The following is a 108,849-nucleotide window of genomic DNA, read 5'->3' as shown; positions in this document are numbered from 1 at the left end:
ATCAGTCTAGAGGCTAAGAATCTAGACGATTCTTGACTCATTGCTCAGTGTACAAGCTTAATGTGAAATTATGGATGTAAAGCGCTTTGCAGGGTGCAGGATACATATCGTGAGTGGTAGTGTTAGCTGAGAATGATGACAAACATGTTTTCTTTTATCATAAAAATGCACATGTTTTTTTTTCTTATAAACCTTTACTGAAGACTGTAACAACTCCACAAACACAGAACCGCCAAACTGCCTCTGCGTCTCGTTCTGGTTCCCCCGCGGCTCCGGCGAGTGTGCGCCTGCTCCGTCCCCTTGTTCCGCCCACGTGACCCTCTCAGGCTCCTCCCCGTCTCCATCATGGCGGCGTCCAGGGGCTCAAGCTGCACGTGAGAAAGAGTTTGAACACCTGGGAATCCTGGAGTGCAAGTGTTCACTACCAATTTCCGTTCCCTACGGAGTTGCTTCCCTCGGACCGTTCCCCAGGTCCTCGCGGGCCACTGCCCCTCTGCAATCATGAAGACAAAGCCCGTTTCCCACAAGACCGAGAACACACATCGGGTGAGCAAGGGAGCTTGGGCCGGGAGCCGTTGAGTCCCTGGTCTCTCACCCGTGGGACTGGCTCTGAGCGGGATTCCCGGGGTTGCAGTGTTCTGGACCAAGCGCGAGTCTCTTGCCCGCAGGCTCCGGCAAAAGAGGGAGACTCTCCGGGTGTAGCACACATGGGGTGGGGAAAGTAGCCGGGCAGTAAGGTTTGTGGGGTCTGGCGTGCTTGGATTCCCCTTCAGTCTGCAGTTAAATTCATTCTTATAGACTAATTCCTTAACAGCTGTTCTCCCCTGCTATTTTACTTTCAAAGGCTAAATTAGGGGGTGGGTCGGCGGGAGAATGTGAGAGATTTCCAACAAATGGCTGCTACGTACGCCACTTTCTCTGTCCCTTGACAGTTTCCTCGTGATGGTGCAACCCTAGGTTTGTATACTCACATGTTTAAAAGCACTGTTACTGCAACGACTTAGCCAGATCCCTTTACTTGTAAGGGAGTATGGAACCTAACGGTAGATCTAGCAAGACTACATTTCCAGCTTTCACCTCCGTCCACCATAGTCTAGCAAGGAAAGTTTATTTGAAATGACGTTAATGGAAAGAACTTATGCAAACTTATCCATAGACGTATTCCATTATCTTCGTGTAGTAGAGCAGTGCATTTGTTTAAGGCCCTATGCCTTTCGGTTTGTTTTTACATTTAGCTTTGTGATTCATCAGTGATATCTACATTTAGTTTCAAAACTCAATTATACATTTTACGGATGATTGCAGATACAAGCCTGAAATTGCAAACAAAACATACCCTTATTTGTAATGCTAGTACATGAGGAGGCTTGATGAAGCTTTAAAATTTGTACTTTCACAAAGAAATTATCTACATGTGATTGTTATACAGCATTCACACAGGTACTCAAGACGTGATAAGTATTAAATGATATTGTATTTTGAATATGCTCCCCCCTTTCCCACAGTTTCTTACATTTGCTGAACGACTGGGGAATGTGAATATCGATATCATTCACCGGATTGATAGAACTGCGAGTTACGATGAGGTAAGAGAATGTTATACTGACCAATCTTCAAGTATTCATAGTCAGTTTTTTCGGTCTCTCCTCTTGGAAGTGGATTGTTTTTCAAACCATTCCTTTATGAACATGAAATGCATTAAACCTGTGCTGTCTATTACAATAACCACACGTGAATTTAAATTAAAAATGCAGGCGTTCAGGAGTCACATGTAGCTAGTTGCTATTGGACAAGTGCAGATAATGGAACATTTCCATCATTGCACAAAGTTCTATGGACTTGATACGTAGGTGGCTTCTGTGATTCTAGCCTCTCCTTTTCCCATGTGCATTCTTAGCACTGTTGGAGACCATGTTACTAAAACTACAATTTAAAGAGCTTCTGAGCAAGTCATTTTCCTAGGGCTTGGCTTCCTCTTTTATAAAAGGAAAGGGGCTAGGACTACATAATTTCTCTTCCACATCTAACCACGCTCTTACTCCGTCATACGGAGTAAGAGCGTGGTTAGATGCTCTTGCTTTTTGTTGCATCAAATAGTTTCTCTGCTAGCCTTTTAAGGTCCTGTATAATGTGCTTTTAGCTTAGGGATACAGCCTCAGTTGTTACTGTTCATCACTTGGCTCTAGTCGGACTGTGCTCACTGTCTCTTTGACTGCCTTGTCTCCAATATGTGAATTCAGTGTATTAAATGATGTTATCTAGGTAGGCACATAATGCTTTGGGAACTCAGTCAGGGCAGCCTAACCTAAATTCTTTGGGGGTGTAGGGTGGGGTGTCAAACACGATAATGTAGACAAGGTGATACATGAATGTAGTCTGTTGTTTGTATAGACTTGAGCAAAGAGGGCAGGCTGTGGGAGAAGCCTGTATAAAGCAACAGGCTAGAGATTGCATATCACATTCAAGAAACTGCAAAATCTAATATATGGTGATGGAGAGAGAACTGACTCGGGGTGGTAGACACACAATGTGAAATACAGATAATGTATTACAGAATTGTACACCGGAAGTCTATGTAACTTGACTAACAATTGTCACCCTGGTAAATTTTAATTAAAAAAACAACAACAACAAAAAAAACACTGCAAAGTAATTCAGTGTGGTTAAAATTGTATATATGATGTTTGTGTGTGTTGATGGTGACTGGGATAGAGTGAGGGGGGTACCTGGTGAGAGGTAAAGCAGAAGAAATAGTCAAGGATCATACAGGGTTTTGTATGTCAAGCTAAATTTGGGTTTTATCCTGAAGCTCTGGGATGTCATTCTAGGGTTTGTAAGGCAGGGGAGTGACATCAGATTTAAGTTTTAGATCTCTCTGGCTTTATTGTGGAGAAAAGAGCAGGACTGGAGTCAGGGCAACTAGTTGTGAGGATTTGGTAGTCATCTAAGTAAGGTTATGGCAGTGGCAGTCAAGATGGAGAGGAGAGAAGGATTCCAGGGATAGTGAAGACGTAGACTTAATAGGGCTTGTGACCTACTGTATGTGCAGGAAGGAAGGGAATGGGGTTAAGTTTTTTGGTTTCAACAACTGGTTGTTTGAGGATGGCATTCATAAAGATAGATTTATAAGAAGAGAAGCACAGGTTGATTTCGTTTGGGGCTTGTTGAGTTTGGTATACCTGTAGCAATCCAAATGATGGTGTGTGCAAAAAACATTTGGCTGTATAATCTGGAGGGGTTCAAGTGGCTTCAGAGATAGAATTACAGACTTGACACTCAGCATGTGGTTTATGGTTTAAACCGCAGGAGAGATTGAAAGTACTAAGAGATAGAGTGTTAAGTTAGAAGAGAAGAGAGCCTAGGCTAGGCCCCTGGGCTGGGAGGTCCAGAAGGGCCGCAATCAAATGTCTGGCTGTTAACTAGGGCTCGTTAGTCTGGGTTGTCCTCGTTCTTATTGTTCTCCAGTAAGGTAGACTATGCTTCTTTTCACAATGGCAAATCTTTCCAAGAGAATGAAAGCAGTAACTACAAAGCCTCTTAAAGTCTAGCTTTGGTAGTCGCAGGATCATTTCCATTGCATGTTAATGGTCAAAACAAGTCACCAGGCCAGGCCAGATTCAAGGGGTGAGGAAATAGACGCCATCTCTTGGTGGTAGGGGCTGCAAGTCACATTGCAAAGGGACAGGGACATAGTCTATCAGAAATGGCTTACATGTGGCAGTCACTGTGCTGGCTAGGTATGCCTTCTACATTTAGGTTTTAAACTGTTAGCTATAGTTTCCTTCAGAGATACTGAACAAAATTTAAGAGACACTGAACAAAATTTAACTGGATTCTCTTTCTTCCTCTCTATTCTCCCTAACTATTGATTTCATTTCATTTTTATTTTTTAAAGATTTCCAAAGCACAATTTAAGGTTTTACTTTTTTTGAAATGGTGGAAGATTTGGCCTGCTGTTTGTATATGTGCTTATATATTTGCTCTCTCTCTCTTTCTCTCTCTCTCTCTCTTTCTCTCTCCCTCACTCTCTCTCACCATATACATGTACACATATATACATATATGAAAACAATTTACTGGTTTTACCTTTCAAAGTACAAAGTAATATGTACTGTGTTAACAAGCTGAAAAACATAGTGGTAAACTCAGACAAGCGTATTATCTCACCACTTGTGGGGACAGTCCCAGAGAGCAGTTTCCAGGCTCTCGGCCTCATGCAGAAAGGTACTGGCTCTGGTAGTGGATGGCCATCAGCTGAGACTAGTTGACCATCAGCTATGACCGGTTAGCCATTAGCTACTGATATAACTACCGTGGCTGAGCTAGCAAGCGTGGATTGCAGTTAGCAAGTGAGGTTGGTTGGTAGAGAAGCAGACGGCAGGTTGCGTATTGTATGGCTCCTGCTTCCTGTGTCTCCACCAGCCGCCAGCGAGAATATAGTGGTATGACTCCCCTACCTGTGGCTCCGTGGGTGTTCCTTTTTGGCCTCACCATATCCTGCGTTCTTATGTGGGGAGCGGGAGCTGAGACCCTGCATGATACCACTTCACCTCTTATTGCCAAGGAAACCAATATTGGCAGTTTGGTATATATGTATTTCATGTTTTTCTCTCATACAAATATGTGCAAACATTTATAGAGGTCTTTTTTTAAAAAGAAAAATTGGATCCTACTATCCACTTGACTGTGACTTTTATCACTTTGGAACACATATGATCAACATCCTCTTGTTCAATGTAGTTATAAATCTTTTTAATAGCCACTTAATATACCTTAGTATATATAGGCCACAGATTATTCCAACCATTCTCCTATTATTAGATATTTAGACTGTTTTATCCCCTGACTACAATAAAGCTGAATAAAAATCTATATATTATACTTACAAGTTTGAAAATTTTATAAGAAATATCTCTAAAAGGGGATTTTCTGGGTTAAAGGGCATACCCGTTTTTAATTTTAATCGAAATGCCAAATTACTTCCCACAAGGTTGTAGCAATTCATACTTCCAAAAGCACAATGAAAGAACTGTGAACATTTTTCTGTGAACTGAACATTTTTCTGGACCTAAAACTGTAAAAACCATAGCAAAAGTTTTTTTTCCTTAATGTGACTTTTACTTAGGTTTTAGAGAATTCTTTGCTATAATCAAATCAAGAAAACACTGTTTTCATGAAACATCTGCCCATACTATACACCTGAATGCTTTTTAAGTGTGTTAATGTCCTTAAGAAAAAAAAAAAAAAACACAAAGTTTTTTTAACTCTTGGCTCTCATCATTGTCTTAAGATATTAACATATCATTCTTCTTTACTTTGATCATAGTTTGTCTTTGAATTGTCTGATTAATGGACTGCTTTAATCTTGGCAGGAGGTTGAAACCTACTTTTTTGAGGGTCTGCTGAAATGGAGAGAATTGAACCTTACGGAACACTTTGGTATTTTCTATTTTGTTTCCATTTCATTCACTCGTCATTTGTACTTTATATGTTCAAAACAACTAAACAGTCATATAATGGAAAAGTAGAACTTTTTTCTTTTTTCACTCAGGGAAATTTTACAAAGAAGTTATTGACAAATGCCAGTCATTCAATCAGCTGGTCTATCATCAAAATGAAATCGTTCAGAGTTTGAAGACTCACCTGCAAATCAAGAACAGTTTTGCTTTTCAACCCCTTTTGGAGTAAGTAGCATGCTGAGAGAAAGCTACAGAGCATTTATCTCAGTTTTATGAATGGTTGTGTTTTATATCTACATTAGATCTGGTGTTCATAATTTAAAAATAAGAGTTTACCTTTTCTGTTAGTGCATTGCCATAAACCAGAATCTTAGGTGTGTACTTTTTTTTGCTTTTTGTTTTATACTTTTAAGAGAACCCCATTTTTCTTTGACATAATAGGAATGATTCACCATAACTTATGACGGAATGCACCTTCTTGCTCTAGCCCGATTTCTTTGCTGAATTCTTAAAATGTGAAAAATGTTATGCCTCACTTGAGACTTGATTTGGAAGGTTTAATTAATCCTGTCACCATAGGTGATCTACTGTCATCTGTGAAGTCGATTTCCAGTTATTGCGTTTCGGTCTACATGTCTCAAAAACAGCTTTGTTTTCTTATTTTTAATCCAGTTTGGTTGTACAGTTGGCACGCGATCTGCAGACAGACTTCTATCCACATTTTCCGGATTTTTTTCTGACGATCACCTCAATCCTGGAGACTCAGGACACCGAGTTGTTAGAATGGGCTTTCACCTCGCTGTCGTATCTTTACAAGTACCTGTGGAGGCTCATGGTAAAGGACATGTCCAGCATATACAGGTGACCCTTTTCTCTCTCCAATTTGGGTTTTCCTTTTCTTGTTTGTTTCTAATTCTTATTATACTTTATTGAGTATTCAGTGCTGTTGAGTAAATTTATAAAGTCGTGCAGCTATCACCCCAAGCCACTTTAAGAACATTTCCATCATCTCTCAAAGATTCCTCATGCCTGTTTACAGTCAGTGCTGCCCCTCACCTGCATTAGTTTAGAGAGCAAAAGTAATACGTGAAAATAGCTGTGTCCTTGAGGCCCCTAAACAAAGTGATCCTCCTCAAAAATGAGATTTTTTAGCATTTAAGTTTTGTAAGTTTTTATGTTTTGGTCAAGGGCAGTTTTTCTCAATACTGGCAACCAGGAGAGAATTTCTGACTCTCACTTGTATTTAGTTAAAACATGCATACCACCTGTCATGCATACTGACTCTGATGTATACTTTAATTGCCTTTTCCCTTGCTTCTGACTCCAAACTACTTTTCCAGCTCAGACTCTAATTATTTCCTTATATACAATTGGTTCTCCAACCAAAGTCTATTCCACCAGTCTGCATTGACCTGACCTTCTCTTATATCCAGCTGGTGAAATCATTCCCCCACTTCCCCATCAAAGCCTGGCTTGGATTCCATAACCTCCACAAATATTTCCGGGCACCTTGGTCAGAAGTGAAAGCTTTGTACTCTGACCGTCTGGCATTCTGACCACTTATGTTACACAAACTCCATTAACAGTTGGTGCTTAATGAAATAGTGTTCTGTACAAACCTGTAAACTACAAGAACTTTGTCTAGATACCTGCCCTAGCCCCTGTCATACTTATTAAGCCAAAAGAGACACAGTATTTGTGAACAAACGTGGACAGGGAAAGAGACAGTTCCATAGTAGCTTTCTGTTTCAGGGAAAGATTGTTTATAATCTGTTTTAGTCTGGAACTTGATGATCATTTTTCACTTAGTGTCCTGGTTATTTCTATACACTCTGATTGCCACAGGAATACAGGAGTAATGCTCCTCCTCCTTCCCCCATATAGGTGTGGGTATGGGATAAGACTGTAGGTTTTATTTTTGTACCACACCCCCTTCCCCGACCCTATCCTCTGAGCAAAGGAGAAAGAAATATTTTTCCAGTCTTTACTAGTTCTCTATGAAGCCTTTGGTAAAATGTATTAGAAACCGAGATGACTTCACTAAAATCCAGCAAGATTTTGGGGGGATATGTAGTTTATTTGGTTTTTTATATCTCCTAAGTCAGCCTTCCTAGTTCTGAATTTATTTACTTTGAGTATGATATCTTCAACATCCGGGATATTTTCCCTTGAGTATTACTGAAATGAAAGTCAACGTATTCCCATTCAAGCCAACTCTTTGTTGTTGTTGTTGTTGTTTTTTTTAGTTTCAGGTGTATAAAACAATGTAATAGTTAGACATTTACACCCCTCACAAAGTGATAACCCCTCCAAGTCTACTACCCCTCTGACATCGTACATAGCTGTTACAGTTCCATTCACTCTATTCCCTGTGCTGTGTTCCATATCCCATGACTGTATACGTATACTTATATATATGTATATGTATATGTGTGTATATATAGATATACATATATGTATGTATATACATGCATATATATATTTAATTACATTTGACATTCAATATTATTCAGCTTCAGTGATATTATTCAATATTATTCAACTTTATTGATTATATTCCCCAAACTGTCTTTCATATCCCCGTGGCAATATTGTGACTACTAATTTGTACCTTCTAATCCCTTTACCTTCTCCCCCATCCCCACCCCTCTCCCATTTTGCAACCCTCAGTTTTTCCTCTATATCGCTGAGTCTGTTTCTGTTTAGTTTGCTCGTTTATTCTGTTTGTTAGATTCCACATAGAAGTGAGATCATATGGTATTTGTCTTTCTCCGTCTGACCTATTTCACTCAGCATAAGTCATTCGTGTATTTGGTACATACATACTCTGTGCCAGGCCCTGTTTTTTGACCAGTTTCTAACAGTGACGCCATCATTCTTCCTGTCTCGGAGACTTGGCCCCCTTGGGGCATCTTTGACCCAGTGTCTTCCAGGACTCCACATCCTCTTGATTCTGTCATTCATTCAGTCAGTCAGTTTAGTGAGTATTTATTGAATACTGTATGTCAGGTACTTGAGATACTGTCACAGATAGAACAGATAAAAATCCCTCTTCTTGCAAAATTTACACTTTAATATATTCCATGCTCTCCTATCATTAGGAAGACCAATTTACAGTGTTATTATACAAGTAATTATTTAGTTACAGCTACATGGCTATATGACCTTGAGCAGGTTGCTTAGCCTTTCTGCCTCAATTTTATTATCTGTAGAATGGGGATATGTGTAGTACTTACCTTATAGAGTTGTGCTGCTGAGATGAAGTAGCACAGAGTAAGTGCTTACATAAATGAAAGCTGGAGTCTGCATTCAGTTTGGTGTTCAGAGCCACCTGTTTACCTGGCAGCTTCCTGGAACTGCCTGCCCCAACCACATCATTCTTCGTCTTTTAGACTGGCCAGCCTCCTTGTTATCTTGACCATGGTCATTTCTGCCATCTTTGATCTCGCTTTTATCTCTAGTAATGCGCACTCTGGTATTCACCTGAATTCTTCCTGTTGTTCAGGGCTTACTACAAGTTTCAACTCTTAATGGAGTTCTTCCTATCAGTCCAAGCACCACCAATCCTACGATTCTTAATTTCTGTTCAACCGGTGGGTGTCTTGGTAATAGACTGAGATTTTAAACTTCCTGTTCTATTCCTGCTACATATTCCTTGTATACCTAGCACAGTATTGGTTGGATATACAGTTGACATGTAGTACATTTTTATTGAAATTATGATTATTAAACATGTCTTATTTTCTCATTTATAGCATGTATAGTACACTCCTGGCTCATAGAAAGCTACATATAAGAAACTTTGCTGCTGAAAGCTTTACTTTTTTGATGAGAAAGGTTAGTCTGATATTTCATATGTTTATTGTTTATTAATCCTCAAGTATCTTATGACAAAAGCTGATACCTTTTATACTGTAGTTATTAGGGGCTAATTCTATATATACAGAAACCTATAGGTATTTTGAGTTTATCTCACCATGAGATTTAATCTTTGCTCATTAATATGAAATAATTTAGGTCATTTTTTTATTGTTATTTAATTTTTGGTAGCTTTCAGTGTGTGTGTGTGTGTGTGAAATACCCCTAATTGAGAGAGAGAGAGAGAGAGACAGAGCAAGAGAGAGAGAGAGAAAGAAAGTGTGTGTGTGTGTGTGTGTGTGTGTAGCCAGTAAATACATGAACAGTGAGATTAATAACAATTTTTATAATCATTTCCTGGAAGGAACTAATTGTACAGTGTCATTTGGGTTTGTTTTCATAGAAATTTTAGAGGGTTTTTGTAATAAAACAAAAACATTGGTACTAAATTTCTTTTATACTCATAAAATACATGATTTTCTTTAAAAGACAATGTTGCCTTTATAGTTTTTCTGGTCCATTCCTTATACCAATGAATTAATCACACTTTTGTGTGACATTACAAGTGAAAGTATATTGTTATAGTGGTTGGAGATCATTACAAGTGTCTACTCCTTTTAGAGTTTTGCCCTAATTATATTTAAATATGAAACTGTAGAATAGCAAATAAAATGTCTTTATTTGGATATGCTTATGTTTTAAATTAAATTTTTCTGTTCGCATTTTGTGTTTTAGGTTTCTAATAAAAATGCACTTTTCAATTTAATGTTTCTTGATCTTGATGAACATCCGGAAAAGATAGAAGGAGTTGGACAGTTGCTCTTTGAAATGTGCAAAGGAGTGAGAAACATGTTTCACTCCTGTACAGGAGAGGTAAATAACTGGGGGGAATACTTTGAGTCTATGTGAAAGGAATTAAAAAGAAAATAGGAAAGGTTTACTGAAATGATAGAAAATCGCCTAGAATAAATAGCACTAAACGGGGAGCATTAAGGCTTTGATAACAGTGCTTATCTAATGTAGGCTGTGGGTCACTAGGGAGTTTTACAAAATCATTGCTCTCTTCATCCTGGATCCTAGAAGATAACGTAAACTGATTAACAAGCAAAGGTGGGTGGGGAGGGAGCAGTTATATGATAAAATTCCCCATCCTAGTTTGGAAATTCCTTTTAGGACAGTTAACCATCAAAGTTTCATATCCTTGAATAATTCCTGGATCGGATTTTAAGGTAGCTAATATAATCAGAGTGGGAAATCACAGTGTGATATTTAAAAAATGAGAGTTTATATGTTGATTTTAATGCCTCTTGGATTTCCACAGGCAGTGAAGCTAATTTTGCAAAAGCTGGGACCAGTTACTGAAACAGAAACTCAATTACCATGGATTTTAGTTGGAGAAACTCTCAAAAACATGGTCAAATCCACTGCGTTCTACATCCACAAGGAACATTTTGGTACATTTTTTGAATGTTTACAAGTGAGTTCTAATTTTTCGGGATTCATATGTTCAAGAGTTGATTGTTCTTGGTCTTAGTTTAGGAGACCACTCCTGGAGATGGTATTTTATAATTGTCTTTATACTGTTAACACACTGATTAGGATTTTTCTTCCCTCCACCCCTGTACTATTTTCATTTAACTTGCTATTTTGAGATGCAGTAGAGCATAGTGGTTAAAAGAGTGCAAGCTTTGGAGCCAGACTGCCTCTGTTTGAATCTTGGCTTTCTCAGTTATTGCTAGTATGGCTTGGAAAAGTTGCTTAAGTTTCTATCCCCCGGCCTTGTCATCTGGTAAATGGGGTAATAATACTCCCTCTGTAGTGAGAGAATGCTTATGAGGAACTTAACAGCTGTGCACCCAGAAATAGAAATGTTAGCTGTTATTATCCTTAGTGACTCCCAGTAAATAAATGCATCTTTTTCTTTCAGAACAGAAGAATGTGAAAATTTGAACTGCTTCGCACAATACTTTCATTATTAGATTAACAGATGAGTTTGATTTTTTTATAGTTATTCTATTAAATTAAATTCTTTGTTTACAGGAATCACTCCTTGATCTACATTCAAAAGTAACCCAAACTAATAGCGGTGAAAGTTCTGAACAGATTAAAAAATTGTTAGAAACATACCTGATACTTGTGAAACATGGAAATGGATCAAAGATAACCAAGCCTGTTGATGTTTGTAAGGTGAGTTCCCAACTTAATTTGATTAGAGTTTGTTCATTAAAAGCCGATTGCTAAGTGTGCATTGTTTTTTTTCTTTTAATTTACAGGTATTGACACAAACATTACAAATAACCCATCTCTCCACATCTTGTCGGCAGACCCTCTTGGATGTAATTTCTGCTTTGATCCTAGGCGAAAATGTTTCTTTGCCAGAGACCCTCATCAAAGAAACCATAGAAAAAGTAATTTACTTCAGCAAATATTGAGAGGTTAATAATATGTTTAGCATTGCATAAACCTCTTGGGAAGTACAAATAAAGCATGGCAAAGGCTCTCCGTTCGTGGAATTTATAATCTTGTTAAGGAGATGTGAATTGCATGCTGTAATAGAAATAAGAGAAGCAGAGTGTAATAAAAGCTATTCAGCAGATATACACCAAATATGTATAGCTTACCATGTGGTGGGTGTGGACTGGATATTTCAGGATGGATGCTATGGTACCTACGATTTTTGGTTGTTAAGGAGGTGGGGTCCTGGGAGTGAGTTGTCATAATCTATTGAACTAATTTATTGATGTCATATTGAAGCATAATGATTCTATCTGGGGTTGAGGAACAGAGGTTGCTATTCAAAGGTCTTATATTTTGGGGTAGTCCTTGAAGGTTAAATAGCAGCCTGCCAGCCAGAGAATGGGTTAAAAACTAGGAAGGAAAACAGCAAAAATGTGTTAAAAAAAATGTATGCTGTCTAGGCATATGGACACATGAGGAAGTGTGATGTGTATCAGCAAGGCTCTGCTTGGCTTTGAAAAGTTAGGTTGGATATTATCCTGCAAGTGCTGGAGGTCCCTGGAAGAGTTTTCCGCAGGGAAATGATTTGATGAGATTTGCATTTTAGTAAGTTTAGAAGATGGACTGAAGAGAAGTGGGATTGAAGACAGGAAGATCAGTTAGGTTCTTTCTAGCTTCGTGTGGTGCAGCAGTATCAAGTGTAGAGGAAGGTATAAAATCATGCCGCTAGCCCTTTCGTAATTCTCTGTAGCTGGGAGAGAATTGAGCAGCCCTGAGGCTGTGTGATTACTAGGAACGCGGTGCCCTTCGCATCTGTGGAAGTTCCTATGGAGAAGGCCTAGCATTTGGACAGAATACTGATTGAAGTGTGCCCGCCACTCACTCACTCTAGCTGCCTTCCTGCAGAGTTCTCAGTACCTATTGTCTCCCACCTCTGCACAGAGGCAAGTTCAGCAGTCAAGTTCTTTTCACCTCTCGTTATTGTATTAGCTTATATCAACCAGCCCACTATATGTATTTGCACATTAGAGGACCTTGTAGGTTTTTGGTTTTTTATTTTCAGGAATGGGGAAAATACTCTCTGTGTACTTACGTTAATATTTTTTTTACCTGTGGTCCACAGACTTTTGAGAGCCGATTTGAAAGACGTTTAATTTTGGATTTTTCTGAAGTCATGTTTGCTATGAAGCAGTTTGAGCAGGTGAGCAAGATACCAAATTTTGGATTTGTTTTGTTTTTTAACCTGTCATGATAAAATAATCAAATTTAAAATCCCGTGATTTTTTGTTTGTTTTTAAAGAGAAACAGAGTAAGTATTGGATGTTTTCATCCATATATTTTTTTAAAGCAATTGTATTCCAATTTTAGGTCACAAGTTAAATTTTATTCTATACACTAGGGCCTTTAAAATAATATTAGTTAATGAGCTTGTTTTTAATAATCCTTTAGGAAGTTATAGAACCATGTGGTAAAATTGGGGGGAAAAACAGTTTAAGGAAATTGTATGTGAATTTGCAGCGTAGAAAATAGTTTCTGAAACAGTTTGCATTGAAGGAATGTTGTGAATTCACTTCATTGCCACAACATAAATACCTCATGGAATGAGGTAGAAATCTTTCTCGTCAAATCCTGAGTTTATTTTCTCCCTTTCCCCTCACCCCCCTCAAACACTTGCTGTTTCTTATAACTGATAATCCTACACTATACTTCATGGAAATCTATCTCTGCATCTGCTCACTCATTTTTCCCTTTAGTCTTGAATAATCTATATTATCATTTGTCTTCAAAAAAACTTTTGTACACGTCCTAACCCTGTTCCTTCCTGCCCAGTGAGGGCCCTTTGTCTTGTTCTGGTTTTCTTAGCAGTAGCATCTTTTCCTTCTTCCCTGTTCCCTTTGGTCTGTTTAAAAAATATGTATTTTTTTAAAAATTGTTTTTAATTGTTTATTTATCAAGAGAAAACTAGTCCTTAGCCCAGATATCCATGTTTCATAGTTTGGGAATACAGTGACAAGCTTCTGTGGAACTCACCTTAAAGAAATTCTTTACACTCCAAAACCACTTTGCACTCTGAAAGATGCCAGCCTTCCTCCTCTCCTCAAAATCTTTCATGGAATCATAATGTCTGGGGAAATGTGGATATGCCTTCTTCCTTGGTTCAGCCACAGCGAACGTAGAAAGCTGCAAGCCCCGGGGATGCAGTGGTGGCTCCAACAGTGTGAAATTGCAGACCCTTGGGCAGGAGGCCCTGCATCTGAGGTTTCATCAGAGCACAGGAAGGCGTGGTAGCTCTACTCTCCGTAGGGAGGCACAGGAAGGACAAATAGCGGACTGATTCCAAAAATCTTACTTTTGCCATAGAGAATATGTCATTTAAAAAGTCAAACAGGGCTAAGAGGCAGTCACTTGATTTCCACTCCCACCTTACTCACCAGGAACAAACACATCTAATGACTTTTAGCTATTTTTTTTTTTTTGGTGGTATTTATATTTTTAAATCATCTGAATTTGCTACATTTCCTTTATTAAAGTTTTAGTCCTCATCTGTAGACTTCCTCCTATGGTAGATGGGTTCTGGTTCTCTTACACCCTCATCTTCCTAAATAGAGTTATATCACAAATTTTGGCTGAATTCATAGTCACCATATACTTAATCCTTATAAAAACAAATACGTATTTTATAATTATATTCCTTTCTTGTATACCTTCTCATTTTTCCTAAAATTGCCTCACCTCATTCTTTAAAACCTGGAAATTTTTTTTTTTTTTTTTTGAATAGCCGGTCAGTGAATCCGTCTTCCAACAGCATTGTACGAGTAGAATGCCTTTTGTAAGGCAAGTGGTCAGATAATTTAGCACCTCATTTTTTTTTTCCTCCCTTTCTCGGAGACGTTCTTCCTGAAGCAATTCAAGTCCAAATAGGTTGCTTTCTCAGCCCACTGCACAGATGTCACTCTAGAACTTCCTTTGCTGTTTTCCTGTTTCATGGATCCCACATCTTTCCCATGTTATTAGTTTACTCTTATTTTGATGAACATTCTTCAGAGGTTCCTTTAAAGGAATAGAAGTAAAATTTTGAGATTTCATACATCTGAAAATGTCTTTGTTTTCTCCTCACACTGTATTGCCAGAAGGCTGGGTATAGAATTCTAGATTCTGTCATTTTACCTCAGAATTCTTTTAGTCATTGCTCTATTCTCTATTATCATCTCATTTCCATTGTTCCCATGGAGAAGTCTGATGCCATTATGATTCCTCATCCTTTGTTTATGATCTATACTTTTCTCTGTGGAAGTGTTAGAATCTTCTCTTCATTAGATGTTCTGAAATTTATATCTGTTGATAACTGGCATTTTCTTTCTTATTTTTAGCTTTTCCTACCCAGCTTTCTCTCATATATTGAGAATTGCTTCTTGATCGATGACGCTGCAGTCAGAGATGAAGCTCTGGCCATTTTGGCCAAGCTTATTCTGAACAAAGCAGCGCCTCCCACTGCTGGCTCAATGGCAATTGAGAAGTACCCTCTGGTTTTCTCACAGCAGACGGTGGGGTAAGTTCTAAGTCTTTATTCCCTGTTTTGTTGGTAGGAGTCCCCATTTTAAAATAATGCATTAACAATTCTGTAAAAAATGAAGATCTATATGTATTAACTGGAAAGATGTCCATTATAATTATTATGTGAAAAAAGCAAGTTGTAGAATAGTATGTGAGGTATGATCCCATTGTGCAAAGTTAAAAGAAAAAGTGTACATAAGCATAGGAAAACATATGGGAAATACACAAAAAAGTTAACTTGGTTAATGTCAGGAGGAGGGTAAGTGAAAGAAAGACATGACTATTACATTTTTTGACCTTTTATTTTAGAATAATTGTACGTTCACATGCAGTTGCAAGAAATAGTACAGAGAGGTTTCGTATACCCTTCACCCAGTTTTTCACTGTGGCAACACCTTCAAAAGTTTACTGTAATATCACAGCTAGAAAATTGACATTGGTACGATCCACCGACCTTATTCAGATTTACCAGTTTCACATGCACTCACCGCTGCCTGTGTGTGTAAATGGATATATAGTTCCATGCAGTTTTATCACATGTATATTTGTAACCACAACCTGAGTTAAGACACAGCTTTCCATCACTACAAGGATCTTTTGTACTACCTGTTAACCACACTTGCTTTACTGCTCCCCACTTCACCCCCAACCGCTGTCAACCACTAATCTAGTGTCCATTTTTATAATTTTGTCATTTTAAGAATATTATAGAAATGGAATTATACCGTATTCCTTTTCACTCAACACAGTTCCCTTGAGACCCATCCAAGTTGTGTGTCTCAGTAGTCCATTCCTTTTTATGGTGAATGTCTTTTCATGTGCTTTATGCTGGGTAGTATTCTGTGGTATGGATGTAGCAGTTTGTTTAATTATTCACTTGTTGAAAGATGTTTAGGTTATTCCTAGTTTGGGCTATTCTGAGTAAAGCTGGTATAAATATTCATGTATATAGCTTTTTGTTTCTCTAAGTTAAATGTTCAAAGTGGACTTGTTGAGTTATGCGGTATGCACATGTTTAGTTTTATAAGAAACTACCATAGTGTTTTCCAGAGTGGTTGTACTACTTTACGTTCATACCAGCAGTGTGAGTGATCCAGTTTCGCTGCATCCTCACCAGCATTGGATATTATCACTGTTTTTTATTTTTACCAGTCTGATAGGATGATGTCTCATTGTAGTTTTAATTTTCACTTCCCTAGTGGCTAATGGCATTGAACATCTTTTCATGTGCTTGTTTGCCATCTGCATATCCTCTTTAGTGAAATATCTGTTCATTTCCTTGGCCCATTTTCTAACTCTAGTTTTTCTTTTTTCACTGTTGAGTTTTGTTTTGAGAGTATTTTATATATTCTAGGTACAAGTCCTTTTTGTCAGATACGTGGTTTGCAAATATTGTCTCCCAGGCTGTAGCTTGTCTTACATTGCTTAACAAGATTTTTCACAGAGCAGAGTTTTAAATTTTGATGAGGTCCAGTTTATCAACTTTATCTTTTATAGATAACGCTTTTGATGTCAAGTCTAAGAATTCTTTGCCTAGCTATACATCCCAAATATTTTCTCCTATTTTTCTAAAAGTTGTGTAGTTTTATGTTCTACATTTAAGCCCATGATCCATTTTGAGTTAATTTTTTATATAAGGTATGAGGTTTAGGTCATTTCTTTTTTTGCCTATGGATATCCACTGCTCTGACAACATTTGTTGAAAAGGCTTTGCTTCCTCGTTGAACTGCTTTTGCACCTGTGTCAAAATCAATTGGCCATATATGTGTGGGTCTATTTCTGGTTTCTCTGTTCTGTTCCATTGACCTGTATGCCTGTCTTATTCTAATACCACACTGTCTTATTGCTATAACTGTAAAATAAGTCTTACAACCTTAGGAAAAGAATTCTTCCACTTTTTCCAAATTGTTTCAGTTGTCCCTGTTCCTTTGTCCTTCTATATAAATTTTAGAAGAAATTTGTCTATGTCTAAAAAAAAAAAAAAAGAAATAGAAAACTTGCTGGGGTTTTGTTTGGAATTACATTAAATCTATAGATCAATTTGGGGAGAATTGACATCTCCCTAAGGATACACAAAGCTGTTAACTTTAGATTATATACCTTCGCATTGTTTGAATTGTTAAAAGGGCCATGGATTACATTCTTAATTCCTATTAAAAGCAGTGCGTGCTCTTTTCAACTTGAAAACAGTTTATGTAAGTATGTGAGAGGATTCTGCTTACCATTTTTCAAATAGTTGGAGTGGGTGTGCTTCTACTAGAAATTATAGATTAGGATACCAGTTCCCTTAACATTCTTATGTGTTTAAACCTACGAATGAATCAGTTTCTTATTTCTCTTGGGTTAGTTAGACCTGTCGCTGCATTCCTTCAGTTTGTGCTGAGTAATCAGCTTTGAAGCATCACAGTATCCCGTGAGGTGGGTGTCATTGTCCCCACAGTCACACAGCAGAGTTAGTTTTTGAGTCTGATCAGCTTGAGATTCTGGAGGAACCCATCTTCTTTACATGTTGCTCTTCTGCCAACCTTAAAAGTAGCGTCTCTATCACAATATACCCACAGGATTCTGTTGGTTTTTCGCTTTGCTAAGCTCTGATTCCTGGGGAATGGGTAATGAATAATCCCTGTAGAATTATTTCCTTGGAACTTTACTCTTGGTTTTGCCACACCAAGCCAATCTCCAACCGTCAGACTCCTTCAGAGTGGCCCAAACTATGGGTTCTGGTCAATGGGAGCGAGCTGCTTTGTTGGCTTCCATGAGGTGAAGCCATGGGCCGGCCTGAGGCTGCAAGTCAGACCTTCTCACACTGCCGGCTCAGCCACTCAAATCCCCCTTGGAATGTGACATGATAAGAATAAATAAATTAACATAGGCCTGTTAACTTAAGGCAAGTGCTGCCACAGCTTCTGTGTCTCTTTCTCTGAGAAAACCTCCTTCTGCCACCTCCACAGAAATAGGATATATGTGAATGGTCATCACCTCTGTGAATTTTCTTAGTCACACTCTATCCATTTATCTCACAGATTTGTTGTGACAATAAAAAGAGATGATAGATCTGAAAAGATTCTTCAGAAGATGAATGTTTCTGTCATTTGACAGGTAGTTATTGTATTAGACACTGTTTAGGCACTGGGACATAACAATGAAAAAGAAAAAGGTTCCTTCTTTTGAGATGAAATTCTGGGGGGCGGGGGGAGGTGGAGTGTGTTAGGCAGATAAACAAGATGATTTGAGATAATGATAAAAAGAAAAAACAGGATGTTGGGAGAAAGCGTAAATGGAGAAGCTGCACTCTTCCCTGAAGAGGGGATCTTTGGGCTAATTGTAATGATGGAAGTATCCAGCCTTGCCATGAAAGTCCAGGTGAAAAGCTTTCCAGGTAGAGGGAAGAGTTACTGCAAAGGCTCTGGAGCAGGAATAAGCCCGGTATATTTGAGGAACAAAAAGAAAGCTTGTGCGGGTAAAAAACATTAAGCAAGGAAGAGAGTGGAATGAGAAGAAGCGAGAAAAGTAGGTGAGGATCAGATCAAAATGAGGTAAGGGGTGTGAATTTTATTGGAGGAGCTCATTGGCAGATACGATGAAGCAGAGGAATGACATGGCAACAAAAGACTCACTTTTGAAAAGCATCTCAGTATTTTATGTGTAAGATTTTTGCAGATTGTTGAATAATGATTAATAAGAGGAAGGCTGTATTTCAAGGTATGGTGACTTTTAGAAATTGCCAATGAAATTAGCTGTCATAATTTCCAAACAGTCAATGCCCTGATAAGTATGAAACAAAAGAGAATGCAACTTTTTGGTTAATTTTAATGATCAAAAAGGATACAGAAATAAAAACCCCATATTCCACTTCTGTTGGATAATAAGCTAAGCAATGTGGACATGGAGGATAAATTATAAAAACAAATCATTTTACATGTTTCTATGATTTTTCTTTTGATTAGATTTCTGTCTTAAAGAAGACCGAGCTATCGTTCATTAACAAAAATAAAAATAGGCAAGTAAGAATAGTACCAAAGTAACAGATACTTAAAAATGGATGTCATATCAGAAAACATTAAGTAACCATTTGTCAGATTAAAGCAGCAGAGAAATTTACTTCGAAATCATAATCATTTTAGTGACATTTGTCAAATTCATCATGATAACTTTGCGACATCTTTCTCATTTGTGAAGTACGATAGTCCCCCCTGATCTGCCCAGTGGTTGCCTGAAACCTCTCATACCATGTTTCCCTGAAAATAAGACCTAGCTGGACAGTCAGCTCTAATGCGTCTTTTGGAGCAAAAAGTAATATACGACCCGGTATTATATCATATCTTATATCATAGCATTTCATATATCATATCATATCATATCATTAGACCTGGTCATATATTATAGTAGAATAAGACAGGGTCTTATATTAATTTTTGCTCCAAAAGACGCATTAGAGCTGATTGTCCGGCTAGGTCTTATTTTTGGGGAAACACGGTAGTACCAAACCCTATATATACTATGTTTTTTCCTATACATGCATACCTATGATAAAGTTTAATTTATAAATTAGGCACAGTAAGATAGAAGAACTATGATAATATACTGTAATAAAAGTTATGTGAATGTGGTCTCTTCCTCTCTCAAAATACCTTACTGTACTATATTTGCCCTTCTTATTATGATGCAAGATGATAAAATGCCCTATTGAAAGCTTTCACCTGTTTAGTTAAGTAAGCACTTTTTGGCATCTTTTTGACGTACCAAGTTGCCAGCATCACTACCCTTGTGCTTGGGACTACTAAGTAAAATAAGGGTGACTGAAGCACAAGCACTGCGATATCTCGACAGGTGATCTGATAACCGAGACAGCTTGTGAGTGACTAACGGGGCAGGGAGCATCTACAGTGTGGAAACACTGGACAAAGCAATGATTCACATCCTGGGTGGTGCGGAGTGGGAGAGTGAGAGATTTTGTCACACTGCTGAGAATGGCACAAAATTTAAAACTTAGGAATTGTTTATTATGGAATTTTCTAGCGAAACCACAGACAAGTGGGGGACTAATATAATAAAATTTATGTCAAAAGGGAAGGGAGGGATGGAGGCAGTCAGTTTATTCCAATAAATTGCCTCTCCAGTTCTTAAAAACATGTTCATCGGCACAAAATTTGTACATTATAAACTTAAAACCGAGGAGACTTGCTTTAGGTTATGAAGCAAATTAAAATAGGAAATAGAAGAAAGTGGAACCAATGGGGTTGAAAAAGCCTCTCACAGAAAATCAGTAAATTAAGTGTATTTGTTTAGTTGTTTATATTCAACCATCACCACCAGTTCCCTCCTCTCCCCAAATGTTCCACGCTTGAAAAGGAACCCAATTCTATTTCAAACTTCTAAGGGCGAGAACAATTGTGTTCTCTTCTATTTAAAACATTTACCTTTTCTTGTTTCAGATCCTATCTAAGGCAGAAGACCAGATCCAAGGGAGGAAAGGAACAGGTCCCAGTATTGGACCATCTTTTATCTATCATTCAGTTACCCCCAAATAAAGATACGACTTTCCTTTCACAGTCTTGGGCAGCCCTTGTCGTGTTACCTCATATTAGGTGAGAAAATACAGTGTTGCTTTGAAAGAGGTACTTAGCATGCTGGTTAAAACTTTTATTGGCTGTTCCTTGCTCTTCCATGAAAAAGCCATTGAATGCCAGTTTGAACTTTTCCCTTTTTCTCCCTACTTTTTGGACAGACCTCTTGAGAAGGAGAAGGTGATACCACAAGTCACATGCTTCACGGAGTCACTCTTTACGACTGTTGACAGAGGGAGCTTTGGAAAAGGTCAGCCACAATTCCCGTTTGTTCTCTATTCTTTCTTTTCTGGCACAGCCAAAGTAATTGTAAACCCCTAGACTACCAGAAAATAGTTCCAGCATTGTGTTCTGGCATAACCCCCTGTATGATAAATACGGAAAAAAGAGGCTAAGAAGGTTGTGCCTCGTAATGTGGCGACCGGTTCAGGGCGGCTTGAACATAAGCTGAATCTGAAGGTAAAGTAGCAAAAGGATGCCGTGGTCAAACAAATAAGGCCCCTCCTTCTGGGGCCCCAGCTTGTGTCTTGTTCCCTGGCTCCCACGCCCCATCTACCCCCTGCGTATGAGCAGGATACTCTTTTTCAATCCTCTGGCTGCTCTTGCACATGGGTTCCTTCTTTCTGAGTTCTTTCTAGGTCTTTGTCATTTGGTGAACTCGTACTGACCGTTCAAAACGCAGCTCAAGCACAACACCTCTAGGGAGGCCTTCATGACTGTTCCAGGCAGAATTAGGCTGCACCCCCCGAAAACATTATTTCTTGTTGCATACTTGTGTGTCTCCCCCCATGAGCCAGAGAATGGCAGTTTAAAAGTAGGTTTTATGTTTTATTGTAACACAGTATTTTTTCCCCAACACGTGTATAGTAGCCATTCATTCATTTAAATATTAATGTGCTAGATTCTGTGTAGCCACATGTGACTACTGGCTACCATATTGTGGCTGCATATTGGCCTAAGTATAGGACATTTCTACCCTTATAGGAAGTTCTCAAGTCTTGAGCAGAGGGTTGACAAAATTATTATGTAAAGGACTAGTTAGTAAATATTTTAGGTTTTATGGGCCACATTCAGTCTTTGTGGTGTATTATTTTTGTTTGGTTGGTTTTTGTTTTAAACCACCCTTTAAAAACATTAAACATTCTTAGGTTGTCAGCTACATATATAAAAACAGACAACCTACAAGATCTGATTTGCAGGCCATAGTTTGCCAACATGTGGTCTTGGATTAAATGAATATATAAATACTACTAATTGAGTGGATTATAGGTAAGAGCCATTGGATATGTGGCTCCTTATAAATTGGAGAGAAAATCAACATGAGTTTTATACAAAGATAATTTCTTAGCTTTACTCAAAAGTTCTAATTTTGATAATGCCAGCCAGCGGAACCATTGGACTTCTTCCTTCCTTTCAGTTATAGCACATACATTTTTATTTTCTAATTCTGAATATATTTTTCTCTTAAGAAAGTTAAAATATAAGACTTGGAAACTTCTCTTTTTAATTCTTTTCTATTATAGTCTAACATTTGACAGGTAATTCTTTAGAAGGCTCAAATTTAAGAAGTTTGCATAAATAGCAAGTGTTAAATGTCTGATAGTTTTTGTGTCAAAGAAGTAAGTAATGTGGTTTCTTCTGTTTTCTGCCCATTAGGAAATTTATTTGTTCTTTGTCAAGCTGTAAATACTCTGCTAAGTTTGGAAGAATCTTCTGAACTACTTCAGCTAGTTCCTGTGGAACGTGTGAAGAATTTAGTATTGTGAGTAAACATACCTTCCATTTAACTTAATAGTGAATAAAATATAAAAGCTTCTGTTTCTGGGAAGTCTTGGACATAATGAAAGTTGTGTTTTGATCTATTTCCTACCTGAGGTGTTATTCACATAGGAGATTTTATCATTGATTTACATCCTCCAATTAAAACAAGTACATTTTTTGACACAGTCTTTCAAAATAGATTCATCTTTGTAAAGGGGTGTTTCACTGTGTGTGTAAACTGGTGGTGTAGAATGTAAAGGGTAAATAATGCTGACTACCCCCAACCGTAACATAGCACAATGTTGACCTTGGGCACTCTTATTCCAGACCCCAAGGAAACACAAATGCCAACACTGGGAGGGGGGTGCTGGCTTCAGCAGCAAAGAACTATTTTGGCTGAGCAGAGCGAGGAATGGGTAGTAGAAGATGACACAAAGGTGGGGATGGCAGGCAGTGTATGACCTCCGGCCGTTATAGGGCCTTGGCTTTTATTCCCAGTGAAAGGGGACAGGAGATTTAGGGCAGAGGAGTGACTTAGGCCTAAATAGTATCACCCTGGCTCCTGTGTTGAGAAGCGACTGAAGGGGAATACGGGAGACCAGTTAGAATTCTTTAACCATTTACCACTCCCATATCAAATAGCATTGCTCTTCACCTGCCTTTCCCTCCCCCTCTACCTATACACCCCAGTCTCTCAGTCTAGCCTCCTTTCCCTGATTTACTTTCCTCCATCACACTCATCACTGTCATACTGATTATATATTAGTTTAGGTACTTACTGGCTGCCTTCTATTAGAATACAAGCTTCAGGAGAATAGAAATTTTGTCTTTTATTTATTGCTATATCCAGTGTCTATAAAAGACATTGGCACACAGTAGACACTCAGTAAATGTGTGTTGAAGGAGGATGGCACGTAGAGGTTAAGCAACTTGCCCAGGCTTACACTGCTGATGAATGGCGGGGCTGCCATACCTCAGATCCTGTATGCTCTGTACTGCTTCCCTCACTAGCTCAGTGCCTGGCACATGGAGAACACTCAGTAAATATTACATCTCCCTCCTCGAGTCATTGTTACTCACAGCTATATGGATTGAAGAGACAGCATTGGGTTTTAGTCAAAATAGCATATTCTCATCCTGCCTCTGCCTCTTGCTAGCTGTATGTCCTTGAGCACGTCACTCACTGTTGCTAGGCCTTGATTCTTCATACTGTGGAGTGTCTGATGCAGTTTGGGTCTAATAAATATCTTGTTGCAGAACGTTTCCTCTGGAGCCATCCGTGTTGCTGTTGGCTGATCTCTATTATCAGAGATTATCCTTATGTGGTTGCAAAGGGCCACTTTCTGAGGAAGCTTTAATGGAATTATTTCCCAAGTTACAAGCAAACATTTCAACTGGCATAACCAAGGTAATACGGTTCTGTGGTGTGTTCTCTAGCTCTCATTCTTTGTTTCTATATATGTATTGCCAGTGGTTGTCAGAACTCCTTAATCAGAAAATGCTCCTATGGGGTGATTTCTTTTTAAAGCAGTGATTCCTAAAGACTGACCTGTAATCTGATTGCAGCCGATCTCATTGGGAAACAAAAAAAATGTAAATTTTGGGTCCCTAACCCCGCAAATTCTGATTCAGTGTGAGTAGCGTGGAATTGAAAAATCTGCATGGTTTTTTAAAGCCGTCTGAGTGATTCTGCTGCTCATTCAGCTGTAGAGAAATACATGAATACGTTTTAGAAATAAAAATCACTAATTTCAATGGAATTGTAAGCTTAATCAGATTCTTTGCACTTATTTACAGAGATACTTATAGTGTTACAGTTCAAAGAAACAACATAGTTTTATGGGCAACCTTACCTTCTCAGGTTAATCTGGGCATTAAGTGTTCCAGGTATCATTTGAGTGAGGGGTTGGTGTTGAATATGAAGTAAGAGAGAGACTAAACATGTGTTACTCTGAAAAGTAATATAGTTTTCACAATTCTGTAAAACTTAGATCTCACTTTTAATCAGTTTCTTCTTATGTTTAAACTTTGGGGTTTGAAACATGCCTTTTGCTTTCTCTAGATTCGGCTTTTGACAATAAGGATCCTAAACCACTTTGAGGTTCGACTTCCGGAACTAATGGAGGTATTTTTAACTATTCAGTTTGGATAGCTTTTTAAATGTAATATGTTAATTTTTTTTTTAGTTTCAAAATGATAATTTTGCAGAAAATTCAAACACTATAAATATCTGTCATAAAAATTGAATTCTTTTTTTTTTTAAATTCTTACTCCTGCCCCCGACCAAGGCCACCACTGAAAATCCACAGATAATTGGTGAATATTCTTTCAGACTTTTGTAAACACACACACATAATTTAAACAAATGGTATTATGAAGGTTTTTCCATGTCATTTTCCATATCTCTAGTTCTTCCTCATTTTTTATTTTTATTTTTTAAGATTTATTGAGGAAGGGGATCAGGACTTTATTGGGGAACAGTGTGTACTTCCAGGACTTTTTTTCCAAGTCAAGTTGTTGTCCTTTCAATCTTAGTTGTGGAGGGTGCTGTTCAGCTTCAAGTTGTCCTTTAAGTCTTAGTTGTGCGCAGCTTAACTCCTGGTCCAGTTACCATTGCTAGTTGCAGGGGGCGCAGCCCACCATCCCTTGGAGGGAGTCAAACCGGCAACCTTGTGGTTGAGAGGACACGCTCCAACCAACTGAGCCATCCGGGAGCTCAGCGGCAGCTCAGCTCAAGGGGCCGTGTTCAATCTTAGTTGCAGGGGGCAGAGCCCACCATCCCTTGTGGGACTCGAGGAATTGAACTGGCAACCTTGTGGTTGAGAGCCCACGGGCCCATGTGGGAATCGAACCGGCAGCCTTCGGAGTTAGGAGCATGGAGCTCCAACCTCCTGAGCCACCGGGCCGGCCCTTCCTCATTTTTTTTTTTTTTTTTTTTTTTGAAGTTTGAATAGCAGTCCACTGATTAAAACATCAAGACAAACAAGCAAGGAAACAAAAACTCATAGACACAGACAACAGTTTAGTGGTTACCAGAGAGTAAGGAGGAGGTGGGGATGGTAGAAGAGGGTAAAAGGGATCAAATATATGGTGATGGAAGGAGAACTGACTCTGGGTGGTGAACATACAATGTGATATATAGATGATGTAATACAGAATTGTACACCTGAAGCCTATGTAACTTGACTAACCATTGTCACCCCAATAAATTTAATAAAAACTATACATACATATATATGTATATGTATGTGTCTTATTTAACCAATTCCCTGTTTATGGATACTTACCTGGATTGGTTACAGTTTTTCAGGATTTATAGTAATATTGCAGGAACATCCTTACATAGCTATCTTTATATAGGGAAATATTTCCTAATGCAAATTATTACTTCTTGAGGTAGAAATTACTTCTACTAGAGGTAGAATTATATAGTGAAAATATATATATACACAAGTACATGTACATTTCCTTTATTTCAACAGATGTTGCCAAGCGATTTGAGTTATTTTGAGGATTAACTTGTTTGTTTTGTTCTTGTCATTTCTATACTAGATACTAAACCTAAATTATCTACCGGAAAGTAAATGGTATGAGGACAAATGAATCATTTACCCCCAAAAATGTGTTGTTTATTTAACCTAAAGCATTAGCATATCCCAGTTTTTATGTTTCAGACCTTTGGTCACATTCATTTAATGCTTTTTTGGAAAATCAAAACACTGACATGCCTCCTTGGTTTTCTCTGGTCGTTCAGGATGACGGGCTCTCAGAGCGTCCATCTGCCTTTGCTATATTGCGCCAGGCAGAACTTGTTCCAGCAACTGTGAATGATTACAGAGAGAAGCTTCTTCACTTGAGAAAACTAAGATATGATGTGGTGCAGACTGCAGTCCCTGAGGGGCCGCTACAGGAGGTATAAAACACTGGTTTTTTTGTCGTTGGTTTTTTCTTAATTGGTGCTTTAAGATCTGTTTGGTTGGCTTTTGGAAAGAGAAACATATGAAGTGGTCACCAAAAAAAAAAAAAAAAAAAAAATGTAAAACTACGTAAATCCTTAGTTCTCTTAGATGCTTTGAGTTAAATAGCTCTGCTGGCTGTTTCAACAGTAGAAATAATTTACTACCCACTTTCACTTGAGTATGTGTGTAGTATGTAAAGGTAGATAGTAAGTGGCAACAGGAAGACTCAACATCAAGTTTAAAGCCTGATATCTTCTACAGTATGTTCACTGCCGCAGGACATCGGCCCTTTACCTTTTGTGTCAAGGGTTTTCTGTCTGTGACCCTTGAAGATACATCACGGATCCTTTGGGAGGAAGGCCATATGGGGCATTCTCCTTTCAGTCAGAGCAGTTCTGTTCATGCCCTGCTTTATGTATTGGTGTCCTCTATTGGTTATGTTTACTTGGGAAAAGTGGCTCTGCTGCTAAAATAGTTACAAACACCCCACCCCTAAATAATAACACAACTACCATTCTCCACAATGCCTCCCTAGCCTGTGGGGATGCTAGTAATGACTGGGTGCAAAAGGCGCTGAGAACACTTAGACCCTCTGAACAGAGCTCCTTTAATGCAGAGTTTACAGAGCTCAGACATCTGCTTGCAAAGCCGCAGCTGCCATTCACAGCATGCTTTCTTGGGTCTTTGGCATCTGTGCTTTACTGATTACTATTCAGGTTTTGTCTTCTAAGGTGATGGCAGCATTTGTTAGGAAGGAATTGAATCATGAGTCAAATCTGTCTATCCAAACATAGCCTGAGCATGAACATCTGGAGTGAATTTGAATACTGTGTTGGCTTTAGTTGATTTTTCTGTGTTAAATAGCAAGTGACATTTTGGGGAGAGTTGGAAAATTATTAGTCACTGAATTTTGGATTGAGACTTATAACTTTTTCCTTAAAGTACAAGCTTCTTTCCAAACCTCCAGTTGCTTGAGGTGGGATATTCACATTTCGGTGCTGTTCATTACCCACGTACTAAACTCATCTGTAATTGCAGGTGCCGCTTCGTTATTTATTAGGCATGTTATATGTTAACTTCAGTGCTCTCTGGGATCCTGTTATTGAACTCATAAGGTAAGCATGGGTAAATGGATGAAGCTATTATGTTTTAACTACTGCAGAATGATGGACTCAGTCTTATACCCCTTCTAAGTGTATAAAGGGTGTGTGCAGTAGTTATAGCTACCTTAAATCCTTTTGGGGACAATGTGAAGGAAAAAGAAACATTAATTTTTCTCTTTGATGCCAAGTTTCTCAATAGTTCAACTATTATGTGTATGTTTCTTTATACTTTGAAATAACTTTGGAAGACCTTCTTTTACTTTATATGATACATCTGTGTTGTTGAATTTTTTTCAGTAACAAAGAATTGTGTAATAATTGGATTATATATATAGTGTCATTGAGCCAAACTTTAATTTTAAAATGAGGACTTTAAAACCCTTGCTATCTATTATCCAAAGTCCCTTTAGCTCTAAATAGGACCTTAATAATCACATAGAAAATACTTGTGTTGTGCCTCATCTGTAGAAACCTGTCCTTTTGCAGATGTTTGTTCTTTAGATGGTCTACTCTGGCTTTTGTTGGATTGGAAATATACGTAATGTGTGGCCCCTCAAAACCCTAACGATTAGTTCTTATTTGACAGAAGCAGAATAAATAAATCCTTTCCCAATTTGGAACCACTTTGTCTGCTATTTAACTGCCTTTCAAAGCCATCAAAAACCAGTATGCTGAAAGCAAGGCCTTCTAACATCAACTTCATAATTTTGTTCATTGCACTTAAGGAAGAATCTGACATGTGTTAGCAGCAGCCCACTATTCCAATTGTTAGCTCTTCAGTGCCTGAGTGCCTTTCAACTGCTCCTCCAGAGCTGGCTGGGCTGTCTTCCTGTGGAGTACATCTTTCTGTCTAAAAATTGGTTTAGTTTTTACATATAGTCAGCAACATATATGGTTCATGTCTTATGTAAAGTTTATGTATATTCTTAGAAAATTAATGACAGAAAGAATATAAAAATTTAAGGATACTGTTGCTAGGATACCAAATTATATGATTGATCTAATTTCTCTTAAGTTCTGGAAGCCATGTTTCATGTAGTTAGTGAATATTTATTTTGCCTTTGTGTTAAGTATATCTGAATTTGGTAGAGGAAAAAAAAAATAACATTTTAAAGTTAGCTTTGAACAAACTGAATTTTCTAATTTTCTCTCCAAACAGGCTTCTCCTTCCCTTACTGGAACATACGTCATACCCATTGCCCATTTTCATTATTGTACCTTTAAAAATAGTCTCATAGGAATCTACTTAGGTTTTTAAAAACATACTTTAGTACATTATGACAATAAGAATAGCTTGTGCCCAGTACAGGCATTTTGAAAAATACAGAAAAGTACAAAAGTTATTCCACATTCAGGGATATCTTAATTAACATTTTAGTTATATCCTTTCACTCTTTTTTTTTTCTGTGAAATACGTCAAAATAAGAATCATGTCATGTATTTTATTTGTAATCTTTTCTCTTAGTTCTCATGCACATGAAATGGAAAATAAGAAATTTTGGAAAGTCTACTATGAACATCTGGATAAAGCAGCTACACATGCTGGTATGTAAGGGGGATGCGGGGTCTGGGAAGAAAAGTGGTTGCTTAACTGTTTAATTTTTGCTGCTTAATTACACATGAAATTGGGAAACAGAAATGAGAAATGTACTATCTGTGATAACCTTTGGATGTGGTTTATTATTCGCTATATCACTAGCGAAAGAAACGCCCTTACTTTAGCACACATTGGGCACATGTTAACATTTCCCTAGTGGTTATGATGATTATTTTTTCTTTCAGAGAAAGAACTGCAAAATGACATAAGAAATGAGGAGAAGTCCATTGGAGATGAAAATTGGGAGCAGACTCAGGAAGGAGATGTTGGAGCTCTTTTTTCTGAGCAGTTAACATTGAAAACCCATTGTCAGGAAAGACTGGACCACACCAATTTTCGATTTTTGCTCTGGCGAGCTCTCGCAAAATTCCCAGAAAGGATAGAGCCACGGTCCAGGGAGCTTTCCCCACTTTTCTTGAGGTTTATCAAGTAAGTGTTCTCTTCTAGGAATATGTTCCTGGTGGGGTATGAGAAAAAGAAGGTACAAAGTGTTAAGCTCCCAAATTGGCTGAGTTCTTTTTGCTTCTGTTGTGTTTTCAAATGATTGGCACATCTATAAAGCACTAGCTCTATCAGCTAACAACTAAACTAGTTTAGTTCACCACTTAATTTTACATGAATTTAACCAGCACACAAATGGCATTAATAAAAAATTCCAGGTTACAACATGAGAAAGGCCATATTGAGTTAGCTCAATGTAGAAAGACCTTGCTATTTCTTGCCCTGTTGTTCATTGTTACATTGTCTGCCAGGGGCTTAAAAGTATTTTCCAGTAACTCAACCCAAGCCACTCTGTTTTGAGCCTCTTGAGTGTTTCCCATGATGCTGAGGAATGTACTCTCAAAAAAATAACAAGAACTTTCTGGAGTGTTGTTCTATTTTGAAAAGATACGCTGTGTGAGAGATTGCTTTAAGACTAAAGGTGTAGGATGTGGTGTGTAGAACATTACTAATTAATGAATAAATGTAGATTGACAATACTATTTCATTACATGGGAAAATGCTGTGGCATTAGATTAAGCAGGCTGGGAACCACAACATGCTAGGATTGTTCATGGAACAGCTAGGAAGTCTGAGTGGTTACCACACTAATCCTGGAAGAAAATAGTTGGAGACCAGGGCAGAAAGTTAACAGGAGACCAAGTTGTGTAGGCCTTTAAGTGACTTTGGTTTTTCCTGTCAGTGAAGTGGGAAGCCGTTGGAAGGTTTAAAGATAAGGACATGACTTCAGTTTTCTCAAGGAGTTTTCTGGCTGCGATATTGAGAATAGACTGTAGGATGGCAGGGTGAGGGTAGGTAGAGAGACTAGAGAGTAGAGACTTAGGAGGAGATTGCAAAAATCCAGGCAAGAAATGGTGGTGAGATTGACCGAGGTTGTAGTAGTGCAGATCGTGAGAAGTAGTTGAATTCTGGATATTTTTTGAAGGATTTCAATTCAATGAGATATATTTTTGAAGAATTGCAACTAGGTTAGCCTGCTGGATTGGCCAACAGGTCAGATGTGGCATGGTGGGAGCGAGAGGGGTGCAGGAAGGAGAAAGGGGAGGCATCAAGAATATCCCTAAGGGTTTGACCTGAGTAACTGGCAGAAGAGAGTTACCATTTACTGAGATTGGGAGAAATGCAAAAGTTTGCAGTTGTGGGGAAGGTCAAGGATTCATCTTTAGACATGTTAAGTTTGGGATCCTAAATAGACATTTAAGTAGAGATGTCAAGTAAGCACTTGAGTTTGGAGCTTTACGTCCCAGGGAAAGCTTTGGTGTAAAGATAATGCATATCAGACTCATTAGTATATAGATGGTAGATGGTTTTTTAAATTATGGGACAGGGAATTAAATTACACCTGGGAGTATAAATGTAAAGAAAGAAGATTTCCAAGGACCAACAGCAATATTTAGAGGTTGGGAGATAAGGAACCAGCAAAGGAGGCCAGGAAAGAGTGATAGAACAACCAAGACTACTTAGTACTCCTTGAAGAAAGGACTTCAAGGAGGGAGTTGATCAGTTGCATCAAATGTGTCTGAAACATCAATCAAATGAAGACTAAGAATGACCACTGGCTTTGGAAGTGACCTTCACATGAGTTATTTTGGTTAATCTGGCCGGGATGAAAGCCTGATTAAAATGGGTTTAAGAGATAATGGAGAAGAAAAATGGCAAAAACAAATATGAACAGTTCTTACAAAAAAGAAGCAGACATGGGTGGGGGGAGATGTGGGACCCAAGAGGGAGCTGTTGTTGGGGTTGCTATTTAATATCGAAGCAGCAGGTACGTATGTAACGCTGGTGTGAATGTTCCAGAAGGAAGGGAAAAATTGGTAACGCAAGAGAGGGGATAAAATTGCTAGATCCATGCCTTTGAGTAGGTAAGAGGAGGTAGGATCCCATGCATACGCGAAAAGGTTTGTATGAATAATTCATTCTGGAAAGGATACACGCAAAGATGCAGGCAGGTCAGTGAATGGTATGGTGGAAGAGTAGTGATTTTCTCTTTTTCGCATAACTCGTTAGTCTTTATTGATAGAATGAGAACAGTGATACTTATCTTCCTTGCCTTGTTTTGATGATCAAGTAAAATAGTATCTGTCAGTTGTTTTGTGCATCGCAAGTGCCAGCTAGTATTAATGGTGTTAGTAGGATATGAATTTCCTACCTTGTTAATTTTCTGTTTTTCCCTCAAGGAAGAAATCCATTACCCCTTAACTTAAGGATAAAGACCTTCCTCTAATAGTACAAGATACTGTGAGGGTGGGGATAGAGAGAAGAGCCTGTGACAGGAAGTGGGTCTCTGAGTTTTAAGAAGACTTAAGAGACTAAAGATACACAATTTTTAAAAATGTTTAAGACTAGTTGACACTGATTACCTATAATTAATACTTTTATAGATGATCCAAACTAGTGGAAAACCCAAATGTCACCTTTAATTCTGGCTTTGAAATGTATTATGGGCTTTTTATTTTTATTTTTGGCTAGAAATTTATATTTCTAAATATGTTTAAAGTAATTTAATATTAGAACTAATTTGTGAATCCCTTGTAAACATTCTCTGAGAAGAATTAAATCAGAAGCAGGACTGAATGACTAACAATCGCAAAAACATCCCAGTAACAGGTGATGCTGGCACTTAATGAATGACACTTGCTGTGTAGACACTTGTAAGTGCTTTGTGTGAATTATCTTATTTAATAAAATGAATGAGTGAGCATGCTGTACATAAAGATTGAAAATATGTGGTTCATTGAATATTGAGAGTATAATACAAATGTTATTAAATTGATGATGGTACAATTTGTAAATGACAGAGCTACTTTACTTATTTCATTTATTCATCCATTTTTAAAATGTATTAGTAAGTGCTAGATCCTGCTAGGTGAGAACACAAAGTTGAATATGGTAGCGCCTCAGTCCTCCAGTTGTACTTTAGTGTATTAACCTGGAGTTTCTTCCAGGTGTGTTGGTAGTGTGCTATCCTAAACGTGCTATTTTACCAGGGATTTAATGTCTGATCAATTTCCTTACATCCTACCCAGTGCCATGCACAAAACAGACAACAAAATAATAATTGTTCAAGTGACACAAAACGAATGCAGGGAATGACAGTGACAGCCTTTAAGATAATGTTAGTTACCTGCAACAAGGGACCAAAATTAAAGGGATGGAATTCAGTAAGAACAAATGAGGATACTAACTGCACATGCTTAGTTTAGAGGAGACAAACATAAAGGCTTACTGGTTATCGCCTGGACATTCAGTTTCTGTCTGTGTCATGTTGTGACTGCCCGCAAAAACAATGGACTTGATAGTTCCATCTGTTTTATCAGACCATGCATGCATGGAGGACTGAATTTTGTTACAGCACCATATTTTTGAAAGGACAGTGACAAAGTAGAATGTATCTGGTGGAACGTGACCAACATGGTCTTTTTTTTTTTTTTTTTCAATATTAGGCCACGTGATTTATTCAGTAGTTTTGTGAACAGCATGGTCTTAATGTTATGCTTTCATTATTTAATATAATCCACCCCTACACCTGCCTCTACCAGTTGTGTTTCTAGAGGCCGGGAGGCTGATTTCAGTTCAGTCCAGAGTAGACATTTCAAATATTTTCGACAGTGTAACGATGGAATGGTCTGTCTTCTCCAGTTAGTGACTGACTTGGCCAATAAGGCACTTCAGAAGGGCTGGCAGACTACAGGAGCAGGATGCTGTGGAAGACACTTAACTGGGGCGCCTCTGATGTCTCTAATGTGTGATTCTGTGAACTGTGGACATGAACATTTGTCACGAACAGAATTAGGGCATCTTAGCTTCACCTGCCTTCTGTCCCTCTCTTTCCTCTGTAGCAATGAGTATTACCCAGCAGATCTGCAGGTTGCTCCAAGCCAGGATCTGCGAAGAAAACGCAGAGGTGGGGCAGCAGAGGACATAGAAGAAGAACCTGCTGCTGGAGACGAAGAAGAGGTAGAGGAGGAGGGGGTGCCCCAAGATGAAACTTCACCGAAGAAAAAGACGAGAAGAGCTGCGGCAAAGTAAGTTCAGTCTTGCTGGTAGATCTCAAATCCACAGTTCTTAGAACGGGAAGAAGCCTGTTATGGCCTTACTGGGAAATGGACACGGACAGAATGGACTGCTCACATAATTATTTACATAAATGCTGTATCTTCCTGGGGTTTTTTTTTATAGCCCAAAGAAAACTGTCGGTCTTCTAAGTTTTTTGGTTTTTGCCACAGTCTTGGACTTGGGCTGATCTCATCATAGCTGCTGTTTATGCATGAGAGGGCTGGAGCCTGGAGGGATAACATGCCCTTTGACCTCTGTCATCCACTTTCCATGGCTCCGTGGCATTATGTTTGTGTGCTAGGGGAACACGTAATGGAACATCTTTGCTCTTATAAATAAGCGTGTCAGCACTTTTACTTTGCCTTTTGACTTAACTCCTGGTTACTTTTTTTTCCCCCATGCTGTTATATTTAAATAAGAAACATATTTCCTATTTTCTGGGTAATTCATTTACCTAAATTGTTAGAAACCGGGTGGCTCAGGTGGTTGGAGCGCCGTGTCACCGAGGTCACCGGTTCGATTCCCACATGGGCCAGGGAGCTGTGTCCTACACAACTAGACTGAGAAACAATGGCTTGAACCAGATTTGGGGAGGGAGGCGGAAGAAGAGGGGAAAAAAGAAAAAGTTATCGCAGTTTACTCATCTGAATTTGTGTGTCAGAGATCCACTGGATCTGGTGCTGCTGTTACTGTAACACTTAGGGTCTCAATCTGATAGGCCCCTTTGTTGAGTTTTTTCCACGAGCCATTTATTAGTTCATCCATCAGCAGCTGTATTGAGTGCCTTTTGCTAAGTGCTGGGTTACAAAGATGGTTGGTACATAGCCTCTGCAATGCAGGAAGCATGATCTAATGTGAAATATTTTTATACAGGAAATATTTTTAAAGGTGTTATGGGAGCACAGTAAAAAAAAATTTAAAAAAATAAAAGAATTCTACCACAAAGGGAAGGCTTTTAATAGGTAGAAGGCACCTTTGAAGCTGAAAGACGAAAGTTTGCCAGCAGCTCGGGCAGGGAAGGATTTGCCAGCCAATGGAAATAGTGCATGAAGTGCCAGGGCAAGAAAGATCATGACTACACTTCACGCAGACTAGTTCCTTTTCTGCTTCTACCTTCTCACAACTCAGAGCATCCTACCCCCCACTGCTTCCTCCAAGACAAAGATTGCTGTTTTCTTCTTCATGACCTTCAAACATAATAGCCAGCAAGAGATTAGTCCTCGTGTGTGTTTGTTGAATAAATAACCTATTTTTCCAGTCATGCCTCTTCCTTTCTCACCCCTGAACTTTGCAGTGCCCTTCCCTCCTTCTACAATGTCCTTGCCTCATTTCTGCCAGCTGAGATCCTGTTCCTACTTCAAGGCACAATTCCTGCACTGCCTCCTCACGCAGGCTTTCCTGTCTTTTAAAAGGAAAGTCATCTCACTCAACTTCAAACTTTCATAACAGCCATCTAGACCTCTGTCATGGTGCTACTCCTTGCCTTGGTACTAATTTTTTATAGATCTTCCATGAAAATCAGGAACCCTTTAAGTCGAAGGTCCATGTCTGAATTAATTCTTCTTTCCCCTGTAAAACCTAGACTGTTGCTAACATACACATGGTTGAAAATGTGAATAAATTGATAGACAGTCCTTGGTGCCATCTCAGTATATTCATAGTCCAAGGTTATAATCCTTCATGAAGCGTGCTCCTCACGGGCAAGTATTTAATGAGAACGTGTAAATTGGCTGTTATTCTCTTTGGCTTTTTAAGACTGCATGGCAGATAAGAAATACTTAATAAATGTTGGGAGGAGTGGATTTTACAGTAGAAACAATTTAAAGTTTGTTTATTAAAGTGCAGGGGCTCAGGGATAAGTAATTACAAGGATACTGCATCCGTCAGGGCTCTTTAGAGAAACAGAACCAATAGAATAGAGGGGTGTGTGTGTGTGTGTGTGTGTGTTAAGAGATTTATTTTAAGGAATTGACTCATGTAATTGTGGGAGCCTGCAAGTCCAGAATTTGCAGGGCAAGACAGCAGGCTGAAACATCAGTTTTTGTTCTTAAGGCCTTCAATTGATTGGATGAGGCCCATCCACATAATTGAATATTAAATAATCTCTTATTTAAAGTCCACTTACTATAGATGTTAACAACACCTACAAAATACTTTCATCACAACACCTAGATAGGTGTTTCATTACGTAAGTGGTTACTCAAACTTAGCCAAGTTGATACGTAAGACTTACCATCACAGACATTTAAGCTAAATATAAATAATAGTACTACCCTTCCCCTAGTTCTCTATAATATCTAGAGAGGGCATAATTTCCAGCTTATTTTCTCTATGTTAACTAGTAGGACTTCCACAGTTTTGTGTTCTTTTGCCCAAGAGCAGAGAAATGCATTGTTTGCTAAATTCTTAGGAGCAGAGGTCCCACGCTTCATTTAATCCTCACAGAAAATCAGGACGTCTTTCCTTGTCAAGATGAGGAAACTGAAAATCTGAGACATTAATTAACTTTCCCCAAAGTCACACGGCCCAAAATGACAGGATCATCCATGTATCCTGTTGACCTTTCTCCACTTCTCCCTGCATGTATTTTTGAAATAGGCAAATGAAATCTCCCCAAATCTTAACATTTTATTCATTCACGTTTCTTTAAGTTCTAATATGTCTTATACATTATATACACAGAAGAAACAGTTTTCTCAAGTATTCCTAAAACCTCATCAAGTGTGGACTAGGAAGTTGAGTGAGTAAATACGGTAGAAACTCTCTTAGTCTGTTTTAGTAGATGATGTAATTTGCCCTGAGGCTGTCAGTCCCCTCTTCAACTTGAACTTTCAATGACAGCATTGCTTTTTCTTCCTCCTTGATAAGCAAGAGCCATGGAGGAAGAGCAATTACCTAAACCTGGACCTCTGGCCCGACATCAGTATTTATATTATGTGAAAGTGAGGAAGAATATATTTTACCACTTTCCTGTTTACTGTATAGAAACTAGACAAGGAAGCTTCCCAAAATTCATCGGTATTCAACTTTGGAATGTATTACTGTTTTGATTACTTTCTACTTTTGGTTTAATTTGAACCATTCTAAGCAAAATCTGAATGATTTTCTGGGGTGGGGAACCTGGATTTCAGGGGAAGGCTTGCCTGAGATTTGGCATTTCTGGATGATAATTTCCTAAATGCAAATAATTATTTGTATAATTAACAATGAAACTATAGTCAAGGTTTTCAGAATAATTGTCAGAGAGACTAAATTGATGGGCACTATTATCTTATGAAAATAATCTCTGTCCTTTAATTTTGTAGTACTCTCTCTTTTTTTATTGTTGTAGGCAGTTAATCGCTCATTTGCAAGTTTTCTCTAAATTTTCGAATCCACGGGCCTTATATCTGGAATCCAAATTATATGAGCTTTATCTTCAGGTAAGTAAAATACATTCTTGCCACTGCGTTCTTTCTGTTCTCTACCATTTTCTTTGCCAAAATAACTTTTAGGTTTTTGATAATTGTTGGATAGAGCCCATGTCAACATTTTAAGTATATACAGAGGGTGCCAAAAAAATGTATATACATTTTAAGAAAGGAAAAAACTATTAAAATTGTAATGCTCAATATATACCATAACAAAAGATGAATACAAGTCACGTTTGACTTCTGCAATTACAAGAGGTGCTCAGAGTGGTTACCATCAGCATAAATTTAACACAGTTTTTTCCTTTCTTAAAATGTGTGTACATTTTTTGGCACCCTCTGTATATATTTTTAATTAATAGACATTTTCTGTATCTCGAGAGACAGTTTTAGACAGTACTAGTTTAATTGATTTTAAAGGCATTCTGGGTGACCAAACATTGATGAGTTGTATTAACAGTGAGTATAACAAAGCATTAATTATATCATGGGAATTAGCTTTTAGAAGGGAGTGGGGATTGTGCCCAGAACAGTTGGCAACTTTTTACTTTTTGATAAATTAGCCTGATGGAGTGCTAGGATTTCAGGATGTGTTACATTTTGCAGAAGCAAATAGTTGGAATAATAGTTGTTACAGTCATAATATATAACCCTGAATTCCAGAAAACGTTGAAGAAAAAATTTAATGTCAGAAGCAGAGTAAGAATTGGATGTCATTCTAAGCCATCTGGGGAAACAAAATTTTCTTTTTTCATTTGGATATTTTTTAGATGAAACGTTTCATGTTGGCAGAACTTATCCATATTCTGTCCGTAATTCGGATACAACTTGTTTGTAAAGCCGGAGCTTGAAAATCTCATTTGTCCACAGGAAGCAAAATTCTGAACTGACTGGTCAGAGAGGCCTCAGAGCCATGTCTTCCCTGGCATTTTACTGACAGCCATTCCCTTCACAGGATTATAAAAGCTGTTGTTCATCACAGGACCAGCTCATTTGATGTAACTCCAGATTATGTAGACAGTTGGCCTTGGCCAAAAAAAGTGATAGACCCAAAGGTCTGGTGTATGGGATATAGATGTCAGTTTTGTTCTTTGTTCTTTATTTTGTTCTTTGCACATATTCTATTCGTCCTCCTTTAATACCAGGAAGATGTTAAGCTTTTGTCAGAAATCAGCTTTAAATCACATCTGAAAATGTAGATTCTAAGAAATCTAATTTTGCAAGTTAACACAAGTAAATTACTATCCCATGGTATGTGTATATGTGACTTCATTGATTTATTCTATTAAATATCATTCTTAGTTGTTGCTACACCAAGATCAAACGGTGCAAAAAATAACCCTGGATTGCATAATGACATATAAACATCCGCACATCCTCCCTTACAGGTAAGTTATTTGATGCCAGAGAAAGGCTGTTTCTTTGGCTGATTTTTATCTTTCTACCTGAGCCTCTTGTAAAATAGTTTTGTGAAGGCCTGGAAAATTTCCCTCTTTTCTAAGGTAATCATAATGCTCTTTTAGGTAAGAAATGAAAACTGGGATTATGTTTGTTAGAGTGCTTCTCCATAGACAATAAGGTAGGAAAGAGAATATTAATTGAAAAGTCTGTGTTGAGATTATGTCACTTCTTGCTTATATAATGTCTTAAAATCTTGGTGATTACGTAGGGGACCATAATAATCACTGTAAGAACTGAAGAGACTTTTGTATTATGCCCTTTGAAACAGCTGAATTTTTGACTAAATCTAACTCCTTATAATCCCTTTTATCTTAAAATTTGAACAACTCTCATTTTGGAACTTATTTTTGTGAAAATTTTCCTTTATGGATGCCAACTACATTGTGAATTCTTTAATACCTATTTCATTTAACACATAGTGCTCTACATTTTTGCATTTTTAAAAACTGCTGCCGTATATTAAGTGATGATTTGTGCTACATTTTATTTTTAAAGGGAAAACTTGCTAAGATTGCTTGAAGACAAAAGCTTTAAGGAAGAGATAGTGCATTTTAACATTTCAGAAGATAATACAGTCGTGGAAACAGCCCACCGAGCAGATCTGTTTCCTATTCTGATGAGGTATTTGTACTGTTTAAAAACTGATTTTTTTTTAATAGTTGATCACAAATACAATTGTATTAGGATTATGATTCTTTTAGCAATCGTAATGAACTATTTTGTTTTGTATTTTCTTTTGATTTTTTTTTAATTGGACCTTGTGGGATAGTCAAATTGTTATAGAAACTTTACTTTAAAATATTTTGTCCCTAACATGAGGAAAGTTCTTGCCATGGTATTATTTTAATAATAATGATAAAATTAAATCCAGTATTGCTCTTAAGTTTTACCATTGAAAAATAATAAAAATATTTCATTTATTTGGTATGTAACTAATTATGAGATGCAAAAGCTGTTGATTTTTAAGTGTTTAACCATCTACATCATGAAACTTCATTAGTTTTAAATGGATTGTCTTGGCGGAAAAAATAGTAATAAATAACGGTGTTTAGTCAGACTGTTAGTCCCCTGTTTAAAAACCCGTTGAGTCCCATTTTACTGAGAATAAAATAGAAAGTCTTTACTATTTAGAGGGCCCGGAGTAGCCCAGCCCCAGATGGCCTCTCTGACCACCTCTCTTCCGTTTACCGCCCCCCACAGTCTTTGGACTGGCTCATCCCTGTTTGGAACACGTGACAGCTAACTGCTCTTCACTCAGTCTCATCTCAAATGTCAGATGAGATGCCTTCCTTGACTTCTTTATATAAAATCATACCTTCCCCTTATCACTTTCTAGTCCCTTTATTAGTCTCTTTACTTTTCTTTATAATACTTGATCATCCAACATAGCCTCTTTTCTTATCTCCCCAGCTAGAAGGTAAACTCCATGGCCTTTAGTGAATATCGTTCGATTTAATTTTGTGTTCTCTTTTATGATACAAAACCTCTTTTTCTTTCTATGTTTTAATGTGTGTCTTACCTACTAGCCTAGGTAGGTAATTAACTGTGGTGATCATGGTTGTCCTTGTGTTGTTCCTGGATTTAACAGTAATGCTTCTAGAATAGCCGCTCTTAAAGTGTGATCTGCTCCTTGAAAGGGACTATCCTTGAGACACGGTCGGAGGTCCACAGGGTTAAAACTTTTCTCATAATAGAACTAAGATACTATCTTTCTTCATCGTGCTCACGTTTGTCCTGCCAGGACAATAGCGTGAATCAGGACAGTGAGCGTACTTGTCATTCTTCATTGCCACCCACCTGGAGTTTTAAAAAAAAAGCTGGTTTCACTTAGTGGCCTTGATGAATGTTGACCCTTGCGTCCTTGTCTTTTTATCATCCTACTTGACAAAGTGGAAAGTATGTACAAAGCACTTCTGCCTACTGGTTGTCTCAAGGAATGGCATTTTTTTCCCAAACAACCTGATGCATGTTACAGAGCTATGCATGGGGAAAGGTTTGTCAAAGTGCAAGACAGATGGATTTGAACGTAATAGAGTTCACGTAGTTCATTGTTACAGTTTTAGATTCCACACTGCAACTTGCCTTTAAGGAACTACCACTTGTTGAGGTTTGGTAGACTATCAAAGTGGAATATCCACAATTATCTAAAGAGAATGATCTGAAAGTTCACAAAATATTTTTACCTCCTCCAACTATGTAATCTGTGGAAGGCTGGATTTTCTTCAGCCAGAATATATTGCAGAAGATTGAATGCAGAAGCAGATATGAGAAGATAGTTAGTTTATCTTCTAACAAGCCAGTTAATAAAGAAATTTGAAAAAAATAAAGAAGTAAAATGTCTCTAGTCTCACTAATTTTTGGTGAGCAGAGATTTGGAAAATATAATTATTTTTAATTAAAATGTTACTTATGCTAACTTGTTTTAATTTCTGGTATGATAAATATTAGTAGATAAAACTCACATACAGAAAATGCTCTTTGGAGACCTCAATAATGTTTAAGAGTGGTAAAGGAGTCTTAATATCAAAAAGTTTGAAAACCGCTGTTTACATTTTATATGTTAAGTCAATAAGTTTTATCATGTTAGGAGAGTAGCTTTTATTACTAGATTATTTCGTATTTTTAGCATGAATGTATTGAATTTAGTTAGAATACCTATTAAGCATGTTACAAATGATCATATTTCCTATGAGCCATTGACCTATGTTAATCTAAGTGATTTTACTAATGATTCTTTCTTGCATTTCTCAGATAATCCTTATTTGGTTTATTTTAATGCACCACTGCATACTGTATTTAGAAATACTGTGTTTTATGTTCATAGGCAAGATTAGTACATAGTTTTATTTTTGTTCCTTATCCCATCCCAGTATCATAGTTATACCACCTTCATAAATGAAAAAGAACCATCTCCTGCTTTCTTTCCTCAATGAAACTTAATAGCATGGAAATTGTTTTTCCTTGAAAGTTTTAAAAAATTCATCTGTAAAACTGTATGCGTTCTGTTTACTCATGATTGTTGGTCTATTTAGGTTTTCTTCTTAAGTTTTTTGCTTGTTTATTGATGTTTGTGGGTTTTTTCCTCAGAAAAGTACTCATTTAGTTGAAATATTTTTAGTTTCCTTATAGTTTTATTCTCTTATTTCATTTCCTTTTAATCTATATATTTTTGTTTTCATTCTTTGATTAGACTCACCTTTGGCTTGCTTATTTTATTGCTTTTTTCCTCCTCAAAAATCCGCCTTCTGGCATTTATCTTTATTATTTCCTTCTTCCTGCTTTCCTTAACTTGTTTATTCGTGATTTTTTTTTCCCCTAAATGTCTATGTTAAATATCTAATTTCTATTTCATTCTTCCTTGTTTTGTAATACACCCATTTAAATCTGTTGGGTTGCTATGCTAGCCTTTCAGGAAAACAAAACAATTAGGATTATGTTTTAGGATTAATATGCAAACCAAGTAATGTTCTTTTGACTTTTTAGAATTTTGTATGGCCGAATGAAAAATAAGACTGGGAGTAAAACTCAGGGGAAATCTGCTTCAGGCACCCGCATGTCCATTGTTCTGAGGTTCCTTGCCGGGACCCAACCTGAGGAGATCCAGATATTTTTAGACCTGCTGTTTGAACCTGTAAAGCACTTCAAGAATGGTACCTATCAACTACCTGACACTCTGAATGTGTTGTCTGTTGTAGACTTTGAATGACTCAGGCTGTTTCCCAGCTCTTGGGTATCTTTCTAATGGGGTTGCCCCTCCCAATCTCAATGGTGGTCTTTTTTAAAAGAGCAATTCATTTTAAACTTTGATTGAATTAGGTGGAACTCAACACTGGATCAACATCCACATGTTAGTAAACTCCTGATTAGGAGATATGTATGTACTTTTGGTTGTTGTGTATTTAGGCCATTTGAAAAATGGTACCTGTCCATATGCAGTGAAGAGGTTTTTTCTTAGAACCTTAAAGAATGCTACAAAATTAATCTTAATTGTCTTGGTATTATTTATTCACTGAGTCATTCATCTATTGAGAATGATTTGTTGAATACCTCCTGTGCCTTGACACTGTTGAAAATAGAAAAGTGAGTATTTATAATCGTCTGCTCTCCATCTCATAGTCTAAACGACGTGGGTGTAAGAAGTCTATTCAATGAGCTGTAATACTCTGTGGTATATTCTTTAGTATGCAATGTAAGTAATTAATAATAATAATAATAATGACTAAATATTATTGAGTGCTTATTTCATGCCAGATGTTTTGAGGGCCCTTTACATATAATTCAGTTTATCCTTAACCACATGAGGAATCATAACTTTTTGTCCCCATTTTATAAATGCAGAAACTGAGACTTAGAGAGGTAAGTATTTTGCCCATGGCCACTTAGCTAGAAAATGGTACAGCTGGGATTCAAGCCCAGGTCTTTTTGATTACAAAACCTTTGCTCCAGTCCCATAATTGTTTTGCTTTAAGCAAACAGATCTTTCTTTATTTGGAGGGTAATGTGTTGCTTTTTTTTTTTTTTTTCTGTGATAATGGATCCAGTGGTTAAAAAGATTTACTCAGTGTAATATTACCCTGAGAAGGAAGTTGGCTCTAATGAATACAAAAGGTTTTGTTCAGTAGGTGTTATGAATTGGTTAAGCTCATGATCTCATACCAGTTCGTTTGAAGTAAAGCTCAAGCAATAACAATTCAAGTCTTTTAAGTAAATTATGAAATGAGTATAGTGCCTGTTTATAAAGGACTATTGTTTTATTTGCTTACCAGGGGCTACAAGGGAAATAAAACATTTGATTCTCAGCCTTCAAGGAGCTTATAATGTAGCAAGACTTTTTTTAAATGAAATTCCTGAAGTCAGCGTAGTCAGTGAAAGCTGAGAGTGAGAAAAATGTATGGAAAGTTGCTAGATGGAATAAAAGACTATTTGTAACTCTGGTTTTGGAAAATAGTATAAGGGGGATGAGAATTGGGCTTAGAAACTTAGTTCTGTCACAAGTTACTTACTCTTTTTTATTCCTCAGTTTCCTCATCTATAAAGTGATAATAGTAAAACCTACCATACTTAGGTCATTGAATATTTGTTAAGAATCAAAAGGAGAAAATACATGAGGAAAATATATAACAATAGAAAACACTGTATTACTGAGGGAAATCAAAAGGAAGCTATATTATAAATAGTAACAAAGTAATATTTCCTTTTACATGATGTGTGTGTTCCTCTCTTTCACTAGGAGAGTGCCATGCTGCCGTCATTCAGGCAGTAGAAGATTTGGATCTGTCTAAAGTCCTTCCTTTAGGTCGTCAGCATGGTATCTTAAATAGCCTCGAAATAGTGTTGAAGAACATTAGTCATCTGATCAGTGCGTACTTACCCAAGATTTTGCAGATATTGCTCTGCATGACAGCAACTGTATCGCACATCCTTGACCAACGAGAAAAGGTAAGAGAGACTCACTGTATATGCTTTTGGGAGGCTAGTATGAGTCTGTTTTATTTGGGAAATTGGTTGGGACCCGAATGTGAGTATCTAACATCATTCCAGGTTAAATCTTTTTTTTATGTAAAGTGTGTCTTTAAAACAGTTTTCCATATATAATGGGAATCTTTATTGTTATAAATATTTATGTATAGTCAGAAAATGCAATTTATATCGTTTTATTTTTTTATTACATTTATTGGGCTGACATTGGTTAATAAAATTACATGGGTTTCAAGTGTACATTTCTGTAATACATCATCTATATATTGCATTGTGTGCTCATTACCCAGAGTCAGTTCTCCTTCCATCACCATATATTTGACCACTTTACCCTTTTCTACCTCCTCCCCACTCCCCTTTCTCTCTGGTACCCACTAAACTGTTGTCTGTGTCTATGAGTTTTTGTTTCTTTGTTTGTCTTATTCATTTGCTGTTTTCCGTTTTATATCCCACATATGAGTGAAATCATGGTTCTCAACTTTTTCTGTCTGACTTATTTCGCTTAGCATGATGAAATCTCAAGATCCATCCATGTTGTCACAAATAGCAGTATTTCATCTTTTCTCATGACTGAGTAATATTTCATTGTGTATATGTACCACATCTTCTTTATCCAGTCATCTATCGAAGGACACTTCAGTTGTTTCCATGTCTTGGCCACCATGAACAATGCTGCAATGAACAGATACATATATATACATATATATGTGTGTGTGTGTATGTGTAAATGTTTTATGATTAAATGTTTTCAAATTTTTCAGGGAGATACCCATAAGAGGGATTGCTGGGTCATATGGTAATTCTATTCTTAATTTTTTGAAGAAACTTCATACTGTTTTCCATAGTGGCTGTACCACTGTGAGGATTCCTTTTTCTCCACAACTTTTCCAACACTTGTTGTTGTCTTGTTGATAATAGTTATTCTCACAGGTGTGAGGTGGTATTTCATTGTGGTTTTGATTTGCATTTCCCTAATAGCTAGTGATGTTGAACATCTTATATTAAGTGTATATTTTAAAGGAGATGAAATAGTAGGGAGTGAGTGAGTTCTCTATGCATCTCAGGAACCAAAGTCAGGCATAGTTGAGCTGATGTTTCTTAGATTTTAATTTCGAGAGCCTAGAGGACATCTTACACTGCTCATTTATCCAGAAAGGTTGGAGAATGAATAGAATACTGTTAGCATCATCCTGTTGTTTTGGAACAGAGTTACCCAGAGCTCTTTTAAAAGTAAATACTTGACTACTATAAGCTCAAGTTTTGAATAAAGATGAGCAGCAAGATCATACAAAGTAAGCCAGCTAGCTAGCTGCCGAGGGACTTCACGAGGTGGGCGCAGTAATATTTTCTGAATTATGTTCAAGACAATATATTTATGTTCTGTTGATACAGGTATGTGGCTATAAGTATACTCTTTGGAGTTTAGGGAAACTTAATGTCTTTAGAGAGTAAATGTTTCTTGAAGAAAATGGGACTTGAAACAAAGATCCAGACTAATTTCTGTTATTAATTCTCAGTTCATGATAAACAGGCACAATTTTAATTTAGTTAAAGTTTATTTCATTTGATTTGTGGATATGCCTGGTGAACTGCCTCTCAAATATGATCATGATGACTAAAAACTACAGCCAAAATTTTATCTGCTTTTCAGGGCTCTGCATGGATATGAATCTATTTTAGTAATGAAATAATATTTTCTGATTACCAAGACCCACAAATTTAGAACACACCTTTCATTTTGGTAGGCACCATTGTGTTTTCCTCATTCTTTCATTCAAATATTAATCTTTCATCAAATATTAATTGAGATTTTACTATTTGTCAGGCACTGTTCTAAGTGCTGGGTACAGAGCAGCGAACAAAGCAAACAAAAATATTCTCCATTTACTTATTCAGTAAATACTTATTTCATACCTACCATCCACAGGATATTGTTCTAGGTGGAGAATGAGAAAGGTAAGGACTCAGTATCATGGGGAGAAAAATAATAAATAAATACACCGATAATTAGAATAATGTCAGTTGGTGGTAAATTCTGAGAAGAAAATAAAGTGAGACCCATCTACAGATCTCTGCAAGTCATTCTCTGTGTTGCTCTCTCCTCTCTGTTACTCTGCCTTGTGAATTCTAGCTGCCTTGGCCTCCCCAGCCACAGAGCTCTGTCACAGTGTCTGATATCCAGTCAAGTTTTACCAGACATACCAAGAAGGTAGCAAATTTTACTCACAATAAGGAGGAAAAAAACAGTCAATAGAAGCAGACCCAGAAATGACACAGACAGTAGAATTAAACAAGGACTTAAAACAGCTATTAGAAATAGATGCCACATATTCACAAAAGTAGAGGAAAACATGAGCATGTTGAGAGACATGAAGACGTGAAGAATTTAAAATAAAATGAGAGAATGTAATAGCAAGTGACCGAACTGGGGGTGGATAGATGCTTCTACTAGGGTGGTCAGGGTCCTCTCTAAGGAGGTGATATTTGAGCTTACACCTACCCAGCCCTGGGAGGAACATTTCAGGCAGAGAAAATGACTAGTAGCACAAAGTCCCTGAGGTAGAACAGTCTTGTCACTTTGTAAGAGCAGATAAAGGCTGAGGTGGCTAGAGCACAGGGGGCAGGAGAATGGTACAAGATGAGCTCTAGCTGTAGGCGGGATCTCATGGGCTATGAGGAGGACCTAGATTTACTTCTAATTATACTGGGAAACCTCTGAGAGGTTTGAAGCAGGGGATATCACTTTAATTGCTTTGTGGAAAAGAGGCTGTGAGGGACCGAGACTGGAAGCTGGAAAAAAAGAGGTATTGGAAAATTCTTTCTCTATTGTGAAAGTTTCAGGGCCATAGGGAGAACTATATGAGAATTTTCACGTATGCCTTATAGCAAGTGACCGTGACTTTATCTCTGCATGAATATATTAAATCCTGAAAGGTTGAAGGTTTTATAAACCCTCTGTAAGTCCTCTGACTTTCGGTTAACTTAGAAGAAATTACTCAGTAATGCAGCCCTACTCCCATTTCAATAATCAGTAACTCAGAGGATCATTTATGCAATTTCACACTTCATTAGTTAGTGAGGTGCTAAAATTCTTGACAGCTAGGAGGGTTTTTTTTTTGTTTTGTTTTCTTTTTAATTCTTGGACAAGTCCAAAGAATTCCTTGAAGTGCTGTAATGAATTACTGCACAGTAATACTGCTTACGTGAGTTAAAGTTCTACAGTTGTGCGTTTGAGCTAAGTCATACATTTACTTCTTTGCATCCTTCAGATCTTCCAAGGTTTGAGTGACACTCAAATGTGTATTGTGAGGGTTGCTTTGGTTCGGTATTATATTTTTTGTACATTTATACCATGGAGTAACTTGTAAGTTACATAAACTTAGTCATGGTGACTATTTCTGTAGGAACTAAAGTCTGCAATTGCTCACTTGCAGGGTTTTCCTCCAGTTTATTCAATAGTTAATTGAGTAGCCCGGGCAGCTGGCACTGTAGTTACAGAAGCAAATAGAACATGCAGATCCTTCCCCATAGAGAGGGGGCTTGGTGGTGGGGATTGGGGAAAAGGTGGGGGGGTGTCTGATTTGATGTCAGGTTTGCTAAAATTAGTTTATTTGCTCCAGAGGATCATGATGCCATGGTTTTTGCGTGTGTTTTATTTTTTTCAAGTATCAATGGTAGTTTTTATCTTTCACCAAACCTGATGTAGATGATAATGAGAATATTGCCAATAGAACTAAAGCAGACAGAGTGACTTATAACTATGTCACCATCTTATCATTCTCTGTCATTGTAACTTGGTAGAAACTTGATGAGTACACGAAATATCATGATTGCTCAGACTTGCACAGCACATTAATGGTATCCTTATTCCTATTCACTTGAATTTAAAATGTGCTCTTCCAGATTCAAATACTTCTGTTGATCAGCATGTTAGATTTTCATGACAAATACCTTTCCAATTTAGTTTTCTTGTAATATCTTGGCCATAAGACTTGATAAAGAGATTTGTGTTTTCTTCATAAATTGCAGGGTAGTTTTTAGATTTTGATGTAGGTAATTAAAGTGATGTGTAAAAATAAGTTGCCACTTACATATCCAGAGCCCACAGTATGTAAATCAAGTGCAAAAACCATTAGGGGTTGACTCTTCCCCCATGTGTTTGGTTTTTACAACATTCTGTGCGTGGGAGAAATCTGAGGCCTTTTCTCTCCTCTGCCTGGCCTAAAGCTCTTCCTCCTCTAAGATCCAGTGAAAAATTCTGCCTCTTCCTTGAAGCTTTACCCTTCTCAAATTCATAATTCCTCCCCTATCCAATATCTTTGGCATTTTCAGTCTCTCACAGAATTTAATAATTTTTCCTTCAGTAAGATTTTACATTGAGGTCAGGATGATGATGGCTGTCATGCCACTGGATTAGTGGGGGCTCAGTAAATTGTTCTGCTCTGAGCCAGAGCAAAATGCCTTCATACGATATGTGATTTCTGTAACTCCGTAGAGGAGGAGATGCCAGTAGAAGAAACATTCTGTTATAAAAGATGTTTTCTGTTAATTCAGATATCCACCCACTCTAACCTCTATGCCTCTAAACAAACAAATCTTGTTTTTTTCCAACATGTATTTTTCTTTGCATTATGTATTTTGAGATCTTCCCATGCCTTAATTCAGTTGCCTCATTCTCCCTTACTGCTCAAAGTATTTCACTGTATGGAGAGACCATAAATTAATCCCCTAGCCTAGTTTTAAAAAGAATAATTGAAAACTCCTAATTTTAAAAAAGGTGAAAAAAGAAATAATACAACTGTGAACACAGTAAGGAATGTGACCTTCATTTAAAATGAAGCTTTAACTTTTTTTTCTCTAATCTAAGGCATTGTGGTGTGTTTTGTTTAGAATGTTCTGTTCATAGTAAGAAATCAGGATTTTATTTGAGACAGTTACTTGAGTAGAAAAGTAAAACAATGTGGAATACAAAATAGCTGTTCCAGTTGTGAGGTTTTTTTTTCCCCTAAGGATACTCCAGTGTGATTTTACTGGGCAGTGATAATGGAGCACATTTCACCATTTAAATTTTTTTTTTTTTTTTTAATTGGGTAACAGTGTGTTTTTTCCAGAACCCATCAGCTCTAAGTCAAGTCGTTGTCCTTCAATGTAGCTGTGGAGGGTGCAGCTCAGCTCCAAGTCCAGTCACCATTTTCAATCTTTAGTTGCACGGGGCACAGCCCACCATCACATGGGGGAATTGAACAGGCAGCCTTGTTATTGAGAGCTCGCACTCCAACCAACTGAGCCATCTGGCTGCCCCTCTGGCAGGTCAGCAGCAGCTCGTTGTCTTCAATCTAGTTGTGGAGGGCGCAGCTCACTGGCCCATGTGGGAATCTCACTGTCAACCCTGTTGTTCAGAGCTCGTGCTCTAACCAACTGAGCCATCACGGCTGCCCCCTCACCATTTAATTTTTTAAGTCTCTGCTTTCCCATCTTGTTCAATGAAAAAAGCAATATGACTTGCTCAGTTAACATTTCCATGTGAATCAGAGCCAAAGTCAACACACTTAATAACACGATTTCTAGTTTGATTCTTAGCCATCTGAGCAAGAGTGCCTCCTTGAGGAGTCAAGGATTAAAACTATATATATGTTAATAGAAGATCTTTGTTTTACAGATACAGCTGAGGTTTATTAACCCACTGAAAAATTTAAGACGTCTTGGAATCAAAATGGTAACTGATATCTTTTTGGATTGGGAGTCCTACCAGTTCAGAACAGAAGAGATTGATGCTGTATTCCATGGGGCAGTTTGGTCCCAGGTAAACACTGATTTCTAATTCTGCCTGGATACTTTCTCCTCTTCCTTTCTTATTACTGCTCCAGCGTATTCTACACCCAGACACGAATGCCTGTCCTGATCTTCTCTTTTACATTGAGCCTTTATTTCTGGAAGTTTTAAAACCCATTTTTTTGCCTCCACTACCGCCTAAAGCCCCAGAGCTAGGTTCTGAAATACCATGGCATTTATACTTATGGCTAATTTGAATATGATTGTGTCTCTTAAGCAAATGTAACATAAGGGTTTATAGACCTCACATGATATGTCTCTGGATTTTGACAAGCATGAGAGAAAATGCACAGGTATTTTTGTTACGTTCCCTCGTTTGATTTCTCTAGTTGAGACAGCTTGGTGATGATATCTAGTATACTTATAGCTAAGAAGACTATACAAGAAACTTGGTTTTAGGAAAGATTTCTTGCTGCTTGAGCTCTGCCATCTCTGACCAATTGAAACCTAACATACCTGGTTCCTTTTAAGCATCTAGCATTTCCAGGCACTATCTTTCCATTTTTTCCTGTGTGGATGTTATTTTGGATTACCTTAGTTTTTCCTCAATCTGTCCTTTAACTGTTAATCTCCATCCCTTGACTCTTTGATCCTCTGGTGTGGTTTCTGTGCTTGTTCTGCTTTTTAGTGTTTTGTTTGTTTATTTCTTTGTTTGTTTGTTTTTTCCTACAATTCTATATGTTTTTATTTTGTAATCTGTTTTCATTCTGTGTCCTAGATCAGCAGGCTTGGATCTGAGAGTCAGTATTCTCCTACTCCTCTGCTGAAACTAATTAGCATTTGGAGCAGAAATGCAAGGTATGACCTTTTTTCCCCTCTTTAAAAAGGGCAGTCTTTTACACTGATATAGGGCACTAATATAACTTATGGCCTTCCATATAGTGAACTACTTACTATAGGTGCAGTTAAAGAGAATAAGGCAATTGAATCTCAAAATACATAGTTTTAAGAAAAATATAAGTTGCTAAAAAATATATATAGTGTGATCCAGGAAAATGCTTGTGCATGTGTGTAAATAGAAAATGAAATAGAAAATGTCTAGAAGGGTGCATGAGAAACTATTAATGTTACAGTTGAAGGTTTGTATGAAGGTTTGAGCGGGCCAGAAGGGGGAGGGGGGCTTTTCATGATACAATTTTGGAGTATTTGAATTATTTATAATCTATAAAAAAGGAAAAAGTAGGTAAAATAACAGTTCACAATTTAATGTAAATTAAAACTGTGGAATATATATTATATTAAAACGTATTTTTGCTATTTTTATAGTTTCATTAAAACTTGAAAATTAATATTGAAATTGATAAGGATCTTCTTCCAATGTGTAATAATTATGTTAGCAGTTTGATTTGGCCTGGCAAAGGGAAAAAGAGAATATGAAACACCAGATAGTTAAATCAGCACATAAATATTACCATTTTTTGCATACTTGGTTAAACGTAAAAGCTGATTTATAATTGGCATTCTGTGTCTTTTTCCCAGTTCCCACTTAAAATCAGAAAAATTTTACAGGCTTTTTAGATTTTCTACACATCTTCTATTCTTGGTAAAACTCCACCTACCCGTACATGAAGCTCTCGTGGTCATAAGTTAGCATCCTCCTGAGGACATTATGAGCTGTTTACAGAACCTTTATCTAGTGGTGGCTCAGAGATGCTGTATTACAGACCAAATGCATATTTATTGAGAAGTGTGAAAACTACCTGTGCTGTTTATCTCGATGATGGAAACAGACTTAAGTTTGCCCTAATCTGTTTTGAAGAATGAAAGATAGAATAAAAGAAGATGTTTTATTATTGATTCAGTGATGTTAAAATCTTGGCATCAGTTTGTACAAAATTGGGATCATACTGTATAACCAGCTTTGATAACCATTATGTGGTGAACATTTCCCCATGTCGTCAGATCGTCTTCAAAAACCGAAGACCTTCACGTTGTCTTCCTCAGGAAAGCCTGTTTTATTTTTACTGGTAGGAAGGGTTCTTTTCACTTATTTCCCAATTTGAGAAAGCAATTTCATACCTTGTTTTATCTATCACTGGACATTTATAAGCAGTATTTCATAGGCATACTTAAGCAATGTTTTACAATTGTGTGATTTTCAGGCAAATGAACTATAACGGACTATCATTCAAGAAGACTTTACGATAGTGATTCGGTTTTATATTAGTTGGGTCCTTATTCCAGGTATAGACACATTTCATTCTCTTCTGCAATTGCTCTCATTTTTGGTCAGAGACAAATAGAAGCCACATGTTAATGGAGGAAATAAGCAGCAGAACTTTCTTTTTCCTTCTCTGTTTAACACTTAACTGAAATAAATCTTTAGAAGGATTGACTTCCCTTCAAATCTTTATAGCAATAGACGTGTAATTGTGTCAAGACCAATTGATGGGAATGTTACTCTTCAATAAAAAAATAAATTTTTATTTTGAAATATGGTTACAGTTTACATAATGTCAATCAGACATTTAGACAGGTTTTCATCTACAGAGAAGTCTAGCATTTTACTTTGTATTTGGGTAAATGCAGGTAGAGCGGACCTATAAGCAATATCTTTACACTCACAACTAAGGTTAAATTGTCTCAGAAATTAGGTAGGTGAACTCAGGACAACAACAACTTGCTTACTAAGTAGAGTGATCATATAATATATAATCTATTGTCCAAACTGAAACATTCCTGAGGGTTCAAAGAGATGCTACAAATTATTAAGCCACAAGCTAGGACTGTCCCTGGCCACTCTCTTAATAGCTGCTCAGGTTGTGGCCACTATGACCCGGCGTGGCTCAGTCTTGCCTCCTCTGAATTCTTTCTACTTCTGGGCGGCCCTGTGACCACAAACTGCCTTTATCGCACTCATCTGTCTTCATAGCTTACCTGCCTAAAGCTCCTTGAAGGGAGAGACCATTTCACATTTGTTATTTTTCCATTACAGAGGGTTAGCCTTCTTAATCCATGGTTAGTGGATATTTCATTGCATGTTTCATAAGTGACTAAAATTTCTGATTGAGCCATACACTTAAGCTTGGAGCATGTTCAGTGTTCTGTGGGGCATGAATTATATTGCTGTTCAAGAAACACAGTTCGGTCACTTAGAAGTTGCATTGGATTTGAATGGGCTCTTGCTAGGATATTGCAGTTAAAAGCAGTTCTCTCACCTTTTCTGCTTGAAAAAATTTTAAGACAACATACAGCATAGTGGTTAAGAGTAGCCTTAGACACACAAACCTAACTTCAAGTCCTAACACCACCATGCGTTCTTTGGCAAAGTTGGCCTTTCTGAGCCTCAGTTTCACCATCTATAAAATGGAAATAACAATGCTTACCTCATATGTACAAGATAATACGTAAAGAATCTTTCCTGGTGCCTGCCCACACTATGCCCAGTAACTGTTGGACAAAGATGCATGAATATAATCTCTTAGAACTTTTCTCTCAGCCTGTCAGTACTGAGTATGTTAAAGTGTTTCAGCTCGTTTTCCAGTGATGATGAATTGGTAAAGCCAAGCTATCTGAATTTTTTCAGTTTGACCTTCCTACGAGTTGTTAGGATTGCATGTCTGACTGTAAAACAACTGCTGGTTTGCCCTTGTCTGGAGCACCTCTGTGCCCTCTACCCTTGTGGGTTTGTCTCCACGGGGTGGGGTGCTCGGTTCATTTGTGAGTGTCTTTCCTTATCGGGGGTGGACTCATCCACCTCCCCCAACAGATGAGTTCTGAATGATGCATATCCTGGCACAGCAAATGTTTGTTTGGTCTGCACTCCTAATTTCCATGTTGTATGTTGTTTTTATATGAGTGTATAAACATTCACGTTCTAGAAGGCTTATAATTAAAAAATAGCCTCTCTGCAACGAATTTGTTTTCGCAAGGGCTTAGACTTTGGAGACCTTGTTGTTCAAATCTCAGCTCCACCACTTGTTAGCTCAGTGCCTTTGGAGAAGTCTCAGTTTCTTCCTCTGTAATGGGATAATGATCCTACCTCACTGAGATGTTATGTGGATTAGATGAGAACTGTACATATAATACCTAAATAATTTAACTGTTTGTGAGGTGCCTAGAATTATTATCCATCAATTTTAGAATTTAAAGTCATTTCCCTTTTGAGTATCTTATTAATGTTCATACATACACACATATATATTTGTTAAACAATATGAAAATTCTTAAGGAGCATGTTTTTAGAAATAAGCATTGAGAAATAAGATGACTATTTCAATGTTATTTTCTTGCAGATATTTTCCTTTTCTGGCTAAGCAGAAACCTGGGCACCCAGAATGTGATATCCTGACCAATGTTTTTGCGATTCTCTCAGCAAAGAATCTCTCTGAAGCCACAGCCAGTATTGTGATGGATATAGCCGATGACCTTCTTACCCTTCCAGATTTTGAGCCCACAGAAACAGTTTTGAGCTTGCCCGTAACTGGATGCGTATACCCAGAAAGTGCAGATGGTATGTATGCTGCAAAAAGCAAATGATCTGGTTCTGAGGTAGCATTTTTCCCTCAGAAACGAGAAAGTCAATAGAATTTGACTCTATTAATAACTAATGCTATTGAAAGAGTTTCTTTTGTCTGGAAATGAATACAACTTATATAAACTGAATTTTCTTTGCAGTGGTAGAAATTCAGGTTGTTTGCGAAAGCTCACCTACCCTCCAGGAAATTATCAAATGATTTCCACTGTCATGTCTCTGAATTCTTCCTACCATATTATCCTAATAAGCCTTTTACTACCACCAAAAGTGGTTTAAATAAAGCCTCAGGGGTCTCTTATATAAGTTTTTAATTTATCTAATGATATAGCGATTTTGACTAAGAATAAAGTTATTTAATCTTTAGAGTTGAAATTTATTAAATTTTCATGGTAATTGAATGCTTTCCTTGTCTGTCATTATGAAGATATTATACAGTTATCCTTTAAGAGAATAGTTAATTAAAACCAAAACATCTGTCACTATTTATTTCAGAGTCTATCACAATAGGAGGACGATTAATTCTACCTCATGTACCTGCAATTCTCCAGTATCTCAGCAAAACCACAATAAGTACAGAAAAGGTGAAAAAGAAAAAGAACAGGGCACAAGTCAGCAAGGAACTTGGCATTCTTTCAAAGTGAGTGATAGCTTGGTCCTTAAAAGAAGTTTGTTTTGTTTAAGAGTCAAGATCTTGCAAAGGTTTTTAAAGGTTCTTTTGGGCAATAAACCTAGTAGTACAGTGGTACCTTGGTTTTCAAACAATCCATTCCGGAAGACTGTTCGAGTTCTGAAACGTTCAAAAACCAAGGTGTGGTTTCCCCATAGAAAGTAATGCAAAATGGATTAATCCATTCCAGACCTTTAAAATCAACCCCAAAACTGCAAATTTAGCATGAGTTTTACCATCTAATGATACCCTAGATCCATAAAATTTACAGCGCTCGTAAACCAAAATGTCCATCAACGGAGATGTTCGAAAACCGAACTACCACTGTATGTACTCGTAATTGTGCTTTCTATACAGTGCAAGATTGGTAAACTTGAGTGCAAAAAATGATTCTAGCTTAAGCTCTAATTGTTACAGGACTTGGTTCTTGAAAGTTTATTTTTTCTTTTACTTTCAGCAACACTAAATGATATATTCTTTGATAAAATGATAGACTCTTCCAGGAACTTCTTTTAACTGTTTTATTTGCAGAATGGGAAACCACACTAAATACACTTGTTAAATTTTGTCACAGGCTACGTGGTAGTGGGAAGATGATGACAAATTAGGCACCAGAAAGACCAGGGTTGGAAAGACCTGCACTGCTACTTTCTAGCTGTTACATAACTTCCCTGAGCCTCAGTTTTCTCTGGGCAAAATGGGGCTAATGATTACTGCATCATAGAGCTATTGTGGGAGTTTAATTGAAATACTTTACATAAAGCCTTAAACAAATCTTGGCACTTAAAAATGTGATTTCCTTGCAAAATAAGAAATTACTAATTGCCAGGTCACAGAATTGGAGTTTACTCTAACCCTCCTACGCAATCACGTTACAAAAGAAATAGAATAGTAGCCTAAAGTTGGAGAGAAATAAGAGTTGGCACTGCTAAATAACTGAGTTAAATTTTTTATACATGTACGCATACGTAAAAGTACCTGTGTCTTTCCTCACGGATGTTTTTCTACAAAAAATCTTAACTTCCTAGAGAAACACTCGTATGTCTCCCTTACTTACCACTGTTTTTTCTTCTCTAGGATCAGCAAGTTTATGAAAGACAAAGAACAAAGTTCTCTACTCATTACCCTCCTCCTTCCTTTCCTCCACCGTGGCAATATTGCTGAGGTACAAATGGACAGGACGTTACTTTGTCTTTGAAGTAGCACATTATTAGGCTTATTTGTGAACATATAATTTTATTGGTTAGATTCTGTGATGTGCCTGTCGCAAAATATTTGTGGAAAGACTTTAGACAGAAGTATAAAATTGAAAATAGGGGAGAAAAATTGGGACAGAAGTAGAAATGAGGGCAGGCAAGAAGGTGGAGGCATCATCAATTACGATAACACTAAAAGTGTCAGCCCCTTTGTTTTCCTTTGTTTAGCTTCTCATCCATTTCAGGATTTTTTTTTTCCTCTCTGACTTTGGTCAATAACAAATCTGGAACCCAAGAAGTGCATTGTATGGTCTTAAATATGGATCACAGTGGCAAACTGAATGAAAAGTCAGATTGCTTTAATATTGAGACATAGCTAAGAGTTTCTGATATGGTTTTCAAACAGTAGTTCAATCTTGATTAAAAGGGCCTTCCCATGGCTCAAAATTACTTATACGGCCTTAGTAGTTATACTGAACACCTATACAATCATGTAGTAATTCAGGTTAGAAGACCACAGATCTGTAGACAACCGGAGGTGTATATTTTTTCTTCAGCAAGCTCATTTTTCTTGGCTCTTTTTTGACTAAGATAGAAGAAAGTTTGTTTCAAAACTATGCATGTTTTCTATTAGAATTAAAGGAAGAAACTGTTCATGGACATTATAATGGATTTTAAGTTAAATGCTAAGAACTTTTAAAAGACTATGAAATAACTTTTCCAGTTACTATTTTTACTTCTTACTTATAATTGTTTTCTGTGCTGTAATATATTAAAGCCAAGTTGAACAGTTTTATAAATTAATTGAACTATGATTTCTCTTAATATTTCTAAGGATACAGAGGTTGATATTTTGGTGACAGTACAAAACCTGTTAAAACATTGTCTGGAGCCTTCAAGCTTCCTCAAGCCTCTGGCAAAACTCTTCTCAGTTACTAAGAACAAGCTGTCAAGACGATTGCTTTGTACAGTTTTCGAGGTCTGTAATATTCTTTTTTTTTTTTTTTTTTTTTTTTTAACCCCATATCACCTCTTTGAGTCGGGGAGAGGGGAAGATGAAGGGAGGTGGGCACAAATGTTAAGGTTTTATTCTCTAACATACTGTTTTCATTCCTTTTAGACTCTTTCTGATTTTGACAGTGGATTAAAATATATTACTGATGTTGTCAAGGTAAGAAAGAAAATCTTCTCTTTTCTTCAAAAGTATTGTCATTTGTGTTTATTTAAGATTCATGTGCATTCATTTATGTGGTTTCAATGGCATTTCTCGTAGCTTAACGCCTTTGATCAAAGACACCTTGACGACATCAACTTTGACGTTCGCTTCTCAGCATTCCAGACTGTCACCTCTTATATTAAAGAGATGCAAACTGTGGATGTTAACTACCTCATTCCAGTTATGCATAATTGTTTCTATAATCTGGAGGTAGGTTTTTATAGCAATCCTCTATGAAGTGTTTTTTGTTGTTTTGATAATGCAAGTACATGATCTAATTTGTGTTTTGAGGACAGGGGCTTTTAGTGTAAAACGTCTTTCTTTTAGTTGCAGAATATTTCGTTTGTCAAAGATCATGTTGTTATTCTCATGATATGAAAGACAAATATTTTGAATAACGTAATATATTATATTATGAATATATTCCACATAATATATTATGTGGAAGCTCTGTGACAAGTCAGAAGAGCTGTGTATGAATAGGGAAATCCATAGAGACAGAAAGTAACTCAGGGGTGACCAGGGGCTGTGGGGGGAGGGAGGAATGGGCAGTGACTTCTTACTGGTACAGGCTTTCTTCTGGGGGTGATGAAAATGTTCTGAAGTTAGACAGTGGTGATGGTTGCACAACCTTGTGAATATACTAACAACCATCGAATTGTACACTTTAAAAGGGTGGATTTGATGGTATGTCAATTATATCTCAATTTGTCAGTTATGTAACTACTATTTGACAGTTTGCCCTCTTGTATTGATATGATAAAAATAAAAGGAGTTTGGACTATATTAAGTACCATGTTGCTGAACTCAATTAAGACCTCAAAATAGGCAAAATGAAACCCTTAATTAATAGTTAGCCCTATAATGGCATCAGTAATCTCTTTGTGACTTTTTATAGTTATTCAGCTGATATAAAGATTGTATAATATATGAAAAAGTGATCTCCCCATTTGGGGCTCATTCTTCATATATCATGTCAGATTTCAACACAAGGAATTCTGAATCACTGTCTGGGTGGCTGAGTTGGAAATACTCTCTCTATACTCACTACCTGCATTCTCAAACCAGGAATTCTAGTGCAACTAACTGGAATTATAACCAGCCATTTTCAGTGATCACCTGATACTGAATATTGAAAACTAGCTTTCCTGAGCCTTTTATTCTATTTACTTTGAGAAGGAAAACTAAAAGTCTACGTCATAGTATTTTCTGAAATTAAGTGACACTTAACAGTAAGCATGGTATTTCAAAGTCATTTGCTATATTCCTCACAGCCCTTCGTGTCGGTCTTCCTTAGGTATAAAGTACCTGTGGGACATTTCTTAGGAATTTTTACACAGAGCAGTGGCAACATTTTGTAAAGTCTTTCATTAGGAAATAAATTCCATATCACAGTTATTACAAACAGTAATTTGGTTTTTTTTTCCCTGTTTCCAGTTAGGAGACATGTCTTTAAGTGATAATGCCAACATGTGCTTGATGACTATCATCAAAAAGCTAGCTGCCTTGAATGTCACAGAGAAAGAATATAGAGAAATCATTCATCGTTCACTCCTGGAGAAACTGAGGAAAGGCTTGAAGAGCCAGACAGAGGTACTGGGGCTTGCAATTGTAGCAGTCTTTTAAGTGCTATTAATACTATCTGTGCTTTTCAGTTATGTTTTTATTTTTCCCTACTGCTGCTTAGAAAAGCCGTCAGGGTTTAGTACATTTAATTAAAATACTTGATTGTGTAAACCAAACTTTTAACAGGGAAGTAAGAATGGAAAAGAGAGCAATCATATCTGATTTTATGTAGTTTGTTTTTACAGTGGGAATGTTCTACTTTAAAAAAAAATTTTTTTTAATGATTTTTTTGTGTTTCTTTGCATTATCTAGGAAGCAAATTTTTTTTTTAAACAAAAATTTTGTTTTCTCAACTTGGTATTTGCAGAGTGTTCATCAGGATTATACCACACTGCTTTCCTGTTTAATTCAAACCTTTCCAAATCAACCAGAATTTAAAGACTTGGTACAGCTTACTGATTTCCATGATCCAGAAATGGACTTCTTTGAGAATATGAAGCACATTCAGGTAGAGGACAATTCTGATTTTTTTTCCCTGCCTATAAAATAAGCATTTCAAACAGTTCTGTCTCATTTAAAAAGATGTATTTTAATTTTCCAAAAGGTTTTGAACTTCTCATTCCTTAGTCTTCATGATATCAGTCAACTTGAATAGGAGATGATCATTTCCTGGGGTCTGATTTCCTTGGTGGTATCACCAACCACAATAAGTGTCGCCTTTCTCTGCCATTTTTATTGATTTTTTTCCCCCTTCTTCCGCCTCCCTCCCTCCCATTCCAGTTCAAGCCATTATTTCTCAGTCTAGTTGTGTAAGACATAGCTCCCTGGCCCATGCTGGTGTTATAGGCCTTACGCCACTTCCCCCCCCCCCCCCCCGCCAGGCAGTCGGTTGACCTGGTCGTCAGTTGGCCACTCACAACAGCTCACAGCAGCTCTCGCCAGCTGTCAGCTGCTCACACACAGCTGCTGGCCACTCACGCTGGCCACCGGCCGCACATGGCAGCACACAGTAGCACACGGCAGCCCATGATGGTTGCCGGCCACTCATGCTGGCTGCCGGCCAATCACACTGGCCATTGGCTGCTCCTGGCAGCACACAGTAGCCCACGGCAGCATAGCAGCCCGTGGCAGCCCACAGCAGCTCACGCCGAGCTCCAGCTACTCATGGCAGCCCAGCTCCAGGGAGAGTTGTTGTTCACAATCTTAGTAGAGGGCGCAGCTCACTGGCCCATGTGGGAATCTATCCAGTGACCTCGGCATTAGGAGCACAGCGCTCCAACCACCTGAGCCACCAGAATGGCCCCTTTCTGCCTTTTTAAAAGAAGTTTCAGTGCTTTTGGATCCATTGTTAAACAAGTGCTATGGATTATGTTTTTAGAAGCAAATCGAGGCACAGGTGTTTTCTCATGTAACACAGACTGTATTTCATTCCTTAATCTTTTCATGGAAAAGGAATATGATAACTGAAATGGAGCTGGTCCTAGGTGAGATTATTCAGTAACTCATTCAATATTTTATCTTACTCATAGATCCACAGGCGAGCAAGAGCCTTGAAGAAACTGGCAAAACAACTAATGGAAGGCAAAATCATGCTGTCTTCTAAATCTCTCCAGAATTACATCATGCCTTATGCCATGACTCCAATTTTTGATGAGAAAATGCTCAAGGTAGGGCATTAGATCCAGAAACCAGTGAACCCCTACCCATACCATGACACACTTTCCCAAAATGTAGGTGAGGAATGGCATCTGAATTTGGTGGTATGCGTTTTGATGTCGTCACCATAGTCAGAGGCTTAGAGTAGTTCTAAAGCCCGTAGCATTGTGCCGGGCACATAGAAAATGCTCCATAAATGGTGGCTTTTATTTATACTATTGCTCGCTCACAAAGGCCAACCACAAAATATTTCCACTCTTAGAAATGACCACATTCCTAAGATGGCATACTTTTATTTTTGTGTCATAGGACTTAATTCTTATAAACTCCACTAATCAGCAAAGTAGTTGTTTTCCCAAATGGCTCATAAGAAATGAAACAGAATAATAGCTACCTTTTCTTTAGCGCTATACCAGATATAAGCGCTATTATAAGTACTTGACTACGTAATATGACTTCTTCCTCACCACAGCTCAACCCTATGGGTAGGGACTGTTATCACTATTTTACAGGAGAGTAAACTGAGAATAAGTGAGGTATGTAACTTTCTCAGAGACATACCGCTTTCCTCTCTGCACAGCTCTTTCCTCTCTGGTACTCAGCCCTGTGGACTCTGGCCACCATTGCCTCAACTCTGCCTCCTTCACTCAGGCACTGGGCCCTTCTGGGTTTCCCGTCCCATGCTCTGACCTGACAGTTCTCTCTACACAGTGATTGGGGTCATTATAAAGCACACTTCATTTGTTTCCCTCTTCTCAGCGGTCACTGCCCTGCACGGTTTGATGTCTAAAGTCTGAAAACTGTTGTTTCATGTATTTTTGCCTGTTTTTCTAGTTTAAGGTATGAGGATAAATCTAGTTCCTCTTTTCTATCATGATATTAAAGAGAAGTTTCCAAGGCAGTGTACTTTTGTATGTTGAGCAGTGCAGTCTATAGTTAATTTTGGCATTTGTCAAGTTTTACACATTGAATTTACTTGAAACTATCAGGGTGGTCTGAGTGGAAAGAGTCCAGAATATGTTACTATCCTTTAGGTAAAGGAAGGTGTCATTTCTTTAATTGACAGCATCTTTTCCTAGAGGTAGGGGGTGGAAATGGAGTATAGCTTGGGCATTCTTTCTTTTATATAATTGCTGATCACCTAAGCTTTTTAATGTACCATGTTAGCTCTGTATTTTATTAGCAAATGCTTGCTTTATGTTAATGCTTTTGATTTATTTTACAGCATGAAAATATAATCATTGCTGCCACGGAGATTATTGGAGCTATTTGCAGACATCTCTCTTGGTCAGCATATGTATATTACTTGAAACATTTCATTCATGTCTTACAGACAGGACAGATCAATCAAAAGTTGGGTGTCAGGTATGGTCAAACTTCTTATTTTGTTTTATTTTTAAAATTTAAATTTTGGATTATTTCCTGAAATAGTCTCTCTGTAATTTCAGTGTACTTTTACATTGTATTAATGAAGTTATGCTAATGTTTGTTAAATTCAAAAATACCTAAAACTGGTAAAAAATAATTTTAATGTTTATACGTCTTTAAATTCTTTTAATTATCAAATGATCTTATTAATCAAATGCATATTTCTTGTACCTTTTTTTTAACAGTTTGCTAGTAACAGTGTTAGAAGCATTCCACTTTGACCATAAAACTCTTGAAGAACAAATGAAAAAAATTCAGAATGAAGAAAGTAAGTTTTTAATACTTTCTTAAACTAAGTTTCCATCCTATTTTTGGATAATTTATGATAATGAATTAAAGATGGCAAAATTCAACTTATTTCCCTTTTTTTGCTCTTGTGGCAGTAACCAGTGAATGAGTCAGGAGAAAGTTAAAATGAATGGTTTGAGTATTCTTATAAAAACTTATTTAACAATAGAGAAGGCCAGTCTAAATAATTTAGGTGGGGAAATCTGAGCTGAAGGTTACTTATTTACATAGAAATCCAATTTTATTGCCTTCATGTTTGGAAAGAGCATTAAGCAATGAATGCAAAGAAAGTATAAGAAAAAGATTAAAAAGCGGAGCAGTAAATAATGAAATATAAAGTAGATACCATAAGAAAAGATCATCAAACTAAAAATAGATATTGGAAAAAATTATAAATTGACAACCTCTGACAAGTTTGATCAGTGAAAATAGAAGGCATAATAAATAATACTAGGGATTTTAAAAGGTCACAACTAACTAAATGATAAGTGTAAAATAATATGATCTTTGTACTTATAAATTTGAATACTTGGCTGAAATGTACAAAATATAAGAAAAATAAAATACAAAAACTGACTTTAGAAGAAGTAGAAAATCTGGATGGATTTCTAAACACTAAGGAAATGGAATCTGTAGTTAAAAACCTCCTCCTAATGAAAACGCCAGCCTGAGACTGTTTTATAGGCAAGTGCTACAAACATTTCAAGGAATAGGCAATTTCAGCCTTAACACCAGCCATTTCAGCTGATTGAGAAAAAGGAAGCCCCCATAACCCTTGAGGTTGGTAGAATTGGTTAATGGAATTTTAACACATTCGCATAAAAACATGCGATTATCTAAATAGACACAGGGGAAACGTTTGGTTAAATTCAATATATATTCATGATAAAAGCAATTATCAAGCAAGGAATAAATAGAAATTCCTTTAACCTCTTGAAAGATGCCTTTTAAAAACTTAATGTGACATTATAGTTAATAGTAAAGGATAAAAAGTCTTTGCTTTAAGACCAAAATGAGGCAAAGTATGATACTTGCTGCTAGTACTTATATCGAATGTCAAACTAGAAGTTCTAGCCAGAACAGAAAAATAAGGAAAAGAATGAACACTCAACTAGAACAAGGTATTTATCCTAATTGTTTTGGCTAAAGACGTTGAAATATTCTGGCCCTTAGTTTGCATTCCTCCAATGTTTTTACTCCAAATTTTCTAATTCTCTGATTCATAGTAAAATCACTCTAGAACCACACTAATGAATAGAAAAGACTGGTTTGAATGTGTAAGAACCACTGGTGTTTTAAACAATGTACTAAACCTCCTTAATAGTTTATCTTCAGTCAGTTGAATCTGCATTTTGCAATTACACATAAATAGAAACATTAAAAAATTAAAATACTTAATTTGCTTAACTCTTTTCTTGTTAGATATGATGGAAGTTTAAAACATTTATTGAGCACCTACTATGAGCTGGGCTTTTATAAACATTACCTCATCCGTCCTCATAAGAACCTTAGTTATTAGTTATCCCATATTTTTGATAGAAGAAGTTAAGTTTCAGAAATGTAAAGTAATATTCCCTAAGCTACACAGCCAGTAAACAAAACAAAGGCTAATAGCTACCATTTTTTGAAAGTCAGTGAAGTGTCAGAAATATATTTTAAGTGCTTCATAGACTTTATCTCATTTAATACTCACAATAGCCTTGCAAGGTAGGTGCCCTCTCCATTTCACTGGTGAAATTTAACCCACTAGGGTTAAATTAATTGACCATAGTCACATGGCTGGTTAGCAGAGCCAAGGCTGGATTCACCCCACAATACTATACTGTCTAATTTTCTGTAATAAACAGAACTCTACCGTAAGGGACCTTTCTGCGTAGGCTGCCATTATGATATTCCTGCTCGTGAATGTCAATTTTTGCTTTTGGAAACCTTCAGCCTCAGTACTTTAGAAACTTTCTTTTGGTTAACGATCCTCTTACCCCACTGGCCTCCCAGTGTGTTCCCAAAATTCACACTCTTTTATAATTGTCAATGTACTTGTCTGTATTCCTCATTAGACTCTAAACTGTGAGAAAGCAAAAAACCATGGCCCTCTCATTTATTAAGGTTTCCTTTGCCCTTATCTTGCCTACCCATCGTTGGTGACTAGATATTTATTATTAGATATTGGTAGAAAAGATTACTTAACTGTGTTGTTTTCCTTATTTGATTTAAGATGGCTTGTATTGTTTACTAAACATAGGCACAATAGAAGAGATTGAGTTGCCAGAGCATGAAGCCATGGAATTAGAGCATATGGATGAGGAAGAGAAGGAAAACAGATGTAAGATTTTGTCCGACAACAATGAAGAACTAGGAAACCCTGCTCCAGGAACAGCAGCTAATGAAAACGAGCGTATCACCAAGTCCATCTCTTCCCTTCCTCAGAATAAGGAAGAATTGGAGAGAACAATTAAAAATATCCAAGGCACCATAACCGGGGATATCTTACCCAGGCTACATAAATGCCTGGCATCTGCGGTAATTATTCTGTTTGGGGCCCAGCACGTCTGCGTGAACTGGGGTGTTTGTGGGGTCCTGTCAGACTGAGGCTCCTATTATCGATTGACTTCAGCTTTTGGGTTTTCTTTTATCTCAGCATTTCACAATCCACCTTTCTCTTGTCTCGTCATCTTCAAGTTCAACAGAATTGCAGCTAGGCTATGTTCCTTCTTTATTGTGATTTTCATATGGTAGGTATATGTTTTTCTATCTCCGAAGTATATATTAAGATGACTCCCTCTTCCAAAACAGGTTATTAAAAATTAGTCTGTTTCCTTTTTCTCATTCTTGGAATGAAAAACCCAACCCATGGAATGAAAAACCTGTTGTTCAAAATTATCTTCCCCCCGTTAACAGGTATAACATTTAGGAGTGGATTCTCCTGAAGCCAGAGCCTGCCCTTCTCAGTATAAAACATGGGTTGGCAAACAGGCCATTGGCTGAATCTGGCCTGCAGCCTGTTTTCTTAAATAAGTTTTGTTGGAACACAGTGATATGCATTCATTTGCATGTGGTCTAATTCTGTTTTTGCATTACCACAACAGAGTTGAGTGGCTTCAACAGAGACTAAAAGCCAAAAATACTTAACTATCTGGCCCTCTACAGAAAACACTTGCCAGCCCTTGCTAAAATACTGACTTGGTCATTTTATGTATTAGTAAATAACCTTCTTGTATGAGGCACTGTATTTCCTGTGTACCCTCAATGTCCCTCAAACACTTTGAAATCTCAACTGATACAAATTTTATATGATTTTTATGATGAATTTCAGAGCAGTCTTAACCCACATCGGTAAAAACTTGGCTATATTTTTTTTCTGGTTGCTCTTTTGAAAAAAACATTCCTATTCCTGTTATTTTTACAATTTATAGAGGGTTATTCTCAAATTGCATAATAATGTTTGTTTCTTGAGGCTCCAAACTTAGAAATGCACATAAGATATATCAAAAGAGTTTATTTTTCAAATGAAAAGTTGCAGTGTTGGTATGTTCCTGATCCGTGTATTTCCGTTTTAGTTTAACCTGAATTTTTCTTACAGTCAAAAAGGGAAGAAGAACACAAGCTCATAAAATCCAAGGTTGTGAATGATGAGGAAGTAATTCGAGTTCCTTTAGCTTTTGCCATGGTTAAGCTAATGCAGTCCCTCCCACAAGAAGTTATGGAAACTAATCTGCCAAGGTAGGTTGTGTGACAAATTGGGAAAGTTCCGTGAAACTCAAAAATTGGTTCTTTCTTCCTGACGTCTGAATCTCTTTTGTCAGGAAGAAAAGTGCTGTCACAATTTGCTGTGGTTTAGAATCCCAGTTGGGAAATTTGGATTATGAGCAATTAAGAGAGAAAAGGATGTTTAGAATTTTGTTTGCCTCTGTTTTTATGATTAGTCATTTTTTCCTTTCTCATTTTCTAGTATTTTGCTGAAAGTGTGTGTCCTCCTCAAGAACAGAGCACAAGAAATCAGAGACATCGCACGCAGCACTCTCACAAAAATAATAGAAGATCTGGGTGTGCACTACTTACAATATATTTTAAAAGAATTACAGACAACCCTTGTCCGTGGATATCAGGTAAACTGCACCATGTGCTTAACATTCAAGTTGGGTTGGGGTTCATATGTTTACAGTTTGAACACTGTCAGTCACGGTGCTTTGGGTCTATCTTCAGTAAAGCTGATCCGCTGAGATAGCAAGCAAAAATATTCAAAAGTTTCTAGTCAGTATTTTTAAAAGCTCCTATATTTGATTTTTGTAAAATTCCTTCTAGACCTAGGTTACATTACCTCCAATCACTTGATACCAAATTCTGCATCCTCTGAGTTCTTAAAAAAAAAAAACTCTAGTTGAATGTATTGCCACAAATGTGAACAATAAAATACGAACTTGTTTGAGAGTTAAAGCAGTTGACGTAAGTCACAAAAATAATCAGCTCTCCAGGAGGAGCACACAGCTCTTTGAGTCACGTGGCTGGCCAGCTCCTCACTATTCCCAGTGTGGGCCCTGGACAGGTGCCACCAGCAGCATTCGGGGGCTTGTTAGAAATGCAGCATTGAGGGCCCTGTGCCTGACCCACAAAAGCTGCGTTTTAATAAGATCCCTGGGTGATCTCAAGTTAGATGAACACTGTAGCTTGTTCTTCTCAAGTTCAGCCAAGACTCCCAGTAGTTAGCTTCACCTTCTGTGTCTTAACTTGTTCATAGGTACGGCTCCTACTCTCCACGTGATGAGTCTGACACACTAAAAATACCACTATTAATTTTGATAATCTCTCTTTGTATAGTTTTTTTAGTGGCTGCTCTAGGGATTACCATATACAAACTCACTTTTAATAATCTAGTAAGATTCAGTGTTTTACCCCTTCAAGTGGAACATAGAAACCTTTACAGGTCCCCTTCACCCTTCTCCTTTGGTTTTAGTTATTCATGTATCACATCGCCACATATTGAAAACTTTTTAATTTTTGCTTTTAATTGTCAAACGTATGTTAAAGAATTCGAGAAGAGTGTTCTATTATTTTGCCCAGATAGTTATCATTTCTATGGATCTTCCTTCATTTCTGAATTTCTACATTTCTTTATGGCATCATCCCTCTTCAGTCTAAAGAACTTCCTTTAGCCATCTGGTAGAGCAAGTGTGGTGGCAGCAGATTCTTCTCATTTTCCCTTATCTGTGAATGTCTTCATTTCACCTTCATTCCTGAAGGATATTGACACTGAATGTGTAATTCTGCATTGACATTCTTTCTTTCACACTTGAAAAATGTTGTACCACTTCCTTCTGGCCTTCCTGATGAATAATCCAGTTATTCATCATTGTTTCTGTCTGAGTAATGCATTGTTTTTCTCTGACTGCTTTAAAGACGGTGTTTTTATTTTGCAGCAGTTTGATTATGATATGTCTGAGTGTGGATTTCTTTGGGTTTACTCTGTTTGGAAAGTTACTTGACCTCTCTGCACCTCAGCTTCCTCTTCTGAAAAATGCCAGTAACATAGCACCAACATCATAGAGTGGGTGAGAATTAAGTGACTCAGTACATGTGAGGTATTAATACGTGCCTAGCCCTTGGTAAGCTCTGCGCTTCTCAACCAAATTTGGGGAGTTGTCAGTCATCATTTCTTCAAATAATTTTTCTGCACTGTACTCTCTCCTCTTGTGGAACTCCAATGAAATGAATATTAGACTTTTTGTTTTTGTCCCACTCATCACTGAGGCTCTGTTTATATATCCTTTCAGTCTTCTTCCCCTCTGTTGTTCACATTGAATAATTCTATTAATCTATCTTCAAGTTCACTGACTCCTTCCTCTTTTGTCTCCATCCTGCTATTGGGCCTATCTAGTGAGATTCTTATTTTGGTTATTGGGTTTTTCAGTTCTGAAATTTTCATTTGGTTCTTTGTATCTTCTGTTTTTTACTAACAATTTACTTTCCATTTGCTTCAGTCCTCCAGCTAGAAAGCTGGGGCTCTTTCTCTTCTGCTTTGCTATGCACTTCCTACATCTGCACCTATATCGGGCCAAGCGCTGGCAGGACAGAGATGGAGAAAAGCAACAAGAGTTGGCCCACCCTCTCGGAACTGCAGTTCCACGGGAGGAGAGGAGGGTTCCCCTCCCACAGAGTTGGGGGCCACTGCCACCACCATCACCACTGGGGTGCTGAGGGGCTGGGTGAGCTTTGGTGGGACTTGCGTTCTGGTGTTCTTCCCCAGTAGCTGCTGTCCAGGTGTTACAGCTGCATTCTGTCTACCCCAAGACAGGGCAGAGGATGCTATCTCCATCTCTCCTGGAACTGGAGCCCCTGTCGGCATCCATTTTTATTCTATTCTTTCAGCCAGAATTATTTCATGACTATTTTGTGTGAGGTGCTGTATTGAGCACTGGGCGTACACGGATAAATACAGTACAGCTCTGTCTTTGAGGAGTCATTCACATTGAAATGGAGCAGCTAAGGTGCTAAAATGAGTAGCCCTTTTTTCTCTAGCTACCTGTTCTTCAAGTCCATCCCAGTACTTGTTAAAATAATTAAAATAGGGACCAAAGTATAACTGGTTTGGGTTTTAGTATTAATCATGTAGACGCTACCAAAATTGTATTCTTCAAGTTATTCTTTATCCCTCCCAAAAGGATTTTTTCAAATGGCAAACATTTTATATATGTGTGTGTGTGTATATACATACATACATACATACATACATACATACATACATATATATATATAAAAGCAAACATTTTATGTATATATATATACATATATATATATATATATATATATATATATATATATATATATATATATATAAAAGCACTGAGAGATCACAAGTAGACACATGAAAATGAAACTGCCTTCACTTTCAAATTCAGTCTGTGTATTGACAATGTATATTTCCTTAGCCTATGATCATTAGCTGATGTTTACCTTGATAACTTTACAATTCAGGAAGCAATATAAAGAATCAAAAACCTTGAGAGGCAGCATAGCATAGTGAGGGGCTCTGGTGCCAGCCCATCTGCTCTCAAATCCTGACTCCACCACTTCCTACCCATGTAACCTTGGGCAAATTATTGACCTCTCTGTGCCTCAGCTTCCTCTTCTGAGACATTCCGATAATGTGGCACCTGATTATAGATACAGAGGGTGAGAAATAAATGATTCAATACATGAGAGAATGAGAGATATTAATACGCACCTGGCCCATGGCAAGCTCTTAGGAATGTTAGCTATGGTTACCCTTGAGGGCAAAAACTTCTTTCCTTCATAACACTTTACCTTCTTTGATTGTATTCAACATCTGCAAGCTTCTTAATTCACAGTTTGGTTTTTAAAGTTCGACTCTCATGCCTTTCTTTATAAACCACTGGCCTGGTTTAGTCACAATAATCCTAAGCATGGCAATATGTTTCTGAGCGTCTTTTGTACAAAATGACCATTTGGTGAAAGGATTTTAGATAGTGACATAAGTATGTGTCATTTTTCAAAGCTACTCCCTACAATGATGACAGATTATATACTCTGAATGTTCTCTTTGCAGTGCGTAGATCTTGTCTTTTCTTGTGTGGTGTTCCCAACCATTCATACTCTTATTGTGCATTTCATTTTAGGTCCACGTGCTAACTTTCACTGTTCACATGTTGCTGCATGGCCTCACCAACAAGCTACACGTCGGGGATTTGGACTCTTGTTTAAATATCATGATTGAGGTAAGGTTTAGAGAAAGGAATTCCAAATTTTTTTTAAGTGGGCAAAGGACACAAAAAATCAGTTCACAAAATAAGAGATAATAATGGCCTATAAAAATGAAAATAATGTACTATCTCATCTCTTAGATTAGCAGGGATTTAAAAAGCTAAGACTCAAGTGAAGTGAGATGTGCGCTCGGCCATTGCTATTAGGTCATGGGTTGGTATAGCCTTCCTGGAAAGGAAACTGGCGTTGTGTATCAAGAGCTTTTGAAATAAGCAGAAATTTCAGCCACTTCCAAGAATTTGTTTTCAAAGAATAATCAGAGATGTAGTCTCAGGTTTATATAAAAGTATGTTTACCAAAGCTTTATTTATAACAGTGAAAAAAATTAGTCACAATCAACTTTTTTTTTTCTTTTCAAATGAGGTGTGCTAACGAACTTTCAGAAGCATTTTGAAATTTATTCATAAAAATGTTGTAAACTCGTAGCGTAGAGAATTGCTCAACTACCTTAATAATTTGTACATACAGGCATACCTCGGAGATACTGTGGTTTTGTTTCCAGACCACTGTAATAAAGCTGGTCATAATCTTTTTTTTTTTTTTTTTTAAGTATCACTTTTATTTTTTTTTCTGTTACAGTTGACATTCAATATTATTTTATATTAGTTTCAGGTGTACAGCATAATGGTTAGACATTTATATAATTTATGCAGTGATTCCCACCCCACACTGGTCTTGTACCCACCTGGCACTATACATAGCTGTTGCAACATTATTGACTGTATTCTCCATGCTGTACTTTACATTCCCGTAACTATTTTGTAACTACCAATTTCTTAAGCCCTTCACCTTACAATCAACTTTTAAAATTGGGTAATTTGATAATTTTGGGGTTAGGATTAGGAAGAGACTAAATATGTCACACAACCTTTTGTTTATTTATTTAAAAATATATACATTAACATTGAATTAAATGTATTACTTTCAATAACTAAGTTGCAAATATCATGAGAATTTCTTAAAAAGAAACTAAGCTACTCTTTGATAATGTCAGAGAAGTACCTGTCTGTATATTACATAGTTATATGTGTAAACCTATGGAGTACAGCAGGTACTCGAAAAGCATCATATCGTCATAATATTGATGAGATGCCACAGGAACTTAACTCTTGTTTATATCGGTCAGCTGATGGTAAAACTGGTTTCATTTGTCATCCGTGTGTCAAAACTGGTTCCTATGTCATTTTATTTAAGGTCACAGAACCTATCGATGACACTGAGGACTTACTATAGTCTTCTTTTGTTTCTCATTAGTGTAAACCTTCAGCTGTTTCTATATTTGTTTGTTTTTTTAGTCATTGGTCCCTAACCTATACTGAAAAAAGTGAAATCCAGTAGAAATTCTTACCAACTAATTTCAGTACAGTCCAACTGGCTTTCCTTGGTTTGGACGTACCAGTCCTCTTTCCACTTCTGTGTGTACGTAATTGCCATTTGGCTTTTTTCTTTTAAAGATTTTTAACCACGAGTTGTTTGGTGCCATTGCTGAAGAGAAGGAAGTAAAGCAGATCCTTTCCAAAGTCATGGAGGCACGAAGAAGCAAGAGTTATGATTCTTATGAAATCCTGGGCAAGTTTGTAGGAAAAGATCAAGTTACCAAACTTATCCTTCCACTGAAAGAGGTAAGGACTTGAATGTAATACAGCAGATCTCGAAAAGAGCCTGGCAGGGCAAACCTTCACACTGCACCTGATCACCATTTCCTTTGGTGCAAAGGACACCAATACCATATGGCCACTAGCTGGCAGCCCTGGGTTGAGCAGTCTCATCCAGGAATCAGAGTCCCTGGTGTCAGCCATCAGATGCAGAAGGAAAGGCAGTAAGAATTGAAGTGCAGGGAAATCATAGTCAGCAGCTGAGAACGTAGGCCTTTGGAGTCACACTGCTGCTCTCAGGTTACCAAGAGGAAGAAAATTGGCATTTGTTGAGCATGTATTATGTTCTAAACATTGTGCTTCATTATCTCTTCTAACCTGCACAACCACTCTGTGAGATCGATGGTGCTTCCGTCTTAGAGAGGAAAATTCAGGCTTGGGAAGGTAGCAAGGAGCATGGGTACGGAGGAAAGTCATGACTTAGTTCCAGATCTTTCTGATCCAAAGCTCACATTTTCCAGCTGTTTCTTTCTGCCTCCTATTGGACAGGGATAGTGTTCTCTGTGCCAGTTACAGGGGTGAACATTCAGTTAACATTAATTTTATTACAGTTTTATGTACTAAGACTAGAGCAAAAAGCACTATCTAATGGCATGAATTAACTATAATTCCAAATGTTTTGGTTCTAGATTAACCCCATCATTTTCCCTAGAAATGCATTTACCCTGATCTAAGAATGTTAAATTTTCGAGGATGAAAAAGAGTCAACAGAGCACATGTAGTTTCCATGTATATTATCGAATCCCTCCACCTTTGCAAAGAAATAGCTGTTAATGCACTTGGAGGGTTGACATCTTACAAATGTCACATCATATCTCCAGCTGTGTTCCCTCGGTCCTCATGAACAGAGAGAACACACAGAGACTGCAAGAAATTCAGAGGCATACACACTGCTGACATGATTATCTCTGGTGTTGAGGTTATGGGTCAATTTGTCTTATATATTCTATCTCTGAAATCTTATTAAGAATATGTTTTTTTTTATTAGAAGAAAACATATTAAAAAGCAAATATATATATATATATATATATATATATATATATATATATTTTTAAAAAAACTACCATTGCAACAAGTCAAAATGCAGTTCTGTGTTACCTTGGCATGACATTTGTGTTTGCCTTTAGATCTTACAAAATACCACGAGTTTAAAACTAGCCCGGAAAGTTCATGAAACCTTACGCCGAATCATTGCAGGATTAATTGTCAATCAGGAAATGACGGCAGAATCCATTCTATTGCTCAGTTACGGTTTGGTCAGTGAAAATCTCCCCCTGTTAACGGAGAAAGAAAAGTAAGTTTGAAAAAAAAAAAGCTATTGTTTAGGTGCTTGCTTCTGATAAACCATTCCATTCGTATTTACTTTCAAGTGGATTAATTTAATAATTTGCTTTAGTTTAAAAGAAATATATTTATCTGAGTTATAAGATGGTACTGCTTTCTGGTATTTGGGCTGAGGTCCTTCCGAGTGGTACATCTCAACATGAGATTATTTTTCTAATGAATGGGGTAGCTAACGTGACAGCAGCTGATTTTTTTGGCATTTCTCTGACACCATTTCTGTTCTGGATATTTATTGAATCAAAAGTTAGGATAGATTTTTTTTTTTTTAGGATAGATTTTTCAATACATACCTCTCGTTCTGATCAGAGATTTAGACCTTAAAAGATTTTAAAATACCTTATTAGTAAGCTTCTTCTGGATTTTGCTTCTGTGTACTAAAAGACACTCCTTAGCATTTGTTTTCAGAAATCAAAGAAAGGGCGTGTCCCCTTGCTGTTCATCTTAATTTGAATGTGTGCGCATCAGTCTGGCCTCTGTTTCTGGGGTTGTGCTAGTAACCTCGATCTACAACCTGATAATCCCTGCTATGTCTTGTGGTTAAAGGAGGAAAAACCCACAGCAAACAGCACATTATGTAGTGCTCAGCTCTTATCACCAGAGAGGGACGTAGTAACTAATGGGAAAGTTAACACATAGTGTTCTTTATTTATTCCATTGTGATTGACAGAAATCCAACAGCCCCTGCACCCGATCCCCGTCTGCCACCCCAGAGCTGTCTGCTGCTCCCCCCAACTCCAGTACGAGGTGGGCAGAAAGCTGTTGTGAGCAGGAAAACCAACATGCACATATTCATTGAGTCTGGGCTTCGGGTAAGAATTAACCTTATAGTGAGACTCACTGCCCACAGTGGGTCTGTACCTTTTACCGCTCTGCTAAAATTCTAATACTGCACTATTAATCCACTATAAAAGCCTTGCTGTCAACACATTATGGAATGTTTTTTAAAAGGTGCATTGGTCCTTTCACTATGTATCTCTTCTATTTCTTACGTTGATAATATAACTCACAGAATGAATGATTCTGACCTAATACTCATTATGGTTTCATTATTGCTATGCCCATGAGTTTGCACCCTAAACTACTCTAAATTTTTTTAAAAGGTAATGAGCTTTTAAAACCACAAGTCTGATCATTTAATTTCCTTTTCAAAGCCCTTCATTGGCTTCCGTTTTTCCTAGGAGACAGCCAGTGCTTTATTTGGGCTGCAAGGGCCCAGCCTCATATTGTACGACGCCCACACACTTTCCAGCCACATGTGGCTTTCCCTCAGTTCTATGAAGTCTCCACACTTCCTGCCCCAGGACCTCATCACCCATTCCTCCTTCTGCCCAGATTCCTACAGAACTCTCCAAGCAGCCTGCGTTGCCAGTTCATTATTTCCTAGAGTCTGTCTTCCTGGCTAAGATCCATCACAGCAGGAGCGTGTCCGTCTGGGTCATTTCTGCATCCTACGTGCCGAGCCAGTGCCTGGGATCCAAGTAGATGCTGAGTAACCATTTGGTTAGCGAACTTAGAATCTCAGCTGCACAGTGAGCTCCCACCTTCTCACTCACGGAGGGTCTCCCAGGCAGTTTCCCAGTTTTTCAAAAGCTTTGTATATCAAATAGAAAGAAGCACCATAACATCTCATGCGTGTCTCTTAAAATATCTCACCTTTACCTAACACATTCAGTCTTGTAGGCAAGTGCTGTGAAATGTCTTGTTTAAACTTTCAGCTGCTGCACCTGAGTCTGAAGACATCCAAGATCAAGTCTTCCACGGAACGTGTTCTGGAAATGTTGGACCCTTTCGTTTCTCTCCTCCTAGACTGCCTGGGTTCCATGGACGTGAAGGTGAGCATCTTCCTTCACAAGAGCTGTGTCGTGCAAAAGCACCTGGATTATACTTCTAGGCTCGTGCTTCATGAGATAGTTGAGTTTTTAAAGGGATTTAGGACATCCTGAACCGCCTCTATTCCCTGCATTCAGTCGCTCCCCAATGTAATAATCCCGTATGTTTGGATACCCTTAAAGCTTTAAAAGCCCCTCTAGGAACATTACTTATTTCATTTGATCCTCACAACAGCTTCAGGAGGGTGCGTGGTGGGGTCCCTGTATTCATATCAGCAGCACTGCTCCGAGTCCTCGGAACCATCCAGAAGGCGTAGGTTATCGTTTGTTTTTTAGATAAGAAAACAAGGCCTCAGGCTAATGACTTGCCCCAGGGCATAGATCTAGGGTACTGTGAGCCTCAGTCTGTCAGACTCCATTGCCTACACCTGCCACTTCCTCAGATTGCCTGTTTTACAGGGAAGGTGCCGAGAGGTTAAGTAACATCTCTGTAGTCGAGTAAGTATAAGCTGCAGAGCTGGGTGTATGCCCTGGTCTTTCTGACTCCGGAGCTCTTTGCTCTGGGTCTCATCTCATCCAGCCCAATAAGGCCATCGCAGCAGCCAGAGCAGTAGGGTCGATGAGAGAGCTAAACTAGGGGAACTAGCTCATCCAGGTGACCTCTGAGGTTTGGGCTAGAGGGTCAGAGATTCTCAGGTAATCACTTTTTTATACCTTTTGCAAAGCACTTAACTATTAAATTATAGTTCATTGTTTCCCATGCTTAATTTCTGAGCCAGTTATCTGCTCCTTAAATGAGGGATGGCATCCTTTTTATTTTTATTTCTAACACTCAGTAGAGTTCCTTGTATACATAATATAAGCTTATAAGAACGGATTAAATTGAAGTAATCATTCTAGAAATAAAAAAAGTCATTTGTAATGCATTCTTTTAATTGCTAAAATTGGTCAGTCCATACAGTCATTGACCCAGATAAGGTAAGAATATGGCAGGTGAGCTTGGGATGTGTCTTCACTTGTCTTGGAGGAGCAGTTAGTTCTCCTACAACAGGGAATGAGAAACTTCCCTATGTTCTTTCACTTCGGGCGCAGTTCTCCCAGCCTGGGCTGCTCAGAGCATTTCACTCCTTCAGCGCGATTGCTTATAGAGTCTGCACAGCCTTGGGTGCTGGGTTATTGGGTGTAGTCACTTCCTAAATTGACTGGTTTGGGTTTTGTTTTTCAGGTGATCACAGGTGCTCTACAATGCCTGATCTGGGTCTTGAGGTTCCCTCTGCCTTCCATAGAAACAAAAGCGGAACAGCTGACAAAACACCTTTTCCTTTTGCTGAAGGACTATGCCAAACTCGGAGCTGCCAGAGGCCAGAACTTCCACCTGGTGGTAAATTGTTTCAAGGTGAGCTGTTTTCACATGCACTTAGGAAAGGTCAGCCCCAGGATTAACCTCAAAGTTAGTTTTCCACCTTGTCCTTTGTGGTCTTGGTCAGATGTTTTTCGATGAATTTGCTAAGGCCAGAGGGTTGGTTTCCAGTGTGAAAAAGCATTGATATTACATTAAGTCCTCATTGTTTCACTGGATCCTGATTTGTGTGCCATCCTGTTAACCTCACTCCTGAAACCTGCAGTGTGTGACCATACTTGTGAAGAAAGTGAAGTCTTACCAGATAACCGAGAAGCAGCTTCAGGTTCTACTAGCGTACGCGGAGGAAGACATTTATGACACTTCAAGACAGGCCACTGCATTTGGTCTTCTGAAGGTATGGTCACCAGCATTGTGGATTTTACAGTTTATGAGCCTCACGTCAGATATCTAGAATACCATGGAACATGGTAGTTTGACTATCTGTAGGCTTCCAAGATTAAGTACTTACAAAGATGATGGTTTTGGTAAATTAATTATAAGCTAACATATCTACTCATTAAAAGGTTTGAACGTGAACTCTATATTAATACTTCCAGGCAATTCTGTACAAACACAAGTATTCTGCCTGTATTTATTGTATTGGACAGTGTCTTCCTTTTTCTTTTTAATTCTGGTGAAATATACATAACATAAAATTGCCCATTTTAACCATTTTTATGTTCTTTTTCTTTTGGGGGTACTTTTCATTATTTCTGAAAAACTGCCTGTGACTACTTTAACATCAGCTTGGCTTACACCCATCTGCAATAAAACATGAAGAGTATGTCTTTTCCTTTTGTATTTTAGGCCATTTTATCAAGGAAATTGCTGGTCCCCGAAATTGATGATGTCATGCGGAAAGTATCCAAGTTGGCAATTTCTGCGCAAAGCGAACCCGCCAGAGTCCAGTGCAGACAGGTCTGTAGAGAACTGACTCCTATAACAAGGGTTGGGCCCTGCCTTCTCTGTTTGGTTTTAGATAGAGAGTTGTCAGCATCGACTGAATTCTGAAGATAACTCTGTGTCATATTGATGCTTTATTCTAATACTCAGGAATACCCATCTACACTCCAAGTGTGAGAAGGGTCTCTGCCTTGTCTTACGGGCATTTCCAGTTAACGAGCATTTTGAGTATAGCCCACCACGTGTAGCATGTGTCGGACAGACAGAAGTACCGGTCCTTCTTCAGCACGATAGCCTGTGGCAAAGATTTCCATCCACAGGTCCGTCGTCGTGGACCACTTCCGCATATCACTGTGTGTCAGGTGCCACTGGAAGAGTGGTGAACCAAAATTTATAGTCCCTATCTTACAGTACACAGGCACAAAACCAAAATTCCACAAATAGTTCTTTAGTTACAGACACTTGAGTGCCAGGAGGAAAGAAGTGCTGTCGTAGTTCATCACTTATGAGACACAGCATTACTTATATACCTTAAAGAAAGGAAAAACTCTGACACAAGGGTAAGTGCCATCAGTTGTATGACACATCCCAATTTCAGATATATTAAAATACGAAAACCTGTGCTTCTTAGAATTAATAAAATATGGAAGAGCGTATGATAAGAGTACATGATCAGGTGGAGAGCCACCCTAATGTGAGAGTCGGGGAAGGCTTACCTGAGGATTGGCATGTGAGCAAACTTTGAAGGGAGAACAAGGCTTCACCTCCCAGGTGAAGAGAGTGGCAGATGCCTGAGGAAGGTAAGCCTTGAGGTGGGTAAGAGCTGAGCTTGTTGGAGCAGCTAAATGAAGGTGAGTGAGGTGGGGAAGGGAGCCAGGTCAGGCAAGACCTTGTGGACTTGTTCAAGATTTAGAAGAGCAAAAGCTGTTGAAATCAGTAGGCAGGGGAGTGACGTGAACAGATTTGTGTTCAGACATTTGTTCATCCCTGATCGTATGAGCACATACCCACCCAGGAGGTGGAAAAGTCTGAAGTGGAAATACGAACTCCAGAGTTCAGGGAGATTTTGGAGTGCTGAGAAGGCCAGGGTGGAAAGGGAAGAGGCTTTTCTTTGGAAAAGTTTCCTGTTAGGAAGAAGGAGGGCCAGCTGCTATTTATTAAGCACTAATTGTATGCCCAGCACTTCACATATGTGACTTCTATTTGTAACTATCCTTCAAAAGAAATAGTACCCCCATTTTATGGCTGGGGAAAAAAACAGGCCTAGAAAGTTGAATGATATGCCTTAGTTCTCACGGTTTATTAACAAAAGAGGCTGAATAGTGTACAGTTTACAAGCAGAGCCTTTGGATGCAGATGGACTAAGCATTGCCACTTGAGCAAAATTATTTATCTCTGTACCAACTTCATTCTCTTCATGTGTAAAATGGGGTAACATCACCTCCCTAAGGAAGTAATGAAAATTAACCAAGAAACCCAGTGTTAGGCACATAGAAGGTATTTAGTAAAGGCAATAGTTAATATCAGTATTAAAATTATTGTTATTCTTATTGAAGAGGAAATACAGGTTGAACTCCAGTCTATACTCATCCACCACCACACGCACCACCTGTCAAAGACAGGGGAGCTTCCAACTCTTGAGCTTAGATTTGGAGCCCTAAACAATCGTGCCATTGGTGGGCCAAGACTTGACTCTTAATCAGGCGTGAAGGGCCAGACCTGAGTAAGGGAAGTGGGAGGAGAGAGTCAGAGGTACAGCTGTCAACTCAGGAGGCCAACGTCACATAACTGATCACCCTTCTGAAAGGTCTTTGTAACCTACCAGTGTGTCCCAGAAAGCGGCTAGGAAACAGGAATCCTGGAGAGAGACGATCCAAATAATCTTCTGTGTGACTTCTGTTCCCAGGTTTTTCTGAAATACGTTCTTGACTATCCGCTGGGTGATAAATTGAGACCAAACTTGGAATTCTTGCTCGCTCAACTGAAGTAAGTTTAAGCCATAAGCTACACAGAGGAAGCAACGAAGGTAGTTTCTGCTTTCCTTTTAATGTGGCAGCTGTCTTGAATAAGCTGAAACGTAATGGCACATTCTCTGAGGATGATGTCTTGTGAATCATTGACTTGATTAGCAAACATTGTGTGTGGCTTCATATTGCAGTTCTGTAAGTTGCTTTTCAGTTCCTTCTGACCATTGAATTGTCATTAGAGTCCACTTAGGAGAGTGGTAAAAAATTAATAAAATTACATTTAAAACTGCACAGTAGCATGGTATATGCAAACATTAAAATTGGGAAAACGGGGTTTTTTCCCCACTGTTTAAGATATAGACTGGCACCTTGAAACAGTGTTTTAAGCTCTGAAAAATAATTATTAGTAAATTTAAAAGATACTAACAAGTCCTTCCAATGTTCTTGCCCTAGTTATGAACATGAGACTGGGAGAGAGTCTGTCTTGGAAATGATCGCTTATCTCTTTGACACATTCCCTCAGGTACCGTGAATTACAAAAACAAACTGTTAGCCGTGTTTCCCTTGAGCCTTTGGGAGCCCACGGTCCACCCTTGTTAGGGCCTCTGAGAATTCTAGTCTGAGTGTGCTCATAAGTGCCTGTTTTCTTTCAGGGGCTGCTCCATGAGAACTGCGGGATGTTCTTTATTCCTCTTTGTCTAATGATGGTGAATGATGACTCTGCCATGTGTAAAAAGATGGCATCTATAACGATCAAATCCTTACTCAGTAAAATCAACCTTGAGAAAAAAGATTGGCTCTTTGATATGGTTACCACCTGGTTTGGAGCAAAGAAGGTTAGGGTTACTTTTAGTAATATTTCAATGAAAAGTCTTAGCTTTTTGGTGTTCATACTTTAAGTAAGAATATTGTTGGATTAATTTTTCTCAACTAGCTTTATTATTTTTATTTGATTATGTTAATAATATATTCTTATAGTAAAATTTCAGAAAATATAAGAAGTTACAGAGGGTAACGTAAAAATCACCTCTATTCCCACTACATGGTTAATGTCAGCCAATTACTCCACTGTGTGACTGTTTCGTAATTTACTTAACCAGCCCCCATTTATGAGTACCTTTGTTTCCAATTTTGCTTATTCAATTTATGAAATGTAATTTTTGTCAATGATTGCATCTACTTGATGACTTTACCACCAGCATCACTGGCTCATCTTTGTGGAATATAAACAGCACATGTCATATCTTACTACTGGTTTAAATGTTAAAGTCAGAATAGAGGGCTGAAGGGATGGTATGAAACTTTTTCCCTTTTTTTTTTTTAAATTTAAAATGAGAATAAAATGTATTAGTGGATAATGATGAATACCACTTTTTTTAAATATTATTTTTGGGTATGAAGATTTCTCCGTGTTTTTCTTGTTGGCCACCAAAGATCCATTCTCCGTTGATTTCTGGTGTCATGAACTATTGAGGACAGAATCATGCATACTTTTTATTTTACAAGTTTGGAAACAGTCTCCCAAGTTGTATTAATATTGTCTTGTGGTGAGTTTTTGTTTGTTTGTTTTTTGGCTTTTTTTGGTAGAGCTTAAGTAGACAACTCGCTGCCCTGATCTGTGGCTTGTTTGTGGAAAGTGAAGGCCTCACTTTCGAGAGAAGACTTGGAACTGTTCTCCCTGTGATTGAAAAGGAAATTGATCCTGAAAACTTTCAAGATGTAAGTTATGTGCTAGAGAATAAAACTTTTGCTAACTTTTATAGTTTTACTTGAGGTAGTCTAGCTAATAGATTAAATGATGTGTTCAAAATGTTTTTGTTTTCTTTTTATTAATAAAAGCAAGAATTCAATGTAGTTGGATCTTCTTTTTAAAATAAAGGTCAAAGTAAGTTATCTTCCATAGTATATGACGATCGAAGGTTCTCTCAAGCAGGGTGATTCTGCCCCTCAGGGGAGATTGAGCAATGTCTGGAGACATTTTTGGTTGTTACAACTGGAGGGTAGAAGGGTACTACTGGCATCCAGTGAGTAAAGGCTGCTAAATATCTTCTAGTGCACAAGATAGCCTCCCACAGCAAAGGATTATCCCACTCAAAATGTCAGTAGTCTTGCAGTTGATAAACACTGGTGTAGATTTACATGCTAGAGTAAAAATGTCCATCAGATACTTTGAAGTTGTTGTCTTAGTTGATTTGCATCCAATCTGTGTTTAGATTGTGGAAGAAACTGAAGAAAAAGCTGCAGATCGTCTTCTGTTTAGTTTTCTGACACTGGTAACTAAACTCATCAAGGAATGCAGTATCATTCAGTTTACCAAGCCCTATGAGACTTTGAGTAAAATCTGGAGTAAGTATCACCTTTTTATTTCAATCTAATCTAAAAGTAAGCACATTAGTTGTGATAAAACTATTGAAAATGGATTTGGGAAATTAGAATATGAATACTTCAGCAAGTCTGTGATGTCAAAGAAAAAGCCTATGAGAAAAAAATTAAAGGGCTTTCATATTAATTACAGTAAAAATGTTTCTGAAAAAAAATATATATTTATGACTTTGTAAGTAATATATTTCATTTATAAAAGAAAGAATATTAGTTGTGGGGGAGTATAAGAAAGGAAAAAAATTCCCCAAAGTTCCTCCTTGCTACTTGATGATAATTTGGTATCGATTTCCATCCAGTCTCTTTGTTGTGTTTTGTTGGTGCATAATTCCATGTAAACTTTTATATCCTGTTTGTTTGTACCTAAGTAAGTATATTACTATAATATGCTTAGTAGTTACCCTTTTAAATAGCTATAAATAGTCCATCATGTAAATGTGTTAATTGACTAAACCATTTCACTTCTGTGAGACATTTACGATATCACTCTTTAAAAGAAAAATAAGATTATAGATTTTTAAAGTTAACATTCGATTTTGATTAGTCTGTAGGAAATAGACAATGGAATGAATGCTTTCAGTACCCACCTGTTTTAAGAGAACTCAGCATCCTATGAGAAATAATACAGTTACTAAGTTACTGTATGACCTACTCTGGTATCCCTCCACTGAGACATGGCCAGATAATTACAAAGGGGCATGTAGAACAAAAGTAAAACCACGTTCATGAAATATAGCAATGTAGACTAAAACTCAGATATGACATGATTCATCCAGAATTTTAATCCTGTTCCCTGACACCACAAGGTTTTTCCACTGTACTTTCCAAGTGGCATATGGAGAGTGGCCATGTAGCATTAGAGTATGACATTTAAGGGATCGTATTTAATAGTATGAGCTTTGGGACCAGATGGAGCTGGGGCCCAGGCTTGGTTCTGCCTGTTACAGCTTGGCAGGTCACTTAGCCCCTCCGGAACCTCCATTTCCGTATCTGTAATATAAAATGGAAATGACAATTCCAGCCTCACAGAACTGTTGTGAATCTAAATGAGATTTGTGTAACACACTTAGCCCCGTGCCTGGCATGTAGGAAGCCTCAAGAAATGATACTTTTTCAGTCAGCTGCTTGGAGCCACCAATTTCAATACTTAGGAGAAACCAATATGTACCTACATATATATTTACATTAATTTTAATTTAGAAATTGTGAATATTAATGCCACCTTCTCTCTCTTGAATCAGAAACTAGTTCTTAATGGAGCTGGTCTGTTTTTAGGCTTACTCGTACCTCTCTCGTGTCACTTACCATGTTTGCAGTTGGTTTTCTAGTTGCTTCCAGTATCTCTCTACCTCACTTCTCCCTAGCTCAACAGCTTCTGGGAAGCAGGGGCTATTTTGTTCATGTTGAGTTCTCAAATCCAAGCACATAATAGGTACTCACTAAATAGGTACTCGCATAATAGGTACTCGATACATGCCTGTCAGTCATATTTACCACCAGAGTCCGGAAAGCTGCAAGACCTCTGTGAATGCATTTTGGTTCCCTTGGTTCCTGTAGGTCATGTACACTCCCACCTGAGACATCCGCACAGCTGGGTGTGGCTCACCGCAGCTCAGATTTTTGGATTGCTCTTTGCCTCTTGCCAACCAGAGGAGCTTATTAGAAAATGGAAAGCCAAAAAAACTAAAAGGAAACTCTCAGAACCTGTAGCGTTCAGGTTCCTAACAAGTGACCTTGACCAAAAGGTAAGGTTTCTCTAAAACTTCTTCCCTCATGATCTGTGTGGGATGTTCCTCCTGGTTCATGTAACTACCTTGGGGTTGGCCCTTGTGAGAAATTCTTCCAGCCAACAACTTATTGCGTATGTGAAGCTATAGGAATGTTAGGAACTAGAGAGGGGTCACCCTCAAGGCCAAGGTTTTTCAAAGATAAGTTTTAGACTATCAGTCTAACCAGACTTTTGCTTTGCATGTTCATCTTCCATTATATGTTTAAGTTCTTTAGCAACATTGGCAAATAAGATTATTATTGTCTGCCCTACCTCCTTCATAACCTTATTGATAACTAAATGAGATCACATTCATAAAAAATGTTAGGTAGGGACCATGTTTTCTCCATCTCTGATTTCCTAGGGCAGCCCAGCACAACACGTGGCTCATAGTGGGAACTCTGTAAATACTGAATGAGTGGAAGGTAAAAGGGAAGAAAAGGGGAAGAAAAAAGTATTGGAATGTTGCAACGTTCTCTACCAATAATCTAAGGGATTGTGATCTATTAATCTTATCTCCCTAGAGCTTGAAAGTATCTCATTTCCCTGGGCTTAAATGCTTGTGGAAGGTAGAAGGGAACAGTTATACAATTTCTGGTCATGAACCTTCCCACTCCAGACCTGCACAGGTGGTCATTCAGAGCAAAATCTAGTATTATTATGGTTACTCAGAAATGTCCTGCATTGTGTCTCCTAATGTCCATTTTCTCTTCACAGATGAAAAGTATCGCCCTAGCCTCTTGCCATCAATTACATTCCAAATTCTTGGATCAATCTCTAGGAGAGCAGGTAAGTATCGTAATCCTGTCCACTTAAATAAAAGGGACCTATTGTCCCAACAGTCTAGGGATAGGCTTATATTTGGTATTTGGTTTTTGTTTTTCGTAGTTTAACGCTTGGGAAATTAAATGAAATATAAACATATTTAAATACATGTTCAGTTACGCACATATATCTAATTAACTCTGGGGTCCATTTGGGGTTTCTCTTGGTTCCATTTAAAATTCCCAGTAAAGATGATGCAGTGGAAGGCTGTTTATTAAATCTTTTCGTCTTCAGTTATAACGTATCTACTCCGCATTGTGACTGATGCTTTGAAAGGCATTGTTTTTATATTAAACTGTAATATTGAATTTCTTACCCTCGAATTTGAAGAGAAAGCACTAATGTTCATGCTACAGTGTAGTCTGACAATTGTCTGTCCTTCACAGAAAACAGAGAAATAATTCCATCACTAAGAAGCTTTATCTGTTTTCATATAAAATGTATATGTAAAATGTTAACTATAGAGAAGGCATTTATAAATACATAGTAAATGTGAATTGCTTTTGAATAGTTGGTCTGCTGCCCCGCCCCCCCCCTTTTTTTCCTCTTTTGATACAGCAGTTGTGCTAGTAGATGCTGAGGTGACACAGATGTGGTATATGGAGATGAATAAGGCACTTGACCTCATCTCTTGTGAGTCATGCACAAGATGGAGCAATGTAGACCGAGGGATAGGGGCACTAGGGATTAGGTGAATACTACATCTAAAGAGTGGTCTCAGGTGGCATGCCATAAACACTTAGACTTCTATCACTTTTTAAAATAAAAGTATACAACACACTTCATTATATGGCAGGGTTGGGGAAGGAATGGATAGCTATTTAGTGGATAGCAGTGAAGCCAAAGAAATCCTGCCAGGGGTCTCACACAGTATCAGTTTTGATAGAGGTGGACAGACAGACCATACAAACTCAGGGCAGGGAAGAGATTTACTAGAATTGACCCAAGATGAAAGTATGGATTTTAGTTCATTATAATTTTAGCATGAGTTAACAATGTGAAGTGGCTGCCACAGGGGGAAAGGGTCTCCAAATCAGGGACTGCCTTCGTGGAGGCCAGGCTTCCAAAAGAAGGAAATGACAATCTTGGCACCAGCTCTTGATGGACAGGCTAGACTAGGAAGGTGTGTGGGGTTCTGAGGACTACATTTGGGGAACTTTAGGAACACAGCACCTCTAGTGGAGCAGCCAGGGTTTTCCCTCTCCCATGAGGGGTGTGAAATACCTACATCAGCAATTTTATGGATGTCACAGGGACTCAATAAAGGGGGCCCTTTTTATAAGACTAAAATTGTCTCTGGGCTGGTTCCCTGGATCAGATGGGATTTGAGGAAGGAGGAGCCAGTGTTTTGAAGTTGGGTTTGAATTCTCAAGACCTTCTAATTCCAGCTGACCACTCACTTTATCTTTGGGTGAGTCAATTAGTAACTCAACCCCAATCTTCTCTCCGGATAATAGTACCTAATAGGGCCATTTTAAGTTGACACATACACAAAGCTATTCATTAGTGCTCAGTAAATGGAAATTGTTATTTCTGTGAATGAGGAATTTAAAGCTATCTTTGAAAATGTAAATGGATGGTCCAGAATAAATCTATTTACTTTGTGTGACCCTAAAGGATAGAACAAGGCCAACTGGATGCAAGTTACATGGAAATGGGTTTAAGCACACAAGAACTGATGAATTACAAAAAAAAGGAACGATCATCAGTTTAATAGTGTAATACCCAGTTGTTTTTTTTCCTTTTAATTTTTTTTATTGGGGAATACTGAGGAACAGTTTTTCCAGGACCCATCAGCTCCAAGTCAAGTTGTTGTTTTCAATCTAGTTGTGGAGGGCACAGCTAACTGGCCCATGTGGGAATCGAACCGGCAACCTTGCTGTTATGAGCACTGTGCTCTAACCAACTGAGCCAACTGGCTGCCGTTTTTATTCCCTAATCGTTGAATACCTATAAAACTTCTGTTTTGCCAAGCCATATTTATTTCAAAATCAAAGTCCAATTCCTCCCCGCTTTTTTTTTATCGGTCAGTTTTATTTTTTAATTATTTTTTGTTCTTAGTTACAGTTGACATTCAGTATGTTTCAGGTGTGCAGCATAGTGGTCAGACATTTATATAACTTATGAAGTAATTCCCCCGATGAGTCAACTACCTACCTGGCACTATACATAGTTGTTACAACATCATTGACTATATTCCCTATGCTGTAACTATTTTGTAATTACTAATTTGCTAATCCCTGCACCCTTTTCACCCAGCTCTCCAACCCCCCTCCCCTCTGGCAACCATCAGTTTGTTCTCTGTATCTGTGAGTCTATTTCTTGTTTGTTTCTTTATTCTTTAGATTCCACAGGTAAGTCAAATCATATGGTATTTCTCTTTCCCTGACTTATTGCACTTAGCATAATACCCTCTAGGTCCATCCATGTTGTTGCAAATGGTAAGATTTCATTCATTTTTATGGCCAAGATTTTCTTTTTTTTTTTTTTAAGGTTGTTAAGAATTTGTTGTTCATAGCCAAAGTCTTATATTTACTGGAACCCGATTCTGGGGATAAGCAAGATGAGATAAAGGAGGACATGGAGGAGCAAGAAGCTTTAGGAGATGGCGTAGCCAGAGAGGATATAGAACATGAGGCCTGTGCACACGAAAAGGAAGAGCACAGCAGGCCAGCCACGCTGCTGTACTTGATCCAGAAGTTGTCCCGGATTGCAAAACTGGAATCCGCTTACTCACCTAGAAACCCCTTAAAGGTATGAATAATGTGCAGTCATTGAAAGTAGTAATTTATTTTAGAAAATAATTTAGTGGTGTCAGTGATCCTCCCAAGTCCCTGGGAACTTTTGAATCCAAAACTGCAGCTGTATCTGCCCCCAAATAGACCTTGTTTTCTAAATGGTGTGGCACCAAGTATAAGAGAAATACTTCTGATGAACAATGATCTATATTTCCAGAGAACCTGCATCTTTAAGTTTCTCGGAGCTGTGGCAATGGACCTGGGCGTAGACAAGGTGAAGCCGTACCTCCCGGTGATCATAGCTCCTTTGTTCCGAGAACTGAACAGCACCTACGCGGAACAGGGTAACTGCAGCCTCTCTTCTCAATACCTGCGCCTCTCTCCTGAATGCTTCCTTCTCCTTCCTGTCCTCTCCTCGGCAGAGTTTATTTTAGGAAAGAAAACTTGCTAGGTATCAAGGCAATAGCAAACAAATTAGGCATGTTTGTGTTATATTTGACTACTTTCTCCAACATGCTTTCTCGTGTCTAAGAATGAATGTTCCTACGTTTCACTCCTAAGTATAGATTAAATATTCAAAGAAAACTATAATTTGGGGTGGTTCTAAACCTCATAGTGCTATGAATAATGAACAATGGAATGTCATTATATTCTCAGGAATTATAAGGCAAAAGTATGAAATAGTTTAAATATCTATCACTTCAATTTTTCCTATTTTTCTTTTTTCTTGCCAGTGCATTTGGTACATTTCCCTCAGTGATCCTAAAATGTCTCTTCATAATAGGAGAAGAGGGAATTGGGGGTTGGGTTGGAAAGAGAAAAGGTGAAGTGAATGTTAAGAGTTTTAAAATAAAACAAATGAAGTAAATGTCAAAGCAGGAGCTGTTTTAGTCCCACAGCCTTGAGTTTCCTTCCTCTTAGAAAGGAAAAAGCAATGGTGAAGGTCAGGTCTGCTTTGATTCTCATCAGCCAACATTTATGAGCACCTAATATTTGCCAGGCAGTCGGGGTTCAACAGTGGAAAAGGCCTCGTCTCTACTGTCAAGAAACTTGCGATCTAGAACAGGTGTCCTGAACTCTCCTGAACTTGATGCAAAAATCTGTGGGTTATTTGCATTTGGGAAAGAGGAGGCAAGAAAGGGTGGGAGAGCACAGCTTTGTGTAAGCTTCTCAAAGGAGTCTGATCCACCAAAAAACAAAAAAGGTGATTGTCAGAGCTAAGCCTGTGACCTGTGAATTAGAGAGGACCTAGAGAAACACACTTACCTTTCCCCCAATCTGCGGGGCTGAGCAGGTTAGTAAAAGTAACCCAAAATGTTTCCATCCAATTCTCAAATTAATAATGTCTTCTGAGCCAGGATTCCTCTGGGAAGTAGGTTTCATGGTCTCTGATCCCTTGTTGTATCCTGGGAGATGTATCCAACACTTCTGCTTGTTCTCTCAGAAAAGTAGAGGCTAGTTTCAGATTAGTGTTTAATGTTGAAGTAATAAAATTGATAATGCCTCAGGAGTTTAAATTTTGCTTATTGTTGATTTTGTAGATATTCAAATATCTCCTTTCTAATGTAATTGCCTCTGATTATTGCTCTGTGTGTGATTAGATCCTTCGCTGAAGACTCTATCCCAGGAAATCATAGAATTACTCAAAAAGCTGGTTGGGCTGGAGAGCTTCTCATTAGCCTTTGCCTCTGTACAGAAACAGGCTAATGAGAAAAGGGCACTCCGGAAAAAGAGGAAGGCTTTGGAGGTAAGTTTGCTGTTTGAAAATACTGCGTGTTCTTCAGGTTTAGTAACTGTTTGCAGGAGTGTGTGCATGGTAGTACCCAGGGAGGAAAGAGGAACCGGCTGGGCCTCCAGTTTGTTTTTAATGGGCATATATTGCATTCGTGATGTTTAAAAGTGAACAAAATGGTCCGTTGTGCATTTGGTTTTTATTGGCTTAACATTTACTTTAAAGGAATATAAAATTTCTGTTCTTTTCTCAAGTTTGTAACTAATCCTGATATTGCCGCCAAGAAAAAGCTGAAGAAACACAAAAATAAAAGTGAAGCAAAGAAGAGAAAGATAGAGTTCCTGCGCCCAGGCTATAAGGCCAAGAGACAAAAGAGCCGCAGCCTGAAAGACTTGGCAATGGTGGAGTAAAGTGTCCCTGTGCTGACAGTCTCCCAGCTTCCCCAAAGCATCACTTTTCCAGTTTTCTGCTGGTCTGACGTCACAGCACGTCTTATTATTTAAGGTAAACTTTGGCAGAGATTGTATATTATTATACCTTTAATGTAATCATGCTCAAATATTTTTTAATTAAAACACTTCATAATACTATTGTATTTTCACTGTCTAAAAAGCATGTGACATTAGCCATAGTTAAAAATTATTGTTTCTAAAGATACATTTTAAAATAGCCATACAAAAAGTTAGGAGTAAATCAAACAAATGATTTAGAAATACACTTCTGGAAGCAATGGAGGCAGTTACAAACTATCAAAAGACATTAAGAAAAATTTGCACACACACACACACACACAAAAAAAGACTGCACAAATGGAGAGGTATAACCATGTTCATGGACAGGACAATTGAGTATCATAAGATGCTAGTTTTTCCCAAGTTAGATCCCACTGGTATTAAATGCGTATCTGAGCAAAATCCCAAAAAGAGTCCTTCATATTATCCTAGTAAGCCAAATCTAAAATTTGTACAGAAGATGAGCTGAAAGTAGCCATGATGTTCTTTAAAAAGAACAGTTTTCCTATCTATAGAAGGAACATGTGATCAATTCTACTTCATTAAAATTAAGAACTTCTCCTTAGGAAAAGACGGAACTGTTATGGTATGTACCACAGACTGATAAAGGATTAGTGGTATCTAGGCTATATAATGAATCCCTATGAATCAACAAAGATAATCCAGTAGAAAGAGTGGCAAGAGCAAAATAGGCATTGCACAGAAATATAAATGGCCTTTAAGCATTAACATTTAGATGACATATTATATTCTCAAATATGAAAGTACTTATGTACCGGTTGGTAAGTGGTCCCTACCTTGAGACCCTCCCCCCCCCCAAGTGCCACCGTGGCTGCGTGAGCCCCTAGACTCCATATGTCTCCACACCAGAAATTAAAGGCTTAATACCTGGACTGTTAGGGGTCCTCCTGCATCAGCTAAGTCTATCCAGTTGTTAGATATTTTGAATCACCCCTGTAGTCAACGTCATTAATAATTAGGAAAATGCAAATTAACAACAGAATAGAATTCCATTTTGAACCCTTCAGACTGACAAAGCTGACATCACCAATGTTGGTGAGCATGGTAGAACAAAGGGAACTCTTGTAAACCACTTGGGCAAATAATTTGGCAATAGCTTGTTCAACCATATGGTGTCTTGCCTCCCTCTACACTTGCTATGGAAGCAATATTCTTTAGTGCCCCACGTACTGGGAAAGGAGCGGAAGAGCCATTCTCTGTGCCAAACACTTCTGTTTAATCCTCAAAGTATCCCTGAGACATGCCCTAAAATGGGTTATTTTACAGATAAGGAAACTGAGAGTCAGATTAAATAATTTACTTAAGGGTAACATAGATTGTAGGTAGCATAATCAGGATTCAAACCCAGGATTGAAAGCCCTTGCTCTTAGAATATGTAATTATGGGGTTAGAATATTACAGCACATAGGATAGGAATCAAATGTTCAAACATTTCATAACTTCAGCGTCTGTGTCTTGATGTAGCTTGTCTCTCAAACAGGAGTTCTCATACTACCAGGAGTTTGTAATGTGCCAAACGGATAAATATGGGGCATCTTGAAAGGCCAATTTCAGTTCTAAGTGATTTAAAGTATATGTATTGCTTTCATAAAAATTTTAAAAATAAAAAAACAAGTTAATATTAAGGCAAAAATCATAACAGATATCTCAGGGATACTGAGCACAGCTTTGTTTTAATCAGTAAATATTTATTGAGTGCCTACTATGTGCCAGGTGCACCACACTAGATGGAAGGGAAACTAACAGTAAATATAGTTGGTCCCTGCCCTCAAGGAGCTTACATTTCCACAATTTAAAGTGCATCTCAGGTATTCTAATAACAGAATTCCACCACTCAATTTTTCACTGTGACCATGTAACACAGTACAATTGTCAACCAGTTATAAAATAGAGTGTTAGAGCTAAAACAAACCTTTGATATAATTTGTCCAAGTCTCTTGTTTTAGAGAGAGAGGAAAAACCAAAAAAACAAGAAAAATACTGAAGGAGTAGCCATTCGTGCCTAGAACTCATGTGTTCTGATTTCAAGTTTGATGCTTTTTCCATTTTCAGGCTTCTCACAAAACAACACTCAGTAGATTTTTATAAATATCAACATTCAAACTCCTGCAACACACCTGCATAGTTGTTTCCCACTAGACAAGAACCTTTTGTTCCATATTAAAATAAGTTATACCATATTAAAATAAGTGTACACTCTATTTAGCCCATCCTATTGGTGACAAACCAGACAGATCAGCGTTATCCAAGTGCCCTCCTCAGGGTTCAGCAGGGGCTACACACAGGGCTACCTGCCTGCCAGGACCCCACTCCCCTGTCTTCTGTTCTCAGTGATCCTCAACTGCCAGAGACTACTTTGCCACTTGACACAAAAAGACCAAATTAGGAATGACTGCTGGGGAATAAATAAGAAGAGTAAAAGTCCCACCAACGAAAAGAGAAAGCCACATTCATGTGAGTTGAGAGAATGACCAAGTGTGAGGGGAGAGAGAGGCCAGATGCCTACATCTGGAAGACAATGGCAGGAACAGGAAATGAACCCCTGCTGTTCCTGAGACCTGAGGGTCACTGTCACAATGGTATTAAGTTCACTTCACCGGCATCTAATTTTTTAAATGCTGGTTGTCCAATTTAAAAAATGAAAAAAGCTCTCCCTGATTTTAGTAATTACTAAGGACTATATCTCCTTCTGTCACACTGTAGCCAATCCTGGGGTAGACTGGGCAGTTGGAAAAGTTCCTTTGAATGTAATTCTTTTCGATAGCCTAGCAGTAAGCCTAATTTTTAAAACCAAAAATGCTTAATTTCTCCCTGTAGAACCAAAAAGATTTTGGCTTTTCACCAAATTTACATGTCCAATTACAAGTAGGTTAAAGGAATAAAAGAAAGCAAGGACATCTTTTACAATGCTTCTTAAAATAGATCTTTTTTTATTTCCTTCAATGTGAATTATTTCTCTAAAGTGTTGTGAATTCATCAAATACAACAATTTAGGATTGTTTTTACTACCTCTACTAGTATGGACAAATAAATTTATAGACATTATTTTGAATGTACAATACTTCAATTAGCATAATTTTTTTTAAGGAGTTAGGCTGTCTGTGTTGCCCAAGTTGGCATTTTCAGAAACTTATGGTGTAGTTTATGGGACAAGCTCCTAACCCTGAAATACCCTTCAGAGCCCTGCTCCCCCACCTCACTAGCAGCTGGATAAGCTAACTTATCAGAACCCAAGATTCCACACGTCCATAAAATGAAGACATTACATACAATCTGTCCTACTTACATCACAGGGTTCTTATACAAATCAACTAGGTCAATATATGTAAAAATTTTCCGACAACTATAAAGTACTATAAAATGACAATTACAGATAAGTCAGTGAAATTAACCACCAAAATAATTACTTCAACTTCATGCCTATAACCAAAAGCTCTTAAAACAGTTAAACAAACTGGTCATTAAGCAAATGAAGACCTAACCTACTCTATTAGTCTAATTTTCAGAAAAACTTAATTCATTTTAGGGGGGAAAAAATCTTAGTTAAGATATTTATTAGTGTTTATACAAACAAGCTACAACCACTAATTCAAAAATAGGAGGGTTATTTTCCTTAATAAGAGTACATTCTTTAATAGGATGGTATTTGAATAAGAATTCCACACAAACAGAATATATACCTTAACACAAGAAAGCAAGGAAGGAATACTTTACATTATACAGACCATTCAGTTGGTTCCATCACAATGAGTTACCCTTCCAACCAAATACTTATTTTTTATATTTATTACAAATGTCGCAGTCAGTTCAGTATATGCCAACAATCACAAACAGTTCTAACATTTAGTAGTGTGAAGCACACTTAACTGTTTCCAAAAGGATATATGATGTGGTCTTCATTTCAGAGGAGTAGAAGTGATTGAATTACTGTCTGCTCTTTAATGTTTCAACTAACCTGTGAAGAAAAAATGGTTTCATAAAATTAACTTCATACTTTCAGGTACAAAGTATGATCGTTTATCAATTTTATACTGGAGGTGGATTCCAAAGCATTTTAAACGATGAAGGCTAAGATAGTTATAGAAAAATTAGGTTATAGACTTAATTTTGACGAGGATCTTTTAGCTTTCACTGGCCTACACTTTGAATGACTAATCAGAAAAGACCAAATATCTACTTTCCAAGCTGCTACTACCACAGCCAATTATCCAGATGTGGATAATTCAGAGGTGAAAACTAGTCTCAGTCCCCAAGGAGCTGATAATCTAGTAAGCAGATGCACAAATCAATTACAAGACAGTGTAATAAGTACTGTATCACTAACCTGTGACATCTAACCATGTGTGTGGTAAGGCAGTGGGCATGGAGATACGAGTATGTCAGGGAAGACTCTGGAAAAGAAAGCCTTAACCTAAGTCCTGAAGGATAAGGAACTGAGGTGAAGTGAGGCAGGGAAAAAGAAAAATGGCAGCCTTAACTATAATCAGGTAGGTGCTGTTGAAATAAAAGTGACTGCACATGAAGGCAAGTGGGAGAAAAGGCTGGAGGAAATTAGTATTATGAGCTGCTAAGTAATTTGAATTTCATCCTTAAGATGACAGGGAATTTCATGTGTGTACACAGCTGCACTCACGCACAAATGCACAGATGGCTTCTGGAAACATACTCACCATTCCATTGCCTCATCAAGGCCAGTGCCTTTGGTTGCTGAAGTTTTGAATATTTGCCATTTTCGGTCTTTCAAGGCAGGTAACCCAAGTGAATTTGCCATTTCTGAGGGAGTCATGGCCTGTTCCATGTCCTGCTTATTTGCAAACACCACCAAAATGGCTTTTCTCAGCTCTTCTTCCTAAATAAAAGATATTAAATTCCTTTTAATCAATTCATTCCCTTGAGTTTAGGAAGAAATGCCAAAAATACATTATTTTAAAAGTGTATTTCCTAATTATTAATATGTAATGTTCATTATAAATTATTTGAAATTATAGAGAAGTACAAAGAAAAGAAGTTTCACCCATAATTCTACCTCCCAAACATGACTACTGTTTAACATTTTGGGTATTTTCTACTGCTTTGTAATTCAGATATTTATAGTTAATAAATTTATACATTTAAAAATCACACTTATATTTAGTTCCATACCCTGCTTTAAAACATAAACTAAAGATTAAATCATGTATGATTTTCTAAACCAACAGTTTTCAAAGAAAACTATTAATGGTTAAATGTACTCTATATTTCAAATACATGTACCATAAACTATATAACTGTTTAATAGTATTAAAATTCCAATTATATTCTTTTCATTTGGCTATTAAAGAAACCCAAGTGACAGAGTCTTTATACAGAAACCTTTGTATGAATCTTTATTTTCTTAACACAATCCTCTAAAAATGAAATCAAAGTATGAACTTTTTTCAGGCTCTTGTTGCATATATTAGTGAACTGCTTTCCAGAAAAGTTGTAATATTTTCAACTCCACCAAAGTGTATGACAGTGCCTATCTTTAATGCAGCCTTGGTAGAACTGGAAATTATATATTTTTCCAAACATAGCATCTCATTATATGCTTATTATTAGGGAATTAAAAATGTCAAAGTTATTAGCAATATTTTTTTCTCCTGTGAATTGTAGGTTCTGCCTTCTGCTCATTACCTATTGAATGGCAGCTCTTGATATGATTAAAAACACTAATCCTTAGTCACTAGTTGTAAAACTGTGTCCTGGTTCCCTGTTTTACCCTAAGTTATATTATCTGGCCTCTAAAGTTTTGGAGGTTTTTTTGTTTGTATTAATATAATTAAATCTATCTCTTCTTTTGTAATTCCTTCCAATTTTTTGACTTACAAAGACCTTCCCTATCCAGAAATTTTAAACATACTCACTTACATATTCTTATAGTTAATAATATCTATTTCTACATTTAATTCTTCATTTAGAATTTATTTTTGCATACAAAAAAGGTAAAACAAATTTTGTGTCTGTAAGTTTTGATGTAATAGTCCTGACCTGTACTTTACTTGTACTTTTTATCAGATAGTAAATATTCATTGACTGAATCAATTAAAAGTTACTTCTTAAAGAATGAATAATTTCTCAGGGCGGTCAGGTGGCTCATTTGGTTAGAGCGTGAGCTCTGGGCAACAGGGTTGCCAGTTCAATTCCCACATGGGCCAGTGAGCTGCGCCCTCCGCAACTAGAATGAAGACGATGAGCTGCCACTGAGCTCACTGGTGGTCGGATGTCTCAGTTGGAGCGCATGCTCTCAACCACAAGGTTGCCAGTTTGACTCCCGCAAGAGATGGTGGGCTGCGCCCCCTGCAACTAAGATTGAACAACGGCAATTATACTTGAAGCAGAGCCGCGCCCTCCACAACTAAGACTGAAAAGACAACAACTTGACTTGGAGCTGATGGGTCCTGGAAATACACACTGTTCCCCCAATAAAGTCCTATTCCCCTTCCCCAATAAAAATCTTTAAAATAATTTAATACATTTTAGTTATTTCTCCATAAGTTTATAAAAGTCAAATGCTAATACCACAAATAACCTAACAATCCAGCACAACTTGAGAATTGCAAACTACTTAATAATCCATTCCTTTTATGCAAAACTTTATATGATAAAAATCCATTATACTGTGTGAACTACATCTACATAAAGCTTTTATTTTTAAAAATCCAATATACCCAAAGCAATTAAACACTCCCTTAAAATTCTTTAAGGGAATTTGGTCTAAGAAGCTCTTATAAGTATGATGCTATGTTGTAAGCCAGTGTTTAAAACTATTAGGCCTACAATTTGTAACTTGCAAGTCACTAAGAAATCAGTAGTAAAGAAATCAGAAGTCCAAAGTAGTCTGAGAATGCGTTTACCTAGATGTAATCAAGTGGCCTACAACTTATATTTAAACATTCAATGACTGAATAATTCAGTTTTGTTGAGAAAAAGAGACCTAATTTTCCTTAATTAACTATTTAAAGCATCTTCTGAATTCAGTCAGCCAGCCAATAAATTGTCTTATGCAACGCAGCAAACAATGTATTGCGGTCTTAATTAAGTGCTATACACTGTCCCACACCAGGGATATTAGGGTAAACTCGAAAAACTTACACTTTAGGGTGGGAGATATACCTAAGTAAACAAATATATTTTAAAATAATGGAAAGAAACGATAAATGGTACGAAGAATAAAGTAGCAAATAAGGGGTTAGAAAATAAGACTCTCTTTGGGAAGAAACCTACAAGATGAAACACATGAAGCAGGTAGCCATGCAAAGATCTGGGGAACAGCACTCCAACCAGAGGAAGAGCAAGTGCAAAGAGCCCTACGCCAGCCATCAGGTGTGCAAGCTTAGTGTGTTCAAAGAACAGAAGCCAATGTGGATAAGGCACTATAAACCCAAGAGTAAAGAATGATAAAGCTGGGAGAGGTAAGCAGGGGCCATAATTGGGCTGGAAACACGTATTTCTCTGAACTTCAATGCTGAAACAATTATGCTTTCTTACTATTTATACCCATATCTGCTTCCATAAGCTAACGTATATGACTAGAAATAAAGACTTTTTTTAAAAAAATTACTTCATAGAGTGACAAAATACTTTAGTTTAGAAAGAGTTCAATTCTGAACTTCCTGGAAATCAAGGAATCTAGTCTAAAGCCTGTTAGAAGGCTGGATTTTTCTTTTCTATTTGTCTCCAACCCTCTCCCCAACAGTATTTCTGGAATAGGAAGTAATGTGCATAAAAGAAAAGAATACTAAAGGCATGGAGGAAAAAAAAAATCCCTGCTTTCCTTTTCATTATTCCTACATGTAATAATAAACAATGGAAACAGCAAGCAAATATAAATGATTTTCCCACATTTTAGTAGTTTTCTTACCTCCAACATGGCAACTAACTCTGATTTGGAAATGCCAATTCGGTCTCGGTCACAACTGTCCACTACATAAATGACTGCATCTGTGTTTGAATAATAACATCTCCAGTACGGCCTAAAAAAAATTCAGAAAAGGAGAATATATTATTATTTGAAAGAAGAAGAAATGGGTACGTTAATTTATATGCTAGGACTTGGCAGTGATGGGGGGGTTACATGCCAAACCTGCCCACCCATGTTAGAATCAATGCCATAATGATGCATTGTTTCTGATGGATATATACCATAGCCCTCAAATGTGAAGGGAGAAAAAGAATGTTGAGGTAAAGAATAAATCACAGGGCCAAAGAGTTTCAGAATGAGTTCAGACTTAGGCTGAAAGAATATATTTATAACCTATAAAATCACTATATGTATTGATAAAAAAGTTGTACACAGAACTGATCATTACATCTTATAAATCTTTAACTAGGAACTCCTTAAGAGGAATGGACTCTTAAAAAATTTTACTATGATTTTTATATACTAGGCATTAAATTGATCACCAAAGACACTAGAAAGTAGAAATTGCTAAAATTAGAAACAGACTCCAAAATGGTTCAAGAAATAAAACAAGTTAAAAGGCAGCAGGATGCTGGGGAATGCACTACTAATCTGTTAAGATGGTACCACAGTAAGCAACCACTGACAGTCACCCAATATTCACAGTCGCCACATCTGGCACAGAATGCTGGGCAGGAGACCTGAGTTCCAGAGGGCATCTATGTTCACCTTACCCCTAAATGGTGGGCCTGAAAGGTATTTTTATGAAATCCAGAATAGTCTGTCTCACATTTGAAGGGGCTGACAAGAACTAAATGAAGGACCCTCTTTAGTAAAAAAAAAAAAAAAAAACTAATTAGGTCTTGAGATTTTCATGAAAACACTTCATTAAGTGATATCTGAAAAACCAGTTTCCTTAGATTTTAATTTAATTGAGAGAACAGGCAATTTTACCTCATTTTAAACTAGGTGGCTTCCACTTAAGTTACAAAAGAAGATGTATTTTGGTTTACTGCTGTTAACCCTACAAGAGCGAATAAATGTTAAATACCACAAAATAATCCAGTCTTCGTACCATACCTGATACTTGTCTGTCCTCCTAAATCCCAGACTTGGAATTTAAGGTTCTTGTATGTTACCGTCTCAACATTAAATCCAATGGCTGAAAGATAAATAAGTAGTTTATGTAGACTAATGCATTCTACCTTCTAAGTATCCAACCTAATTGAGTTTCCCCAACGAATGGGAATTACTGAATCACATTATTGGTTAAGATATCATTCCATTTAAGACAAGACAATATGCTGTGCTACAGACAGACAGACAGACACACACACACACACACACACACACACACACACACACACCATCAATTAGCAAGTTCAGCACCACCTTCAGGTTATATAAGAATCTCCAGGGGACCAGCCCCATGGCTCAAGTGGTTGGAGCGCCATGCTCCTAACACCGAGGTCTCTGGTTTGATTCCCACATGGGCCAGTGAGCTGCGCCCTCTACAGCTAAGATTGTGAACAACAGCTCTCCCTGGAGCTGGGCTGCCAGGGGCTGCCATGGGCTGAGCTGGCAGCCAACGTGAGTGGCCAGCAGCCAGCGAAAGCTGCCGTGAGCGGCCGACAGATGACCGACTATTTCAGCCGGGGGAGCGCAAGGCTCATAACACCAGCATATGGGCCAGTGATGGAGCTGTGTCCGACACAACAAGACTGAGAAACTACAGCTTGAACCGGAGTGGGAGACAGGGGGGAGGCGGAAAAAGGGGGAGGGGGAGAATCTCCAGTCCTCTGCAAATACCTAATTCTTAGCTCAACGGAAATCGTATTATGTTAAATTATCATAATACAGTACTGGCATAAAAAGTGTCCAGAAAGTTGTACTTAGAAAGGACAGTTGCAGATGTATTATATAAAAAATTGAATTTTGGTAGGTAGCAAATAAACAGGGAACGAAACCAAGAAAGCCTAGATTCTAAACTTCAGTGGGTAAGGACAGCAATGGCTGGATACTGCTTTATGGAAGCTGGGTTCTCTAAGCCTGGTACTCTCACAGACCCTCTGCAGACTTCCTCAGGAGCTCATCTGTAAAAAGGTCACAGCTGATTGGCAAAGGGAAGGTGTCTCATCCCTTTTACCTGCCATCCTTCTTAGGCAGAGCTCTGGCACCACACAGCTGAGGCAGGATATCACTATTATCATTGAAAGGAATCTAAGGGAAGGTGCAGAGGATGCTGGAAAAACTTAGAGGAGTTATACATACAAAAATTACGATTTTAAAAGTTTAAAAAAAATAAAAACAGCTGCGAATTTTTGTTTTAGATTTAAGTTTATATTGGTAAATGATTCACATGTATATGACAAGTTTGAGGTAAGAATGTAATCACCATCTCTGCCAGGACTAAGAACACAGTTTATATGCAAAGGACAGGAATGTGGTGTAGATTGGCATTCACTGAAATGCAAGCCACTGGGCTGTGTGCTCTGCAGAGACCCCCAGGACTCAGAGATGGGCAATTTTGAAAAGCCAAAATCAAGGGAACCGAAATTTACTGAAGGTGGCAAGAAGAGAGAAAAGATGTCACAGAGTTTTAAAAGTTCTTCTCTCATAAAAAACTATCTTTTTTTTGTAATCTGGAAATTTAACCACGATTAAATATAGAAATATCTTGCATGACAGAGTAATTTAGAGGCATAATTTAAATACTCGCGCAAACTCTGAACTCTTAAACTTAGTTTAAATGTATTAATCTCCTCTAAGTAAATTCAGGTCAACAAATGGTAAAAAGTATAAGTAGAACAGTATTCTTATGTAGTCAAACAGGACTATTGAGAATATTTTTCTAAGATACCCACAACTGATTTAAAGTTGAGGTATTTCTTCTCTTAATAGTTTTAGGTACCAGATTAATTCAGCATTCAGTCTCTTCAACTCAGCTCTTTACAAGTAATCAACAGAATTACTTACGAGAAACTAAGCTTAAGTTAAAATACCTGGTAACAAATACAGAAAAAACCACTTCACACGCAGTATCACTCAACATCTATATAATTCTTTAAAGAGGTTTACAAAGTATTTTATACATTTCACTTATGTCTCCCTCAAAGCCAGTGGATATTTATTGTCTTCATTTTATCAAAAAAGATACTGGCTCTCAATGAGATTAAGTGTCTTACCTCAAGCCAATTTTTAAAATAGCTCTAAACAGCAAAACCTAGCCATGCACCAGGGTCCATAAATTACAACAAACTGCCTCTCAGTTTATGAAAAAAAAAGTGTTATCAATAATATGCTCATGCTACAAGTTTATAAACCTTATGAATTATTTTATTATGTGAATTATTCATTCAGAAATAAAGTTATGTGGAGTGGAAAACAGAAACCCCTATAATTAATCATTCCAACACTTACTAGGAATAGTAGTAACGACTTCTCCAACCTGTAATCTGTACAAAATCGTAGTTTTTCCTGCTCCATCTAATCCCAAAATTAAAATCCTCATTTCCCGGGTTCCAAACAGACTAGAAAATATACTTGAGAAAAAGCCACCTAAAAAAATAATAAAAGCAAAAATGTATTAAATATCATTTTCAGAACTAGGTCCACAAAACATTTAATCTTGCCCTTTGAAAGCTATACCAAATTAAATATTGTATTTTCCTCCATTCATAGATGCATATTTTTGCCCCAACTAAAATACATTATTCAACATCAAACAAGTAATTACTGATTGTTACTATGTCCTAGATATTGTATCAGGAAAACACAGAAGATACACTAAATAATAAGAGAAATATGACCACTGCTTTTATGGAGCTCACTTTCTAATCAAAAGAATATGGATAGCTTGGCATGATCACCCCACTACCCCTAAAAACCAAAGGGAGAATCAGAATGACAGTGGGACAATGAGGTCCTCGCACATGAAAAGCAATTATTATGATTATTATAGTTTATACATAATATATTTACATTATAATAAATATTACGTTAAATAAATATTTATTATTATATAGCATCAGTACCATCAGAACTACCTTCAATCATTGAGATTTCTGTTAAGCAATATAACTAGCACAAGAAATTGAGACATAGCAGCCCAAAATAAAAACTATTCTTCATAGAACACTCATTTAAAAAAAATAATGCTACATTCAATTCATCATGAAATATTTCCAGGAAGCTCCCTATATGCAAGGTACTGTGTAATATAAAAGACCTTGCGAACAGAGTAGAATTGTGGTTACCAGATATGGGAGAATCAGGGAAATGGGACAGATGCACAAACTTTTGTTACGAGATGAGTAAATTCTGGAGACCTATGTGCAGCACAGGGATTATCGTTAATAATAATGTACTGTACACCTGAAATTTGCTAAGAATGATCTCCAGAGGTTCTTATCATACACTACGTAAACTGCTGAATGTATTGATTAGCTTGATTGTAGAGTTATTTCACAAGGTATACATATATCAAAATATGTTGTATACCTGAAATACATTCAATTATTTGTCAATCATAACCTCAATAAAACTGGAAAAAAATTAAAAATTAAAAAATTATCCTTTGTCTCAGCAGGCCTCCTAGAAATGATTGTGTTTAAGTAAAATAATTCCTCATAGAAAGGAAGGTGGAAATTCAGAGTCTTTATTATTCTTTTTACAACAAAAGAAGCTAATTTATTTTCTTTTACAATTACAAAAAAAAAAAGCACCTTGGCTTGACTCTTTCCCACCAAAAGCATTAGATTGAAAGTTACATTTAATAATATAAAAAACAACTGACAACAGAAGTGATGCCACTCAATAATACATGATTATTCGACAAAGAAATGGCACAATTAAGAGCTGCAAGTCTGGAAAAATGAACACTCCGTCAGGTAGAGAACCCTTGGGAAGTGTAATAGTTGGGGTAGAATGTTGACAAAGTACAGGTTTAAAAAAAAAAGGCGAAAGAGCAAAATTGGAGGTGATTATGGATGAAAACAGGAAAGTGCTTGTGGTGTTCCAGAGCAGGAAGTAAACCCCCCAGAAAACCGTGGAGGCATTTAAATAAGCCAAAGCATTTCCACCTTCATCTGGAGGGCTGCGAACAAGTTAAAGGAGTTGCACCTTCATTTTGGGCTCTAGCGGGGAAGACGGTTTACCTGATGTTTGTGATGACAATGTAGTGCCCTCAATCAGCACTCCAAAAATTGAGATTAAAATGTCATTCACTGACCAGTAATACCCTCCCCATTCCCTCCTCCACATTACTCTATTCTCTACACGACAAGCTACGGACAAGCAGACAAATGACAAAATGGCTATCAAACGAAATTATGAGCAACACCTCCCTTTGGATTTCTCAAACGGATGCAGTCCCACCGACGGGTGGGGTGGGGTGGGGTGGGGAGGGGAGGGGAGGGGAGGGGAGGGGAGGGGAGGGGAGGGGAGGGGAGGGGAGGGGAGGGGAGGGGAGGGGAGGGGCGAGGGAGGGAGAGAGGGAGAGAGAGAATGAATCAAGTTTCCACAGTGGGGTCAGATCTCATTTTTTACCCAAGAAACCTCAGCGAACCAGTGACTGACATGTTGCCAAGCTTCGCAAGACCAACTCCGCCCAGCAAGTCGAACTGGGTCTGAGCTGCTGAGGGAAAAGTTCATGGTCAGGGGAAAGGACTCGGAGCCGGGCTCCCAGGTCTCAGGGCTGTGCGGCCCCGCGGTGCCCCGACCCGACCCCGCTGGGATGAAGGAGAAAGTAGCGAGGAGCGGGACGACCGCTCCAGGAAGGATCCACCCCCACAGGGGAAGCGCCACCGTGAATTAAGTCCTCAGCGACCTCTCCAGTGAGAAGCTGGCTAGTCGGGGGTTCCCAGGCCCGCTCCTCTCCTCCTCCGGACCCCAGCCCTGGGCCGCTGCCCCCTCAAGCGCGGCCCAAGCGCCCTTCTCAGATCCCTCACCCATGATGAGCCGCCTGTCCGCCCTCGTCGATCGTCAGAAACAGGTCGCGGCCTCCGCAGCGACTCTTTTTCGAGCCCGAATGCCGCCGCTTCCACTCGCCTCGGCCTCCCGCTCCGGCTGGGAGGCGGTTTCCTTGGAAGCCTGGTCCGCCAGCAACTTCCACGTCGGACACCCGGCGGGGGCGGGACGGAGCAGCCGTCACGACTGCGCGCCTGCGCGGCGGCCTGTGTGTCCGCGTCGTCGCTTTCGACGCAGGTCCGCCGCGCTCTGGGTGTAAATACTGTGGAAGCCGGAAGAGAAAAAAGCTCAAGGGCTCCAAATCTGTCCTGCTTCTGTTTTCTCTGGCAGGAGGGCTTCCAAAACAGGGAAATTTGAATTTTCATTTTTAAATTCTGACACCAAAAAGCGGCGAATCCGCTAACCGAGAATGCTAGTCAGGCTTCGGTGCGGCAGCTTGACAGGACGTGGGCGCGGGCTGCGGCGTCGCAAGAGTTGCTGGTTCTGAAGCGCCCTGTGGGGCGACCCAGCTGTACCTGGGTGCGTTTTCCGAAAAGGCACTAGCACTACGTAATAATAAGAAGAAGACACCCCAACTCCCCCGCCACCAATGCAGAGCATCCTGACACCTAAGGCCGCTAAAGAGAGATTTTGGGCATCGCAGGGGCCTGCAGGGTCAGCGTTAGAGCGCCTCCCCGCACACACACACCTTTCCTTCACATGACGGTGCACCTGACCACCTTTCTGTGATTGGCAGTGTGGGCGGGCTGATCTAGATCACAGGGATTTGGGTTGGACACCTGTTTCCTCCAGGGTCGTCGATTGGGAGTAACATAGGTCTTGACAGTGAAGTCGGGGGCAGGAAGGGATACTTGAAGGATGGGGAGAAGGGATTCTCCCAGAAGTTTTTTTTTCTTTAAAGGTTGAGCATGCGTGTCTTGAAAATTCGTAAATACTCAGAAAAGTAAACCTATCCCTAGCCCCTAATCCCGCAGTTCTCCCTAGAAGTAACCATTGTGACTACTTTCTTGGGTCACCTTCCAAATACAATCTTTGCATATTATATTTTTATTTATAATAGAGATGTTCATCCATTCAACAGAAGTTTATGGACTGTCTGTTTTGTTTTTTACTTCATTTTCAGACCTCTCCAGTTGCATAAGCATGAACTAGATTTGCCTTTTGTTCTCGTCTCCCCTTCCCGCTCCTAAATCATAAGTTCACAGAAATTTTTCTTGCAAGGAGAAGTTGGGGGGGAGTGGTGTTGTTGTCATTTGTTTTGTTGTTTGAGAAGGGGAGAGTTGAGCAACTCTCCACCTAAACGCCTGGACTTTTTTAAGACTGTGCTTCATAAGCATTTCGTTTTTCAACTATTGGACCTCAGTGTGCTATGATTCCACCGACTTTTCTCACCTATTCATCTTCTTTCATTCCCTCTCTTAGCCAAGATTAGCTGCTACCACTTGGCACATATTGGCCATTGCTTCTTCAAATTTATGTCCATGTCAAGGGGGGAGGGGATAATATAAGAGGGAAAGGGGAGGTCAAATATATGGTGATGGAAGGAGAACTGACTCTGGGTGATGAACACACATGTGATATATAGATGATATATTATAGAAATGTACACTTGAAACCTATGTAATTTTACTAACCGTTGTCACCCCAATAAATTTAATCAAAAAACACTTATGTCCATGTCAGATTTATGTTTCCAGTATAATGCACATAGTTCCCTGAAACTCGATTCCCCTTAAATGAGAACTAAAAGGAAAGACATGCTTTAAACTTTATATTCACACTGTATATTCTGAACCAAATAAGCAAATAATATATACATGAGGATGCTGTGTAAACTGAAATGCTATATACAAATTGAAAAACATTGTTAATACTGTTAGATAGCATTTCAGCATTTCATAATGTGTATGAAGCACCTAATTGCAAGTCACTATGGAAACAATAGAGTGATAAAAAAACACACAACCCTTTAGGCAATTTGATCAAGAAGTTTATTTTTCAAAATCTAGCCTTTTACTCCTTTGCTTTGTCTGACCTAATTTCCTCGATGCATCAAAAAGAAATCAAAAAACAAAACCCCTTTTTTCCATTCACAGAAAACTTTGGTCTAAAGAAAAATCTCAAAATATTAAGATAAGATGTTACCCTTTAAAGTTATTTTCTAAAGTAGGTTTTGGACAAGTAACATAACTTTCTTAGTAACATTTACTATGTTCAAGGCCTATGCTATACCTATGAAACGAACAGTCTCTACTCTCAGTTGCTGCCATTTAGAGGCACTTATTAACCCAAGGGTGTTTAAGACAGAAAATGAATATGGCTTCAAAAAGTGTTGAGACAAATTTATAAATAAAGCCGTAAACAACCTAGAGAAATTAATCTTTTGTTAGTGAGTTGTATTGATAAGTATTATCGATTGCTGTGCACAGACTTAATTTCAAGGCCTGATACACAAGACACACCACCACAAGCCGGGATGAAGGGGTTAAAAAGTTTTATTACAAAGTAAAAGTAAGTAAGACAAGACAGAGATTAGGGGGATATATTATCATACCACTAACAAGCAAGGAGGCAATTCATCATACCACCAGGGCCCAGTCAATTAGCGTCGTAGAAACAGCACCGGCCCTTCATCAGTGTGGGCGAAATCCCAGTCAAGTAAAGTCATCAGCACGGGCAGGATATCTTGCAGCAGCCAAGGCTGCCAGGGAACAACAACTACCGCTACTGCCTGCCTTGGCTTTCTGGGGTTTTAAGGACTTCACTAACAACGTGTTAACAACACAAGGAACTGGACACGGATCTGGCTAGGAGCCGGCGCCAGTCCTTGGTACGAGATCAGATGTATCAGAGCTTGGCCCACCTGCGCCAAAGCGAAGACCAGGCTCCACCTCCTGTAAATATTTTCTTGGTCCTTGGGAGGGTAGCCAATCCTTCCAAGGCCAAGCATGTACCCCAGCCACTGTGAGAGTTTATATCCCCAAATGTTCCCAGGCAGACCTTCATATTTTCTATTTCTTACATGAGTACATCCCACCTTCACCTTCTCCTCCCTTCTCTCAATTCTCAATTCCTAAGACTTGAGTAGTTCTTTCATAGGAACACAATTTTCAATGTGTAAATATCACATTAAGGTGGTGAAAAATAAGTTAATACAACTACCACTTCATGTATTTTTTCCTGATACTAACTAAAGATATCCATTACTCCGCAGGAGAGGTACCTTATCTTTTGGACAACATTATTTTTCAAAATGTAGTCATTCCTATTAATATTGACGTGGTATTACAGTTCTTGTTTCCTAAAAAAGAAATAATTGAAGAAGCAGAATTATAGCAGCATGCTGGAATTAAAGCTAAACATTTAGATTGTAAGTCTAAGGAATTTTATTCTTCAGACAAGCCTGTCTGAAGAATGGACCTCACCTCTCTCTGGTCTTTACTCAAATATCATCCTATTTAAAAATTGTGGGGGCCAGCCCCGTGGCTCAGGTGGTTGAAGTGCCATGCTCCTAACACGGAGGTTGCTGGTTTGATTCCCACATGGGTCAGTGAGCTGTGCCCTCTACAGCCAAGATTGTGAACAACAGCTCTCCCTGGAGCTGAGCGGCAGTGAGCTGCTTTGCGGACCGACAAGGGGACTACAAGGCTCATAACACCAGCATGGGCCAGGGAGCTGTGTCCTACACAATTAGACTGAGAAACAATGGCTTGAACCGGAGTGGGAGTGGGGGGGAGGCGGAAGAAAGGGGGGAAAAATTGTAAACTACCCAACATCTCTCTTATCCTGATTTTTTTAATACAACTTCCCACTAAACATGTTATAATTTATTTACTTATTACGCTTATTATTTATTATCTACTTCCTCTCACTAGAATGTAACATTTATGAATGCAAGTATTTTCGTTTATTTTGTTCACTATTTTATTCTTGTACTTGGACATTAGACAAATATTTAATGAGGGAATTTGTTGAATTGTAAAATAACTTTCTACAGCCAATGCCATAAACATTGGTTAACTTTAACATATAGCATGCAATATTTTTTAACTTGTTTCCTAAAATAGGCATTTCTGAACTACTGGCCTTTATTAGAAAGGAGAGGCCAAACTATCACATACAAGAAAGTCGACATCGTTGAAAAGAAGCCACCAGGTGGTGGTATTGCTTCAAACAAATTCTCAGTAGAACGCAATCAATCAGTACAATTTATTAAAAGTTGAGTGGACAATTTAATCCTTTTCAAATTATATGGTTCAATAATAATTTACTAAATTTTTTAATGTGAATGTTTTAATGCAGTCCAAGCAAAGAAAACAATTTCAAAACACCTTTGACTATAAAGTCACAATAAGATCAAGTAAATTCACAATTTTGAAACTAGAATGAATCTCAATGTCAACCATCTCCATTACAGATGAAGAAGTAGAAACAAGCTAAGCAACAGAACCAGGACAGAACCCTTATCATTTGGCTTCCACACCTGGAGTAACTAGATTATGATGCCTTCTGTAATTGAGCCATTTACCAAATCATCTATACATTTGGCGAACTGATTTTCAAACACTTGTCTGTGCCTCAAGAATTTGCTTCAGTTTCCAAATTTGAAACCTAACAGTTCTGTGTGATCCGTTGCCTAGTGGACGCTGCATTCTCTTGCTCACATTTGATTCCATGAAGCAGAAACCTATAAAATATAAGTATAAATATATGTGTAATAAATATAAGCTTCAGAAAGGGCTTATCTTACTGTATATTTATAATTGTATTTCAACCTAAGGAGCATTTGAAAATCATAACTAGGTATGTGATTTTCACAAATCAAGATATGCATTGCATTTCAAGTGTTTTCTTTCAATAACGTGTACTTTGGTAACAGAGCAGAATTTCTCTTTGGGACTTAGGGGTTTCTTTCTTAATTGAAATATAATTCACATACAATAAAATTCACAATTTTTAAGTGTATATTTCAGTGGTTTTTAGTATATTCACAAGGTTTGCAACTATTACCACTGCCTAATTCCAGAACATTTTCAGCACCCCAAACAGAATCTCCATACCCATTACGCAATAACTCCCCACTCCTCACTTCCCTAGCCTCTGGTAACCTCTAATCTTTCTGTCACTATAAATTTGCCTATTCTAGACATTTCATATAAGGGTAATAGTACCATATTTATCAGTCTGTGTCTGGCTTATTTTACCAGCTTAATGTTTTTAAGGTTTCTCCACACAGCATGTGTCAGAGCTTCATTCTTTTTTATGGCTGAATAATAATCTATTGTGTGTATGTACAATGTTTGTTTATCCATTCATCAGTTGATGGACATTTGGATTGTTCCACTTTTTGGCTATTTGAATGATGATATTATGGACATTTGTATACAAGTTTTTGTGGGAATACGTGTTTTCAATTATCTTGGGTACATATACCTAGGAGTGGAATTGCTGGGTCTTATGGTAACTGTCTTTAACTTTTTGAAGGACTACCAAACTTTTTCACAGTGGCTGCATTGTTTGGTGGAACTGTTTTCCACCACTTTATATTTGCACAAGCA

The 108,849-nt window shown here is 37.9% G+C and overlaps 2 protein-coding genes across 2 annotated transcripts; one reads left to right on the top strand and one right to left on the bottom strand.

Moving 5' to 3' along the window:
- The first annotated feature begins 325 nt into the window (after positions 1 to 325).
- UTP20 (UTP20 small subunit processome component) lies at positions 326 to 89,457 on the top strand. The gene is made up of 62 exons (XM_019732102.3): positions 326 to 546; positions 1,506 to 1,586; positions 5,373 to 5,439; positions 5,552 to 5,684; positions 6,132 to 6,320; positions 9,215 to 9,296; positions 10,053 to 10,190; positions 10,639 to 10,794; positions 11,358 to 11,504; positions 11,591 to 11,725; positions 12,898 to 12,975; positions 15,146 to 15,324; positions 20,765 to 20,917; positions 21,058 to 21,146; positions 22,553 to 22,658; positions 23,915 to 24,065; positions 24,720 to 24,782; positions 26,412 to 26,570; positions 27,655 to 27,731; positions 29,185 to 29,264; positions 29,502 to 29,745; positions 33,660 to 33,845; positions 37,208 to 37,298; positions 38,589 to 38,674; positions 39,243 to 39,368; positions 42,231 to 42,397; positions 43,978 to 44,186; positions 49,885 to 50,028; positions 50,776 to 50,855; positions 54,293 to 54,510; positions 55,027 to 55,171; positions 56,279 to 56,366; positions 57,233 to 57,376; positions 57,518 to 57,568; positions 57,671 to 57,823; positions 59,051 to 59,206; positions 59,547 to 59,687; positions 60,709 to 60,846; positions 62,061 to 62,200; positions 62,449 to 62,531; positions 64,794 to 65,071; positions 66,132 to 66,271; positions 66,501 to 66,657; positions 70,183 to 70,281; positions 71,782 to 71,949; positions 73,111 to 73,277; positions 73,995 to 74,136; positions 75,043 to 75,159; positions 76,382 to 76,552; positions 76,782 to 76,913; positions 77,366 to 77,476; positions 79,368 to 79,447; positions 79,882 to 79,951; positions 80,082 to 80,264; positions 81,016 to 81,147; positions 81,642 to 81,774; positions 83,365 to 83,552; positions 84,293 to 84,364; positions 86,894 to 87,154; positions 87,356 to 87,482; positions 88,740 to 88,885; positions 89,125 to 89,457. The coding sequence occupies exons 1-62, from the start codon at positions 502 to 504 to the stop codon at positions 89,278 to 89,280; spliced, it is 8,328 nt and encodes a 2,775-aa protein (XP_019587661.3). The 5' UTR covers positions 326 to 501; the 3' UTR covers positions 89,281 to 89,457.
- Positions 89,458 to 91,070: 1,613 nt separating this feature from the next.
- Positions 91,071 to 103,479, bottom strand: ARL1 (ARF like GTPase 1). Its single transcript, XM_019732103.2, has 6 exons — positions 103,273 to 103,479; positions 100,745 to 100,882; positions 98,405 to 98,486; positions 97,286 to 97,397; positions 94,074 to 94,252; positions 91,071 to 93,358 (listed from the first exon to the last, which is right to left on the bottom strand). Exons 1-6 carry the CDS (start codon positions 103,274 to 103,276, stop codon positions 93,328 to 93,330), a joined length of 546 nt encoding a protein of 181 aa, XP_019587662.1. The 5' UTR covers positions 103,277 to 103,479; the 3' UTR covers positions 91,071 to 93,327.
- Between the last annotated feature and the right edge of the window lie 5,370 nt (positions 103,480 to 108,849).

This window comes from Rhinolophus sinicus, chromosome 1, assembly GCF_057876585.1.
Source record: "Rhinolophus sinicus isolate RSI-liver-muscle chromosome 1, RSI-T2T, whole genome shotgun sequence".
Lineage (NCBI taxonomy): Eukaryota > Metazoa > Chordata > Mammalia > Chiroptera > Rhinolophidae > Rhinolophus > Rhinolophus sinicus.
The sequence above is the reverse complement of the archived record's forward strand: the minus strand, read 5'-3'. Positions and strand labels throughout refer to the sequence as shown.

Coding starts and splice junctions, on each gene's coding strand:
- UTP20 (XM_019732102.3), top strand. CDS start 502: ATGAAGACAAAGCCCGTTTCCCACAAGACCGAGAACACACATCGG. Junction 70,282..71,781: donor GTTTAAATATCATGATTGAG/GTAAGGTTTAGA, acceptor TTTCTTTTAAAG/ATTTTTAACCACGAGTTGTT. Junction 79,952..80,081: donor TCTTTGACACATTCCCTCAG/GTACCGTGAATT, acceptor GTTTTCTTTCAG/GGGCTGCTCCATGAGAACTG.
- ARL1 (XM_019732103.2), bottom strand. Junction 98,487..100,744: donor AGTCGTTACTACTATTCCTA/GTAAGTGTTGGA, acceptor TTTATCTTTCAG/CCATTGGATTTAATGTTGAG. Junction 93,359..94,073: donor CTTGATGAGGCAATGGAATG/GTGAGTATGTTT, acceptor TTTTCTTCACAG/GTTAGTTGAAACATTAAAGA.